Raw genomic sequence first — 121,039 nt, forward strand, 5'->3', positions numbered from 1 at the left:
AGCAGACCTTGGTGTTTCCATTTATTTTCTTTAGGAAACCTTGACACCAAAACTAGAGGGTTAAAACAGACCCTGCCTGGATGTAAAGCATGTAGGCAGGCAACACTATCACTGCTAATTCTGGAAACTCACATTGCTCAAACTTGAAAAAATAACACTCAACAGAATATTCTCCCTTGCTTCACTCTTTTATCATGGCAGGACTTTGGCACTGAGACATCTTTTGCTAGTTCCTTGAATTGCATCGAGCTCAAACAGCTTGACAGTCCACATCCTGATGGACAGACTAAACTTTAACATCCAGGATTATGTTGCTGATTAGCACTTCTAATAATCAAGTAATCGGTACATTAAATAATCCAGAGTTTGGCAACTTGCCCCAAAAGGTCATGCTTGCATTGAATCCTTTTTAGAGAGTCCATGTTGCTATGACACGAATTCAATCTGCCTGCCCAGAACTCTAGCATAAAAATATTTGGCTAATTTCCTTCTTTTCATACTATTTGATGGGAAATAAAATCCTGGAAAAGTAGGACATTAGGGCAATATGTTCAGATTTTCCAATCAGAGTGGGTGGGGAACAAGACAGAAGAAGACAATTCTCTGCACTTCTCCTCCTCCCAGGTTAGCATGGCCAGAACTATCAATAGAAACGATCTCCAAGCCAACACTGTTACTAGTGCAGCTCCTACCCTCTTTGTGTTTTGGTAGAGTTCCTGTAGGGTTGGGAGTCTCTCATGAGATATCCTCCCCACAACCAGGCTGGTTTTACCTCTGTCTTTCCCCAGGCCTGGGCAGAAGGCATTCATGGGACCAGCAGAGGTCAGGGCTGCTGTGTAAGGGTCTACACCAACTCTCTGCTTCCTCTGCCTGTCCCTGCTGAACAAGCAGGCTCTGAGTCCTGTCCTTCACAGTCAGACTGCTGGGAGACCAGAAATCTAAGCACCCCCCCTGCTATTACCAGTGCTAGCAAAAGGAGGGCTCTGTGTGAAACCAAAGAGTCCTCACCTCAAATGAGTCATCAGGGCTGCACTAATCACTTGTGCATGCCTTGAGGGGTCCAAAACCCACCCACATTTCACCGAGGTACCCACTGGAATGAGCTGGTGTGGGATGTCAGGCTGTTTATTTCTGCAGAGTACTTTGGGTATCCTCTTTCCCTTGAAGCACACAAGGATCCTGGTTTCATATCTCCTGCACAGAGGCTACAGCTTCTCCCTTTGTGGAGAAAGGAAGGGATGAACACAGACTAACAACCATCACCATGACATACTCTGCTATTGTACAAACCCAAGGCATGGCAGACACCTAGACTGGGGTTTTTCACTTTTAGTGTCTATGGGGACATCTATGTCAATGCCAGTCACCCTAAGTTTTCCTCATGGCAGGGAAAAATAGGCCCTCCTAGGGCACAATTTGTCTGAGCTGTCTTAGTTGTCGACTTCAGGATGAGCTCAGCTGTCTCTTTGAGGTGTCTGCTTCTCTAGGGTGATTTTAAAGGGAGTTTAGACAATTAGCTCAGCTGTGTCTTTGTTCCAGATGTCTGTACTGGGTCAGATTAATCTTGCCTGGCAACCTGAAATCTTTCCTGTAAGACAACACTTACAGTGAGGCAATGGAATACATAAAACTCTTGGTGAATGGGTTAAAATGGTTATTCCTGAGGGCAACCACAGTGGCAGATATTGACATGCAGAGCATACAAACAACTGAGGACAATAACTGAATGTTGAAGCATCCTGCATGTCTTTCCAGGGCAGCTTGTTCAGCTTGCCCACTTTCTCTGTCAAACACTATCTGTGAGGTGATGTCAGTGCAATTGTGTCAACAGGCAAAAAGGCACAACTCAGTGAAGCCAGAACTCTCCTGAGTTTTAAGGCTTTGGCTCTGGATGATGGAATTGGCATCCTGGAGAGGTGGCACTACTGCAGCCTGGATGGTCTAGGCCAGCTTAAATAGATAGTATGAACCAGGCCCCTTTGACTGCAGTGTCAGCACACAAACCTGCAAGTGTCTTAGCAGTGGTTTGAGGTAAACCCCAGCTACGGGGAGCTTGTGCAAGGTGGGAAAGGATGGGTTAAGCACAGCCCTCCTAGAATTAAATAGAAGGGACAGAGTCAGAGAATAGCCTTTTCACTAGATCAATCACAACCCCTAGACAAAAGCATGCATACATTTATGAAGAGATAATCTCTCCAGTCCCAGAGGTGGCACACTGGGGTTTCCATATAGTCCATCCACACCTCAGGGGTGGGCAGGGAGTCTGTAAAGATTTTAACTATTCGTTTGACTTCTGAGGTATTGTATATGTTAGTTATTAGTCCCAGAAATTAGAGTTGCCCTCTGCTCTTACATATGTATCTTTAACATGTGTCGGCACATGCCCCGAGCAAAGAATAATGGTCCTGTTCCACCAAAGAAAGTAAACAAATACTGCCTGTGATCAGGGGAAGTCATGTTCCCAGCATGGAAGCCAGCACAGGGAATGCAGCAGTCACAAACAAAAAAGGAAGTCCTGACTGTACTGCAGTATCTTAACTGGTGCCATCAGCATGCACTAATGGAGCAGGGAGATGTTGCCATGGCCCAGATTCCACAGCCTGTGCTGCTATCTCCAGTTGTAGGTGCCAAGCCCTTCCAGGCAGTATCCATACTGCACCGCTGCAGTCACTATTTGTGCTACCAGGGACAGGGATTTACTGGAGGCTACAGAATATTCCAGGGATTGTAACGAAAGCTGGCATCTCATCAAGCCACATCCGGCACACTGTCAGTGTTTTACTGCTGAACAGATTTCTCTCAACACCCACCATTTTCCCTGTGCCTGAAAGAAGCTCTCCATGCCTGTGAAGCTAAACAAATGCAATCACATTTGTTTCTTGCTCACAGGTTGGAAGCAACACTCAGATTAAGCTAACAGTTTTACAGAGGCACTGGTTTATCAGAGGGATTCAGAAGGCTGGAAATAGGGAATGAAGGGTGGGGATTTTCTGCTTCTGGAGCATTGTCCTTGGGCAAGCTACAGTTGTTGGTGGACTTGGCCATATCTTTGCCTTGCTTTCTAGCCCCACTAGGAACCACATACACACCACACACAAGGCTGGGGGGGAGACTTGCACCAAAGGTAGATACCCCAGTAAGAGAAAAAAGCCCTGTGGCACAGGTCTTGCTGAGATAAGCTACAGCAAGCAGGTGCCAAAGAGCAGGCAACCCCTAAGCACTGATACCTCAGGAAGGAAAGTGCAGGGAGAGGGTCTTCAATCCCTGGAGAACAGCCCAGCTAAAAGCCAGGGTGCAACTGGAGGCAGACCAAAGTTAGATGATTGGAGATGATGATTTGGTAATTCAATTGGATCTGAGCTAGCAGGAAGCAGCTGGGTTGTCCTGCTCTATGCTGTGGTGCAGGATAATTCCAATTATCATCATGAAGGCTTGAGCTGCTGCATAACTCAGATGGAAAAAGCAAGAGGATTCATGACTCAGACCTGAACCACATCCTGGGCAGAACCCCCCTGATTTTGACATACACTGCACAGTAACTTCAGAGTCAGCACCAGCACAAAATGCTGTGTGAGGCAAGGTGTGATGAGGCTGCTGGTGTGGTGAGGAGCAGAGATGCAGTGCAACACTAAGAGCAGTATTAAAACACAAATACCAATCGTCCTCTGAAAGTGCTGAGCAACTCCAATCGGCAGCTTTGTTTTGGTTTCACAGAGGCCACATCCACACCAGAGTTTGACCTCAGACCTGAAAATCCCCATCCTGTCACAGAATCAACCAGGTTGGAAGAGACCTCCAAGATCATCAAGTCCAACCAATCACCCAACCCTAACTAATCAACCAGACCATGGCACTAAGTGCCACCTCCAGGGACACTGACCCCACCACTTCCCTGGGCAGCCCATCCCAATGGCCAATCTCTCTTTCAGGGAAGAACTTCTTTCTAAGATCAAGCCTAAACTTCCCCATGCACAGCTTGAGACTCTGTCCTCTTGTTCTGTTGCTGGTTGCCTGGGAGAAGAGACCAACCCCCACCTGGCTACAACCTCCCTTCAGGTAGTTGTAGACAGCCATGCGGTCTCCCCTCAGGCTCCTCTTCTCCAGGCTAAACACCCCCAGCTCCCTCAGCCGTTCCTCACAGGGCTGTGCTCCAGACCCCTCACCAGCCTTGCTGCCCTTCTCTGGACATGTTTGAGCAACTCAACATCTTTCTTGACTTGAGGGGCCCAGACAGAAGGCAGTAGTGATGGCACAAACCTTTACTTATTCTGATTTCGAATTCGGAGACACCTCCTTTTCAGCGGTGGCTCCAGCTCCTCTGGCCCTGTGCTGAGGATGGGTGCTGAGATAATGCAGGGCGCCATGGCAGTCTTGTCTGCTGGCTTTGGCACAGGCTGGATCACGCAGCCTGCCTTGGGCAGCATCCGCAGAGCGTAGGCATGGTCCTCGTCTGCCGGGTTGTTGAGGTTGGGGTCCTGTTTGTCTCCCCCAGCCAGGGGCTCCTCCCCAGCCTTCTTGCCAGCGTCTCCCTCCAGGTGACAGTTGGAGGCGCAGTTGTTCTCCTTGACGGACTCCAGCTCGCTCACTGCCAGCTCCTCCGGGGGCTGAGGCTTTTTCAGCTCCTGGGGCGGCTCCGGGTTCTTGGGCCCCTCGGTGCTCTTGGTGCCGTTGACGATGACGTTGCAGACCGCCGCGCCGCCTTCCAGCCCCGGCGTGCCGGAGACCAAGGAGGCAGGGCAGCAGTGGGTTCCGTCACTGCAGGGTAACGGTTTGGAGTCCACCGGGCTGCAGTTGTCCCTGCAGTCGCTGCAGTTCCTTTTGTCTGAGCTACCAAAAGCCAAATTGACAACACTGTTAGGTTCGCGCTCAACTTTCACCTGGGCATGCAAAGCCCTGTGGATGACGTTGTGCAGCCTAGACCGGTGCCCTACCGTGAGGTCTATCACACCGTCCTGCGGACCCTGTAGCACACTGGGGAACCCAAATTTACTGTTCACTGGACTACTAGCTCTGACAGTCAAGTCAACAACTTCATTTTTACTGTGCTCCTGAAGCACTTGAGCTTGGTTTAGGGACTGGCCTGAGCAGCTCGGTGACGAGTCAGAGGACTTGGACGATCCTTGCTTTGACTCTCGAGGGGATGAAGAGCTATTGGTTGGCTTTGCCCCAGGCGTCTCGCTGGAGGTACTCGGAATGAAGCTTTCGCCGTTGCTGGAGAAGCCATTGGGGGGTTTGGAGTCGTTGATGTGAGGGATGGGGATGGGAATGGGGATGGGGACGGGCAAAGGGACAATGACAGGATATGGCACTAGTAGAGTTGGGGGTGGCACCAGTGGGGCAAGGGATGGCAATCCGAAGTTCATCATCTGTGGCATAGGCATAGGACCATTTGGCATCATGCTGACAGGGGGGAAGGGAAGACTGGGCAAAGGAGCTCCGGGAGGGGGGGGCGGCAGCAATCCAGGAGGATTCCCAGGCATGGTAGGGGTCGTGGGGGGGTGGATATGAGGGGAAAGCATTGGCCTGTGCATGGGGCTAGAGGTGGGACCCATATTTCGGGGACCACCTGGTGGGGGACCGATTCCAGGAATCATTGGATTTGACAGAGGGCTGTTAGGGTTTGAGGCATGGTGAGGCGGCCCACGGATAAAGGGTGGACGGATTTGCTGCATGATTTGCTGTTCCATGAATATGGGCAGAGGAACTGGCCCACGGTTTGTCATCACCATGGGAGGACTGCGAGGTGGGACACCAATTGGAGGCACAATGCTAGCAGGTGGCTGGACAGAAACTGGCGGAATATTTGGATTCTCACTGATGGGAATAGGTTTGGGAACTGGTGTGGGGATTTTAGTGACAGAGCAGTTGGCAGTGTCAGACGGAGAGGCAGTGGTAGACACTGATGGTCCAGGACCTTGAATTTGGCCAGCTGCAGACGCTGGGGATGGGGCTTTTCTCCGAGCATCTGCTAGCGGTATATTCCAAGAATCTGGAGTCAGCAGCTGCACCCCAGTGCCTTCTGCTTTATTTTCAACTGGAGGATGTAATGTACTGCACAGTCCAGCTGGAAGATTGGCCTGTGTCTCTTTGTAGAAAATGTCCATTTTGTACTGATTGAGACATTTTGCACTGCAGAACTGAAGCCTTCTTTCCCCGTCCCCAAAATCCAGATACTCTTTTGTGTGTCTTATGTGCTTACACCAGTCACATACCTACAACACAGCAATAAAATCAAATCAGGTAAGAAAAGACATCTTCTCTTCATAGAGTTACTTTAAAAGTATTTTTTTAAGTTGCTTTCTAAATACATTATTTTTCTAGCTGAAAAAAAATAATTAAAAATAGTTATGTTTGTGAAAACCATGGAGGGTTTGCTCCAAAATATTGGTGAATTGAATGTCACTCCCTTTTCTGGCTCCCAAGCTCTCAATTCTACCTTACACAGTACATTACATATCTTAAACACATACCACAGAGAAGAATCCTCAGCTGGCACAAACTGTTGTCACCCACATATGCAAGGGTACAACATCTGTAGGAGTATGGCTGTGATCACTCCTCAGTGGTATCTGAAGCACACCTGCACCATCTGAGATGCCTCACCACATGAGAAGTATGGCAGCTGGGAAAGGACTCAGAAAGTTGCTGTAAATCATTGTAAACCACTTTTGCTAAGCTGCAACATTTCCTGTGAAGGGTATCAAATGGCAGGTTGGGAAGGGTGTGGTATTTGAGAATGGCATCACGAAGCAAAAGGCATCATTCATCCTTTGCCCTTCATTCCAATGAGAGACTTGGAAGCAGCCAGGACATTTGTGCAAGGTCCGAATAGTCCTCATTTGTGATGTTTTGGCAAGCTGGAATTATTCTCTGAGCTGTTTGCCCACTCTTGTGTACGAGCCACTTTGAGTAAAACTTCTTGGCAAGCAAAGGCCTATTTAGCAACTTTTCAAATACTACAGCAAAAAGTTTGCATTGCAGGCTCATTTCTGGTTTGTTTCTCTCCTTTCCATTTAATCCTTCCCTGTGTCACTGTTGGTGTGGCAAAGGCATAGCCAATTTTTTTTTTTAAAGTAAGACTGCAGAACTAATTAAGCCGTGAAAGGTTTTCCCAGTTGTAAACCACTAGACACCAAAGTTCAAAAAATAGTCATTCTAGGCTTCAGAATCCATTACTTCAGAGAAATTATTGTGATTTCATTAACACATTAATTTTGCAACACCAACAGCTCTCACAGATGGTGAAGACATGATCTACAATTCAAATATGACTCTTGTTTGCACAAATGCCTTTCCTTCATATGGCATTTTAAACAAGAATTAATATGAGTAATCTTGCCATAGCTATAAACAGATAAACAGATGTCAGATTTTTCAGTGCCGTACTTTTCTGACAGAATTTTACACACACAAACTCTCCCCCCTCCCCATTTTTTGTCATTTACGTTAGTCCTCAAAATACTCCACTGACAGAGATTTTTTTTTTGGTGCTTCCTAGCAGCATGTTGAGCCTATGACCATGTCAGAAGACATCCTGGGATTGTTTGTTCTGCTTTTTTGTTGTGTTGTTGTTGGTTTTTTTTTTTTTTTGTGACTAGTCTACATTAGCTTGGTTTGAAATGGCGGCATCTTTTGTGCAGAAGGAAAAAAAAAACCACCAAAAAAAGAAAAGAAAAAAAAAAGAAAAATTAAAGAAAATGATAGTGGAAAGACTTCATTAAAAGGATAATTAATTTTAATAACTATTGGCCATATAAACAATTCAAAACAACATATGTCAGGCGTCTGATTACCCATCTCATTTAACTCTCAGCTTTCCTTGTATATCAACAGTGGTGACATTTCGGAGTTTGCAGTCTTATATCTTTAATATATCTCTATATGCACCCATGCACATACTAGATGCTATGCTAGTCACCCATTCATTTTATCTCTACAGCTTTTTGGTTATCCAGCCAGGTTGCTGGTTGATTCCCCCTTCTGCCTCTCCTCCCCATTCACAGCCTCACACACACACTCCCTCTCTCCAGCACCAAATTTTTATCCCAACATTTAAATAAACCCAAATAATTAGCTGAGAAGTAGCAACTAAGAAGTCACTCTTGAAGTTTGGGAATGCAGGGCCTGGATTTTTAGCTTGGTGACACAGAGCCAGTGCCAGCTGTGCTGAAGCAGAGGGGGTGCTGGTGCTGCTCGAGGCGTGCAGCATTAGAACAGGCGTGTTAGCAGCATGGTGCCCCACACAGGGAAGAAAATCTCCTGATGTGTTACAGACAAGTCCAGCCCTGCACTGATCACATACTGACAATGTAGTGCACTAAAAAAATGAGTACAAAAAGGCTCTCAAATGCACAGAAAGGATATTGAAATAAATGCCTCCACTGCCACAGTGCACCCATCTCCTCCAGGCATGGGGTGGGTGGGAAGCAGGAGTGCACCCAAGAGGGCAGAGCAGGGGCACCCCCACTTCCAAGGCTCCCAGGTTTTACCAGGCATTGGCTCTCCCTCTGCGCCCCACCAGGAAGGCTCAGTGGCAGACAGTACCAGAGCTGGGCACCCCTGACTGCATGTAGTACAAACACCCAGCAGTGGGCACTGAACCATCCCAGGTATTTGGCACCAAGATGGCTTTTGCCACCCACCCAGCAAGCCAGCACAGGATCATCTGATGGAAACAGCTTATAACTGACCTCCTGAAATTTTCTGGCTTGCCAATGTTTTCCAAGCAGACAAACAGGGAATTTGTGAGTCTGTGCTGTGAGTTAATAGGGTGTTATTGAACTCAGTAAAGCTGCTGAATTTCCCTTACTGTCACTTCTGACTGAGAATACTGTAGCCATGACATGCTGTTCTGCATGTATGGAATCAGGATTCACACCGTTTCTCTCCTGCTGCTTGCAAGGTATGCTCATGCCTCAAGGGCTAAGCAGAGGCAGAGGGGATCCACACGTACCCCAAGAAAACCAGGAGCTCCCAGGGCAGGCTGGGGCAGGATGAAGCCCGTCTTGGCCCGTCACCCACAAAACCAGTGTCTGCTTGCAGGGGAAAGGTAAGGAGGACACCAGCCCTAGAGGCAGTGGCTGTAAGGAGTGGGACAGGATTTAGATGCAGTTGCTTCCCTGATTTGGTCCTGGGATGGTGCAGCTAAGACTTCACAGAATCACAGAATGTTAGGGATTGGAAGGGACCTTGAAATATCATCCAGTCCAACCCCCCTGCCCGAGCAGGATCACCTATATACCAGATCACACAGGAACACATCCAGGTGGGTTTTGAGTATTTCCAGAGAGGGAGACTCCACAACCCCCCTGGGCAGCCTGTTCCAGTGTTCTGTCACCCTCACAGTGAAAAAAAATTTCCTTATGTTTCCATGGAACTTCCTGTGCCTCAACTTCCACCATTGCCCCTTGTGCTGTCATAGGGCATCACCCAGCAGAGCCTGGCTCCATCCTCTGGGCATTTACCCTGCAAATCTTTGTAAACATTAATGAGGTCACCTCTCAGTCTCCTCTTCCCCAAGCTAAAGAGCCCCAACTCCCTCAGTCACTCCTCATAAGGAAGATGTTCCACTCCTTTAATCATTTTTGTGGCTCTGTGCTGGACTCTTTCAAGCAGTTCCCTAAAGTCCTTCTTGAACTCAGGGGCCCAGAACTGGACACAATATTCCAGACACAGCCTCACCAGGGCACAGTAGAGGGGGAGGAGAACCTCCTCTCTCAACCTTGCCTTCCTTCAGGGCAAAGGAAGAAAAGCAGCTTGCACATTTGCTGCCAAAGAAGCACCTGAGAAATACAGAAGAGCAAACCCAGCCTCCTTGTTTTTCTTGGAGGAGCCCCCTCAGTGACTTCAGTTAAACAGACTGAAAGACAAAGCCCCCAAAAACCTTGTGGCATTTTTCCTAATAATTTAATTTTATTAGTTATCAGTTTAGAAATTCATTGAAATACTTCAGCATTTTATTGCTGTATTGATTTGTTTATCTCAAGTGGGCTCCTGTGTCACCCCTGGCTAAACAAATATTTTCTCTTCCTTGGTAAAATATTTAGAAATCTTGCTTAGAAATTCTCTGCTGATTTCTCCTGTTTTCAATAATTCACTGAGGTATGAGAAACTCTGAAGCCTGCCTGCCTCACTCACATATTGATCACAGCCCGTTCTGTATATTTTATCACTGGAGAAAATTAATTAAAGCCACATAAATTAAAGGCTGTGATTCTCTTCCTTCCAACATCCTGGATGGATCAAATATCTAATAATTATTTCATTGATTTTACACAAGATCTCAAAGTTTTGATGTTAATGCCACTGGGAAATGTGTATCTACTATCTCCATCTATTTAATTTTTCTTTCCTTTCCTTTCCTTGCCTTCCTTTCCTTTCCTTCCCTTTCTTTCTTTCTTTCTTTCTTTCTTTCTTTCTTTCTTTCTTTCTTTCTTTCTTTCTTTCTTTCTTTCTTTCTTTCTTTCTTTCTTTCTTTCTTTCTTTCTTTCTTTCTTTCTTTCTTTCTTTCTTTCTTTCTTTCTTTCTTTCTTTCTTTCTTTCTTTCTTTCTTTCTTTTCTTTCTTTCTTTTCTTTCTTTTCTTTCTTTCTTCTTTCTTTCTTTCCTTTTCTTTCTTTTCTTTCTTTCTTTCTTTCTTTCTTTCTTTCTTTCTTTCTTTCTTTCCTTTTCTTTCTTTTCTTTCTTTCTTTCTTTTCTTTCTTTCTTTCTTTCTTTCTTTCTTTCTTTCTTTCTTTTTTCTTTCTTTCTTTCTTTCTTTCTTTTTCTTTCTTTCTTTCTTTCTTTTTTCTTTCTTTCTTTTTCTTTCTTTCTTTCTTTTTCTTTCTTTCTTTCTTTCTTTCTTTCTTTCTTTCTTTCTTTCTTTCTTTTTTCTTTCTTTCTTTTTCTTTCTTTCTTTCTTTTTCTTTCTTTCTTTCTTACTTTCTTTCTCTTTCTTTATTTCTTTATTTCTTTCTTTTTCTTTCTTTCTCTTTCTTTCTTTTTCTTTCTTTCTTTTTCTTTCTTTCTCTTTCTTTCTTTCTTTCTCTTTCTTTCTTTCTTTCTCTTTCTTTCTTTCTTTCTTTTTCTTTCTTTCTCTTTCTTTCTTTTTCTTTTTTTCTCTTTCTTTCTTTTTTTCTTTTTCTTTCTTTCTTTCTTTCCTTCTTTCTTTCTTTCTTTCTCTTTCTTTCTTTCTTTCTTTCTTTCTTTCTTTCTTTCTTTCTTTCTTTCTTTCTTTCTTTCTTTTCTTTCTTCCTTTCTTTTTCTCTTTCTTTCTCTCTCTCTTTTTCTTTCTTTCTCTGACTTAGCACTAAGTCTCTGGTGCTTATTTAAGACACAAGTATAAACTGTCCATGTCACACAGAGGCAATATGACGTCTTACACTACCAAACTGAAAGGCAGAAAACTGGTCCTAACAATGAGGAGGAAATTACTGGAGGAGAAAAAATGCCACTTAAGAATTAATGAATCAAGTCTGTCTTACAGGATTGATCATTTAAGATGAGGTCAATGAATTTATGATACAAATGGCTATATCACTAGGGGTAATAAAATGGAGCAGTATCATTCATTTTACATCTAACTAATGATGTGCTCAGAGTAATTACAGACCTCTTCTAAAAGCCTACACTGATTAGTTCGGATGTGATAGGTGAAACATAGATCTCTCTGCTCAATAAAATAACATTTTCTTATCTGTAAAACACAGCCAACATCTTCTTTTTCAAAGTCCTTGCATTTTGTACAGAACATTGTCGTTCCTCACAGCCAGCTCAAAACCTCTCTGCTCATTTGTTCCTTCTGCTTCCCTTTTCCTGCCTCATCCTTTCCCTTCACCCTACAATCAGGAGCTGAGCTGTTGCAGAGCGCTTGCTAACAGTTAGCACAGTGGATTTGCCAGCAGCTCCCTGGGTTTCAGTGGCTTCAGTCACAGCAGTTAATGCCATGGGATCGCCTTCAGGGGACCTGACCCAGCAGCCCTGGAAAGCAATGGAGAGACTCCTCTTTAAAGCAATCAGTCACCTTTGGGTCTGATGGTTAGTACCAGCCTCCACTCACCCTGGAAGCAGTGGGAGCCTTGAGCCTCACCTCTGTGGGAGCAGAGGCATGGCAGGGGATTTTGGAAGAAGTGCAGCAGACATACACAGGAAGGAAATAAATGCCATGAGGCTGTTTCCTAACACAGGTGAAGCAACCAGCTTCTACATTTGTACCCAAAAGGAGGTGGCCCCAGGAGCAGTGTGACTGGCAAGGAGCACGAGCATTTCTGAGATAAAGACTTGGACCTTGCAAGGTGCTAATAGATCTCCTAACACACCTTCACCTCCCTTGGAAAATACTCCCAGTGCTGCTCTTGGCCAAGCACACTTCACACCATGAATGCCAGAACACAAACCCTGAATGACAGAGAGATCAGTAATCAGATAACTGCCTATCATCTCGTTCAGCTGTAAGGCAACAACCCTCAGGAAGATTAAATTTACCTAACTGGGACATGTCCAACCCTAAACAACAGAATGAACGGTTCCTTCAGTACATTTAATGTATTTATATTTTAGTGGCACGTCGCCAGCGTGCTACTTATAAGCTCTGGGACTTGATATCATTCATCCTCTTTCCTGTGAAAGACACAGCAATCTACACCAGGAGACAACTCAGAAGACACAGCATCAGCAGAAACACCGATACGGGAGCAGGGAGGAAGGCAGCAGCCAGGGAGCCTGCACTGCTCGGGTTTCTTCAGCACAAAGAGGGGGCAGGGGTAAAAGCCATTCCTCTTGGCACCTCTAGCTCTGTTTTGATAGAAACGCCCAAAGCAGAGCCCAGACCTGGCCACGAGGTTGCCCCACAGGCACAAAGCAAGCAGCCTGCTGCACTTAAAGGGGCCACACTCGGGCTTTAGAGCCAGGGTAATGAACCCCCACCCCCCGGACCTGTTCAGCCTTCCTCCAGAGAGCAACTGAGTAGCCTGGGGCGCGGCTGGTGCCTGAGCAGGGCACACAGGGGTCTGCCTGTCCAGCGCCTCAGTTGCTGCCTGCTAGCTCATGGGGCAGGGGAATTTGGGCCAGGGGTCCTTGGATGAGAGGCAGATTGTCCTCCAAGAGGCAGGGCAGTTCACAGCATCTGCTTTCAAGATGACTGTGACCAAGTCCTTGCCTCAGCTGCTGTGACTGGGAATTGATGCTCTTTCACAACCAAATGCCAAGCAATGCTAGTAACAGGCACAACCCAAAGCGAGGAGGCTCTCAGCAGCCACCCAGCCTCCGACAGCCTTTGCCATGTGCTTGGTGTAAGACCTTCAGCATCTGTATCCTGGCAGGATTTTTCTGTCCAAGATGGCTTGTGATAATTTTTGATAACGATTGCTCCATCTGAATGGAGGGATTATTACCAAAAAATAAAAATAAAAACCCCATTCCAGCTGAAACCTGCTGAGAAGGAACCCTGAGGCAGGCTGTGAATGTGGTTACAGTACAGCTCATAGCAACGTTAGGTGTGAAGGGAAACAGATTTTTAGAGTGTTTGGAGCTTTGTGCAAAAACAGTTGACAAAGCAGAGCAGTACAACTTCAAACTGTCCTGTAATTAGTTTCTTTCTGTTTAGAAGAGACCAAAGCTTTCTTTCCCCCCCTTTTTTTCATTTGTTTAAAAGATTTGTAAATGTGGTGCTTTGGGACATGGTTTAGTGGTGACCTAGCAGCCTTGGGTTAATGGTTGGACTCGGTGATCTTAAAGGCCTCTTTCCACCAAAATGATTCTGTGATTCTATGAAAACTTCCCTTCTTGCTTTTCCTTCTCCTGACCTAACCCTCCCAAACATCTTGTCCACCTGGAAATCCTTAGCACAGTTTTCTAAGGAGCAAACACTGACTTTCTGCCCTTGAAATGCAAGACTCACTCTGTCTCCATTTTTCATCCTGATTATGCCAAAGTCTAAGCTATGTGAAGCATAAGGAGAAAATAGAGCTATTTGGTAATTAATGGCTAATGATTAATTGAGTTCATTTTTTTTGAATCACTGCAGTTGTCATCTGTGGTATTTAAAACAGAGCCTTTTCAAAGGCCTTGCCTTGTTTTATGTTGGGAAGGGGGTGGGGGGGTTAATCTTCCCAGCCAAAAGCAACGAATATAAGCTATGCTAATGCCCAGTGGAGATCCAGGCTGGGTCTTGTTTCATCAGAGTGGCTACATATTTGATTTTGTATATAAACAGCTGAGCTCCGTGTTTTCAGCTTCAGTCTGAGGCTTTGAAACCAAGGGAGGAACTCTGGATCTGAAACCACTGGTGAAGCCCACAATGTGGAGGGTGAAACTTCAGGGAAAATTAATGTAGGGTGAGGTGGGGCTTGCCAAGGGGGAAGTTCTTCTCCCCAGAAACCCTCCTGCCTGAAATTACACAGGACAGTGACAGCATTTAAACCTTAATAGCCTTAATGTTAAGAGTTTTACTCTTGGACCATGCAAGAGCTGCACTGCTGAATCAGTACTGCTAAGGCCACCACTCCAGCAGTAAGTCCTACATAAAATTAAGATGATGCAGAAGATGAAAGCAGGGCAAGACTGGAGGAGAGAGGCAGAGGGTTTGCATGCTCTCAGCATGACAGACAACCTGGCTCACCAAGATTCACATTTCAGAAATGCCTAAAGGACATCTAAGCCTCAATGCCCTTTCCAAGAGTAATGCAGGCCCTGAGAAACCTCATCCCACTGCAAGTGGATGGGCTTTGAGCACAGCTACATCATGCAAGAGACTACAGGGCAGAACAAACCCTGGCTCAAGCCAGTGAGTCTCAAGTTCAACTCTCAAGCTCCCATCAAGCCTCAGGTTCATCCGATGGCTTCCCATGATGTGCATTCTCAGACTTCCCTTGGTCTTGAAATGATCTGGGGAAAAACAGCAGCCAGAAGCAAGAATTACATCAATCAGGTGAGGCTGTGAATCTCAGTAAGCTTCAGCAGGTGGGGCTTAGAAGTACATCCTAAGAGTGTCCAGTGCCTGCCAGCTCTTTGGGGCAGCAAGGGAAGGTGGCACTAGGAAATCCTCTTTCCTCTCCTTCACAGAGTGGAAATGCATTTCTTCCCTCATAAGGACATTTATTTCCATGTCCTTGGACAACCTTCTGCACAGCTGCTCCACAGGCAGCAGAGCAGCTTCTCCATCCCTGGAGTGCCCAGGCTGCAGGACCTGGGCTGAGAACCACTGCCAGCCCCTCTTCAGGGGACAGGCGAGAGAGCCAGCACCTCTGCCATGCCAGGAGCTCCTTGCTCCTTTGCAGGGGCTACAGGGACAGGAGAACAGGACCAAGCAGCAGCCCAAGAAAGTTTCTTCTGCAGAGCAGCTGTCAACTGAGGAAAGAGAGCCTGTACACAAGATGCTTTGCAACACTCCCTGCACCCAGCCCCAGCAATCAGGAAAAGAAAAATGGAGAGCAATTAACACTGCAAATGTTTCTATCAAATTCTTTTTGAGACTTAGGGATACTGGTAAGTACAAGAAAACTTAAGAGGCAAAAGAGGAAAAGGGCACTTCACAAGCCCCAAATAGTATCTTACTGGTAGTCCAAAATGAGAAATATTCACCCTTGACAACCTCATGCTACCACAGCTGAAGGTACCTTCAGAAGCAGATGAAGATTTATATTCTCTCATTAATTCTTTTTTTTTTTTTTTTTTTATTCAGTACCTGAATAAACATATTCACTTTTTTTTTCCCTGAACACAACTTCATCCTGGTCATATAGCAAAATAACATTATGGGATGGAAAATAACCCATGTGGCTCATCTGTCTAGATTTTATATCTAGTAATATCTTGCATTTTTTCCCCTCCAATATATTTTCTTTTTAATATTCAAGAGAATATAAAAATAACAGTAAAACCCACTCCATTATGTTTCCAGTGGCTCATAGGTTAGTTGACAGGACTATAAATGTAATAATGAGGTGGTTTGAGGGGCAGGTTAATGTTTTTTTGCTCACAGATGATGCTTTTAGCCTAAGGCATTGCTGCAGGCCAATACCACTTCACCTGGACCAAAATCACCACTGAACAGCCATTAAATCACTCAGACTTAAATACAGTATTGCTGGGTCTAGAGAATAGTACTGTAATCCAGATTTGAAATATCATTAGTGTGTAGAACAGCAAGTGGGAATGCAATCTGAAACCTGGAGAAATCTTTATTTACCTGTAACGAGGGCTGGCTTCTAAGTCTGATTCTTCCTCTCACCATTTTACAGTGGTGCAACTCCCACAGGTTTTTGTGTTGTTTCTTCTGATTTATGCTTGTACAAGAAAAATGCTTACAGAATATAAACCTCTGGGTGCTTTGGAATCTATCTATCTTTCTTTTCTTTTCCTTTCTTTCTTTTTCTTTCTTTCTTTCTTTCTTTCTTTCTTTCTTTCTTTCTTTCTTTCTTTCTTTCTTTCTTTCTTTCTTTCTTTCTTTCTTTCTTTCTTTCTTTCTTTCTTTCTTTCTTTCTTCCTTCCTTCCTTCCTTCCCTCCTTCCTTCCTTTCTTCCTTTCTTTCTTCCTTTCTTCTTTCTTCCTTTCTTTCTTCCTTTCTTTCTTTCTTTTTCTTTTTCTTTCTTCCTTCCTTCCTTCCTTCCTTCCTTCCTTCCCTCCTTCCTTCCTTCCTTCCCTCCTTCCTTCCTTCCCTCCTTCCTTCCTTCCTTTCTTCCTTTCTTTCTTCCTTTCTCTTTCTTTTCTTTCTTTCTTTCTTTCTTTTTCTTTCTTTCTTTCTTTTTCTTTCTTTTTCTTTCCTTTCTCTTTCCCTTCCTTTCTTTACTTTCCTTTCTTTCTTACTTCCTTTCTTCCTTCCTTTCTTTCTTTCTTTCTTTCTTTCTTTCTTTCTTTCTTTCTTTCTTTCTTTCTTTCTTTCTTTCTTTCTTTCTTTCTTTCTTTCTTTCTTTCTTTCTTTCTTTCTTTCTTTCTTTTCTTTCTTTCTTTCTTTCTTTCTTTCTTTCTTTCTTTCTTTCTTTCTTTCTTTCTTTTCTTTCTTTCCTTTCTTTTTCTTTCCTTTCTTTTTCTTTCCTTTCTCTTTCCCTTCCTTTCTTTCCCTTCCTTCCTTCCTTCCTTCCTTCCTTCCTTCCTTCCTTCCTTCCTTCCTTCCTTCCTTCCTTCCTTCCTTCCTTCCTTCCATCTATCTATCTATCTATCTATCTATCTATCTATCTATCTATCTATCTATCTATCCATCTACATACCTGGGTGTTTTCCACCTCTCTCTATAGGCCAGGGATCTCCAGGCCTTACTATTAAATGCTCCTCTTTTCCATGCACTGATGTTTAGAGGCCAGGACCCACCATGCTGTGTGTGTCACAGCAGCTGCAGATCTGGGGCTCACAATCCACCTGAGGCAGACCCCCTGCACACATTTCCCCAACTTATACAACCCCTGAGAGACTGCAGCAGAGGCTTACTTGGAAAAATAATGTTAGGGAAAGATTGACTTGATTAGGGAAAGATTGAGTTGACTGTTAGTAAAAATGGATGAAGGGAGATCCAAACTTTCCAAGAGGAGCGTTGCTGGATTTTAGTCTCCAGGCCTTTGAAGGGAGTCAAAACTGTTCCAGATTTGCCTGCGTGCGATTCACACTTCGAGCCTTGCTTGTTTCACTCTGGGAATGGTACACGCACCCTGCCTCCCAGAATACCTTCAGTCTGAGGAGCAGCTCTCTTTGGAAACCACACTTGATTAGAACAGCTCTGGGCCAGATCCCAAATCTGCCTGGATCAAGGAACAGTGTGTCACATCGGTTTCAGCCCCGGACCAAGACATGTCACATGTCTTCCAGATTGGGCATGGAGAGTGGAATTAATTTTCCCATTTCCTCTGGAGTTGGGGGCTGGAGAAGACAAAGCTAAGTGAGGGAAATTGTTCAGCCATGCACGGGGGAAGCATTCTGTGTTCCTCCAGTTTCTCTTGCTGCAAGGCACTGATCCTGGCTGGAACCCAGAGCCTGTTGGTACAGACCCAGCTTGCCTTCTCCCTCCTGTCAGCACAGAATCATCACTAGTGAGAGACTTATTCTGAGCAAATGTTGGGCTCACTCTTGGTGAGCCCATGTGGTACAGGTAAAACTGAAATAAGGACCAGGGAAAAGAAGAGAGGGGAAAGAAAAGAAAAAAAGAAAAGAAAAGAAAAGAAAAGAAAAGAAAAGAAAAGAAAAGAAAAGAAAAGAAAAGAAAAGAAAAAAGAAAAGAAAAGAAAAGAAAAGAAAAGAAAAGAAAAGAAAAGAAAAGAAAAGAAAAGAAAAGAAAAGAAAAGAAAAGAAAAGAGAAAAGAAAAGAAAAGAAAAGAAAAGAAAAGAAAAGAAAAGAAAAGAAAAGAAAAGAAAAGAAAAGAAAAGAAAAGAAAAGAAAAGAAAAGAAAAGAAAAGAAAAGAAAAGAAAAGAAAAGAAAAGAAAAGAAAAGAAAAGGAGAAAAAAGAAAAGGAAAGGAAAAGAGAAGAAAAGAAAAAAAGAAAAAAGAGAAGAAAGGGAAAAGAAAAGAAAAGAAGAGAAGAAAGGGAAAAGGGGATAAAAAGAAAAAATACTCTGTCTGTAGTAGGCAGGATTTAATCACCATGAGTATTTCGGTCCCTAGCTATCTTCAACCACTGTTTTCCAGAATTTTAGTCTTAAAAATAATAAATGAGGAGTTATAAAGGTCTGAAACTGCAGCTTAGAGCCAAACATATGGTGAACTAATGTGTGTGAAAACTTCCTTGTCTTCTTCTGCTAATGCCCCTCTTGTTTTACTGAGGACATTCCTGCTGTGAAGCCAGGCTTCCTCTGACAGGACCCACCAGCTGTGAGGGTGGTAGGCAGCAACCAGCTTTACTTGTGACTGATGCTTGAGGGAGGAAGGGTCAGCCCTTCACCCCAGCTCCCCACTATGTTGCTTTTCTCACACCTGAAACACTTGCTGGTTCTCAAGGAACAGAAAATGCACCTTCTTCCTTGGTGACTTACACCACCTCTTTCTAAGCAGGGTATGGATATGGGAGATACAAAGTCCCACCATGTCTTTCCTGTTCGAATTCAAAGGTCTTGCTTATCCCTCTGTTTAGAAAGAGTGCAGTGCTGCAGCCTACCTGACACCCAGCTATTTCCAGCAATCAGCTCTATTCTTAGTATCCCCAGGATGAAACTGGGATAACTCCAATGAAGCCAGTGGTGTTTTTTCAATTTGAGTCACATAACTGAGAGCTGAATTTGGCACAAAGTCTTCATTTCTCACCAAGGAGAATGCATTACAGCAGAAGTCATCATATGTGCTATTGGGCACATCTACTCCATTCTGGTGAGACCCCACCTGGTGCACTGTGTCCAGTTCTGGAGCCCCTGTTACAGGAAAGATCTGGATGTGTTGGAATGTGACCAGAGAAGGACCATGAGGATGAGCAGAGGGCTGGAACTCTGCTATAAGGACAGACTGAGAGAGTTGGGGCTGTTCAGTCTGGAGAGGAGAAGGCTCTGAGAAGACCTTCTTGTGGCCTTCCAGTATCTGAAGGGGGCCTACAATAAAGCTGGGGAGGGACTTTTTAGGGTGTCAGGTAGTGATAGGACTGAGGGGAATGGAGCAAAACTAGAAGTGGGTATTGGATGTTAGGAAAAAATTCTTCAGCATGAGGGTGGTGAGACACTGGAACAGGTTGCCCAGGGAGGTGGTGGAAGCCTCATCCCTGGAAGTTTTTAAGGCCAGGCTGGATGTGGCTCTGACCAACCTGATGTAGTGTGAGGTGTCCCTGCACATGGCAGGGGGGTTGGAACTGGATGATCCTTGAGGTCCTTCCAACCCTGACAATTCTATGATTCTTGTAATAACAATGGCTTATTGCAGGGTGCAATATAGCAGTAGGGGAAAGGAAGGCACATTTCCTAGTAGCCATGAGTGAGAATATTGACTGTTCTTCACATTTATCACCCTGTGATATAGGAGGGGAGATGACTGGGAGGTGGGGAGATGTCTTGGAGGTGGGGACATGCCAGTTAACCTCAGGCACTTGTCCAAGCACAACGGGAGCTCTGAGGTATGCACGAGGGTTGAAATTCCATTACAGGTTTTAAATAATTAAACACTACATGTTTGGAAGCTCATTCCTTCCTATTACTTTTTAAATAATTAATCTGTATTTACATCTATTGAACTTCATGGAGCTATACACATAACAAATTTGAGTCAAGTTGCAGAAGAGAGATTTTTCTCCTGTCTGACAGCATTACAAATGTTTTATGTTGTATACAGTAGCTTCAGCTATTAGAGATCAGTCAAAAACCAAATCCAAGCTAGATGCTGTACATCACAGGCACATGTGAAAGGGGGTTTCTATCAAATTATTCACAAGTAATCAAAACACTAAGAGAAACTGTAAATCCCCAGAGGAAAAAAATGTGCTTCTAACATCTTAGAATAGTAAAAAGTGATTCAAGTTGGATGAGAGTAAACCAAAAAGCTGCATGTATTGTTCCTGTGGAATATATTCATTATGTTCAAGCCAATGCTGTCAGTTCCATGCAATTTGGAGTACAGTTTGATTTAAAAAACAAAACAAAACAAAACAAAACACCATAAATTCCTGCAACTGAAAACACCAACCTCAGAGTCTAGATTAGCAGATAGAATGGAGCAACAGAATCTAGAACAGCAAACCACAAAACCTTTCTCTAGAGGACTTCTCTTCCTGCAACACCTTATTTCCCTCTATTGCCTTCTGTTCTGAGCTGACCAAGCCATTAAATACCCAGCAGCTTTCCCCCAACTGGAGCTACACTTGATCCACCAAAGTGAACTGTTAACACTGTTCAAACCTTCAGAACAATAAAGCACTGAAATGGGCTCTTGAAACCATAGCTCTGCCCTGGGAAATGAATTTGTAGCGATGGCATCTGGATTACATGTTTATTGTACATGTGATTTCCAGCTCAGGTTAGCCTCTCTTTACAAGTAATATACATCCACTTATGCAATTCTAGCTGGCATTCCTACAAATTCACTCCCAAAGTCCAACTAAGTTATTTCCTTTTCAAACAGCATTACTACTAATAGAAATGCTGCTGGCCAAACAGTTCCTTCAATTAGAATAAGTGGAGCAAAGCTGCCTTCAAACTGGGATCTCAGTTACACCTGCACAGTTATTCTGGAAGTTAATTAGATTGCACAGGGGTAAATACAGACTTAATGTGCTCTTCAGAGGCCTTATAATGGCAGAAGACATATTAGGGAGAGAAGAAAGAAACCAACTTGACTTTCAAATCCCAGGCTGGCTTTGCTAGGAAGAGAGCAACACCATCTGCAGCTGGAGGGGAAGCAGTCGTGCGTTAGAGATCACGGAGAGCCAGTGCCAGCTCGCAGGGGAAAGGTTCGCTTAGAAAATGCCTCACAGTGTTCTTATTTTGTAATTATTATTAAAAATAACCCAAACCAAGGACACCTATATCAAGGGCAGGCATTGGATCCAATAATGACAACTCTCCTGCTTGCTCCTTTGGCCCCTGTAGCTCTAATTCAGAGTCCCGAAGACAGAAGCTGCACATTTCTGAATGGCAGAAGACAAACAGAGCTGCAGAAGAAGGCACCACGAGGTCAGGTTTCAGTGAAAGCCGGGCTTGCATGCCAGGCATGGAGATCAAGGACTGACTAACTCAAAGAACAGGAAGAATCAGCACTTCAGATGTCAGCTGTTTCAAGGATTACAGGCCCTCCTGTTTCTGGTGTGAAGGTAATAATCAGAGCAGCGGCGGCGCGAGGCTCCTCACAGCGCTAGCTGAACACGCAGCCCTCGATCTGGATTCAGTTCGGGGGGCTGTGTTTCCTTTTTAGACAAAGCCAACAGTGCCAAGTATTCAGATTTCAAGGCTGTTTTAAGGATCAAAACCCATCTTACTTAATAAAAAGATGAGCAAGATTCAAAGCAGAAAATTATATGGGAGCTTCATGTACAGTAGGTGGAGAGGCAGGATTCCGATTTTTTTTTTTTTTATCAGAGGTATTGGGTTAGAGATTGATTCTAATGACAGCTTCTTTAAAATCCTCTGTGTGTGTGTCCCCAGTATTTGTGTTTTCACATAAATCCTGATTTTGGCATATTACTTTATTGTAGAGACATGTTCTGTGTACTGGATGGCTTATGCAAATTAACCAAATGTCCTATAAATTAGTCTTGAAATGCCTGGGATAATGAGCTGCTTGCATGGTGAGCAGTGCACAGGATTCAAAGAAGGACTCTTTACAGGTTGAGAGAGTGGAAGAACATGATAAATGTGCCCAGGCTGCACACCGAGGCAGGACGCTCCCCTGGCATTGTGCTCCTCAGCCTGAAATACGAGGCTCTGACTGACTAGATTTGAAAAATTCAGTGCTAAAGAGATACCTCAAAATTGAAAGCCCCAATAATTATCTGGTAGGCAATGTGGCCCTCACTACAGAAGCCCAAGCCTGCTGACCTTCTCAGCTGACTTGGCCAACAGATTTTAATTGGTTGCAGGCTGGGTTTTCCTCCCTGCATAATTTGGATGATCAGTGAAGGCCTTTTGACATACATTCCGTATGTGAATGGTCTTGCATGCCGTGCTTCCTTCTGGGGATGGGTACCCACCTACCAAAAGTCATACCTGCCTTGTGCTCCCTGCCTGAGATGGAGAGAAAGCTTCAAAACTCCACTCCCACTGGGATTTTAAAAACAGGTTGGTTATGTCACTTGTCACTTCCTTGTGAGGTGTAGCTTTAAGAGCAAGCTTCATACACAAAGGGCTGGTTCTCTGCTCCTGGCTCAGGTGGTGCTGTCTGAGGCACAGGAGGTGAGAGATAATGAATCAGGTGCCAAATCAAGACGACACCACTTGCTTTTGGTGTGTGCTTAACAGGCATTCCCCCCTCTAATAACTGCATCCTTGTTGAATTTGTGTGCAGGCACCTTGACTTGCAGCACCCCAGTAATGAACTGCCATCAGTGCTCAGGAGATGGCATGTGGGAGGAGTGTTACCTGGCCACAAATGACAGCCTTGAGGCTGCCTTTGCTCTGCATTTTGTTATTGCCACAGAACTCTCATGGGCAGGGTGAGGGAAAGAAGATGCAGAACGGGGGTGAGAACCAGAGACGGGTTTTACAGAAGGAGCAATTGCCTTGCCTCTCTCCTGCTACTTTCAAGGACCCACATTTTCTGCTAACAATCTCATGGTACAAGCCTACAAAACCATTTTATCTCTTTGTCCTGCAACAGAATCCTAGAATCAGAATTATTTCAGTTGGAAAAGATCTTTAAGATCACTGAGACCAACAATCACCTAACTACCAAGTCTGGTGCTAAACCCTCAGCACCACATATCTGTGTCTCTGAAACACCTCCAGGGATGGGGATTCAACCACTTCCCTGGGGAGCCTCATAACCACAGTGTACTCCTGAGCACCCTGCCTTGGAAACTTCTCTGCTTGCTATTCACAGGTAGCATGAGAAGCTCCTCAAAGCACACGAGACTGCCATGCAAATGATAAAGCTGACTCTCTGCTATCACTGTTGTCAGGATCTGGTGAGCTGCTGGGCCAGCCATTTGGAGCACAACCTTTGCACTGACCCTGGCTTCTCTGCTTCAGTGGCTTTTCATCCCAGCTGACAATTGTGCAGACAAAAAGGATGAGGAAAAGACAAAGCAAGCAGGAGGAATTCATGGCTGCAATTCCACACAAGCTTCAGAAGTGCAATTATGCCAATTTCCTGAACGGTGAGCAGAGCCAGAGAGAGATAAAGTGCCTTGGCTGAGGTGGCAGGGAATATCTGTGACAGAGCTGAGGGCTGAACAGGCTCCTCATTAAGGACTGGTCTGATACCAGGCATGGAGGCAATCTTCCTTCTTGCAAGATACTCAGTCACAAACCATCTAGTTTGGTCACACAGTGAAATCAAGCTGTGAGCAGCAGCAAGTAACCAACAGGCTTCTAGATGGCTAAAGTCACATTTAGTAACATTTAGGCCTTAGAACATGTAGGGGAGGGGACTTTCCACAGCCAACAGCACAGAAGAGCCAAAGACTGCAGAACTTTGGAAACAAGTGGGAGCATAAAAAATGAGTTATGTGATTTATCATGGACCTGGGAAAGAAGATTGTTAAACTGAAAGAAAGGAAAGACAGTAACAGAGGAAGAGAGATACTCAGAAGGGGAAGACAGGTCAAAGGCAGAAGTTGCAAGGAGCAGAAAACCACAAAAACAAAGGGCAAAAATAATTTATAATGGAAGAGTAGCAGCTACACTTAGGTGCAAACAGCTCAGCTGGAGTGCCACAGAGACCATCCCTGCCTCACTGCAGCTTTTGATAAGCACACACAGCCTGTGTGGATCTTGGCCAGAGAAGCAGGTCTGTGCTGGGGGCAATCACAAGAGGAGCAGCCCAAGGAGAGAGACTCCAGCCTAAGGGGACTGAGGCAGGTGAGGTGCAGCAGCCTTGCCCTTGGGTACACCCCACATGCTCTCACATGGGGTCTGCAGTGAGTGTGACATTAGCAGGAGCTGTTGCAATAACGTTTTAAAGCTTCCTGCCCTCCTTTTCAGAGCTCCAACATGTAGATTGAAATCCCTGGACATTCACAAGCAATTATTTTCTAATGATGCTAGAAGCAAAGCTTCCAGTCCTACAGCTTCAAAAAACCCTGCCCAGCCTTGCTCTGCTGCTGACCTTTTCAAGACCTAAATATATATGAGGTCCCTAACTAAGCTAATTGGCCAAGTATAATGCTGGTGTAGGCTGGAGGTCTTTTACCAGAAGTGACACAGGCCCCCACTAAGCAGGAGAGAAACTGCAGGAACTCCATCCTTGCTGGTTTGCCCCCTGCCTTCAAAAGCTTCTCTGATGCTTGCTCCTCTCCTGATTCTGTGTGATTTTTATTCATGTGCCTCTCAGTGTCAGGTTTCACAGTGGATGTGCTTAGCAGTACAAACTGTGCCAAGTGAGCTTACCATCAGGGCAATGCCGTGCAGAAGATGGTACTGTTGCGAGGGCAGCCCCAAATTCCTATTTTCCAGTGGGAACAACCTATCATGACATGCAAGATAACAATGTTTGGTGGCCTTGCAGATAAGCTGGCTGTGCAGCTGATCCATCAGCCTGACTGCAGCACCGCCACCGTGACGGGATGAGGAGTGAAAGCTGATGGCTTCTGCACAACAAACAAACAAGCACAGTCTGAGTGTTTGCTCATTTCAATGTGCAAAGCTGACTTGTTTAAATATGAATATGTTGCTTATAGGCAAATTTTAGTGACAGCAGCCCCATGGCATCTATCACTGTTTGCATCTATCACTGTTTGCACTTTTGCTAAAAATAGCCGTGCCGGCTCTGGATTTTTTCCGATGCCACATCTGCAGGTAGATTTCAACTCCCAACATCCCATTTCTACCATTCCCTCCATCCTCCAGAGCATATTGTGCTCAGGAAGATCCTAACCATGCAAGTTTTGCACAGAGTCACAAATACCTTCCCTGCCCTCACCAAAAGTCTGTGTCCTTTTTCTCTCTCTCTCCTCCTCTAGCTTTCTTTCTCCATCATGCTTACAGGCAGGGGCACCAGGCACAGCTTCAAAATGCCCCCAAAGCCTTCACTGATGAGTGAGGTTGGCTAAAATAGAGTACACACTGTCTCAGACAAGATCATGATACCCACAGCTTCTCCATTCACAGAAAAATAAGTGATTTTCTCTTCCCCTCACACAGCCTACAGCATGTTACAGATGTGCTTTAGAATCAGAGCACAGACTGGAGGAGCTAAGAGGTCTTTTCCATTCCTAGGTTGTTACTGTGAATATATTCAGGTGAAACATCAGTCTCAAAGCCAGAGTGACCTGCCTTGAGTCAGACTCTTCCCAAAGCTCACCTGGGTGCTGTGAAAAGGAGTGACTCCCACCCAGCAAGCAAGCAGCAGTGAGAAGACATGTGCGAAATCTAAACACTTCTGGTTCCCTCTGAGTGCCACAGTCCAGACAGTCTCCAAATTCCTCTTCTAAGACAGAGTTCCTGAAGGATCAACAAGGTCCAGGCTATTTTGGATTTGCCCTCTTTGCAGTTTTCTAACCCTGAGAGCACTGGGAGGTCCCCATGCCCACAGCAGCTTGCACCTCCAGCACAGGTACCTGCATTCGTCTGGATGGATTTTGGTTCAGGACCAGGGCTTTGCATACCAGATGTGCTGCAACTCAAAAAGGGGTTCTGAAAAGGTTTTGCAGGACTCTTTTGCTAGCTCAGCACCTAGGAAGACACAGCCAGTCACTAGAGCCCATGGACTGCTGTGCTCATCAGTGCACAAACATTCAAAAAATGCATTTTGCCTCCTGCACAGAAGGTACCTGCACGAGTGGCAATCCTCAACGTTTTGCAGCTGGGCTATTTACTCTGCTGTGCTAATCAGATTTGCTTTCAGCAGGTTTTTCTAACAGCAAGGGGGGAAACTGGGCCAAACTTGTCCACATGATGGCTCCTCCCTGCACTCACACTGACTCAGCTGAGCTGGAGGCAAACAGTGGTGGGATTATAGTAAACTGGATGGAAGCAAGCACAGCCTGCTTTCCAGGAATGTGAGCAAGCTATCACAGCTGACCCACACAGCCCCCCACCTCCTGGCTGAGCACTGAGGTGGACACAGAGGGATAGCAGCTCAGGGACAGCAAATGGCATTGGAGGGAACAGCCACCACTTCTGTCACTGCACTGGGGTGGTGACTTAGGGCAGCTGAGATTTCTCAAGGAAGAATTTTGATAACTTGCAGGCAAATATCTCCATTTCTGTGGGGAGCATGTCAGCAGCCAGGCCTTCTGGTTATTTCCTTTCACTGACTGCAGGATATCTCTCTAATCTCATCTGAATGTTGGAGAGCTTGCACTCATCCAGGCCCTGGCCGTGCCTTGCTGCTGGGGAGACTCCAACCCTAGTTTGTGCTGGAGGAAAAAGGGACCCAAAGGTGGCTGCTGGACTCTGCAAGCACATCAGCTATAATCCCTCATTAAACAAGCGTGGCATGCTGAATAGGAAGGATGAGAGCACAGAGCACTCTGGCAACAGGGAGCACACCCACTGCAGAGAACAGCACTTGCTAAGCACAGCCCCCTGCAACCTCTCAGAAAGGAAGAAATAGGATATGCATAAGATAAAGCTGAACACATTTTCCAGGTCCTGCACAAGCCCTGTGCGTGTAAGGGTGTGCAAGCTCCTCTCGAGGATGCTGTGCCTCCCTGGGCATGTGCTCTGGCAGGGGCACCAGGTGCTGTGGGTGCCTGCACACCCAGGAGTCACCTCTGTGCTTTGCTCATGGCACTCTGTGCTTCCTGAGACTGGATCCTGAAGGATCTGGCAACTTACACGAGATTACAGTCTCAGAGATTTATTAATGCAAAGTGCAAAATAACTGATAAGAGAAGCATTTGCCATTTGTCTCTGCTTTAGCCAGTCTCTCAGCTCCTTAATACTTCAGTTTCCAGCATCCTTCAGGCCTTATGACCGGGTGCTGGGCCAGCTGTAACACGATACCAACACAATGTCCTAGTGCTGGCTTCCGGCATTACATAAACCTATATTTGGGACAGATTCTCATCCACTTTGAGACTCCTTTGCACCATGCTGGCAGCAGAAAGGGGCCACAGCAGTACATCACATGCACAACATCGTTTGAGCCTTCTTTCTCTTGCCAGAGTGATGCCTGGCTCGAGCCAGAATCTGGCCCTTCACTTAATGTGTTTAACAAATGAGGCTGTTCCTTGAATCTCCAAGACAGAGAGAGGGTCGGCAACTGCCTGAGCACCAAGCAATTCTTCCCCTGGCAGCTGGGAATCTGTGCTGTTAGGAAGTGGAAATGTATCTTGTGTGTTAGCTTCCCACCCACAAAGAAACCTCTCAGCAAATGCCTGTTTCTGCTCTTGACTAAGGAGACATCCATTTCAGTGGCAGTGTGCAGCAGTGCTCATCAGGACCAGCCACAGGTGGTCAATTATTCCTCTGCCTGTCTACAAGAAGTGTGTTTATTCCTCATAATAAAAAGTATTAGTACAATACAGAGTTTATTGCTCAATTAGGAGAGTGACATGCAAAGAGTTACAACCTCTCCTGGAGGATACAACTAGAAGTGAATTTTTGCAGCTAGACGGGCATTTTTGCAGCTGAGTGAAGCACCAATCTCCTCCCCTTCAGGCACAAAACCTGCACAGCCTAAGAGCCAGCTCACAAAAGTATTTTAGGACCAATGTTTAACTAGCCTGTGTGGTATATTAAAGCTCTACATTATAACTGTGTTCCTTTCTCTGTTTAAAACATTATTAATTGCTATTCAGGCACTGATCAAATTTAAAATTCACCAAAAAAAAAAAAAAAAAAGGGCACAAAACTGAAGTTCAGTCCCTGTGCATTGAGCAGAATTTGGGAGCATTGCACCTATACACACTCTGATCACTTTGTGGGATCCACACTCACTGCTCTCCTTGCTTCTGTTCATTGCCTGGGCAGTCAAATTGTACTTAAATACCTAAGAGTAAATCTCAGGACCTGTTTTCTCCTATTGTGTGAGATAATTCATAATAAATGAACTTCTCTGCAAATCCCAAGGGTGTTAGCTATTTGGAGTACAGCACAACATTAAATAATAGATAATCGCTTTGCACTTCTAACATTTTCATCTCAGTCTCCAACTGCATGCAAAGGCAATTACAGAACAGCATCCCCATTTCTAAGCTGGAGACCAGGCATCTAAACATGAAATCAGTGGACACCTAGCTTCAAGCATACAAGCAGACCCCTCTGCTATGGCAAGCACAGAAATATGCAGGTCGAAGGATGGCTGTAGCTACGGCAAATACAGGTGGAAGGTGTTCATCTAGCTAATGAATAGATATAGGCACATCTAGAAGGTGGTTTAACCAATCCTAAATCAGCATCTCATTATTTTGAGTAAATCACATTCTAGAAGTGCTTGCTTTCCTTTGTTAACTATCCGTGGCACCCAGAGAGTCAAATCCTGAGATGCTACAGGCAGGCACGTGAACGTGAACTGAACCATGCCCTAAGCCACAAGGTGCTGCAGAACTGGAAAGAAGTGTGGCACAGGTGAAAACACGAATGAAATGTGGGACCCAGCTGAAGCTGAGACTGAAACATCCATTGCCTCAGTGTGAGTGCAACTGAGAGCAATGTTTGGCCACCTGAATCCTACAGCAGTGTTATTCTGAGGGATCTCATGCACAAGGAGACGTGCATGATTCTCAGAAAGAGAAGTAACCTCTAGTATGATGAATTACATTACAGAATTATTTATGCTGAGACTAAACTGTTCCACAGTGACACTGGCTTTAAACTGGAGTTGGGCAGACTTAGACTGGACATCAGAAAGAAGTTCTTCCCCATGAGGCTGGTGAGACACTGGAACAGGTTGCCCAGAGAAGCTGTGGGGGCTCTAAGCCTTAAAGTATTTAAGCCCAGGCTGGATGAAGCCTTGAGCAACCTGGTCTAGTGTGAGGTGTCCCTGCATATGGCAGGGAGGTTGGAACTAGATGATCTTTAAGGTCTCTTCCAACCCAACCCATTCTATGATTCTATAATTCTGTGAAGGTTTCACTGAAGTTGCTATTGCCAGTTTGCTGTGAGGTGTACAGCATGGAAGTAATTCAGACTGCTATGAGCAAAATTGACCCTGCTTGTAAAGAACATCTGGGCTCAAGAGATTGCTGCGGGTTGATCTGCATGTACACCCATCTGAAAGCCCCCAGCCTGCAAATGAAAGCATGAGCAAGACAACTTTGTGTAGGGAAGCAGACATTTCTACCCAGAGAGAGAAACAACAGCACACCAACATCACACTGGGAAAGACAACAGCCATAAAAATGGTGACAGATATCATCCCCTGCCTGACTTATGGAGCCATCAAAAGCTCACTTCCACAGAGCATTTTTGGAGCCTTTAGTTGACTAAATCACCAATTTAGAATCTGTCAGACTTCATTATGCAGATCAAGAGCCTCTCCTTCGTTTCATTTGTTATGCATTAATAAGAGCACTGGTGACTGTATCCTCCTGCACAGCCAAAGCCTCTCTGCCCTTGCATAGTAAATTTTGTTCTCTCTGGTATTCAAAAGAAGACCTGAACACAACAGCAACATGGCTTAGTTGCTATGCAGAGACTTAGAGCCGCTGCATAGGGATCAGTTCCAGAGTCTGGCTTGATTTGAACCAAGCCAGGCACACTGGGGTTGGGACCTGATGAGGTTTTCCTGCTTGCCTTTTTGTCTTGTCTGCAGGTGAAGTGTGTGCTCAGGCCAGACTGGCCCCAGGATCCCTCCCAGCCCAGTGCAACCCCACTTCACTGCCATCCAGCTCGCTGCCTGCTGCAGTTACAACACTCCTAACAACAGGCAGATTTATTATGAATGCTGGTAAGGATCTTTTTTCTCTCTCATTGACTAGATGTGACTCAAAAAGTTAATGGTAATTGCTCTCATCTTCATTTAGCAACGAGAGAGAGAGAGAGAGAGAGAGAAATGGGAGCAATTTGCAGATCTGAGAGCAGGTCATTACAGGTGTGTTATATTAGTGTATTCATGAGCCCCCTGGGACAGCCATGCTGAGATATCCAATAACTTTCTTAATGTGTAATTACACACCATTGGACTATAATTGATTAATTGAAAAGGGAATGTAGGCAGATGCTAGGCCAAGGCTGCTGCTGCTGCTGCTCATTAAACGAGTATGTCCTTGCTTCTTTTTAATAAGTTAAGTGAACTACTCAAAAGCAATTAAGTGAGGACTGAAATTCATTAGATTTTAGGTAATGATTGGTAATAACTTCTATACTAAAATGCAGGATTTATATTTTGGTGGGTTTTTTTTTCCCCCCATCCCCAAAGCACTGCTGAGATGTAGAAGAGGTGTCTGCTACAGACAACAGTGAGATATGCTCCTTGCAGACAAATCTCCCTCCCTGTGCTCTGAGACAACTGTGTGGCATTTGTCTGCCTTCTTGGGACGTCATTCCTGGAAGCCCTGCACAGTCCTGGGGATTCCCAAAGAGATGAGGCCACAGATTGGTATCCCAGAGCACCCCCCAGCCTCCCTACAGTCCAGTCAAATGGCCAAGCTCTTCTCAAGTCTGCTTCCCATAGGCTGGATCCTAGCTCTGAGAAATAAAAAAAGGCATGGGCTCCTGATTTTCAAAATCCCTTACCACTGTAGGTTGGCTTTTAAAGTGGTCACAACCTTTAAAGTGCTTTCCTTTTTCATGGGGAGGACAAGACAGGCAGCAAGAGGTGGCACAAGCCAAGTGCATTACAGGAAGTCACACTGCTCTATGCAGGCATCTCGTCAGGCCTGGCCAAGCTCATTAACACCCTGCATGAGTGAGAGTCAGGCTGAGGTGCAAAAGGGTCTGAGCAGCAGGGGACTAAAGCCAGTTTTATGGGCTGGCTGTGCTGTGGGTCCAGCCCTGGTGAGACGTGGTTTGAGGGACAGCTCCCCCCAGGTAGCTGCCAGGGTGCCCCACAAGCCCTGCAGACCCCAAGCAGGAAATACTTATAGCTCTGGGTGATGACTTTGGAAATATTCTTTCCAATTTCTGTGGAAGGAAATCCGACGAATTTTATTTCCCCACACTTCCCCTCCTTTGGAACAAGGCATATCTTTATTCTTTGACATTCTATAAAAGCTGTCTGAATTTTATTTAAATTGGTTATGAATGCCAGTTTCAGAAAGCAAAGCCATGATTCACAACTACTTTTCTTTCCAAGGGATACACACTTGGGTTTGTTTTTTTTCCACTTTTATAGAGGTTTAGGTTGGGGGGAAGGGGTGGATGAATTTTTGTTTTTCCCCAGGCTTTTTGATTTTAAAATTTATTGAAATTGTTATTAAGAAGCAGCCTGCTAAAAAAATTGCATTTTCAGTTAACACTGAATCGTTAAGCTTGGAAGAGACCTCTAAGATCAAGTCCAACCTTCTAAAAGGGGATTTTCTTATCTATTTACTCATTTAAATTCCAAGTCAATAACAAAAAAGATTGGTATTCTTCAAAAATCACTTTTGAAAGAGGAATTTGTCAATGAGAAGACATTTAATATGAAAATTATACCTTAAGTAAACACATCGAGTGAGGAAAGCAAAGAGCCAAAATGCAACACAGGATTTAATGAGGAGAAATTAAGGTTGGAGAGATTATTCAGAGGTTAGCAGTAAATGCACATTTATTAATAAAAATTTTAATGCTTGTTCTGGGAAGGAAGATGACAGAATTGGAGCCGTAATGGAATTTTAATTATTTTCCTTTTTTCACAAACGCAATTTGCTTCTCTTCCTGTATAATAATAATAATAATAATAGCAGTGCTGTTAGGAAACATGTCTCCTTCTGGGGAAAGGCAGGCTGGTGCTCACTGTGTGTCAAGTGGCACATCCTAACAATGCCCCCGTGCTGGCATGAAGGAAATGCTAACCAGAGATGCTGAGCAGAAGGGGCTCGCTGTTTCCAGTGTCCCCAAGCAAGTGCTGTGGGACAGGGGCTATGACTCACTTTCGTCTCTGGGAGGCCAAACACCCACGCTGGTAGCCATGGTCTTTCCCAAATCACCCTGTTTCCACTGCCTGTCTTCCTGTGCCACTCCCTCCTCTCACTGCCACACCTTTTTTTTCCATCTCTTTAGCTCCCTGAACTCTTTAGCTCGCTTGACCAAAAAAGGCAGGGCTCACGTAGTGCTACTGGGGGTACCATCCTGCCTCTGCTGAAAGCCACATCCCTGACATGGAGGAGCTTCACTCCTTTGATCCCCTTCTCCTTCCTTTCCTCCTCCTTGCTCCCCATGCTCCTGGGGATTTTATATCTTGTAATTTATATATCACTGGGAGCTGACAGAGGCTTTTCTTGCTGCTCTCAAGGGTTAATGTCCTCTCTTCCCCAGTAGGTGTGCTGAATCCCTCACCCTCCTTCCTGATGCAGGTCACTTCTAACCCCAAATATAAAACTGAGGTTTGGATCTTATCCCCAGTGGAGCTACTATCTCAGCCTTGCTATGGCAGGGTTGTATTTTCTATGTATTTTCTGTGTATTCCTACAGCTGGTCTCTGATTGCAGCCTTCAGCTTAAATATTATTAATCAAGATTTGTGTTTTCTACACTTCATATTAGCTGTCAGCTGCCTACAGCATTTTTTGGTCAGAGACAGGGAAGGCATCTCAAAGCAGTCATTTGTCTTTGCTTGTCTATAGAATACACTTAATGGGAGGCTTCCTACTGATTTCAGTGGGCTTTGGGTCACAGGTTATGGAGTCCTAAACTTCATGTGAGTCAAGAAAAAAAATGACAGAATGCCAGGTTGGAAAGGACCCCAAGGATCCTCTGGTCCAGCCTTTCTGGGTGCTAGTGCAGTTTAAATGAGATGACCCAGCATCCTGTCAAGCTGAGTCTTAAAACTGACCAGTGTAAGAGAATCCACTAGTTGGGAGATGATTCCAGTGTTTAACTGTTCTCATTGTGAAAAATTTTCTGCTGGATTACAATCAGAATCTCCCCAGGAGTAATTTGTACCCATTGCCCCTTGTATTTTCCATGTGATTCCTTGTAAAAAGGGCATCTCTGTCATCCTGGTAGCCCTAATTTTTCAGTAGAATGGAGGTACAGGATGTGGGAAGGGGAACATAAGGCTTGGAAGACCAACGAAATCTCTCAAGACCCCCAAGAAGGTTTGCTGCAGCCCCAGGAACTGGACCCGAACCTCCCAGGTCCAGCCCATGCTGCCGTAACACAAGCCACAGCCTTCACCTCTATTGTGGGGTAGAAAAACCTATATTTAAAAAGCAGGGCAAGAAGGACACAGCCTGTGCACCCAGCAAGACAGTGGAGGCATTTATTCCGAATCAGAAAAGAGATCTGTGCAGACAGGCACGGGGCCTATCGCTTCCCAGGGCCTGCCTCTCGCAGGGCGGCTGGCAGGCGGCAGCTCCGCGCTCAGTCCTGCATTATCCCAGCAAGATGCCTATCAGGGCAGGGGAGCAGGGGCAGCCAGTGCCCCATGGGTACCTGTGCAGGCAGGCATGGACAGGGAGGGTCAGCCAGAGCCAGGTGTCACAGGATCACAGATGTTAGGGGTTAGAAGGGACCTCTGAAGAGCATCGAGTCCAACCCCCCTGCCAGAGCAGGGGGGGAGAATCCAGCACAGGTCACACAGGAATGCATCCAGATGGGTCTGGAAAATCTCCAGAGAAGGAGACTCCACAACCCCTCTGGGCAGCCTGTTCCAGTGCTTTGTGACCTTGTGACCTTCACAGTGCAGAAGTTCTTCCTCATGTTGAGGTGGAACCTCCTGTGCTGTAGTTTCCATCCATTGCCCCTTGTCCTATCCCAGGGTGCACCTGAGCAGAGCCTGTCCCCTCCCTCTTGACACCCAGCCCTCAGATATTTATAGACATTGATCAAATCCCCCCTCAGTCTTCTCTTCTCCAGACTAACCAGCCCCAGGGCCCTCACCCTCTCCTCATAGGGCACATGCTCCAGTCCCTTCAGCATGCTAGTGGCTCTCCATTGGACTCTCCCCAGCAGATCCCTGTCCCTCTTGAACTGGGGAGCCCAGAACTGGATGCAATATTCCAGGTGAGGTATCACCAGGGCAGAGTAGAGGGGGAGGAGAACCTCCCTGGATCTGCTGGACATACTCTTCTTAATACACCCCAGGACCCTATTGGCCTTCTTGGCCACCAGGGCACATTTCTGACTCATGGATAACTTGTTATCCACCAGGACTTCCAGGTCCTTCTCCATGGGGTTTCCTTTCCCCCCCTAGGGCTGCAAATCTGCCTGTGGTCTGGGCACTGCCTTTGGCATTGTGCTCACCCAGTGCCCGCAGACTTCCACAGCCCCTAGGAGCGTGCATCTGGGGAACAGCACACAGCCCTTTGTTCAGCCTGGCTGCAATTAAGGACCAAGAAACCTTGACAATAATTTAGCCTGGTTTGCTGCCCTTGCTTGAAAAGAAACAGAATGTTAAGTTATTTTGGTGGGGGTTTTAAAATGCTCTGCTAGGACTCAGGAACAATTTGGTTCCTGCAAATGAAATGTTACAGGCGATTAGTCCACGCCATGACCTAAGCCTCACTGTTATTTCAGTCACAAGAAAGGTTGAATTTCACGTGGCCAAGATTACTGAGCTTTTAAGAACATCAGCATCAATTCACTGCTGCAATTGCTTTTCTCAAGCAATATTTTTGTTCCAGAGCCATAACTGCCATTCTGACAGCTCTCTGTGCCTGGTCCAAAGTCCCCCAATCCAAGGGCGAGCTCTCTGTTGGCAGCTGTGGGCTTTGCACTGCTGTTTGCTCCAGCCACTGTGTGCACCATGGTGCAGCTGATGGAGCAGTACCAGTTGTGCTCAGGCTGCTGTGGCAAAAATGATGAAATCTATTGGTAAACCACCAAAAAATAGCACCAGTGGTGAGACACAGCAAACACTGAGCGATGCTGAAGCAGCAGTAGGCACTTCCATAGCGGTTTTAACTCTCAGCAGGCTTGGTAGCAGTAGCTCTACAACCTGGAGCTCCACGAGTGTCACATGTCTCATCCTCCTCTCCTGTCCTCCCTCCAGGGAGGTGAAACCACCTCCTTGTCTGTACCATAAAGGCTAGATGTGGCTCTGCACCCCTCAGTGCTGCTAAGCAGCAATCCTGCTCCAGCTTTCTGTCTGAAAGTTCTGCATGTGCCAGAGCTGGAGCCAGGGTGAAGGCTGAGCTCTCCCTGGTTCCCACCTGACAGGGTGAAGGCAGAGCCAGGGGGAGCTACAAGAGGAAGAGCTTTTGCTTCCTCTCTCCTCTCTGCTAAGGGTAGAGGCAACTTGGGAGACAAAAAGGGTGAAGAGACAAGAGAGGGGATGAGCAAAGCTATCTCCCCCTAATCCAGTCCTCCCTTGAAGGCACTATGATTACAAATGGACTGAGAGGTATTTTCTTTTCATGCTAAATCATTTACAGGCAGCAGTTTTGCTTGACACTAGGGCACAGGAAGTCACACCTCACTTTCCGGAACCAAGACTCTGAGGGCCTCCAAAGGACACCAAAATGCATATTTACATTTAACTGGACTCTTGACTACAAAAGCCACCGGCCTCATCTGATCACAAATATTCTCATTGCTTCTAAAACTCAGTCTTGTAGGTATGACATCTCTCCCACACTCCAGTCCCATAACGCTGAGGTTAACCTGCCTGCATCCTTGCTGCCCTGCCTGGATGTCCCACAGTGTGCTTTGTGACCCTATCTCTAGTGCTGGAACAGCAGAGCAAAGCAACACAACTTTAATCAAAGTATCAGCTGTAGCTCTGGCTCCTCTCAGCCTTGCCAGAGCCTCCCCAAAGGCCTTCTGCTCACAGAAGAACATTCTGCATTTCATTTTTCAGGTGTAGATGCTTTCAGAGCTTTCTATACCTCTTTGTTAGTGACCAAAGATAAAGTCTGCATTAAATCCAATAACAAGAATGTTTAGTTTTGTGTCTTTTACCTAACAGCTTCCAAGGACTATCTTATAATTCATCACATATTGGACTCAATGAATTTGTCCTCCCAGAGCAGAACTGCTAGGAGCAGACTTTTTGATTTCAAAAAGAAAAAGATCATGATTTTACTGCAAGAAAACCAGGGATCACAGCTGGGTATGGGACTGGAAATGAATTTTTTGTTTCCAGGGTGTTTATGTTCTGTTGGCTGTTTGCTTTACATAGAGTCCCAGAGCAGTGGGTGGCACTCAGATCATCTCTATAAACAAATGATCTGGAAAGCAACCTGGTGTTTAACTCCCTTAACCCATCAAATTGTCCTTTGCTCATACAGCAGCATGCCAATCTGAAACCTTGACTCAATATTCTGGGTAACTCAGGAGGGGGAGGATGAACTGTTGGTTTTTCTTTCCCACTTTTGTTAAAAGGCATCCAAGCATGGCTCTTCCTACCCTGACTAACCTGGGTAGGTGCCAGATGGATTTTTCCTTTCTCTAGGCAATGGCTCAGGAATTCCAGCCGGCTAGAGCTGGGGCTGTGGGCTTTTCACTGGCCTTTTCACTCCAGCCTACCCTTTCTCTGCAGTTAATCCCATCTCTCTCTCCACATCCACTATGAGCTGGACTCTACTACTCCCTAACAATCAGCTTCCAGAGGACTAAATTCTGCCTTTCCCTTCTGGAAACAAAGACATGCATGCAAGAAAAGCTTCCAGCCACTCGTGGAATAAGAAATTAAAATCCTGAGGCCGCGCTTATGGGAGAGGAGTGGACAGCTGGCCAAGACAGCTTGCAGGCCTGGCTCTTTAAAAAGAAATGTTTTATGTAATTCCCAATATTTATCATGGGTAGCTGCACTTAAGAGAATAAGGTTCTCAAAAATACTGGGAAGTTCACAAGGAAAATTTGGTGTCCTCACTGAGCACTGCATCTTAGCTGCTTTGTTCTCCGTGCTTCACAACACGCGGCACGAGACGGCGTGCAGGATCAGCATGGGCAAGGAGCGTCCTCAGCCTCTCCCTGCACAGTGCCTGCCTACACCAGCCACAAGCTCTGAGTCTCACTGCTCTGCTTACTGTGTACAGCTACCATAAGCACTTCAGGGGTTTCTTTTGCCTTGCATTATACCTCATTTTTTTCCTCCTATTTTCTATCAAGCTCTCTCTCTCAAAAAAAAAAAACAAAACAACAAAAAACCAACACAACAACAAAACCAAAAAAACCCACCAACCCAAAAATAAACCCACAAGAAAATAGCTGAGTTGTACCTCACTACCCAAAACCCATCTGGGTTTTACCTCACTACCCAGACCCCACCTGAGTTGTACCTCACTACCCAAAACCCATCTGAGTTGTACCTCATGACCCAAATTATCTCCTCTTCTGGAGAACTAAGTGATGAAGAAAGTATTCACTTTGTAATCTTCTACATCACTATGCTTTCAAATCTCTCCAGGTACTGAGGAGTTAAAGCTCGCTGTGTATGCCTGTGACCTGGGATATTGGCATGCAGCACTGCTCTTGTGGAACAGCCATGGCATGCAGAGCCAGCAGAAGAAGCACCACAACCCCTGGATCCCACCTGGCAGCACCCTCCCAGCACCAGCATTCCCCAACCAGAGGAGCCTGTGCTTGCCAGAAGAAACCTTGCTGGAAAATGGCAGCTGAACCCCAAAGCAAAGAGAGCACTTTTGAGCCAAAATCTCCAGTTTCACCTGACAGGCTGTTACAGTCCTCACTCTCAGCTGCACTGAGAAAAAGTCCAAGGATTTTCCTTACTCTCAAAAACATAAACAAGTTTCAGTTTCTCTTTCATTAATAAAAAAAAAAACCCTCAGCTTTTCACTCAGCCAAGCATCTGACTTTGCACTGTTAAGATTCCAGGTTATTACCACTGGGAAAATACTTTTTTTAGAGGAAGCAGCTGTCCCAACTCCTTTCTTTCATGTCTTTTCCCCCTCCCCCTTCCCAAAGAGACAATTCCTAGCACAAACACAGGAATAGTGACTGGCCTGCAGGAGAAAGATGCTATCTTAATGGTCAGTTCCTGTGAAATTTGCTTTAATCTCAAGCACATTTTTATACAGCATCGTTTGCCAAGAAGGAAAAAATAGAGAAGGAAACCCATTGCCTCTAGTTCCCTCACCATCAAAGCCTAGACTCAACATCATATTTTCACTGAAAGTTCCTAAAATACATCTTTAAAGACAGCAGAGCTACACATTCATTTGTCTAGTTTGTTGGGGTTTTTTTCACATACAAATTGAGTACAGATCACATCCCTGCCAATTTTGTTTCCAATAGCATAGGAAAAACAAAACTATGACAAATTGCTTTTATTACTTCCTTAAACAAGAACTGAAACTTATCCAAAAAAGCACATGAAAGACTAACTTAGATGGCTTGAGCTTTTGCCAGGTGCAGGAGTGATATAATAAAGCAAATATGTAAATACATGTTAGCAGAGGAGTAATTAACTGGGCATTAAAAGAATGCTTGGTTTTAATAGCACAAAGGGGGTTAATTGGTTCCTTGAATGCTTGCACTAAAAATAAAGCAGATTTTCAACCAAAATGATACACAACTTAATTCATACTATGCTGTCTCACAACTTTAGTCCTGAGCTCCCCCGACACCAAGAGGCCCTTGACTTCAGGGGCACCTCAGTGTGCTGGGATGGTTCATCAGGCCTGGTGTGACCAGTGGCACTATCAATAGCTTGGCCTTGAAGGAACAGCTCCACTTCTTTGGCACAAGCACTCTGACTAAACCAGTGAATTACTTTCTGTTTCCTCCTGGACCTGAAACCACTGGGAACGTTGCAAGGGGTTTTAAAAGGAAGCAATATAAGGTCTTCTGGGTGTTGGGGAAAAAATGACCCAAGTGACACCTATGGCCCCAAAACCACTGTCATTACCTAATCAGGGGTGGGATCAGCACGGGGGACACCTAAGGGGTAGGAGAGCCTGTGGGTCCACTAGTCCAGGTGTGGTCAAGATGCTCTGTGTTAGTAGTGGGGACTGTTCCTCCACTCTGGGATTCTCTGGTCGACAGCCTGGATCTGAGAGCTGGCTTTGGCACTGGGTTATGTTGGCTCATCAGCTTGACTTTGCTGGGGCACCATGAATAGGGTTTGAATCCTCTATAGGGAAGGCAGACAGGGGTTGTAACACAGAGGAAGTGCATCTTGATCCTCTACTGCCACCCACCTCTTCTATAGTTATAGTGACCAAAAAAAAAAAAAAAAAAGTGGTGGTGCTTCATAACATAACCCCAACGTTCTGACTCTTCACAATCACTTCCATTTAGCCAGACAATGCACTTTACTTCAGCATAGCCAAGAAGAAAGGCAAATGTGAGGGAGAGCTCCACCAAACCACCTCAAGCTCCCCTTCTGAAAGCCGTGTCTGAAGCTCTCGTAAATGTATTACAATCCATTCTCTGTTTACTTTAGGCAAACAGAAAAACCCATCGTGGAGCACTCATTTTTTGCAAGCTAATCAAGAACATTAGGTCCCAACAGAATCATTTAATAGAAATGTAATAGGCATTCCTGCTTGCTTTTAATCTTGCCTAGCTGCAAATGCTAAAATGAACATTGAATTAACCCTGCCTCGGAACAGAGATGCTGTCACAGATGATATCATCTCTCTTACGCCTTGTAAACACTCCAGGCTCCCTCTATCTGCTTTCCTGGCTTTCACTCTTTCCCCACAAGCAGAGAGGAGAGGAGAGGAGTAGGGAGAAGTGAGGAAGAAAGGAGTGAGGAGAGGAGAGCAGAGAGGCTGCTCCCACCTGCATGCAGCTAGGAAGGGGAGGAACAGGCGAGCTGTGGAGGGAGCAGTGTGTGAGCAGCACCAAACGCAGCACCGCCGCTTGACAACAAGGCAGAGCTAAAGGTGGATGGGAGAGTGAGTTTTGGGGGTGCCTTGAGGGCAGAGGGGTTTTCTGTGTACCACCAGCCACTCCCTGCATTGCTCTCCCTGCTTTAGCGTGCGAGACAAGGTGGAACCACAAGGCCATTCACGTGCTGTCATCAGACACAAGAGATTTCTTTTCAAGCAATCGGAGAACTTAAATCGTTCATGGATAGAGCAGAACTAGCATTAAAACAAAACCTATCATATTTCACACTGTATGTCATCATGAATTAAAAAAAAAGGAAAAAAAAGGAAAAAAAAAGGTTTTCACTGTGCTAAAGTAACAATCTAGACTTGTTGTAAGTATGTTATTCTTACAAGTAGTTCGCAGTTATTCTTGAAGGCAAGTCTTGGAGTTTCCTTAGCATAGTGCTGCTGGGGAAAATTTTCAGCATGTCCATCTTCATCTCTAGCCTGAAGGGAAATATAATGGCCTATTTTAGGGACTTACAAATAATGGAAGGTAAAAAATAAAAAAAAAAAAATAAATTTTTTAATAGCTAAAAGCACAACAGCTCAGAGCATTCAAACAGATGGGAATCCCCAAATACAACATCATTGCAAAAGTTTCTTTAAATACACCTTTTAGAGACAAGAACCTGGGATGCTGTTTTCTTACATAGCTTAGGTGGAACATGCAAATTCATTGGTGCTGTGATCATCAGAACGACAAAAGACAAACCCAAAATGAAATAGTTGAGCTGGACACTGAAGTAACTCAGGGTTGTTTGTGTTTTGTTTGTGCTTTTTTTTTTCAATGTACTCCATTGCATTTTTCAGGGTCACATTCCATATGTACTCGGTTAAACTTTTTTTGGCATGCTTCAGAAATTTGTTTTCAGGGTCAAAAATAATTTTTAAAAAATAAATAAAAATAAGTTTTCATACTTGTAATTTCCATGTAATACTGTTAGAGATAAATGGATTCCCCCTCCATGTTTAAGTGAAGCTTTGAAAGGAGCAATCATCTAGCAAGAACAATGATCCCTCAGTCAAACGTGGTCAAAATATTTAATGACAAAGATGGATCAGAAGTTACTGGTTACTTGGAACTAGGCTGTTAATGAAGCAAGCTGAACTTTCAGTGGAGACATTACCAGAGCCCATTAACAATCCTGCTTGCACACACTATTATTTTTAATTTTTTTTTCTTTCCTACAGCATTTTCTGCTTTCCAGTTAAAGCAAAAAGGGAGAAGCAGGTGAAGGGAGGAGTGTCAGCAATCCACTCATTACACTGTTCATTTGAGTGACACTTGCACTCTGTTCCGCTCCATCTCATCTGATCCCTGACTGCTCGCTCGCTCTCTCTCGCAGCCTCCCGAAATCCACAGCTGAGCTGTCTCCCTCACATATGGCTCGCATATAATTATGCACATTCCATTTTACACTGCATTAAAATGATGAGCTCCTGGCTCCCTGCCAACCTATTTAAATCAGCCCCTGCCCAAAGAAGCTGGGGGAGAGGAGGAGGGTTGGATGGCGGCAGGGGGGATGACTGGAGTGGGGGGCGAGGGTGGAGGCGATGGGGTGAGGAGCAGGTAGTCCTGCTTCCCATTATTCCAGCTGCTTCCCATGCTTCCAGCTGCCTTGTGTCTCCCCTCCCGGGGCAGGAGGTGCAGGGATGTCCTGGTGCAGGGATGGAATGCAGGCACACGGCGGTGTCTGCTCAGTGCCGGCGCAGCCTGAGCTGCCTGTCGGTGTGTGCCACACTCCCCACATCCAGGCTGCCTCAGCCTTGGCATTTGTGAGAGATATTTACACCTTGGAGGCTCTATAGCGTGTTTGCCTTTGAATAGGCTGCTGCCTCAGACCAGGGAGACCGGGTGGAAAAGGGCAACAAAGGGTTAACAGCACCATGGACTTTTAGGAAAAGTCCATGAGGACAGACTGAGAGAGTTGGGGCTGTTCAGTCTGGAGAAGAGAAGGCTCCGAGGAGACCTTCTTGTGGCCTTCCAGTATCTGAAGGGGACCTACAATAAAGCTGGGGAGGGACTTCTTAGGCTGTCAGGTAATGATAGGACTGGAGGGAATGGAAAAAAATAGAAATGGGTAGATTCAGATTGGATATTAGGAAGAAATTCTTCCCCATGAGGGTGGTGAGACACTGGAAGAGGTTGCCCAGGGAGGTGGTGGAAGCCTCATCCCTGGAGGTTTTTAAGGCCAGGCTGGATGTGGCTCTGAGCAACCTGCTCTAGTGTGAGGTGTCCCTGCCTATGGCAGGGGGGTTGGAACTGGATGATCCTTGAGGTCCTTCCAACCCTGACAATTCTATGATTCTATGAAGGGGTTGCATTCAAAGCCTGCCCTTGACTTCAGCAAGTTTCAACTTGGGGTTCTGCCTGGCAGCTGTGTGGTATGAATGAACTCTGCCCAACAGAAAATGCCATTTAAAAAGTGCAGAATTTATCCAAAAGTGTGTTTTGAGTAGTACCTACAACTGATGATTTGTACAAGAAGTGGGGAGTGGGAAATGATTTTATTCTGCACGTTTCCTAGCAGCTCATAGGTATTTTCTTTCACTGCCCTCAGTAACTACAGGGTGGAAAATGTTTAGATTTTTTCCTTCAAACCAGAAGGAAAAGGCAGGGCATTCCTCAGCACCTGAAATCACTTTTAGACTGACAAAGTTTTAAATGTATTCTTCTCATTATTAGTTTGAAACTGAAACTTCTCTCACACAACAAATCTACCTCCCATGCTGCTTAGAAAACAAAGTCCGAATTTGACCATGTTTTGTGAAAACAAAACCCACCTAATTCTCATTTTGAAAAGAAACTCTGTCTTTTCTTCTCTCTGAAGGAATATGGGCAGCTCACTGAAGCTCTTCCAGGTCAATCAGAAGACAACTGGAGTACAAATGCCTTAAAAATGCCTTGCACCAATAGAAATGGACCTGTCAGCTCGGAATCACAGGTGCCAAGGGGATGCTTGGTGACAGTGCTCGCGAGGTGTTGCATGGGGCACAGGCGTTAGGTAGGGTTCTGAATGCTATCAGTGCCCTCAGGCCCCTGAAACTGTATCTTGGCACTATTCTAGACACTGTGCACATGATGGCTGGCACATTGTAACCTGCCAGTGACCCACTGGAGCATTATCCTGCTGCACGCACACACCTTGTAAAACGAAATGGATATCAGGGTGTTTGCAGTGCATGTGTCAAAACAGAGAGACAGCCTCACTGACCTTGACCCTCTGCCCAAAACTGCCACTTACACAAAGGTTGTTCACCCTTGCTGATCCAAACTTGATTTTCACAGAATCACACAGAATTGCCAGGGTTGGAAGGGAACCCAAGGATCACCCAGTTCCAACCCCCCTGCCATGGGCAGGGACACTTTCCATTAGGGGCTTCCACCACCTCCCTGGGCAACCTATTTCAGTGTCTCACCACCCTTATGGTGAAGAACTTCTTCCTGATGTCTAATCTAAATCTTCCCTCCTCTAGCTTGGATTCTTTCCCTCCAGTCCTATCACTACCTGACACCCTAAAATGTCCTTCACCAGCTTTCTTGTAGGCACCCTTCAGATCTTGGGAGGCCACAATAAGATCTCCTCAGAGCCTTCTCTTCTCCAAACTCAACAGTCCCTACTCTCTCAGCCTGTCCTCATAGGAGAGGTGCTCCAGACATCACCAAAATGTCCTAGTCTCAAAACCAGTTTAGCTACATACTGGTGTCTTTTTGTCAGGCAGCAAAGCTTCACCGAGGTTAGCTCGCTGGTCTCCACTGCAAAAAAAAACAACCAAACCCAGACCCTATTTGCAGTAGCCTGGGCTAATTCTCAATTGCCTTAAATTCATTCATTACTTCTGTCTTCCAGTTGTAAATAATTTGCAGAAGGAAACAACTTTGTTGTGGCTCAGTTTATCATTGCCTTGCTAATATTACAGAATCATAGAATGGTTTGGGTTGGAAGGGTCCTCTAAAGGTCATCCAGTCCAACCCCCTCTGCAGTAAGCAAGGACATCCTCAACCAGATCAGGTTGCTCAGAGCCCTGTCAAGCTTCATCTTGAATATCTCCAGCAATGAGGCCTTGATCACCTCCCTGGGAAACGCCATCCAGTGTTCCACAACCCTTATGGTGCAGAACTTGTTCCTAACATCCAATCTAAATCTGCTCTGCTCTCATTTCAAACCATTGTCTCTTGTCCTATCACTCCATGCCTTTGCAAACAGTCCCTCTGCAGCCTTCTTGTAGCCCCTTTCAGGTGCTGGAAGGCTCCCTTAGGTCTCCCTGGAGCTGTCTATTCTCCAGGCTGAGCACCCCCAGCTCCCTCAGCCTGTCTTTGTAGGAGGGGTGTTCCAACTCCCTGATCGTTTTCGTGGCTCTCCTCTGGACCTGCTCCCACAGGTCCATGTCCTGTTCCTACTGACTCACTCTCTGTCACCTCAGCACACCAGTGACTGTCTCAGCTCCCCAGCATCTCCACCTTGCTCAGAGCAGCCTGGCATCTACAGCTTCTTTCTCAGGCTTCCATGGGATATATTTCATCTGCTATTGTTTAAAAGGAATCAACTGGGGGAAAAAAAAGAAAAGAAAAACAAAACAAAACAAAACAAAAAACAAGCCAAACCTGTGGTCTCTCTGCTTTTTAAAAAATGCTTTTAAACTGCTACAAACATTAGAGAAATGAGAGCATCAAGCAATCTGTGTTCACAATGCTAGATGGGATTGATTGCATGTATGCAAGATGTGGTACAACTGCTCTCACAGCACATTTTGTTCCAGGGCTGAAAAGGCTTCAGCTCCTGCTCTGAAGCCTGGGACCATGGTGTGCACTGCTAGATTTATCAGCACGAAACTGCTGCAACTTCACCGTGGCAGCTCCTCTCCTGGGATTTCCTGAATCTCCTCATTCAATAGCCTCTGCTGGCAGGCAGCCACCTTCCCGTCAGCTGCACGGGATGGAGAGGGAAAGCTGCCCACTGCCCGCCCCTGGGCTGTGGGCTGGACACCCAACAAAGCCAGTGGCACTCACGTGGCCCTGGCTACTCCTGGCAGAAGAGAGCACATCACCCAAGGAGCAGTGCTGGCAAGGAACGGCAGGGGACTTGGTGGGGTGGCCTGGCTGTAAGGTCAGGCTGAGGAAGGGCTTGAGCAGGAAACGGTGGCCTTTAATTGAGGGTTAGATAGCAGGAAACCCTTCTTAATGATGGGTGCAGCAAAGTGCTGGAGCAGATTGCCTAAGGAGACTGTCAAAGCCCCATCACTGGAGTTTTTCAAGAGCAGATTAGGCAAACATCTGCCAGGAATGACATGCACAGAGTAGCTCCTGACGTGGGGAAGCTGGACAGATGAAAACATCCCCTTCCCCAGGTCCCTTTCCTCTCTTCTTTCTACCACTGAACTTTGAAGGAAAATGTCAGGAGGGTAAGGGAAAAAAAATACAAAAAGAACAGAAAAAAAAGATCTAAAAGGATCTCTCTGAAAATAACATAGCATTTGATGTTCAGAGATGTGTGTACTCATTAATAAGTGCATGATGACAACTATCCTTGGCTACACAAACTGTGCTGTTTGTAAGCCAGCCAGCCTATATTTGTGAAAGATGCCAATAGTTTGGAAACAGACTATATGTTAACTCAAGATTCCCTTTTTTAACAAGACAGAGGAAGCACAAGCTACAGAACTTCCTCCTCTCTGAACTGTGCAGACATTTGCTTCTCCTTATCCTGAGAGGAAAGTTATCTTGATCCAGACAGAGGATTTCTTAGCTTCAGTCTCTTTATGCAGCCTTAGTGTTGGGAGAGGTAATCTGTGCTTACATTTTAATATTAGAGGTAGGATCTGATGAAATTGTAAATCACAAGGCAGGTTGAACAGAATAGTTTATTAAGATGGACGTTTTTAATGCAAAGCTTCCCCTAAAATGGGACAATGCGTTTGCAATGAAATCTCACTGCTTGGTGCACAAAAGTTTACTGCCACTGAACTGAAAACACCTAACATCTATTTTCTAAGAGCAATGGCCACTTGAGTAATGCAGAGGGACAGAATACCAGCCTGCTTATTCAGGATAAAATTGCCACCTAACTGCCAAAAAGGCCCTTTAAAACAGATGAAACACAGGACTGGTAGCCCCCCGATCTGTTAAACACAGATGTTAGCTGAACAAAGATTCACAGCATGGGTTAGGTTGGAAGGGACCTCAAAGATCATCCAGTCCCAACCCCCCCGCCATGGGCAGGACACCTCCCACCAGCCCAGCTTGCTCAAGGCCTCATCCAGCCTGGCTTTGAACACCTCCAGGGAGGGGACATCCACAGCCTCCCTGGGCAACCTGTTCCAGTGTCTCATCACTCTCACTGGAAAGAATTTCTTCCTAATCTCCTGCCTAAATCTGCCCTCCTCAAGCTTCAATCCATTCCCTCTCATCCTATCACTACAAGCCCTTGTAAAATGTCCCTTTCCAGCTTTCTTGTGGCCTCCTTCAGGTACTGGAAAGCTGCTAAAAGGTCTGTCTTCTCTTCTCCAGGCTGAACATCTCTGGGAGGATAAAAAACCCCAACACAACAAAAAGCAGGGTGAAGTTGTGTGGCGTTGCTATAGAAGCAGAGATAAGTGTGTGGAGGCTCTGTCCCGTGGTGATGAACAGAGGAAGTTCACATCACCCTTAATCTATTGTCTCTGGAGGCTGGCTGCAGATGGGAGCTGAAAGCCATGTTTCCGTTTCCCCCACAAAGGTTATCTCTCCCTTCACTGGAACTCGAAGGAAATCCTTGGGGAGAGCCTAATCCTTGAAATTCTAGTTCCTGTGCATTTCTGTTGTCCCAGATAATCAATTGTCATGCTCTCTGCATTCAGCACGATACCAGCAACGGTAAAAATAGTCCTGAACTTCCATCTGTTGAGTACATTCCGCCCAGAAATATCAATGTCCTTGCTGTGGGCTGGGGCAGCAGGGGAGCCTGGGGTCAGGGTGCTGGGTCGTGGCTCTGTGCTGGACACAGAGCAGGGCCAAGGACAACAGGAAAGACATCCCTGCTTCAGCAATGTGCAGCTCTAACAGCAGGGAGTGAGCCCTTGGCTTGGGGAACCTCTTTCCTCAGAGAAAGCTCCTGCTAATGTTTGATGAGAGGTTTGCTCTTCACAGGGATTTCAGGATTCTCCTGATGGAATAAGCAGTATTTATTAGCTGGTTGCCTCTCAGCTGCACTCTACTCAGTAATCTCTACCATTGTAATATTTTGCCACTCCAAGCCTCTAAAATCTTCTCAAGCTTTTTGAGCAAGTCCCAGGTATTTTGAAACATGCCAAAGCAGTCTTTTATAAATTCTCCCACAACTCACAACTGTGAAAAGAAAGGACCTGAAACCACACTGGATACTCATTACATCATTGACATCCCACTAAAACTGAGATTCTCACTTTTGTCTGACCTCCTATGACACCCCCAGGTTAGAGGTCACCTCCCTACTCAGCATTTCCCAGCCTGGGGTCTCTCTGCCAGCAGTGGCTCTCTGCACACTTGGTGGTGGTCTAGAGAAAGCCTGCAGGTCACATGCTACTAACTCCCCTTGTTTCCAGCTGCTAAAATGCATTTAAAGACAGCTAAAAATATATTAAATACTTTCCTAATGTTATTTTTCCATGTAAGCAACTGCTGTAGTCACCACAGGAATGTTATTTGATCGCCAAGGGGAGGGGAAGTGGTCCATGAGACAATCTGTCTACTGGAGGTGAACTACAAAGTTAAAAAGAAATTTGGAACATGCCCTCTTATAACATCTTTATTAAGCATGCAGAAGAAAACCAGAAGGGATTTTTCTGCCTCCTTTTGCTGCCTGCTCTGGTCTCCCTGCACACAAACACACGTACCAACACACATGTGCACATCCCCACCCGGTATTTAAGTTGGGAACTGAGATCTTGCCTAGGCTGGAAGAAGTCAGCAGTGGACAGAAGCTAACAGAACGATATCAGTGTGACAAACAAAGCCTGGGGACTGTGTGCATGCCTTGAGGAGAGGGCAAGCTGCTGGTGACAGGTTTGTGCCATTTTGTCACCTGGGATCTACCCACAGCCTTCCTTGAAATCTCTCCCAGGCACTCAGCTGCTCCTGGGTCCTGTATATTACAGTGTCTGTGATAGACAGTGGTGAATTTGGACCCAAACTCTAACCTTGGGTCAAATTCTAGTTGCTGTTTCAAAAGCAAATACAAAATCTGAACACACCACTAATGGCATCCTGGGTTAGAAAAGCATCCCAAGTCCACATTTAGGAGAAGGTTTGGTGTGGAAATGCATTCAGGAGGCAGTGATCTGGCTAATGTGATTAAAACCATTCAGAATATCCTGCAGCCTCCTTCATTGTGCTGACAGAAGAAATATTCCCCAACTTCAAAAAGAAATAGTCACCAGGCCAAATCTGCTGTTCTGACTAAACCCAACCCACACCCCCTCATTGTTCCTTTCTGGACAGGTGTAAAAACTCTGGGAAGGAGGAGGTTTTTGCTGAGAAAAGTCACCCTAGGAAAAACTGCATTGTGACAAAGAAGAGGAAGGTGCCAATCTGTGGAACGATAAGGGCAGTGTGTCTGAAATTATCCTCGTCAAAGCAACTGAGGAATGTCATGTTAATTTCTTTGCATAACTGAAACACACACACAAATCCAAACAAATGTGCCTGCAAATCTGATAAATGGTTATTTATGGATCTTTTCTCTTTTCTGAGTAATGCTTAGCTTCCACGGACAATGGCTCTGAAAGGTCCAGCTTTATGTATTAAGTTTGTCACTCAGAATTTCATGGTATAAAATTATCCACAGTTTATGTTTAAGATGCAAGCTGCAAATTATGTTATAATGTATGGAATATTCTAAGTGAAATACTAATAACAGCACTACCCAACTGCCTGCTAAAGTCATAATCCTACTGTGCTTAAAAGACATTCAAAAATTACACCGGGGAAAAAAAAGAGTTTCCTCTTTCTGGATTCTATAAACCTTTTTTCACCCTTTTGTCCACTTTTGTGTCATATACTGTACAGAATTCTGATTTCCTGCTGGACTTCTGGGATTTTCTGGGCAAAGCTGGGATTTTCTGTTTACACAGCACATGTGCAATGCTGTACATCTGTAGCCCCTTCTACCACAGTCATAAAACACTTAGGACTAAGTGACGATCGCCTTCAGTTTCACAATACATCCAGAAAGAGCAACTGAAGCATAAACAGAGCTGTCTGCTACTATGGACTACTCTTCTGATTTTTATAAGAAGAGGAGTAGAAGGATTGAGACATTCAAGGCCCACAAGCAAGCAAAAGTAGTCCAGCCTCAACCCAGTTGCTCCAGCAGGGAACTGCAATATGGTCTCAAATTAAAATTCCCCTTTAAATCTCCTTTTCCCATTGCATTCCAGAGTTCTGCACCTTTTTCCTTCCTCTACTGGCTAACAACCAGGCATCTCCTGCAGCTTTAGCAGCTTCTGCAGGACTGTGCTACCCTTTCCCTGACAGCTCACAGCCCAATGATACATGGGAAGTGTTCAGGTGGCTGCCTCAAAAGCTAATTTTTCAAATTGCACAAACCTTTGCCTAGATCATCCATTTTTAATGACCAGTTGAGGATTGTCAGAGAATAAATATGATAACAAATACTTAGCATCGTGATAATTTGAAATGAACTGTGGTTATTGCCTCTTTGAAGGTTTCTTTGACAAGTCACAGCTGTGTGGGACCTCCATAAAAGTGAGTCTGTCCTACTAATCTCCCTCCTGATTCATGACAGGCCTGACCCACAGACACTAATGGACTATGCCTGACAGTTACTGCAACATATTCAATACACTTCCTAAAATATGGCCAGGAAAGGAATGAAAATATACTACAGACTTCCCAGCAGATTCCATTTTGATAATGGGCAGCTCACATCAGCACAGCTCTTCCTCTCTCTTCCCATTCCCTGCTTATTGTACTTCATGAGATAAAAGTCTTTCCCAAAGCGTTCTGTGGGGTTCAGCTATCCCTTCTCACTGCTGCCATTTCATAGATTCATAGAATGTTTTAGGTTGGAAGGGACCTTGATGATCACCTAGTTCCAAGCCCCCTGCAATGGGCAGGGACACCTTCCACTAGAGCAGGCTGCTCATCCAACCTGGCCTTGAACACCTCCAGGGAGGGAGCATCCACAACCTCCCTGGGCAACCTGTTCCTGTGGCTCACCACCCTCACTGGAAAATTTTCTTCCTAATATCTAGTCTAAATCTACAAGAGTTCCCCAGCACAGATGAGAGACTCCTGTGCACTGCAAGCACACATTTCCAATCAACCTGCCAGAGAAAGAATGAAGCAGAAAACCAAAATACAACTCCAAGGAAAAAAAAGGGGGGAAAAAAAAGAAAAGGAAAAAAATAAAATAAAATCCTTGAATATTGGTTATGGTTAGCTAAGGCTCACAGACCAAACAAATCACTGTCCCTAATGAATTTGTTCCCATGCATCTGCTTATTTCAGGCTTTGGCATTGTAAATAGCAGAGCACCAATGTGGTTCTCCTCTGATTGCAGTGTCACATCTATGATTAATCATCTCCACTCAGAGCATTTTTTTTTGTAAAGCAATTGCAGGGTGGTTTAATGAACTCCTCTCCCACTGGCTTTTATAGACTAGTCATGATCAACATACCATTAAGATAAACCTCGTGCCCCATCCCTCCCCTTGCTGACAGCTTGCCTTATTTGCCTCACAACAGTCAATATCCAATTAAGAGGCAACGGATTTGATCGATCCAGAAGGTAACAATGAGAGTTAAACAGCTGGTAAATTCTACACGTTGTCTTTTTTTCTGTAATTCCCATCCTGGTGGTATGTGAACAGCTCTGCACTTTGGATAAATGCAGAGAAGGAACAACAATGGGCAGGTCTGGGTGGTAAAGATGTCTCTCCAATGGGCTGTGCCTATAAGCTACTTTACAGCCAGAAATGATGGTCTGGGAGCAGTGCAAGGCAGGAGGGATCCTGTTCCCTGTTATTTTCTGTGGCCTTTTAAGAGGTGAAAACAGAAATCTCTGCCTGCTTTGGTTTCAAGCAACATGCCACTTGGGCCACTCACACATGGAAACAAAGGGGCTGTAATATTATTAAAGCAATCACTTAGGGACAGGGGAATGAGTGGTAAGGAGAGGAGGGCAAAACCCAGCAGGGAGGAAGAGTATTGCAGGAGAACAGGCAAGGAGAGGGTGAAAAGAAAGGAGAGGAAGCTTCGATATAAATGACATCTACAACCTTAATGTCATCTCCCAGTCTTCCTGCCGGTGATGAACGGCTGCAATAAAAGGTGGGATAGCAGCGGTTACAAGCAGGACAAAAGCAAAACCTGGCTGGTGCTGAGGAGCATTCATTATAATTCCCAGCTGGAGGCCAGGGGCTGAGGTCACGCTGCTGCCACTGCTTTTGGATCTGATACTGGGTCCAGGATTCCTCCCTCCTCCCCTGCCACCTTTATTTTTTTCTGAGGCTTTTATTCCAAGTTTTCCTTCCAAAGCCGTTTCAGAGAGCAAGAGGCTGAGCTAGTCCAAATGAGGCAGCCCTCCTTTTCCAGGGTTTCTACTGTTCTTTTAAGGAGAAGAAATCATGACCATGGGGGATGCCATGCTCTCACTGACAAATGGGACATAACTCAAACTTCTCTGAGCTTGCTCCCATTGCTGGCAGAAAGTTATCTCTAAATCACTGTAGTGTGCCTGTGTTTTCCACTGCCCACTGCAACCCTCTGTCACCTGGAGGGATTCCAGTAACATATATCATGTCTCAAACCAGGAAACTGTCTGTTCAAACTCATAAGAAAGTTCAGAGCACACAGATATTTTCAGGCAATGGGAGGCAACTGACTATAATTTATTTTCCCAACTCCCCTTGGGATCTGACAAGTCCTATTCTGAGTTTTCTCCTTTCTGTCACAATAAGATGAGATGTGCTGAAAAACATCTCTGTATTCCTAGTTACATTCACTACCGTCTTCCATGGGGAGTAGTTGTGGGTAGATCTTTGGCCAAGTTTCTGAGCCTGAAGGAATCCACTTCTCACTATTCCCAAGAGTTTATTCCAGGTCCCAGAGTTTATCAGGCTACACCTTTGTTTTCAAGCCTAGACACTGTTATTACAGAAAAAAAAAAAAATTTCTCCTTCCCCAACTCTTAAAGACAGGTTTTAAAATGGAAAAAAAGGAGCAGGTAAAAACATATTCACCATCTTTTTTGTCTTCTGCACTGACTCAGATGGCTTGGCTGCCACTTTTGACCCTCACCCAACCTACCTGGCCCTTCATCACAGGGCAGAGGCTTGCACGTTTTGCCACCTCTCCTGTGATCTTGGGTTTGCTCTTTCCTACTTCTCGCTCACAGCTCCTGTCATGAAAAGCATCCCTTGAGGATGCACCAGGCTCCTGCATGTTCCCAGCCAGCACTGCTGCCTCCTCATGAGCAGGCATGAGAATGTCCATGCCACCCTTACCATTTCAGGGTGGCATTGTCAGCTTGCATGGCTTCATTGCAACCTCTTATGTGCTGGTCCCTTATATAACACCTCTTGCCCAACAGCTCCAACAAATACCAATAACCTTGTATGCAACTCTGGCCTCTTTTGATGCTTCCTCACTGTCCAATGGACTATTTGGTGTTACCTTAAATGTGTACCCATTGTGTTGCTGAGCCTACTGAAGGCCAGCTGGTGGCCTGTGTAACAGATCTGATGCCATAGGTCTGTCCCTTTTTTTTCTAAGATGGAGCTACCGCTTCCACAGGGAAGAAAGGAGATGGACCTAGGACATTCCCCTGCAAAGCAGGTACCACAGCTATTGAGCTGGGAGCTGCCAAAATCACACCCTGACACCCCCATTCAAGGGCTGAGCTTGAAACAGGCAGGTGGGCTTTGCAATATTCAGAAAGCAAAGTGCTCCTGGTGTCTCTCCACTCCCAGGCTGTATATCAAGCACCTGCCTCTGCTGTCACCAGTGCAGAGATTTGTCTATCTCATTTGAGGGCAGAGTCCAAATGACATCCCCGTCTAAGAGCAGCCTGGAGAAACCTGTAGAAATGTGGCCTTTGGCCCTTCAGCCACCATGCACAGCTCCACAAATTCCCCATTGCCTGACCAAGATGTTAAGGTCTTTATCCTGGTCCCAGTGTAGCCAAAGCTAGCAAGCTAGTGACAGGCATTCAGCCCAGCAGAAGACAGAGGCTGATAGGAAAATCTGTTTCCCAGGACCACTAGAAGGAGGAGCACTATGGTGCTGGCCATCATCTTCTTTTCTTTAACAACAGGCTGGTCAGAGAGAAAAGAAGCTAAGGAAATCTCTTTTCATCGAGTGTGAATTGCAGGAATAGAATTATAATTTAAATTCATTACATCTAACCATGTAATTAACGCCCCTGTCAGCCTGTTACAGGCATCTTCCCCATCCATGCTGTGAAATGCAATTCAGTGAGGTGTTTTCTTTTTGTTTTTTGGTGGGGAATGAGATGGAACAACCATTTGTCTCACTTGCATTGTTTGTATAGTAACGGTTAAATTGTTGCTAATATTATTAATCTCATTACCCTAATTACATGTGTTCTGTCTCTTTACAGTAGCATTCCTTCCAGAATTAGACTGCTTCACACATCTCCATTGTTCCTCTTTCTTGGTTTAGAAACCTGATGGGGAATCACTGGCATTGAAGAAAGGGGAAATGGGTGTTGAGCATGAGGAGCTGCAACCCAGAATCATAGAATCATAAAATGGTTTGAGTTGGAAGGACCTTGAAGATCTAGTTCCAAGCCCCCTCCCATGACCAGGGACACTTCCCACTAGATCAGGTTGCTCAAAGCCTCATCCAGCTTGGTCTTAAACACTTCCAGGGATGAGGCACCCTCAACCTGCCTGGGCAACCTGTTCAGTGTCTAACCCCCCTCATAGTAAAGAACTTCTTCCCAACCTCCAATTTAAATCCACCCTTCTCTAGCTTAAAAACATTGTCCCTTGCTCTGTCACCACATGCCTTTACAAAAAGTCCCTCCCCAGTTTTCCCTGTAGCCCTCTTCAGGTGCTGGAAGGCTGCTAAAAGGTCTCCCTGGAGCCTTCTCTCCTCCATGCTGAACAGCCCCAACTCCCTCAGCCTGTCCTTGTAGGAGAGGTGCTCCAGCCCTCTGACCACCATCATCTGCTCAGCAGGATGGGGGAATCTGGGAGCGTTCTTCAACCACCAGCACACCCCCCAGCACACAGCAGCAGGACATTTTGCAGGGTGGGAGGTGAGGTTTAACAAACTGGACCATTCTAATCCTTTGGAGGCAGCCAGGGTCTCTTTCTGCAAGTCAGGTCATGTGCCTGGCACTGCCTCACATGGTGTCTCTCCTCCGCCATTTGTTTATTTGCTTCTGGCAGTTTTGGCAGTGAGGTATGGGAGTGAAATGCACACCGCTCTGTGCATATGGTGGGAAGAATCTAGTGCCTCAGCTGAATGCATACTGTACTGTATACACATTCTGTTTTATCTCTGAGCACAGCTGTGCTGTAAAAGCTTACAAAATGTGAAGCCTTCTGTGCAGCAAAAACATCGACAGGAGAAGCTGGCCTATAACTTATTAGGTTGTGACACAAGCCAAAAAAAAAAAAAAAGAAAAAAAAAGCCAGAGTTAAAGAAGCTGACAACTCCTGGAATGTGAGGAAAAAAGGGTGGCTCCAGTTAAAGAGGGGGAGTCAGCCCTAGCTTCATCTTTGGGGCTTTCACAACCAGTATAGCTGGGCTGTCCTAGGCCAATGATCCCCAAGCCCAGAGCATGGCTTCCAGCTAGCAACCAGCAAGAGGACACTCAAATCCTTCCCCACATCCCCTTCTGTGCCAGGCAGCCTGTGCTAGGAAGGGACTTGAGGTGGGGGTGGGCAAGAGCCAAAAAGGAGTTGTGGCTCTCTTCCTTGATCAGCACAGCAGCCTTCAAGCTGTGATCAGTCCTGTGTCTCCTACTCCCCCAGCTCTTTGGGCTGAAGGTAGTGGAAGCACATGGTAGGAAACTCTCCTCTGCTGGTTGGACCAGATGCCTGATTTTTTTTTTTCACCACAACCTTGAAACTGGGACTCTATGTTTTAATGTGAGTAAGAATAAGAAGTAATGAGAGTGAGAAGTAATGAGAATAAAGAATAGTCACACTGGGTCAGATCTAAGGTACCCTAGCCCAGACTTGTCTCCAGCAGCAGCCAGTATCACCTTCTTGAGGACAGTTTGAGGAGCAATGGGCCACCAGTCCTTCCTGGGGTACTGACCATGAGGGCAGTGGCTGTGTGGGAGGTCTGATGCCCACTGTTCCTGGACTTTTTAACATGTATCTCACTGTGTGGTGCTGAGCTAGGGGAAATTGTAGTGCATCTCCTTTCCTACCTACTGAGGGACTCCATATGTGCATGTATGTGTAGGAAGAGGAAGCGTGGTGAGTAAGCAAAGGAGGGAAGGGAAACACAAGGTGGGATGACACTTTTAGGATGCAGAAGAACTGCCTCCATAGGAAAGCCACGACTGGAGATGTCACATTTCCTCCCTGATGCCACAGGAATTAACTCTTCACACAGCTGAGCACTGAAGCTGTCAGGGCTGACCTGTGTGCTTCCCCTGCATGCTGTGAGGGCTCAGCTAATGTCTGGGAAAAACCTCTCCTGTCCAGCCCCACTCCTGCTTGAGATGACACCAGCTCCCCAGGCAGGTCTCCAGCTCCAGTAGCTTCCTTGACAGCTACAGATGGTGGAGAGCAGAATCTTGTGGTGGGACAGTGCCCAGGCATCCCAGGGGCACTCAGCGGGGGAATCACACTTTTGTCTGCTCCCAAGTCCAACTTGTTTCTCCCAGGCAAGAGCCTGCCTGATTCCAAGGAAAAGGGGGAGCTGAGGGAAAAAGGCATCCCATGGGGAAGCTTTCTCCTAGCCTTTACCACATCCCTCAGCTGATTCAGGGAGTTTCCTTCCTCTGACATGGTCATGTCAGCTTCTCCAAACCCAGCTGCTCCTTGGGGCTGCCCAAAAGGCACCATAGGAGCCCTGTGACAGGGTGCTGGCTCTCAGCCCGCTCCCACCACAGCCCTGTGCCTCTGGGGCTCCCCTGGAAGGGTGGCTGCCCTGCACAGAGTGCTGCCATAGAGGACAAAACACAGCCCCCTGCACAGCTGGATGGCTCTGCCCCTGCCCTGTGTCCACCACCTTCCTCACCATGGCTGAGGGGAAGGGGGACACAGCTGTCATGGGGGGGAAAACAGACAAGAAACAGCATTTAATGCTCAGCCAGACATTTTGTCACCTCTCCTATCAAAAATATGAAAATAAAAGAGAAGCAAGGAAAGGGGAAATGAACAAGTTCTTGCCTGGAGCACTAATTACTGCTGATGTTAGCCCATTTTCAACAATCGACTGTAATTGCATCTCCACACTGGAAAAACCTTCTCTTTCAGATGTTCTGTTAAATACATGGCAGGCTTCTCCTTCAAACCAGGCCATGGTCTGCACTAAAGTAAATGGTATCAGTGGAGGGTAATCAGAGGTTTGGAACAGCTCTTACAGAAGATATTAAATAACAAGGACTTATCCACTTAAAAAAAAAAAGGAGGATGAATATGATAGTAGTCTGTGTAGGCTGCTGCATTTTTATATTACTAACTATCCATTAACTACCCATTGTTTCTCACAACACAAAAGGTTAGAGGTTCAATAAACATGGGGAAAAAATGAAAAGAAAAGAACTCTTTGCAGAAGGAGTCACCAAGCTGGGTGGTGTGCAAGCCAAAGCCAGACACAAATTCAGGAGAAGTCCATTCTGGAAGGACACATTCCATACACCAGCTATTAACAACAAAGGGGCAAACACTCCCACCCTAGAGCAGCCTGAAGGAACTGGTACAGAGGAGGTCTTGATGGAGTTTCATGCCTCCCTGCAGTCAGGCTCTAGGAACTGACTCTGGAGCTGGGAGCTCTGGATCTGTTTTCATGCCTCGAAAGTGACCCATGGAAATTAGTTTGGGCTACTATTTGTACCTCCAGAAAAAAGGTTAATGAATTGTTTCTAAAACTGGTAAGAGACTTCAGAGGAGGGTTGGATTTGCCACACACAGCAAGCATGCCTGGTTACACTACACATTGGCTGAGAGGTGGAAGAGCAAAGCACATATGCATATCTCCTGAAGATGAATTAGCTTTTCTTCTCACACATGATCACTGAAGGGCTTTGGAAAGCCAGGAGGTCACAGCCTCTCTGGCATTCCAGGTGTCTGTTCACATCTGTTCTACTCCTGTTGTGAGGAAGCACAGTGCTCTTGAAGCTTAACGACTTCCAATACCCTGACTGGGGCCAAAATGAGGCAACTGGACTGGAAACACATAAATATGCAGATGGAAACATGCACATACCAGGAGGAGTACAACACAGAGAGCTTTCACTCTGATTCCTCATTTTTCTTCCTTCTATTTTTCCTGCACTTCTGAGTTCTCCAGGAAATCAACTCAGATTATACTCCTGGAGATACATGAAGGAACCAGCAATGACATTACTCTCATGATGCCTTTCAGCAGGAGTTTAAATCTTTCTCTCTCAGTCTAAGGAGTGCAGAGCTGCTCAGAGGAATCCAGACAATTACAAATGAGCATCCTAGAAAACACCACCACTGGAATGGGAGCTTGCTGAAGTATTAAAGATTACACAGACACCTTCCTTATAACACAACATGATGAGAAGGGAAAGGGCAACTCTAGATGTGAGGAAATTGTTTTGTCTAGACTCTCAGCAGGACCTTTAACATTTTAATTTTGTTGTTACTAAAATTGAGATTAACACAAAAAAAAAGGGGGGGGAGGGGGTGCAGAAAATGCTAGGCTTGGCCAAAATTTAAACAAACTTTGACACTACAGTTTTACCAGCTGTATTACCCAGATCTTTCAGAATCACCTTCAATAGCTCCATTGGCTTCTGTGAGACCCCCCCAAATCCACAGTCTGTTGCTGCTGTCAGTCACAAGCTGTGATAACAGGTGAAATGGGGAACATTTCTGCAGCTCTGAGACATGGAAAGGAGAATGCAGTGATGCCAAAGAAGTAAAACCCACTGGCTGTGCCAAGATCTGCCATTTCTCTTTAGCTGGTTCAGAAGATAGTGTCCTCACCATGTGCTGGTAGATGAGCATGAATCTCTAGGTTTGGTTCCACCACTCAGGAGAAGTAATTGACCCTTAACATTCTAAAACTGCAACTGAGTTGCTTCACACGAGGGTGAAGCTACCACATGTAGCTGAGGCTGATCAAATGCTGAGAGCCCACAGAAGTCTGTGGGGTTTATTTTCTTTCTGAATAATTTTTCAGCCCTCTTGAGCATCAAGTGTTGGCTGCTGTAGAAAGATCACTGCAGGCAGCAGAAGATCTTAAGAACCAAGCTGAAAAGGCTTTTTTAAAGCACCCTTGTTGGATCTGCTAGATCAGACCACCTTCTGGGTTTGGCACATCCCTGCTTGTCTCCACACACACTGGGGATCACCTCTCTTATTCTGTGGAATGACTTAAGGGGAAAAAAAAAAAGAATAGGAGGCCCATGTCCAAGCCTTGGCAGGGAACAGACCTGGAATACTCACAACACCCATGACAGGCTTGATAGCTGACTGGATTTAAGCAACAGCTGGAATCTGATGAGTCTAAAATCAGTTCTTGTGAGAAAAGCTGATCGAGAGGATAAATCTGTCATGGATTACATTCAATTGAGAGCTTTCACATCATTGAGAGGTAGCTAGAAATCCATGGGCAATATGGTCTAAAACTAACTGGGTTCTAGGTTCACCCACCAAGGTTGAAAGCTCAGGCTTCTGGAGTTTCTCTGCCAGGCTGGGTGATGAATGTGAAAGAACACCCAGCACTTTTGGCAGTGGGCTAACCTCTAAGCATCCCTACAAGGAGATCCTCTCGTGCTAACAAAGCACACAGCTCCTTTACACTCATTACTCTGATGTGTAGGAGATGGGTTGATTCCTAAAAGCCACCCCTCAGTAAAGAAAGGCAGCACATTTTTACACCAGCTGCTTTTAGCTGTGGAGTAGAAAGCAGCAGAGCCAAGCCTGCCATGCATGCAAAGGCTTTCATTCCATGGGCTCCCAGGGTGCAGAAGCTGTGGTGCTCTTAGCAAATCTGAAATAGCTCTCGTGGTTGGAGATCAAGTCTCCACAGTGAAACTTCATCAAACAGCAAAGGCAGAGAGGCAGGTCCTGAACTCCCAAAGCAAAACAAGCTGACAACTGACTGGGAGGACAGCGTGCCTCGTAGGAAAAACATTTAAATATGACTGGGTTTATGGTGCTAATAGTTGAGATTAATCAACAACTAAATTTAGGGTTCTTGGAATATCTGAACTAGGAAAAAAATTAAAAGGCAATTGTGGGGGTATTTTTATAAAGGGGCTTACATACACCTGCTTTTTTGACACTGGATGCCTATAAAGTGTCAGATTGAGAAGTGGCCCTCTTAGTCCTTTCATTTTTTTGAAAGAAAAAAACAGAAGTAAAAGGAAGATGCAAATGTGACTGTGAAGAGAAAACCACAACAGCTCTTCTCATCTTTCTAGCAATGAATAAGCTACCTTCCTCAAACCAGTCCAAAATGACATCTTTCATTTTTTATCAGAAGAAAGTTTGAAGAGAAACAGATTTCTTGCAGAAATTTCCCATTACAAGTGTGTCATGGCAGTAATTAAGACATGACAGAAGGAGATTATGATGTGGGTTCTGGATTTATACAACAGAGCTGGAGCTGAGAGCCCATGTGATTCCCTCTTGCAAGGTCATCTGGGCTTAGATTCTCAGAAGCCCTGGTGTGGGTTAAGCAAAGAAAGTCCATTGTTCCCTTTTCTTCTGGGAATTCAGTTGCTTAGTCTTGTTCCATGCTTTTGGAAATCCCAGCACTGGAGAGAGGAGCAAAGCAAACATGTTTCCTTCATTCCAGAGCCAGGATGATGACAGGACTGGCCACAAATGCACAGCTGCATCAAGGCTGCTGGGGTGTGGTGCTCCCCCTGGGGTGGTGGGACACTCATCTGCTCCCTTTGTGGGTGCTCTGTGGAGGAAGAGGCTCCTGTGGTGCAGAAGCCTCCACCCATTTTACACCATGCCTTTGTGAGCACTTTTCCTCTCCTGCTGGAAGCTTGCACTTCTCCAGCTGCTGCAACCATTGATCAAAAGGAAAACTGAATGGCAGTAGCTTGTCTTTTCCTGCTATGGAGCTGTTTGGTGGTGGGAGAAGCTGCTCCCTGTGAACCTCTGCCCAAGCTGCAAATTCACCACAGATCTTCAGTTGTCAGCCAGCCAATTCACAAACAATTACCTTAAACACTTGACCCATGGATCCATCAAGCAGTGGCTGCTCTCTGAGACCTGTCCTGTGGTACACCACCAGCTTGACTTCACTTTGAACAGTTACTACATCAGATAAGCTCAGCTTCATTTCTCACTATAGTGGTGGCTTTCTGAGGGTGGATCAGGTTGTGCTTTTCTGTCTGTCTCATCAAATCACCCTCATCAAAACCTAAGCTGTGCTCTTTCAGAAAAAAAAATCTGTCAGGCCTTCTTGACCATCACCCTGATGAGATGCTGAGGTGGGAAGTCATCTAGTCATTCTCTAGCCACAGTGAGAGGGACAAGATACATCTGGGTCAACACAGGATGCACACAAAGCACGCAGAGGCTCTTTGTTCAACAAGAAGGTCCTGTTTCTAAATAACCATTTTCTCAACTACAATCTCATCTTAAATGCAGGTCACTGGCCTATGTTCCTCAAGGAGTAACCATATTGTGATAAAATCAGCACCAGGAAGGACACAGGGGGCAAGGAGCAAGGATTTAGGAAGTTGAGAGTGTGTGCCTGGATCTCAGAAAATGCTCATTTTCTCCAAACAAAAATGTACCATTTGGGTCTTGAAATCTGAGACTCACAATAGGAGCAGGAGCTCCCTCAAACCAGCCGGGGGTTTCTGCCACTCTGGCAAGGAATTTGGTGCAACAGCTCATGAAAACAGGTGGTGAGTGTCCGGTTCAGACTTGGAAGTGGTGGACTACTGTAAAATTCCCATCTTCCCACCCCTTGATTGAAGAATTTCCGTGTCAGAAGAAACCAGGCAGCTCAGCAAAGAGGCTGCACTATGTTGGGGAAGCCTTTGGGTTTTGTCACTTACACTACTTGTGAAATGCACAACACATCTTTAAGATTTTCCAGGGCTATAATATAAAAGATCTTAAATATCTGCCATGGAAAAGGATCTTAATTATTTGGACTATAAAAGATCTTAAATATTTGCCATTATCTTATCAAAGCAGCAGGCCTGCAGCCCACAGGAATGTTGTATGAATGGCAAACCAGAAAGTCTTGCTTTTTCCTTCTTGGATCACATTCCCAGCAATGCAACAGTAAAGAACAAGTCCTCTTCTCTTTTGAAGAACTGATTTGCTTCATTAAAAGGCAAGCCCTCTTTCTCTTGCCAGCTGAAAATAGCTGCCTTTGTAGCCTTAAGTGAAATCATTAAAAACCATGTCAGGCTGAGAGAGATGTGCTTTGCCCAGGTATTCCTGAAAGCCACTGAGTCCTCCAAGTCAACGCTATGGAATTATGCTGCACCACTCCAAGCATTTGTTTCTCTCCCCCAACAGAGCATCACTGTTCTTATTTAAAGAAATAATCCTCACAAAGCTGAAATAATTATTCAGCCCAAACAGCTCATAGCAAGCGAAACAGTCTTTAGACAGCTGTCATGGCTCAGTCTTCCGGAAGCCTTGGTTTTAATGAAACTCATTACGGAAAGAAATTAACAGAAATTAACAGGAAAATATCATAATTTGTCTTGTTTCAGAAAGCTTGAATGGAGACAAAAGGCTCTTTAACTTGACACATAATGTGACCAGTCAAAACTCTCTGTGTCACTGAGTCTCACACGTTGAGCAAATAAGCCTGAAGTTGCTTGTGCTGCAGCTCCACGGTTTGGTGCAGTGGGATGAAAATGTGGAATGAGAATGCTCTGTCTTGGGGCACTAAGGAGCCTGTCTGCCAGCATCTGCATGCTGTGTGCTCATACAAGCATGCCAGAATGTTCAAGGTAATGAATATGCTACCTGTAAATATCCTAGGGTAATGAAAGGTGAAGGGTAATAAACTCTCTGGAGAAGGGAACCATCTTACAGATAGTTCATGACAACTGCTTCCTTCTGCAACACTCTTCAACAGAGGGGAAAAAAAACCACAGTAGCTTTTCAGATACATGCCAGGTACCTCAGTTATCTCTGATTCCCCATTCAGAAGCACAAAAAGGAACACTTCACTGTGGCTTTTACCCTGAGTGGAACTGACAGAGGAGCAGGGGGTGCTGTAAGCAGCTCAGAAGGGCAGAGATAGTCACGTTGCCATATCTTGGGTGAGTGTCCTCAGCCTCTCCTCTGGCACTCGCTGGCATCCTGGCACTTGACTGAGCCTGACACACCACTGCCTCATCCCAGAAGAGCCACACAGCCTCCCACAGTGTGGGATGGGCACCTGCTCAGTCAGAGTGGCTAGGCTAAAATCCTGCCCTTCTGCAACCAGCTGAGCTTTACCTTTGACTTTCAAAGCAGCTGGGACTTAGACCCCAGAGAGTTGTGAACAGGAAAGGAGCAGAGCGTGCAGTCAGAGGGAAGCAGAGGGCAGAGCTGGAGAGCAAAAGGGGCATGGAAATCCACAGACCACATGTATAAACTATATTTTTCCCCACAGTCACTCTTTACTCCTCACAAGGACCAGTTTTTGCTGCAGAAATGTGGGGGAAAGCTAAGAATCTGTTGGAACTGCATCAATAAAAGCATTACCTATTTGACATTTGCCCTTTGCCTCCTGCAGTGGCAGTCAGCTCCAGAATCATGTTATTTTGCCATCAGATTACAAATCTCCTGGCAATGCCAGAGGAATAACAGGGACAGGTTGCTATCACTTCCTAGCACAAGGAATATGTACAAACACTTCAGAAAAGACACCATAGTGCTTCTGGGGAAAACAGTCTAAGTTATATGGAATTTAGAAACAGTTTTCTTATTATTTCTTGTGGAGTTCACAGCATCAGTGATGTCTAGGAAGTGCCACAATCCATGAGGGCAGATGCAGAGAGCAGGTAGGACAGACAGGAAGAGTCGAGGGAGTAAGCAGAAGCTGGTGGCAGGAGGGAGAGGAGGAGGGGCAAAGGAAATAGAGGACTAATGAAAATGCTGCTGAGAAAAGGAGAGTGTTGAGCCTTCAGACAAAGGAATTTTGGAGAGACAGGCAACACCAAAATGAATCCCACCTAGTTTACATAAATCCTGAATGATAACACAAGCTGTGGAGGATACAACTTTGGAAACTGGGTCCTGTCCAAATGGCCTCAGAATGAGCTCTGTCTAAAGTGGAATCACCTGGACCTTCCTTTATCCCAGCTGAGTAGGAGATGTGTCCCCCTCTTTGAGTTAGACAATTCTCACCTGACCTTTATCCAAGGTTGTAGACTGTTTCTAACCAAGAGCACCAGCAACATCCTTCACACTAACAAGTCCATGCCAAAAGCCAATGGCTCACTTGTGAGTGCAGCTGCTCCAAAATAAATAGTTCATCTATTAAAATCACTCCAGACAAACTGATGAGAATGACCAGAATTCAACCCCACAGCATACACAGCTAATACTGTTTACAAGCTGGGAAAATGGTGAACTTGCACTTAGTCTTTAAACTTTCTGAACCTCGAGATGTTGAGGAAAGCTATTGAAATACATCAAAAGGCAGAGTAACTCCTTACAGACTCTCAGACTATTTATTATATGCTTTTGCCTAGTAATGCCATGAGGACAGATGGGGATTAAATTAAACAAACCCTCTTGCAATGCAGGGAAATGTCTTGGTGGGCTCCAGGAGGTAATTTCTACCCTAACTACCTCTATGTCAGAGTCATTATAGGAATATAAATGAGTAGAGAATAGATAAGAGTTGAGTCCTGGGTATGGAACTGTTGTAGGTTCACCAACTCTTTCTCAACTAGAGGCAAAAAGGAACCCTGCAGGATTCTCCTCCTCTCACCTGTATTACCTTCTCCCTGACTCTGAGAGGAAGCTGCATTTCTCTTTCATTGGCACTCCTTCTCATGTGATGCTGCAGATTACTTCCTTAGGCCTGAAGACTATCTTATGTGTCCTCAACCACACAGAAAAAGCCCACATAAATGATTCAGAAGTACATGTTTTCCCCATTCCTCCTGGTTAAAATCATGTAAGTCAAAAGCTGATCACTTTACTGCCACTCAGCTCACTCTTCTGACTTCAGCCTGCCTATGAACAGACCAAAGATGACCTGGCTTTCCCAGATGAGGATGTCTAGCTGTAAGCTCCATCACAGCTCCTGAGAGAGGAGGAAAATCAAGTTGCTGTGATATGGCTCTTTACTCTTTGCTTCACTATGGTGGTGAGCAGAAAGTGCTCCACCAAAATACTTCTGCTGTCTTGATTTGCTCTCATTTATCCCGGCATGCAATTCACAAGAGTTAGTTCAAAACTGTTTGCACTTCATCAACTTCCCTTTTTCTTATTCCAAGGAGGGCAAACATCATTTATTCACCTTTTTCATAAAGAAAGCCTGGGATCCTGCTGAAGTCCTTTGCAAGCCCAATATCTCCACAAGTGAAACACTACATTCTTGACTCCCTAGCACTTCTCCTGTTTCATAATCCCTACCTCTAATCTGTGTGCTGCAGGAGTGACCATCCCAGCAGAAAGCTCAGTGACTGTACATTAGATGTGCCTCTAAGAACCCTCCAACTACCCAGTGAGGAGAACAGCTCCCACAGGACTGCTGTGTCTCCTGCTTTGGGAAAAGGTCAGCAGATCTCTCCCACATACTGACCTACTTCTGTCCCTGCTCTCTCATTTACAAATCCCACTCCAAGGATGACTGGGAAGGAGACCCATATATCTCCATCACCATTCACTCCTCCATAACACTTGGCTGAGAGAGCCTGTCTGTCCCTGTACATCAAAGCAAAACCTTTCTCTTCCTTTGGAATCCTCAAAAGAGCCACCTCAGCTTTTGCCATCACTTTGGCTGGTACAGAAGATCCTGTCCTTTGCTTTCAGATATATTTATCTTATGTAGCATGACAAGAAGCCACAGTCAAAACTTTTCAGTGCTCTAGCCTGAAAAACAAACAAACAAAAACCCCACACTTTTGCTTCTGTACTATAAAGAAAGAAAAGCTTTGAGAGCTTAGAAGGCAGGTTTGTTGGTGAAGTGCTTTAAATATGAATCAGAAAACATCCTCATGATCTTCTTCCTGAGCATCTTTATGGGGCAGTTTTTAACTCTGGAAACAACAGCATGTGGCCTTTGCATCTGCAATCTCCAGACCAGATTTTTTTCACCAGTTTTACTTCATTTTTATAGAAACATGATTCAGTCAATTTCACCGGGACTACTTCATCATAAAGCCAGGTGATTCCATGGAGAATTTCTTTCTCCATGTTCTTATTGTTGCTTATTGTGAAGAAAAGCAAGATCAAACACTCCAGGAGAGGCAATTCTTCAGTGGGTATTTACAGACTGCAGCAGCCCATGGCAATGTACAAGTAAAACATGAGTATAGTGGAACCACTCAGAGCACTGCTTGCATTCATGCCTGGAAATTTGTGAATGTGTGTCCTGGATGTGGGTGATGTTGGTCAGCTGGGGATAATGTCTATAAAATCACAGACCCACGTCACAGAATCACAGAATTATTGAGGCTGGGATCATCTGAGATCAGCAAGTCCAGCCTATGACTTACACCTAGCACAAGGCTTGCTTCACCTTGGGAAACGTGATATGACTTACTGGAGGCTCACTTTTGTCACTGGCATTGCTCTGGTGGACAAAGGCTTCATTTCACAACTAGACCCTATCTTACAGTGGAGCATCTGTGCCTCAGCAGTGCCAAACATGTACATCCTTCCTGATGGGCTAGTCAGAAGCAGCTAAGCCTGGCAAATGTGTTTGTGCAGGGCTCTTCAGCAGCACAGCACATGCAAAACCCGCTAGCTTCCTTCCATAATATTTGCAAATTCCACCACAGTTGATTATTTATACATTAACCCACAGACTGCATTTCTTCCAGCATATACTCATCCATTGTGGATGTAGTGTTGTTGCCACTTGCTCTGTTAGGCATGAATTAATGTATCAGAGCCATGTAATTTATGCATGCTACTTTGTCAAGTCTGTTTGTATGGAATCTGCTTTGGAGAGGCAAGCTGCTCTGTACTCTGGGACCAGAAATAGCATTGAATTTTCTTTTTTCTTTTCTTTTCTTTTCTTTTCTTTTCTTTTCTTTTCTTTTCTTTTCTTTTCTTTTCTTTTCTTTTCTTTTCTTTTCTTTTCTTTTCTTTTCTTTTCTTTTCTTTTCTTTTCTTTTCTTTTCTTTTCTCTTTTCTCTTTTCTCTTTTCTTTTCTTCTTTCTTTTCTTTTCTTTTCTTTTCTTTTCTTCTTTTCTTTTCTTTTCTTTTCTTTTCTTTTCTTTTCTTTTCTTTTCTTTTCTTTTCTTTTCTTTTCTTTTCTTTTCTTTTCTTTTCTTTTCTTTTCTTTTCTTTTCTTTTCTTTTCTTTTCTTTTCTTTTCTTTTTTCCCTTTGGTGCCATAGATCAAGATACCTTCAGAGCAGTCACCAGCAAATCTTGGATGAGATGGAAATTGCAGCGTTCCATGTTTTATGCCATTTCAGGTAGCAATGATTTGTGTGCATGCAGAAGTATGGCACTGATAGAACAGAAGAAACCCTTAGCTGACATGGATATTCAGGGCATCCTATTATCAGGGCAGCCACAGCACCAAGGACAAAGGGCTGATTTATCAAGTTAGAATATGACTGTGCATTTCTAGCTTGTGGAAACGAGTGAGGGAACCAAAGTGCTGCCTTTCCCTGGAAGCAGTCTGACAAGGCAGACAGCTTGTTCCACTTAAACACACCCCACTGCAGTAACAGCATTACTTGGGAGATGAAGACACAACACCCAGCCTTTTTCTCAGTGCTTTACAATTCTCAGGTCAAGTGCTAATACATATTACAGAGCTCTCCCTGGCAAGTATTGTTAGAGCTGTCATTAAAGACCTCCAAAAGTCTTAGCCATGCAATTGAAAATGTTTCCAAATCCTCTTATCCCAAACATAACAAATCTCACTGTTGTTAAATCTGATGTTTTGTAAATTTGATACTACTTGGCTTATTGAAGGGGTTGGAGAATGTTTTTGTGCAGTAACACAGATCTCCAGAAAAGGAATAATGCATCTCTGTGGCTAGGGAATAATGTGGATCTCTGGGAAAGGATTTACACAGACGGATGGAAAGGGAAAAATCAAGAGACCACCTCCAGTAGAGTATGAAGATGATTCTGGGATTAAAAGGCACAATAATGCTCCCCAATTACAGCACCGCCTGGGTCACGCGCTCTGCATAGCAGAAAGAAGCAAGATGGCAGATACCCTGGGTTATTTTAATTAATTTAATCATGTGACTAATTGGTCTCTGCTGGGTTTCTGTGGTAACTGCTTCCTAAGTGCTGATGGGCAATTGTGTTAAATGTAGCTTGGAAACTGCACGTAGGGTGCAGTGCCTTCTAGAGAGCAAAGGGAATTGTACAGCTGTGCGGGGAAGGTGCTCCTGCTGGGGTGCTGATTATCTCCAAGCAGAATGTTTACAGCTGTACTGTCCTCCCTGGTCCCAGGCAAGCACGCTTCCCCAAGGAGCAGGCTTATTTGCAGAAAACCTGCTAGACTTTCTTCCTCTTGGCCGTGAAAGTCGATTTCCTGTAGGAATATGCGAAGGCACATGTCCGCGGCAGAGCCTGCGCCGCTTGGAAACAAAGGCAGAGCAGCTCGAGAGCCTTGCCTGCAGAACTGCAGCCGCTCCTGCGTGCCCAGGGTGAGGCCCTGGCAATCAGAATGTCTTCTTAGCAGTGGCTGTGTTCGAGGGTAAATCCACTACTGAGCCCTGACACAAACAACGTGCAAAGCTGATTTTTTTTCTCCTTTCCCCCAACTGCTCCTGCATCTCTTGTATTATTCATGAAATCCCTAAATCCACACGGGTCACAATTAGCACGGAGTACTGCAAAATGGCACAGAGCTGCCTTGCAAATTGGCAAACAGGAAAATGACTTGTAAAAGGCATTCTGTGCTTCATGGGTTGTATTTCAGACGGCCATGAACAAGAAGTTGTCGCCCTGCTGGATCCAAACTTACAACCGCGTCTCCTCACATGATTAATGCAACGGTATGGATGGAAAGATGATTAATCACAGCAGTCTACATTCCAGTAATCACAACTGCACCTATGAAATGACTGTTTAATGGGCTGGTAAGTTAAACCCCATTAAGGGCACAGAATGAAAAAAAAAAGAAAAACAACTGAGAGTCTCCTCGGTACCTTTCACCCCAAAAGCAGCCGAAGAAAACATCCATAAGACAACACAGGGACACAGGGGCATGCCACGAACACACAACACAACACGCAACAGTAAATGCCACACCTTGCCCTAACCGTGCCAGTGAAAATACAGAGGCAGGTTAGGAGATGTTAGGAAGACAGCCAGAGAGAGATTAGAAGTTTGGTAGTTGTATTGCAAAGGTTAGAAAGGTTCTGCTTAATAAAGCAAGGGAAAGGATAAGGCAGAATCATAGAATGGTCCAGGCCACAAGGGACCTCCAAAGGTCATCCAGTCTGATCTCCCTGCAGTCAGCAGGGACATCCCCAACTAGAACAGGTTGATTATCTCCAGGAAGGGTCCTCAACCAGAATAGTGAAGGAGGGAAAACCTGTGATAGCTCCCTGCTTTGGGCTATCTGCTCTGAGTGGGCAGAGATGGGCTTTATTTTATTGATATTAATCATGTTACATTTAAAATACCTTGTACAGCTTCATCAGCAAAAAAGGGATGGTTATAGACAAATATCTGATTCCTCATGTTTCCTTTTGGAATGCCACCATTGGCTTGTAGCTTGGGATTCAATTCTCATCCTACTGACATCAGTGGAAATACTGTCCCTGACATCAGCAAGACCAAAATGCCTCCTTTGTTTCAAACCTGGTGGTCAGTACCCCACTGAGCATTCTGTCCTGCAATTTATATTGAGTTCTCTTCAATTTATATTGACATTTCAAACCCAAGTTCCAGGCTGAAAAAAGAAAAAAAAAAGCTCAAAATAACTGCACTTGCAATCAGCTGTCTTTAGGAAACCAGTTTTAGGAAACACCTCCCAAACTATGCCACACGCTCTACTATTTCTAGTTGTCTTCTTTGAGAAAGTTAGGTGTGGTGAAGGTGCTACACATTGCATTCTACACTGAAATGTGCAGAAATAATGAATTAGAGTTCTATGTGACACCTTTCTAAAAACAGCCCTTACGATTCATGGATTCATAGAGTTGTAGAATGATTTGGGTTGGAAGGGACTTCAAAGATCACCCAGTTCCAACCCCTCTGCCAAGGGCAAAGACACCTCCCACCAGCCCAGCTTGCTCAAAGCTTCATCCAACCTGGCTTTGAACACCTCCAGGGAGGGGACATCCATAGCCTCCCTGGGCAACCTGGTCCAGTGTCTCACCACCCTCACTGGAGAGAATTTCTTCCTAATCTCCAGACTAAATCTGCCCTCCTCAAGCTTCAATCTATTCACAACAAGCCCTTGTAAAAAGTCCCTTCCCAGCTTTCTTATACTCCCAGTACTGGAAGGCTGCTATAAGGTCTCCCCAGAGCCTTCTATGAGAGACTGAACACAACCTCATGTACAGCTTTGGTCTTTTAATAAAAAGTCTTCTTTCCATATTTTCATCAACAGTAAATACAAGCAAACACTGACAGTTTCAAAACGCTTCAAAAGAGCAGCATGGCAACACAGATCACTGCGTTACAAACACTGACAATGTTCATGAGAGATCTGAGGATGCCTGAAAGCAAGACAACACTTTTTCATTTAAATGACAATCATAAAAAAACACTTTCCAGTGACACTACAGCAAACTTATTGCTTCTCCTGACCCACTAAGAACTAAATGGAGCTATTACAGCTCCTACACTGGACCAAAACTACAGCTGATGCAAGTAGCCCCCTTGAGTTTGGTGCAGCTACGCCTGCTTACACCAGTTTGTGTATCTGACCAAGCAAATGGGACATGTCACTTTAGATTTGGATTATGTCACGGAGCCCTTCACGCTTGCTGTGCCATCAGTGCAGCAGCTCTGATTAGGGAGATGAGTCTCACCATGGTGATCAGCCCATTTGTTCATCTCATCTGGCAAATTGCAGCTGACAATGGCCAATACCTGAAGGAAGGAGTGAAAAATATCCTGTAATCGACACAGTTCTAGGGTGCATCTGGGGCTTATGCTGGCACCAATCTCTCTGATGAATGAGGCTTGGTTTCCATTGCTCTTTTATTTGGCTCAGCTCTGCATTTTGCTAATAATCATCACTTTCATCAAACCTTATGCAACTCTACTATTGATTTTTAAGCCTAGTTCAAATTCTGCTCTGGACAGAGCACTTCTGATTATTTCATAGAATCACAGAATCCTAGAACAGCTTAGGTTGGAAGGGACCTCAGAGATCATCTACTCTGACCTCCCTGACATGGGCAGGGAAACTTTTCAACTAGACTCAGCTGCTCAAGGCCTCATTCAGCCTGGCCTCGAACACCCTCAGGGAGGAGGCATCCACAACCTCCTTCAGCAGCTTGTTCCAGAGTCTCACCACCCTTGTACTGAAGAACTTCTTTCTAAGATCTAGTCTAACCCTACTCTCCCTCAGCTTCAAACCATTCCCCCTTGTCCTGTCTCTACACGCCCTTATGAAAAGTCCCAGTGGATTTTAGCTCAGGTCTCTCTCTCCAAATATGGGCAGTGTAATTTTGGGCAGTGACACTGCCTGCTGAATCTGAGTAGGCTCTCCTTGCATTCTTGCAGAAGCTGGAGACCGAAAATCAACTGTATGCTGTATGTGCTCCCTCTGCCAGTGCTAGCTCTGGTATTTACCAGTGTTTGCTCATCCCAGCCTAGTCCGACCCAAGCAAAGCAGCTCACTTCAGGCCACAGTTCCAAGTGCTAACACATCAAAGTATCACACATCAAAACTGCAAAACATGAACTTCCTTCCAGCTTTCTCCTCCTCCACACTCTTGTATTCCCTAAATCATCTTTGACTCTGCTCCTGCCTTAACTCTGCCTGTCCAAACTCCTTCCAGATCTTGCTGGTCCTTGCTCTATCTATGTTTCAGCAACCATCCAACTATCATTTTCAACACCCCCATGATCCAGACCCTAGCTATGGTCATTTAACTCCCATCAGTTCTGCACTGTTCAACTTACTGACCTTATTTATCCCTCACCTTCAGTCTCTTGTCCAGCTTCACTCATTCCACTAAGGTATTTCTTCTAAGATTTTTTTCCCCCTAGACATATTAACCTGCTTTTATCAAAATACAAGTTAGTTATGGGGGTTTAAAAAATTATTTCTAATTCCTTCAGAGCACTATTTTCTGTCCTGTGTGGTAACTGCAGCTCCTCCTATTTTATTATCATCTGTAGAGTTGGTGAACTTGCTCTCTCTGCTCTCTCTTGGAGATCATTAATGAAACATGAAACAAAACCAACCTCACGAAAGTCCCTCTGGCACTTCTCTATCCACAACCTGATATGCTGGTCTTTATCACCATCCTTCCCTTTATTTCTTGAGCCCATTTTCAAGCCACTTGACAGTGTTCATATTCAAAATAATTTGAATTAATCTGAGGGTAAGATTTCATGAGATGCCATTTCAAGTGCTTTACTAAATTCCAAATCCATTAGAACTTCTAATCTGCCTCCCTCAGCTGATTCCAAGCATGTGTGTGTGTACATACTAGCTGTGTTTGCTTGGCAAAACCTCTGTATTCCTGTGCTCCTCCTCACCCATATGGTATAGCTGCAGGAAAATGGGGATTTGCTTGAGTGGGTTTATACATCAAAGTATCTGCTTTTTGTTGGAAAACTTAACTTTTTCCTAAAAACAGTTTAATTTTTCCACTGCGAATTGAATTAAAAAACTTTTTGTAGTGAATATCAAAACATTCCTCAGGAATATAATGTTTTGTGTTGGCAGTAAACTCAGGTCCTTTGGAATGCAATCAGTCTCTTCTTTAAATGTCCAGTGTCAGATGAAAACCTGGACTGAGGCATGCTTCTGTGCCAAAAATGCAGTGGAGGGCATCAAACTACCCACAGACATCAAATAACTCATCAAAAATAAACAGCCTCATCCAGAAAATGTAATCTTGAGTCCAAATAAACTACACTCACCTAAATATCTTTGTCTGAAAGCTGTTATGTATAAAAAAAAAAAAACCAACAAAAAAAACATCTCCCAGCTGTTCTTTATCACATTACAACCTGCCAGGTCATGCCTAACTGGGAGTTACTTTGTTCTACTGTTAAGCAAATCAAATAAAAATTACTTAGGAACTCTCAGCTTTATTTCCTGTGCTCAAGAATAAAGCAACCTTCTTAGACCTTTTTTTTTTTTTTTTTTTTTTTTAACACCATACAAATGACTTCCAAATTTTCAGGAACAGTTGCTGGTTTTAATGATGTATTGCAGATCCTTGTCAATATCTCTGCTACTTCACACTTTTATTTCCTTAGGAACACTCAGCTGAGTACCATCTGCTCCTGGTGATTTACTGCTCTCAAGTTGCTGAAGTTGCTCCATAACTTCCTCCTAAGAGACTTCAATTTCTGTTATAAGGCCACGTTTCCTGAGAAGAGTGTCCTTGGAATAGGAATTTCCTCATCATCCTCTGTGATGAAGATGGACACAAATTTTAATTTAATTTTTCTGCTGTTCCACTTTTTCAGAAGGTGCTGGAGTCACAGCTGGGTGGCCCACAAGCACCAGGGACTCACAGGTGGCTTTTTGTCTTCTGCAGAGACACTTTCCCTACACCTTCTCACCGCCCAGATAGGCTTTTGAGATCATTTCCTTGCCCTTTTATTCCTGCACTTTACCTCAGGGACCTTTGGTTATAAGTGATTTGATTGCCTCTTCAAATATGAGTTTTGCCTTAAAAAAGCCAAACATTTGGTATTTCTGGTACTGATGTGCCTGGGATCCCACCGACATTTCCACAGTTTAACAATCACACTTGCAATTTGGAAACAAGAGGGAAAAAAAGAATGTGGGGTTTTTTTTCTCTCTCTCTCACTGTGTGAAAAACCACAGGAACAGTAAGAAAACAGACCACAGGCAAAAGAATGAAACTGCCTGTACCCAGCGTGCGGGCAAACAGACCCAGGACCTGAGCAGGGGCACATCACAAGCAACAGGACACCACCCACTGATGCTGATGGCATCTGGATAGGGCCCAAAGGAAGCACAGCAAAAAGCAGGGTTCTGCCTCATCTTCCAGTTACAGTGATCATAGGTGTTGTTTGGAACAGTCGTAGGTAACAAACTTTCCAATCAAAGTGTGATTTTGAAGTTGACAGAGTCCCTTGAAGCTTATGCACTTCTTCACTATGCCAGATTTACTCTCCCCTTTCTACTTTTTCCTTGCTCAGAGGTATACATGCCATCTGTGCATCTAATATGGTGTTCTTAAATAGCCTCCAGAGTGATTCAATCCTGCTTTTTCTTCCCTTTTTTTTTTTCTTTTTTTCTTTTAACTTTCTCTTGGTTAACCCTTTTGCTTGGTATTTCAGAGCCTTCTCTTTCAGAGCTCCTGGTCCTTCCTTTCTTTAGGATGAAGTTGTTGTCTTCTGACACAGAAGTCAAGAGCACAAAGTCCTGTTCTTCTAGTGCCTGTGCATTAGACTAAAACTCAGCAGGCAGCTGCCTTATCAAGGCATTGATTTTGATAAATTGCTTCTGCAAAGGGAGGCATGAGACTGAACAATTCCACAACAGCCAAAGTTGACCATTATTACTACCACACCATGAAATGATTCAACACCTACCTCCTCATAAATATCTAAATGTCAGGTTAAGCTCTTAAGGCTTTAATTTAGTTCTAGGAGCTTTCTTCCACCTAATTTAGGAGCACAGTGGCTGGGCCTGTGAAAGCCTAGGGGTGAAATTAAAACTAGTAAGAGAAATTGAGACTGAGTTGTTGCTTGATTTCTAGCTCAGCAGTTCTCCCCTTCCACTTGGCAGTCCAAATTTCAGGGGAAGGAAGGGCCACAGGCATATGGGACACTGCACTGCTGCTTCCACGTATGTGACACAAGGGAAATCACTGCCTTTGGCCAGTGCTAATGTGGGAAGCTGGTCCTTGATGGCCTCATACACTTCCCAGTGTAAGCATCACCAAGTTACCATACCCCACTGAAGATCCTTCCCCTCACAAAGCCCAGCCAAGAGCCAGAGTTATGCTCTGCTCTGCTTTTCAAGTCAATGGACAGCAATGGACCCATGTCTCCCCATGCTCATCCCCTCTGTGCCAGCCAAAAGAGCATCTCCACCAGCCCCTCCATGCAATGGAAGCAGAATCTAGCCTCCCACTTCTTAGGTAGGAGCTTAAATAAACCCATCCCATCTGAAGTCACCTGTGCAAGCACACACACCTCTCCCACCCCCAGAACCATCAGATACTTTATGGCTGTTTCTGAAAATTATTAAACAGATGAGTACATTTACTTTAGGTACAAAATTGCATCCAGGCTGACAACTTGCAACATATGTTTGCTTTCAGGCCAATTTAAATTCAAACGTGTGAGTTGTAAATGCTTGGGGTTTTGACAGAGCACAACACTGAACTCAGCTGGTCAGCACACCAACTTTTGTCATTACAGAAACCATTTTCTACAGCCTTTTTGCCTTATAAAACCCACTTTGCTCTTCCAGCAAGTCTAACATCAAGCACAGCTTGCTGTATGGTGAGAAGCTGACTAAGAAACAATTCCTGGTAGTGGATTTTCCTGTCCATTCCACAGCTTGTAAGTTACATCCATTTGGCCTCTCCCAGCTTCGTTTAGACTCAGGAGGCCAGATTCAAGGTTAATGTGTGCAAGGGTTTCTTCAGTCTTCCCATAAACCAGCACGTTTGCCAAAAAGAAACCTAAAAAGGGATGAAACTTTCCTACGTGTGAGGAACCAGAAAAACATACAATGGGATTTACTGCCCTGCTTCTGATTTGGTTTCATCCTTTAGTTTGCCCCAAGATTTGCATGCATGATGGAGAAGGAAGTCACCGCTTCGGGAGAGTGAGAGAGTAATTAAATACAGAGCATCAGCTGAGGAGAAATAGCACAAACTCCTCTGAGCTGCTGCCTCATCTGTGCAAAGCAATTCACCACTAGCAAAGTGTGACAGCAGCATGTGCTCCCCAGAAACCCTGGGACTAGAAGTGACCTTCCATCTTCAGATGAGTCCTTCTGGTTTCCTACTGCTGCCTACCCTACTTCCCAGCCTGGGCAGAACTTCACCCCATTAAACCCTGTGTCTAACTGTAATGTTCCAGAGAATCACTGAATTGTTTTGGTTGGAAGAGACCTCTAAGGTCATCAAGTCCAACCATCACCCTAACACCACCATGGCCATTAAACTATGTCCCACAGTGCCATGTCTACATGGTTTTTTGAACACCTCCAGGGATGGTGACCCCAGCACCTCCCTAAGCAGCCTGTTCCAATGCCTGACCACTCTTTCAATAAAGAAACTTTTCCTAAGATCCAACCTAAAGCTTCCCTGGTGCAATTTGAGGCCATTTCTCTCATTCTATCACTTGTTACTAGGGAGAAGAGACCAACCCCCACCTCACTCCAACCTCCTTTCAAGCAGTTGCAGAGAGCAATGAAGTCTCCCTTCAGCCTCCTCTTCTCCAGACCAAAGGATCCCAGTTCAGACACATCCTTTTAGGAGTGTGGATGGATGGTGTCACTCACAACATTGTTCCTAATCCAAACATATTTTTTGAAAACCATATTTGCTTCATTTTGTTTTTCAAATAAAAATATATAGAGTGAAAAAAATACTCATGCTCCTTTTTCAATATTTCCCTAAATTAATGAACTGACTGATAAGTGAACAGATGCATTAAGGCAATAATTTATTCCAATGCCATGATATTTTTGAACAAACATATTACTTAATATGCATTTCATTATTTGCCCAGCTCATATTAGTATTAATGATTGATTGTGTTCATTGGGAACGGGAAAAGTGGCATCAAATCTGTGCAAACTAGATTAACTTTGGAGATCTATCCTAAGCTTCCCTCAGAATAAAGACTCTTCTCAATGCTTATCCTGTGCTGGTCTCATGAAAACAAAGCTGGAAGGTGCCTAATTTAGGCCAAGGCAGCAGGGTCTAATCTACCATAACCTGAACTGAGACACTGGAACAGCAACATTTTATTGAGCACCTTCCTGGCTCACGTAGGGTGAAGTCAAAGGGTGAACCCTTTGGTGCAGAGTTAGCACCATGTGTGTTACATCTGCTCATTTTCTGAATGTGTCATTGTTATGCTACTAAACTCCCTAATCAAAAATCCCTTGGTAATAATGAAAAGAAAAATCCTGGACAGAGATCATGATCACAGAATCATAGAACGATCCAGGTTGAAAGGGACCTCCAAAGGTCATCTAGTCCAACCCCCTCTGCAGTCACCAGGGGCATCTTCAACCAGATCAGGTTGCTCAGAGCCCTGTTGAGCCTCACCTTGAATATCTCAACCACCTCCATGGGCAACCTGTTCCAGTGTTCCACCACCCTCATGGTGCAGAACTTGCTCCTAACATCCAATCTAAACTATTGCCCCTCATCCTATCACTACAGGATCCCTTGCCGAAGATTTTTCAACACTGCAAAAGGTCTTGTTTTCTCCTAGTGCCTCCTTCTCCCTTCCAAAAATTCATCCGAGGTCATTTAGGATTTCAGTAAAGCACCTTAGTAATCTTCAGAAAAATAGCTACTGCAGCAAGTTCTTCCACACCTCCAATACCAAGGTGTCACACACCTATCTAAATCCAAATCATTGCTCTAAACTGCACACACCTAGTGCACAAAACCTTTCAAAAATTTCTAGTCAAGTTCCGCTGCCATGAGTGGTGTTTTGTTCTAACATCTCTATGCCAACAAAACCTACTTCTGGCAAGAAGGAGAGATGCAGTTACTGAAGCTGTCCAGAACTGGTGTGAGGATATCTCATGTAAACTGGTCACTTTGTTTGACCCAAACCCTGCTGCCCAAGAGGCAGCAGATTCTCAGGCTGTAATCAGCATATTCATCTTGATCTAACCAAAGCAGCCAGAATGCAACACGACTGCTGTAATGTGACATGGTGGTCAAAATTAGAAGTGAACACGCCTTTTAATTGGATTGGATACCTGCTAACAATTCAGACAATGGGAATTTGATTCAGATTTATAGTATTAAATGGCAGCAGATGGACAGTAAAATGTCCATTGAGTTTGCAAAGTGACTGGTACACTGGGGTTGCCAGATCCCTTCATTAAGTCATTGGTGGCATCAGTCAGGTGCTGATGCATTTCATCGTTAGCGATGTTAATCCATTCTGCTTTGCCATGGGTGAGCGGCGAGATGGTCTGACTGATGGTCTCAGTAGGCTAATTTGGAATTTCATTTGCCTCTTCTAACCATGAAAAATCCTACCTCTGGTCTAGGGAAGGAGTTTTATGACATTTCTGAGTTCAGCATGTAGAAAGTAGAAAGGTCAGCTGATGACAGCTAGACAATGGTGCCAGCTCTTCTCCTTTCCAACTGATGCCACCCATCTCTTCACAGCTCAGCATTTGCTTGATATCTCAGTGCCTGTTCCAAATTCTTAGTCACTGTCTGCAGCCTTCTACTCTCCACAAACTTCAAAAACATCCTCTGAGGGAGGATATTTTCCTTTCCCCTCCTTCCCCAGATAGTTCCTCAAAGACATTTGCAATTGTGCCCCTCTGCAGACTCAGCGTCTCATCTCTGCATTCACTCATCAGCACTCCTTTACATCTCAACACAGCAATCATAACTATGGAGATGTTTGCCATCTTTTCCCCTTCTACCTTCAAGTGTTTGCAGGAAACCAAACCTTATTAATTTGCTGCTGTGGCAAAGAGGGCTAGGCAGGCATGCAGATGTGCATACACAGAGAGAAGCACAGCTAAAGACACACACGCACGTTCTCCGCACACCCACAGCAGCAGAAGTGACTTTCTGAGCCATTTATTAAAGTCCACTTCTCTACAGTTCTGCACAACCAAATGTGGATGATTTCACACCAAACAGGTAGGACACCTGCTCTGCACTGACATTTCTGAACACCTAAACAATGCAAATTAAATCTCTAGGGGAAAGAGGTTTGATATTCAGCTTCCCAAGTGTCTCAAAAGTTATAATGGAAAGGGAATCTAAAAGCAGATGTAACAGCTACGCCTTTTGGGGTGGTTTTTTGTCAAGGGTATTAATTGCATCAAGTTGCCTTTCCCCCCCCAAATTTCCACGAATGATAATCATTTGACAAATTAAATTTTGCAGGTGCATAAGAAAGAGAAGAAAGTAACACCTTTTTCTTTTTTGCCACTACTCATTGACTTAACAGAAAGATTGTTAAATATTTCTTATGCACTGCTAGGCTGCACAATTAAGCCTGAAATCAAGAGAACTTTCTCCGAGAACCCTCAGGAATAATTCTGGGGAACGAGAGCTTCTGTTTACTCCCAGTTTTTAGCGTGTGTTGGTATACAACATGTCCAGATTAATCACACAGTGATACACATTAATTAACAAAAAACCCTACTCAGGCAGGAGCGCTGAGGCTTGATGATGTTGTGTGTGCACTTTAGCATCTTCAAACACAATTTGGAAATGTAAGGAATTGTCTAATGCAACAGAATTCAGGACTAACTAAATGCACACAACTTCTAACAGCTTCACTTGATTGTTCACATTCATTCTTGATAGGCAGATGAGTTGAAAGAATATAAAATACAGCACCTCTCTGTGCTACCAACTCACACAGGATGCTGCCCATCACTATTCTCTGCTGCATCTTCCGCAGCTAAACTGTAGTTTACTTTTACTATTTGATTTATGCCTTTTTCTTTTCTTTTTTTTTTTTTTTGTTATTACTATAAATGAAATTTGACTGCACTGTAAACAAAACCATCTATCATCTTTTTCTCCTGATTGGGAGGCAGTGTGAAATAGCAACAAGGTCAAGTATAAAACACCGACTGACAACCCTGCAGTCGCTTTGTCTTCGATGTCTTAATCAAATCAAGGGCCTTATCCTTTAAAATATCTGTGAACAGAGCCTCTAGCCCCTATGAATTCAGTCCTCATTCCAGGTTTGGCTATTTGGTCATAATAAATTTGTTTTTCTGACCCATTGAGTCAATAAACTTAACTTCAAAACGAATCTTTTCAGGCTTCAAACCGACTGGATCCAATTATGAATCCAATTGTTCTCTTTAAACTTAATTTTCTGAAACTTGGTGGTCTGCTGCTTTTGGCCCTTATGTGCCTCTTTGGTACTTAACTTTATATCTGTTGGCCTATAAAATTAAATCTCTGATGAAGGGAGCATCAGGACCACTACCAATTTTAAATCTTCAATTGCAAGCACTAGTATGAAATCCTCCCTTTTACTGCAGCACTTCCTTTTGTTTGGTATTTTTATGCACAACGAGTTACCATTACACAGCAGCTGCTTCTGTGCATTTCACTGTGCATACACCACCAAACAGGAGCACAAAGGCAGATTTGAGTTAGTTTTGTTTGGTGGTGGCAGTATTTTAAAGTTTATTCTACATCAGATCTAGTCTAAATACTTCACTTTTTTTTTTTTTCCTAATGAGGTAAAATCTCCAATTCTCTAATTTATGGTAATTTAGATAAAATTATACTCTGTGGGGAGCCCCATTTTAATTTCAAAACATATATATTTCTTTTGTTGCAAGGCATGGCTGCTAATAGAGTAAATTCTAAACGGTGCAGGATACCTGGGGCAAAATTTGTGTTTCTCATGAGAAAAGCAACTTAAAATTGCAGAAATCTTTTCCCTTACAAACTGTCCAACCCAGCCACAGCTGTGTATGGATGCACAGGGTGCAGGAGGTGCAGCTTCTGGAGCACAAACTCTTCTGGGACAAAAAGTAGGAAGGAGTGATGTGCACCTCTGACTAAACTGCTGGGGTTCAAACACTCCCCAGGCCAGCAGAGCTCCATCTTATTGCAGTGCATTGCTACTTCTGCTAAAGCTGCTGCAAGAGAGGACTGGAAAGGAGTCAGAGGCTGGGGGCAGTCAGTGCCTAGCTAACCTCGAGTTTTGTGGAGTACTTTTGTTGTTGGGTATGAGAAGAAACTTCTCATTTGAAAGAGTTCTCAAACACTGGAACAGGCTACCCAGGGAGGTTTTTGAATCCCCACCCCTGGAAGTGTTTAAAAGAGGCAGAGATGTGGTGCTGAAGGACATGACTTGGCAGAGTTAGTGAATGGTTGGACTCCATGATCTTAATGAAAGGTCTTTTCCAAAGAAAATGATTCTGTGATTCTATGAAGCTTTCTCCCAGCTGGGAACGTGTGGGCATGCATTGCTTCAGAGTGCATTTGCCCCATGTATGGGAGATTTTGTTATAAGGATGATGACAAAAGTCCTAATTCTGAACAGAGAAATTGGCATTCAGAGCTGGATCATTTGCAGCATTACTTAGTGTCATTTTGAGGCATTAGTGATGACACTCTTTACTGTTTGAACAGTCCTATCATTTTAAGCAAGTGCTTATTACAGCACTTCTTATCTAGGGGAGGGAGGGAAGGCTGCTTAACATGATCCATTAGGAAATCCAAGCCTTAAATGAAGTGACCACAAACTCCTATCAGCTCCCAGACGTGCTGCAGCTGGACATATTTCACGTAATACAACACTGTATTGTGGTGGAGATCTGCTGTTTAAAACATACATAAGGCAGGTGAAACATGACTGTTTTAGTCCTCTGGAAAACGAGAGAGTGTAGAGAGGCATAACTTCCCAAATAAATAAGCATTAGGCTCCTGGAGAAGACAGGTACACTGTTGGACTGGTACTAACAGACTAAAGGTCAGTGGCAGCCTTGGTCCTTTGATCTCATTCCTCAAGACTCTGCTCTGTCACTAACAGCTGAAGTACAAACCAAGAAGCATTCCTGCTGAATTCTGCTGAACCAGTCTGAATTGAACAGCAGCATTTCCTCAATATTCTGTCCCCTCATCACCTAATGCCATAAATCCACCTGCAAGGGGCAGCTCCAGATTTTCCCTGCTGGGGCAGACCCTGTGCAGTTCCAGAGTCCACAGGTGCAAAGAGGAAGAAAATTTGCTTCACTGGCTTAGCTTTGAAGTGGAGCCAGAGCAGCAACTGACATGTTATCAATTATATGTCATCTCCCCATGTTTTGCCAAGTCCTCCCATATGACATTCTGTTAATTTGCAACCTCTTTAGTGAAGAATAGGACATTTCACTGGGATGTGATGGCACATGGAAAGAGTAGGAACATCTACTGTTATTTAGATACATACAAAATAACGAATAGAGAGAGCTTTCTGGATGGAAATATTCAGGATTTTTTACCTTCCAGTAGAAGTGTAAGAAAAGGAACCAGGGGGGAAATGAGATGCTCTAATTCATCCTTTCTCATAATACAAGGACAAGGAGGCCTCCAGCAAAGCACACAGATGATAAATTTTAAGTCTGGGTAAAAAGGAAGGTCTTCCTATACTGCCTGACACTGCATTCAGGACCATAAACTCTTACTGAAGCCTCCCACTCATGGGTTTGTAGAAGGCTGAAGTACACCTAGGCACTACATTACCACTACTTTTATTTAGTAAGGGTTCTAGATCTCCTGTTTCAGGATCTAAGCTGTAGATGACCATGAATCACAGTATAGCTTTGGCTGGAAAAGACCTTTAAGATCACCGAGTTCAGCCATCCTGTAACTCTGCCAAGTCTGGTGCTAACCCACGGCCCTCAGCACCTCATCTCTGCCTCTTTGAAACACAGGACACAGAGGGACACCTAACTAGGATCCCTGGCAATGCCTCCATTACTACCAACTGTCTTACTCATGTAAATTTGTGACTAAAACTCACAGGCGTATGATCTGGATCCTGGCACCCCAGATTGTCTTACACATCGTGAGGCACAGGGAACTGCACGTGCATACACCTGCACCTGTGCACACCCACAGACATCCATGGGAACTGATTTGCTGATGAGGAGCACCCAAGGAGCATGCATTCCCCTCCTCTACACCTCCTCTAGATACAAAGGATGTAAACACCACTCCTTACAGAAGACTCATGTGACATTGCCTCGCCTATCTGCTTCACTAAACATTATGAGCTTGATTCTCCAAGACTGCCACTAAAATTCCACTCTACTGATTTTTGCAACCTAATTCTTCAGGCATTTTTTAAATTGTTGTTGTTGTTGGGGTTTTTTGGCAGGACAATGTGACCCAAATTTATAAAGGAGGGTAATTTGCTATAGCATTGCATCTTGACTCGAGGATCCATAGGAATTTATTTGTTATAAAAGACCAGATTTAGAGAGCTGAATTCAATTTGAACTTGACAGGCTTTGAATGTTCATTTAGACAAGCAACATGTAAAGACTTTTATGAATAATGAACATTTCTAAGATCATAGAAGCTACCCAAAGGCTCACACTATTAAGCACTTTTTTAACAGCTACTTTTTTAACAGCTAAAAATGCTGGAGTGTTTTGTGGTTGTTTCTCTTTAAATGACATATCACACATTCTGCTGCAGAAAAACAGCTGCTGAAGTAACCTAGAGGGCATTTTCAGGCACTGTACTTCAGTGATTACAGCAATTTTTGTAGGCATTCAATGTGAGGACTGCATTCTAATTTTAGACAGAGTTAAATTTAAATTGAGTAGGAGGGGTTTTCACGCTACTCTACATGTTCTAACATTGGTCACCCCAAACTAAACCTCAACTGTATAGTGTCTAAATTTATTAGAAATGATACACTTTAAAAGAATGAAACTGGAGCTCACTAGCAGCAGTGGGAAGAGGTCCACTATTGTGATAGGACCTAGATTTTAGCCGTAAAAGAAGTTGCTCACTGGCCAAAATCTTAATGCCATGGGACTTGGTGATGCTGTCATATGCAACCCTCCTCTACTCTGTTTCCGTGATACTTCCTCTTAGTTTTGTGTATGTAGCAAGAATCCTGACATTCTTAGGCCAAACTGGGACACTGACATTAATGCTTTTTAGTATTTAAATTCCCTGACTTTCACAAAACCCAAGCATGGAGCTGAAGGAAACTGAAAGAAACGAGGTTAGTAAAGGGCTGACAGTCCAACAGACAATACAGATGGAAAGTGGAGGGACTAGGTGGAACAGAGAAAACAAAAGAAAAGAGCTTCTATTAGATGCTCAATGAGACCCAGGCTGGGCCCATGTCTATGTAGGTTACATCTTTCCTTATTTCTCTTACCTTGTTTCTCTTGAAATATGCTCTTCGGCAAGCTGCAAAGCACTTCTCACTGCAGAAGCATTTCACTTCACTTCCCATACTCAGGGAATAACGCTTGATTCCAACTTTCTGGCACCAGGCACACATTATTTGTACATTTGACACATCATCTTCTACAACAAAAATAGAAGAACAATGTTTACATGAGATGCAAACACCTTCTTCAGACATTTTCACACTTACTCTTACACACAACCACTACCATCTCAGCTGATTTCTAACTTCCTCACTGCCTGAGAGCAGAACTGTGCAAGCCTGTGATCACCAGCTTTGTCCTCAGGCAGCTGGTAACCTGTGCCAGCCAGGCTCAGCAGATTGGCAAAGCTTCTAAGATGGCTGGAAAAGATTATTAGCTGAAAAAAATGGTGCATTGCTGAAAAGCTCTGGAAATCTCAAGAGCCTTTTAGCATGTTTAAGAGTGCACAACTCTTTATTAAACCAGTAACCAAGGCTAGAGGCTTAATGAGTATTGCTGCTTTGTTCTTGTTACTTACAGTCTGTTGTAGTGAACCCCTGAGATGTTCTGCTCAGCAAGCTGGTGATGAAACACACCCAGAAGGTACTGCACTGAGGCAGGGCTCTATCAGGAGCCCTATTCTAAATAAAAAGGAGCACAAAATGCCCCTTTTCCATGTTTAGAAAGAATGATCAGCATCCATAATTGGGAGTTTTCAAGTGAATATAGCAGTCACAGAAACACAGACTTGAGCAAGATGGAAGCTATAGCACTGTGGTAAAGTCTGATGGGTTACTTTCCAGCCATTATGCTCATCAGTCAAATTTTAATTCAGGCAGAGCTCCCAAGCCTCTTTCAAGCTCTTCTCCCATGTGTGTTACAAATGTGGTGTGTAAGCTTTCTGCCATGTCAAAAACCACTGGGCTTATTATTAAAGTGCTAGCAACATCTTTGTGTCATCCTCATGAAGCCCAGAAAGCCATATCCCAAGCTGTATCAAAAGCAGTGTGCCCAGCAGGACGAGGGAGGTGGTTCTGCCCCCTCTGCTCTGCTCTCATGAGATCCCATCTGGAGCACTGCGTCCAGTTCCAGTGCCCCCAGCACAAGAAGGACATCAAACTGCTGGAGTGGGGCCAGAAGAGGCCACAAAGATGATCAGAGGGCTGGAGAACCTCCCCTATGGGGACAGGCTGAGAGAGTTGGAGCTGTTCAGCCTGGAGAAGAGAAGGCACTGGGGAGACCTTAGAGCAACCTTCCAGTACCAGAAATGGGCTACAAGAACACTGGGAAGCTACATTTTACAAGGGCTTGTGGTGATAGGATGAGAGGAAATGGATTAAAGCTTGAGGGGAGACTTAGACTGGAGATTAAGAAATTCAGTGAGGGTAGTGAGACGCCGGGTGGGAGGTCATGGATGCCCCCTCCCTGGAGGTGTTGAAGGCCTCTAGGTTGGATGAAGCCTTGAACAACCTGGGCTAGGGGAAGCTGTCCCTGCCCGTGGCTAGGGCTTGGGACTATATAGCCTTTAAGGTCCCTTCCAACCCAACCCATTCTATGAATCTATGAACCATTCCCACCCCAACTTTATAGACAGGGGCAGTGAATACTTAAGCCTCCAAAACAGATCAAAAAGGTTAGCAGGAATCCTTCTGACTTAAAACTTAGACTTCTTTGGTTCTTATGTCCAGTCTATAATACAGAGTGACCTTTCAGTTACAGACAGCAGCTATTGTCCAGCTTCTGGGAAAATAAAAACCCAAAATCCCTGAAGACTAATTGTTGAAGCAGTTCCTGGTCCATGAGCTGTGGAGAATTCATAGCTCAGGGAGCCTGTCATGCAGCCATCCCATTTCCCTATAAAGGATTTGTTTTTGAAGCTACGCTGTCATCCTTCTGTAAAATTATTGGCAAACTAATTTTTAGCAGAGTGATTTGGCTCCTTTCCCTGACTATCATAACTCACACCTACGTGCTGCATTTTATTCACCTTAACGGAATAAATATTACCAGTTTAATAACTTTTTTTTCCCCTTCCACAAATTGTGTTATGATTTATAGCAACAAATAAAATTGTACAATGTAAAGTAATGACCTTTTAGTTTTAATCAGACTGTCTGCCTTTAAGCCTATATTTAAGCCTAAGTTATTACACAGATTTGCGTTTAATGAATTTTACCACTTAGCCTTTAGAGTGGGATTTGCCAATATTCTAAATGCTTTTATACACTGAACACTAAGGGAAATCAAACCAATTTGATCAGAATTATCACTAGCCATCTACAGGACCAAGCAGCCTGCCCTTGAGCTGGTTGTCTCTGGCCACTGTTGGCCAGGATGCTACCTGCTCTAGCACAGCCCAAGAATTCTTCCCTCCATTTGTATCCTGAGCCATTTGAAGTCCTAAGCTTTTACAAAAGTGTCCTGATTCAGCTGCACTTGCACCATATAAACCAATTCCTTACAGGTTGAACTTGCCCCTTTGAATGTATCAAGACAACAGAAGATCCTGTGAACCAGAGGAAAGATGGCAACCTCTTGTTTCAGATAACAGCAAGATACATTCTCCTACTGATAAGAAGTATTTTATCTCTGGAAAATAGAAGTTCTACCAGTGATACCTTTCTAATAGCCTTCATTTCTGGTGTCAGTAGCTGTCATAAATGAAAAAAGAAAATTACAGAGCTGAAAGGAAGTTCCCTGGCAAGGCAGGTATTGGAGCAGCTCTTTCTGAAGCAAGTTGGCTCATCTGGGGCATAGTTTTTTAAGGAGAAGTAAAAAGCTTCACTACTAGGATTCTTAGGGGCTTTTGTGTGTGACTTTGTAGGGGAAACAGCTCAGCTGTCATTCAGCTCCTGTTCACTGACACTCGTGAACTGTCTCCCATAGGTGATCAGAAAAATCACAATTGTCCATTTTCAAAGACACAGCATCCCAGCACCAGCACCAACTGTTTGCATGGAAAGGCTGCATTGGACACTGCTATGCAGGAGGCCATGATCTTCAAAACTCACTTCACCACACTCCTGCCTTTCTCTCAGGATAATGTACCAAATCCTCGTCCCTATTGCACTCAGCAAGAAGAACCCCCTGCAAGCAGAACTCTGGGAAGCAGGGAAATTCAAATCCAGCAGTTTGAGACTCTTTGGCTGTCTTGAATCTTTAATCCTTTCCTGATGAGGTCAGCAGTAAGAAAGTTCCTCCAGAATAACTACATTGGGGTACAAATCAGCAACATTCTCCTTCGCTCACTGCCAAACTTTCACTCGTCCAGCTTAGCGCATCCGCTTGGGTAACATGAGCTCACCCTGACAGCATGCCTGTGTCCATCATGTCAGCTTTTGCTGGGGCAGCTCTTCTGATGAAGATCATTCACCATCAGTTTCAGACTTGACACATGTTTGTAAAGTACAAAAATAACATTTGCAAGTCCTGGTACAGATCGTTTTGAAGTGAAAGAAAATACTTTTCAACAGATGTATTTTTTTTTTCTCTCCATGTAGGCTTTATGACTTGCTCTGGCAATGTGCTTAGCATGTCCTCGGGTCTGTCACATTTATGACAGGGAGTGTGGGTACTCATACAGGTGAGACAAAGAGGAGCTAGCACAGAGACAACTGAATAGCAACAGGAGAGTTTTCAGCAGAACATCTGCACTGCCGTCTTCCAGAATTACAGCAGGTAACAGAATCACAGAATAGTAGGGGTTAGAAGAGACCTCTAGAGATCATCCAGTCCAACTCCCCTGCCAAAGCAGGATCACCTAGGGCAGGTCACACAAGAATGCAGCCAGGCAGGTTTGGAAAGTCTCCAGAGAAGGAGGCTCCACAGCTTCTCTGGGCAGTCTGTTCCAGGGCCCCATCACCCTCACAGTAGAGAAGTTTCTCCTCATGTTGAGGTGGAACCTCCTGTGTCCTAACCTTGTACCCACTGTTCCTTGTCCTATTACTGGGCACCACCAGAAAGAGCCTGGCACCTTCATCTTGACACCCACCCCTCAGATATATAGAGACATTGATAAGGTTCCTTCTCAGCCTTCCCTTCTCTGGACTAAATAGCCCCAGGTCTTTCAGTCTTTCTTCCTAGCATTTTTTTTTTTGGTTACCATATTTATAACATTCACGTCCCTTCATCATCCTCATAGCTCTCCACTGGACTCTCTCCAGCAGATCCCTGTCTCTCTTGAGCTGGGCAGCCCAAAAATGGACACAGATTCCAGGTGTAATCTCACCAGGGCAGAGTAGAGGGGAAGGAGAACCTCTCTAGACCTGCTGGATGTGCTTTTCTTGATGCACCTCGAGGATACCATTGGCCCTCTTGGCCACAAGAGCACATTGCTGTCCTATGGATAATTTAACATATTCCTTCCACATACAACACAAGATCTGAATTTCCAGCTTCTGCTTTTCTGTGTTCTGAGCTCTTCACAGCAAGAGCTATTGTGGGAGTTCCAATGCTGTGTTTTTCCTGCCCCTGGGTTGTGTCATTACAGGTGGAAGAAGTACTCCCTGCACCCGCCACACAGATGCTGCTCAGATACATCTCCTTGTGGTTTGCAGCCTGTGTATTTTTCATAATGAACAATGCAATAAAGACAGAGTGTTTGCAGTGTTAAATCATGTTCCCAAAGGGAGCAGTTTGTATAACAAGATAAAATTATCACATTATAATAACTAAATATGCATCAGTCTAAAGCATGCTTCAATTAATCATCAAAAGTTTGCACCGCCTCTTTAGGTCTTAATTAAGCAGAATGTTTTGTGGTTTGTTTGTTGTTTTCTTTTTCTTGTTGTTTTTTTTTTTCTCTTTCAAACCAGTGTGAAGGAGCTGCAGAAAATTGTTCCTCTTAAACCCAATGAGCAGCAGTTTCCACTAATCGATCTTACATGGAGCCATAATTTGGAGACGTGGGGGGATGAGGAGGAAGGCAGTGAGAACAAATCCATCATGTACAGCCCTGTCCCTTTAGCAGGGTCTACAGTGTTTAGCAAGATGATCCTAAAATCCTTACAAATTTGGAGTTAAATCCTGATCAGTTTACTAACTTCTAGGCTGCAACGTTCTACTAATATCATTTTAAACTACCTGATACATATCTTCAATTTTAACTCCAAGAATTTGGGTGAAACTAAGTGCAGCCACAGCTCTAATCCTGCAGGTTATGATAAGCCATAGGCAGGTACTCCAAAACCTTACTTTCCATGTTTCCTTGCAAGAAATTCATCAGGAGATACTCAACTCTTCTGGAAAGAAGAAAATATCACTCCCAAAGGTGCCCAGGTCCAGCACTGAAGAGGTCCTGTCATGCAGAAGGAAGACAGAAGGGCACAGGCTTTGGGACTGAGATCTCAGAGGGTACATCCCCTGGAGTGAGTGAGCCTGTGTGAGGCCTGTACCTTGGCTGTGGCTGTATCTGTGATCTGATGCAGAAAACATTTTGGCATCCCATCCCTCCTTGGTGCCTGCTCACCACCAATCTCTTTCTGGCATGAGCTTCTTTCTACCACAGCTATCCGAAGCCATGCCTCCCCACTACTGCTTTCTTGTTTGCCTTTTCCTCTTTGCTGCACCCCAACCCCTCACACAGGCGGTTTGGACCCCAGAGGGTTTTTAGGGGAGCTAGAACAACCCTTTTACACCATGCTGGGAACTGTGCTTAATCCACAGGCACACATCTTTAATTATTTTAGCTACTTACACTTCCACTTTCTAACGAAAAGCTGCAAAACTTCTGTTTTAGACCTTAACTCGACTCTAGGATCCGCAGTGTTAACAACAAGGGCTCACTGTTTCCACTGGGACCTGCCAGGATTTCAGAATGGTTAATTCTGAGTTACCTGCCATGGAACAAAACCATGTAGCACATATTTAGATTTTTCAGCCCAAAGCAGTTCCTGAGGTTGATGCTCCCAATCAAAGCAGAAGCACCATTGCAGTCACTTTTCTTACCTCCAGAATGTTTTAATCTGCTTAATCTCACACTAAAAAAAAAAAAAAAATTAACAAAACTCCTGAGACATTGCTGCACATCCCCCTTGTGATAGCACCTAAGTGCTGATCCTTCAAACAGGTGAGGTGTGTGACAAACTTAAGGTACAAAAAGCACCTCAGAAAAAGTAATTAAGAGAGGAGGATTGAAAACCAGGGCTGACAATAGAGAGCTTGCTGCAGCCATCACTGTGGAAATATCTCAGGGGCTCTACAATGCATTTCCTTTTAAGGACCAGTCTCTTGAAGTGCACTGCTCTGCCAATAAAGCAAAGTCTCCCAGCTCCTTTGAAAAAATTATTAGGGGGATCCATGGCTTGCCAACGTTTTCTACACATGGGCTGAGGTCCCTTCTCATGTGTAGCTCAGCAAGGACTGAATGCACAACACAAATAAAAGCTTAGGCAGGCTTTAAACATGCAAGCAGTAAAGCAGACAACAGGGAGGGAACTCCCTGTGTGTTTTGAATACCTGCTATTAAAGCACATAGGTGGACTTGGTGATTTTCTTTTTAGCACAAAGGAAACACTCAGCCCTCCACAGAGAGCAAAAGACTTCAGCAGTGGGCTAGATGGGGCAGGCATCCTGGCAGCCTTTGGCATTTTAAAACCCAAGCACTAATAACCCTATGATCAGTGTAAATTAGATGATGTTTCAAAGTGAAAACGAGTTAAACAATTTGAAGAGTAGTGACTAAAGGATTTGTTGCAATGCTCTTTATTAGAGAGCTAAACCTGCAGTTAGAGAAACTGTAATGCTGTTCAACAGCCACAATAAGATTCAGGCAATACCAAAGAAGGATCCAGAGCATAGTAAAATGAAAGTCTCCTCAATATAGAGACTTAATTAGATCTGATAATATGATCTTTATTTAAGGAAAACTGCCACTGGGTTCTGCCTGGAATCAGACTTCTTGGTAATGTAGTCACAGAACCTATTCCTCAGCGAATTTAGACAGATGAGCTTGGAATTCATTTTTACTGCCCTGCTAACTACCATTTAAAACATCTTTCATGCTTCCAGGTTCCTCCAACACAATTTAAATACTCAGAGAGGCAGCTCCAGAGTGTTCACAAGCAACTCACGGACTCTGCTTAGTCCCACGTGCTGCAGCAAGTTACAGATTCAATACAAGAACTCCTGTAAATTTTAATTCCAGAGTTATGTTAAGCTAGAACACAGAAAACCACTTGTTCCTTTCAATAACACAGCTATTTACTCACTCCACTACTAGAATATGACATTTCCTTGCCAGCTTAAATCACTATTTTACAAGGCAGTCAACACTGGAGATGCTTCTGCTCCTCCTGTAAGATTTTTTACCTCACCAGACACAGTTCTCCAGCCAATTCCTTCACTACCATGAGATTCTGATAACTTTTGGTACAGCCCAAATCATTATCATTTGGAAATGACTGAACCAAACGTTATGCAGAGACACTGATCTGCAGGTTGGAGGATTTAAAACGCTTTTCCTAGCCCAAATGTACTCATTTTCTTGTGTAAAACTTCGGGAGGGAGCATTTTTTTCCCCTTGGACTTCTTTCCCCTGTGGGGAGAGCTTAGTGAGCTGCATAGCATCCTTCTCTCTGCCTCCTCTTCCACGTGTCCCACAACAGCGAGCTCCCCTCACAGCACAGCATGGCAGGGAGCTGGTTCTTGTTTGGGATGCTCAGAACAGCAGCCACACTCTGTGCATCACTTGCACAGAAGGAGGCAGGAAAGGGAAGGGTTTTGCCAACACCCATGCTCAAAGGCTAGCCCAACGGAGCAGCTGTACCTCCCGTACCGCGGTACTGCCGTGGGGATCACAAGAGAAGGCAAACCAAAGAAACTCTTAAAGAAACAGAGAAATGGAGACAGCATAGCCTCCAGCAGGTGCCAGGGGAAGGAGGCAGCATGTTCTCACCTGCACTGGAAGGATTTTTTGCATTCTTCTTTAACTAGTCTTGATTTTAGCCTTCCTTCATGTAACAACAGCCATCCAGACTTGTCTGAGCAAAAGGGCAGAGTCACCCCAGGTGCCCTCTCAGGTTCACCCTATCACTGAGGACTGCAGCACAGCAGTCAGGATGTTTGCACACTACAGCCACATACCCTGCACAGCTGTGCTAGGGTTCATGTTTCTAGATCATTCCTGACTATTGCACTTCTGTCCCTTGTTATTTCTATGTAATTTTGTTAGCTTTTCACACAAAATATTAATGCAGAAAGGACACACTGTTCAGAGTTTCCCAGCAGGCTCAAAGAAGACCTAATCTGCTCAAATCTTTAATGAGTGCTTCCTAGGCACGGTTCAGGATCAGTACTCCTTCATCCTCCTTCCTGAGCTGCCAAGATACCAAGAATCATATCTGCCTCCTTGGAAATCTTGTTTGCCTTGGCTTCTGACTCTGTCCTCCCCCAGTGTATTTTTCACCTCTGCAGTTGCTCCATCAGTGCACACTGCACAGCATCCTTCCTATTTCTCCCTTCAGGCTTCTGTGAGCATCCCCTGTACTCTGCTCTTTCTCTTCTCCCTCTTATCTTTATAGAATCTTATCTGCAAAACTATTCAGCTAATAATTCACTGTGACTGTTTCTTGGATCTGCTTTTCTTCTTCAGCCCATTGCTCTCCTGTCCAAGTGAATAACTCAGCCTGTCTCTCTGACACTTCTTTACTAGTGCTGATCCTTCAGCTCAAAATCAATACAGCAAGAATTAAAGTCTTAATAATTTCTCTCCAAGTGCTCACTGCATATTATTTGCTCAGTAACACTGAATCACCCCATCTTTCCTGTCCTTCAGGTTCATGATTTAGATATCATTTTCATCTGTGGGCATTCTCTTTGGAGCTATATTTAAATCTCGTAGATTTTTCTCCTGAATTCATCCTGATCCCCAGCATCTCAGTCATTACAGTGCATCACTACCAGGTTTTCTCTCTAGCCTGCAATGTAACCTTGTCCCATGCACATCCACTCCAAATATGCTCCAAAAATCCCTTTCTTTGCCCAGGATTTTAACCTCGAGGCTTTCTCTTGGACTCTTTCTTCATTTATCAATTCAAACAAATGTAAACTGCTTCTGCTCTTGTAGCAGGTCAGCCCCAGCCTGTCTCCCTCACGTTGAAAATGTTGACTTTCAGCTTTAGGAATTTAAGATGTGAGTCTCCTTCATTTACCTCCTCAACTCAAAGCACTTTCGTGCTGTTTCCAAAGTCATCCCCTGTGCTTCTGAGGGGCTCTGAGAGAACATCCCTAGAGTTACTCTTATCTGGTTTTGTATCACTCTGAAGTTTTCTGCTTTGATGGAGTGCCCACAAAACAGTGTCAAAGTGCAGTGCCAAGACCACTGCCTCACATACAGGCTCTCCTGGCTCCTTTGTACTCCCTTTTCTACTTGCATCCACCAGTTCTTTCTTGCCAGGCTCCTTGGGGTGATCATGACTAGGGTACCTACGCCTTAAGATAAAACAAAACAACTACTGGCAATGCTTACTGCAAATCCCACAAAGGTTGTGGTTCTCCTCCCCCTCCAGTCCTCCCAAACTTTGCTCTCTAAAACAAAGGTGAGATAACTCTGCTCAGAAGGCCTGGTAGCCTAATGCTCCTTGATGATCATGGCAGAGGAGGGAATGTGCTCATATCCCCTTTGCAAGTGAAACAACAGCATTCATTATTAACTAATAAATTAAAAACATCAAGCTGGAAAATACTTGTGAAAAGCCTTCCCTGCACGTCACCCTCAGCAGCACATTTGAACACTGGACCACACGTGGTAGGCAGACGAGCAAAGAACAGGAGGCAGTTGGCTTAGCCAAGGTTCCCTTGTGTCCACTTAACTACTGTTGCAGTAATTTGTTTTTCTACTTCATAGTTCTATCTCCTCCTGCTTGTTTGATGTCATAAAAATCCAGCAACTGTTGCAGTTTGCACAATGCATGTTATAGCCTGGTGCTCACATACCACAAATTCAGCATTCTGGATTCATTCGTGACTCAGATTGGAGGAGAAAATAGCTTGGGATGGCACAAGCCCTTGATTAAAGCTTTAGGGCCAAGTCAACAACAGCTTAGGATCCAGCCCATATGGGCTGAGATCTTTAGCTGTGTAAAGGCTGCAGGAATGGGCCCAAATAGCTTTGGTAATTAGCAAATAGAGTATAAAATAGATGAAAAGTCTTTGGCATGGCATGTGTATCGAGGAACATTTGAAAATTATTCATAGCACATTAGGATACTTCTTTAGAGACAAAATTCAATGACATCAAAATCATTTGGGATGGGCAACTGTAGTCTATCACATGACTGTCACCAGACAAACACTTGCTTGGGTTGATCAGAGAATCATAGAATGGTCTGGGTTGGAAGGGAGCTCCAAAGCTCATCCAGTCCAAGCCCCTCTGCCGTCAGCAGGGACATCCTCAACTAGATCAGGTTGCTCAGAGCCCTGTCGAGCCTCACCTTGAACATCTCCAGGGATGGGGCCTCAACCACCTCCCTGGGCAACCTGTTCCACTCCCCTCATGGTAAAGCTCAGCACTTTACGGTTAGTTTTAGTCACTGTAACAAAGGGCAGAGGTGACCATCTAGAGCTCCTGATACTGCAAGTTGTTCTGTCACTGCAGAAGTGTCCCCACTAGGTGTGAGGACAATTTATCAAGGCTAAATGGTTCATGGAGCTACCACTCTTCAGCAGGTATTGCAGGTCACCCTGTAGTCCTCGCCAAGAGCACCCAGAATGACACACAGGGACACCCACGGATGCAGGACTGTGCCTGCTCCTCTCTAAATCCCCAATTCCCACACTGCACAGCAGTAAACAACAACACAGCAATTCATCACCCTGCTGCAGCCTGAAGAGTTGCTTTCCCAGGTGATGGTGAGCAGCATACAGCATGGAATAAATCATTATTTTATGCACATGCTGAAGAATGGCAATGTTATGAAATCACTCTGATAAAAATCTAATGAAAATGTAAAACATCTCAGCTCAGTCTCCTGGGTAGAGGCAAGATCACAATTAAACCCTCAAGAGACACCGGCCAGGGATTTCAGTGAGAATCAAGAGACACTTTTCCCAGGATGAGCTTGTCAACCTGATGCAAAGATATGATATTGATTTGATGGCTCTGTCTTTTTCACTCTTTCTTTCGTGGAGCCTATTTTTAATTTAATCATCTTCCGTTAATTTATTTAAAGTCTTTATTCATCAGAACAAAATCTTTTTATCTTTTTTTTTTCCCCCCCCTCAAAGCAGACATTGCTGAAGTGCTGGGAGTACAAAGCAGCACTCTGAGTGCTGCCCAGCAGCCCAAGTTTGTTGTGGTTGCATTAGCAGAAGTTTTTCAAGAATACTAACAAAGAAAGTCCCTTTCACACTCCATTTTCGAGCTCCCTGCCACTGGTTTTTAAACAACCCTCTTACAAAGACATGGTGATTAAGCAATCTCAAGGCATGGCAATGACAGCAATCATTTTTAAATGGTCATTAGAATTTACCTGCTGGTGGCTTTATGAAAGGTGTTGGAATTAATGGGACAATAATAGGTACATTCCCGTGATCCTTCGACCCTGCTGGTGAGTCTGAAAGTCCATTTCCTGTGGCAAGCCCTGGGTAGCTTGGGTTTATATTGTAGGGTGAAATAACACTGTCCTCAGGTAATTTTGGTTTTGGCAAAGAATTTTCTGTAAAAGACAAAGAACACATTGTACAGTATGACAAATAGATTTCTTAAATGCCCTTGCATACTTTCACCAGTCTGTTCATTACATTACTTAGCCTAATACAAGCAAAGTGCAAAAACCTCCAGATATTTTCCCTTTTAAAAAATGGACACTTTCCAGTATTCTTCAGGCATCCTCCATTTTTTTTTTAAACTCACTTTAATCCAAGAGGTGAGATTATTTTGTCATGCATATCCTAGAATCATTCAGGTTGGAAAGGACCCTTGAGATCATCAGGTCCAACCATTAACCCTACTCTACCAAGTTCACCACTAAACCACGTTGCTAAGTGCCACAACTAAACAACGTTTGAACACATCCAGGGACAGTGACTCAACTGCCTCTCTGGGCAGCCTGTTCCAATGCTTGACCACTCTTTCAGTGAAAAAATTTTCTCTAATATCCAGCCTAAACCAACCCTGGTGCAGCTTGAGGCCATTCCCTCTTGTTCTATCACTAATTACCTGGTTGAAGAGACCAGCACCTACCTCTCTCTATAGTCCTTTCAGGTAGTTGTAGGGGGTGAGATGGTCTCTCCTCTTCCTCAGACCAAACACAAACAGCCTCAGTTCCCTCAGCCACTTTTCATCACTCATTCTCCAGACCCTTCACCACCTTCATTGCTCTTCTCTGCCCCTACTCCAGCCCCTCAATGTCTTTCTTGAACCGAGGTGCCCAAAACTGAACACAGTGCTCGGGGTGTGGCCTCACCAATGCCAAGTCCAGGGGGACAGTCACTTCCCTACTCCTGCTGGTCACACCACTGCTGATCCAAGCCAGGATGCCATTGGCTTTCTTGGCCACTTGGGCACACTGCTGGCTCATATTCAGCTGCTTGTCAATTAGAACCCTCAGGTCCCTTTCTGCCAGCAGCTTTCCAGCCACACTGCCCCAAGCCTGTAGCGTTGCCTGAGGTTGTTGTGGCCCAAGAGCAGGACCTGGCACTTGGCCTTGTTGAAGCATGTCCCATTGACCTCAGCCCATCCATCCAGTTTGTCTAAGTCTCTCTGTGAAGCCTCCCTACCATCAAGCAGATCAACACTCCACCTAACTTGGTGTCACCTGCATATCCTTAGGATGCCCAGTTTAATCAATGACAGCTTGATCCTGTCCTTTACTTCTACTGTTTGCATGGTGATCACACTCAGCGTGCTGTGACTTCACCAATGCAGGAAGCACAAACCAACAACTAAAAGAATTCCTAATTCTCTATCAAAAATATGAGAAGTGGTAAAGTAGTAATGGAAAGGATTTTTTTTAAGTAATAAAACATTGAAAACACAGCAAAGTGTGCATGAAATGATGACAGTTATTATTCTTCTAATTCTTTAATCCCAAACCACCTCAGGATTCTTATTTGTAGGGATTTCTCTAATGCACCTCAGTTAGCTGTGGGGCAAGACTCAATTCTTATCATTCCCTCTCCTCCCATCTCTCAGAAAAAGAAACACACTTTTTTCCCTCCCACAGACTGCATACACCAAAAATTTCTGCCCATCACAGGTTTTTGTTGGTACACAAAACATATGATTTGTATCACGTGTCTACAAAAAACCTGTGTAACAAATTTCATCAGGCATACACTGCAGCCACAAAGCATTCAATAAAAGACCTATTGATGAAAACATAAAGAAATGAATCACGTTACCACACAGCAACAAGATTTTTCACAAGTACCTTAATGACATTTTCCTTGAAAAATAAACACTGATTACCAGGGTCACTACAGAACTGACAAGCTGCAAACATTCCATTTGAACAGAATGAGGTTGTTTCACCTTACCTCAAATTTTCCCACCTTTTTGCTAGCCATCTCTCCTTCAGAACTGGTTTCTCTGGTATCTATTCATTGCAGCACACACTGAACACAGTGCTGCTGCTGACCACCAGAAAGAAAACGCAAACACTGATGGCTGCAAAGGCAGTGAGAAGTGGCAGTCCAAGAGCATAATAGCTGCCTTTCACAGTTTCCTCTTTCCCTCACCTTTGAGGAATTCTTGCTGGATAAATCAAGATGCAGTGATTTCCTACTCTAATGACAAGTCCCTCCCCACCCCCTGTGACTGAGTCAGAAGGCAGCAACGGAAAGGCTGAACAGACAGAACCCCACCCCTCACATTTTGAGTCATGAAGATCCAGTTACTGTCCCAAACAAATCCCATCCCTGGAAGACTCCCACAGCACTTGCAGAAGACAGCATAGTACAATCATGGACGAGGAGCCTTTTGTGAACGTCCACACTCATTCCTACATGCTGTGACTATTCCAGCTCAAAATCTTTCAGCATTTGAAAAAGCCAGATGCCAAAAAAGCCTCAGCTTTGAAAGCAAAGTTGTTCCTTGAAGCCACAGTGCTAAGAAAGTGTTCCCCTTTTCATTTCCAGTTGCGAGCAGGTTGTTGGTCCCACAGGTCCTGACTCACAACAGGTATTGTTTGTGAGGATGTATCACCGAATGTCTACTAACAGCAATCCTGTTAAGTGATTTTCCTCGTACTCTATTGGCTTCCTCATACCAGCAGGCACTCTCTGATACTTTTGTGTGCACCAACCACAAAGCAAGCAGCAGAACACGCTTCCCAATCCACGCCAGCTCAGACAGGTTGAGATATTAATCCTTCTTTGCATGAACACAGAAACATGAAGTCTCATTACCTTTGAGAACAGAAATGTGCTGGCGGCTTTCCCCATCTGCCGAGTAGTTCCTGAATTCAATATCTTCTCCATCTTTCAATTCGACCTTATCATAACCATACCAGCCAAGGAGCTCATTCATAGTATTTTCTGCAAAGTTCTGAAAGAGAAAAATTACCTACTTGTTTATGTAATCAATAAGCATTTGGAAGGGAGGGAGGGCTGCATAAATCGAAGCCTATCTGTGCTACATGAGGAAGTGTCAGGTCTGGCCCACCTCCTCAAAGACTAATGCTCATTTCATAAGTCAAGTGCATAAAGTGTAATGCATTTAAATCTCTGACTGGCACATGTAATTATGACAGAGGCTCACACATCTGTAATTTAAAGAAAATGAAAAGGAGAGTTATTCATGACTTTTGCTCCGGCACCCACTGTCAGAAGGATTTGAACACGCATTCGTCACACAAACTTGTCTGTGTCACCATCAAATATTTAAGGCTGCAGCAAGAGAATAACAGAAAACCAGCAGTTAATCAATCTTATCGTGCTACAGTCTCTTCAGCTGGAGCAGGTCACTGACACAATTACAGTTCCTTGAGGTGCCCATGAACCAAATCAAACACAATCACAGCAAAGACATTTTTCCTCAGAGTGAGAAGCCCTTAGATAGTCAAACCACTCCAAAACTCTTCACCATGGAAGCATTTTGCCATAATGTTTCATACAAACACCTCTTATATTTGTTTAAGAAAACCTTTCTCAGCTTTACCACATTTACTTTCAAACCCATCCCCAAGCAGCAGTGTGGTTATGTTTTATGTTTGAATGGAAATGCAAAATATGGAACATGACTGTCATAGCTCTCCAATTCTAATAAAAACACATCCTCCAGGTCACATGGCAAAAATATTTCTGCAGAAAATGCTCATTACTGGGCCAGATTTAGTGGAGTAAGTTAAATCTGCAGCCAGGCAAAGCTGTCTGAAATCAAATAGTGCCATGGAGCTCTACAGCTTATGGATCTAGGAGACTACCAAAGAAATCAGCCAATGAATTATTGTGATGGCAAATATCAGTTTCAAGTAGTGTAACGACTATAAAACTAAATAGAAAAACCCACACACAAAGCCTTTCTATTTGGTCTCCTCATTTTTTTATTATCACTCTTTTAAAACAAATTCCAAGCTTCATGTCTGTGAAGGATCTTGACATCTAAAACAATGCCCCTGACAACAACCATCTCCTGAGGCTCTGGCTACCAGCAAAGGAATAAGGACAATATGACTCCAATTCAAAACAAATGGTATGTGTCAAACTTGCAGGTTGCTAGATTTTGTCCAGCAACTGCTCCAACTTCATTTTGAAATGGGTGCAAGTCTCCAGTCATTTAAATAAAGAAATAAAATTAATCAGATGATAATTGCTCCTGAATTCAAAGCTACAGAAGGCACTCTGCCCCAGAGCGCGGCACCACTCCTGGCTCATTCATCACACCAGATTGCATAGGTGTGCCTGTCACTCAAGCAGAGCTGTAAAGCAGCTATAAGCAATAAACACAAGCAATTTGTACTCTTCCAGGAGTAACATCTGTGCCATTGTGCACAAACACACATTTCAGGAACAGAAAAAACAAAACAAAACCCCACTGCAGACCCCTGGAGCATCAATTTCCTTTTGGTTTCTTTTTTCCTTTTCATTTTCCCTTGACCTCCTGCTGGAAGTCTTGATTCTGTGGCTGTCCTGTGCAGACCCAAATTGCTGGGAAACATTGCATTGTTCCACCCCTACCTCTAGTGTCAGCATTGTAAGTATGACAGCCCCTTGTTTCTGAACTATGTCACTACTACAGTTTGCAACAGTGAGTACAACCCAGAGTAACGTGGCTAACACCTACACTCATTTCCAAACCCTCTATTTAAGCTCTCATTTGAATGATCTGGTTTAAGTGTTGTAAATACCACCAAACCCAGGGCATTTTTCTGAAGTTGCTCTGTTTGGATTTTAGCCTTTTAGAAAACTTCTCTTTCAGCACTGCAAGCCTTTCAGCACTGCAAGCCCCAATCCACTAACCCTCTCTCCAGCCCATGGGAATCCAACAATGAAGTGACACAGAGACTGGGAGTGAAACCTCGCCACTGCAGCTCAACCAGAATGACCTGAAGAGGTCCATGGAGGCCTGAAGGCAAGCTCTGCCAGCTTCTCTTGCTCTGCTAAATTTCAACTATGGAGACACAGCCCCAGGGACTAATCTAGCAAGGTACAGACCAATTGACAAAGTCTTCCTGACTTAAACCCCATGCAACCAAATTAATTGAGTAGCTCTAAATTTGCCTCCTGTGGATGCTTTGTGTTCTATTTGCACTGTTGATCAACTCGGGCAATGAGTAATTTCTAATTACTTGCAGAGGAATACGTAAGCAAGGCTGTATAGATGTTTATTCTTCTCCTAGCAATTCATACATGTGTATGTCTCCTCAGAATCTAGGCAAAGTGATGCTTGGGTTTGTAATGGCACAAAGCTTAAGTACTATTCAAGCCTCATTTTTACATCCATGCAATCAGAAATTTAGGGCTTGGAAGGGACCTCTAGAGGACTTAAGTCTCAGTTTTATTATCCGTAATGAGTGACATACAAAAATGATCACTTGCAATGACAAGAAATACATCTGATTTTGAAATCACCCATCATAGAGACCTGACTATTAAAATATATATATATATATTTCACTGATACATACCACTGAGGTTTTTCCTTTTTCAATGAAAGAACAATGAGGTTGCATATTAGCAGTAACAAAAGTAAATACCTTTTGAACACTGTGATTTCTCAACAAGGATGCTGAAATAAAGCCCAATTATTACAATTCAGCCATTCCCCTGCATAATTTATTTTACCTACTAAAATGATACTGATGGCTCTTAATCCTATTCTCTCAGTGCCTAACAGCCAGGACTTCATTACACAGTGCTTTATAGACAGCAAATCAAGAGGATGATCCCATCACTAGCAAGCTGGTAGTCAAAGCTGAGCTGTTTTCTTCCATGAATGAGTGTCCACAGAACTACAATACCGCCTTCCTTCAGACTCTTGACTGCAACACCCATTTGCAGCAATACCTAACATCCTATCAGTCAACACTATGGTCACCCAGGTCATAGAATTATAGAATTGTTTCAGTTGGAAAAGGCCTCTAACATCATTGAGTCCAACTGTCAATTTAAGACTACCATGGCCATGTCCTTGGTGAAGCCTCTGCCCTGAAGCTGACCACTATTATTTCATTGTCCTCATGTATTCTCCCTTCTTCCATTTCAATGGCAGGTCAAATCTATGTGGATGCAATATAAGGTACAAGATGGGGCTTGTAATGACCAGTGTGGTGGCAACAGACAAAACACAACAAAGAGATTAGGCGAGCCAAAACAATTTTTCTTTGAGTGAAGCAGAACACAAATAAATAAACAAAAATGAGGCAAAAAAGCCCAGTTATTGATGAAGCTAAGGAAAAGAAGCAAGCCAACTAATACACAACCTGTACATGCAGAATAGAACCTCAATGAAAGATGTACAAGCTTCAAGGGCTTAGCTAAAGGAAGGATAAAGACTGTAACCATAGTGCTTGAGATAAGCAATGTGGGACTTGAGGGTGGAGCAGGTGAGCAGAAGAAGCAGTGATAAAGGAGGCTAGTCAGGAACCAGCTGAACTGAGAGATGATGGACCAGTCAAAGTCGAGTGAGGAGGAGATATGAAGATGAGTGTAGATGACCAGATGAAGGATGTTCAAGGAGCTGCAGTTCCAAGATTTTGCAGGAACAGGACAGCAGAGGTACTGAGCTAGTTCATGCCTGCTTTCAGACTTATTCCTCAAAAAGATATGGAGGGTCTGCAGAACAGAGGTTTCTACCCCAACCTCATAGCCCTGCCAGAAGGAAGATGTGAAAAAAAAACAGCACACCAGGGAAAACCTTGCCTATCATCAATAGAATCCCAAATCAGCAATCACACTGCTAACCTGACACCCTTGATTCCAGACCAAATCCCACTGAATCGAGTTTGTAGGGGTCTGTGGATTTCACTGCAAAATTACAGCAATACAGCTGAAGCACACCCAGCTCATCCCTGCCAAAGAAACTGGCCCAAAAATGCTCCAGTGGCCCCAGTCACACAGCACTGCCAAAGCCCTCTCTTCCTGATGGATAGTTCTTATTTTGCCCCCTGCTAAGTCCCAAACCATTTATCACCACTGCAGCACAACCTGTAATTTGCATGTTTGAACTGTTCGAACTCTCTTCTTGTGCTACACAAAAATATCCTCCCTTCTGGAAGAGAAAAAATTAACAACTAACTAACTAACTAACTAAACTAACTAACTAACTAAACTAACTGACTAACTATTATGCTTTTTGTTATTTTGACTTGAATTTGCTTCCTACTTCTGGGAAAGCTGAAGAAGAGTGTGTTGACTCTCCAGACTGGATTCCCTCCTTTATGAGGCTGACTTTACATGCTTGGTGGTAAAAATACAATCACATTTATTCCCACTTTAGGATTCATTTCATCGTAACACTACACCTACAGCCTGATTCTTTCACATTGCAATGCATCATTCTCCCAAACCTTCGTTAATGAACACATTCTGAAGCTCAGCCACGCTTCTCTTTCCATCTTAGACCTCTTGCCTCTCCTTCTCTATGAACCTTATTCACAGGGGGCAAGGCCTGGCTTTACCGACCGAGGCCTGGCAAACACGGAGGCAGGAAACGCCGGGGAGAATGAGTCTGTCAGACTCATTTTCTTCTAGGTTTTACTGCTGAATGTTTATTTCAGATCTGGGAGGAAGCACAGTGGCTCCATTCCATTTCCTTGCCTGCATAATCCACTCGCTGCAGAGCCCCACAAATTCCCTTTTCGCTTTCACTGCATCAAGGAAATAAAAATGTTTCTACAGTCACAATATGAACTTGGATTTTTATTTTTTTTTACCAGCCCTCACTTATTTACGTTGTCACCATATTGATTTTTATAGTTAGACAATCAGAAAACAAAATTTCTTGATGCTCTCCTTTCCCTTGTCCTCCCATGCATGAGTTTGGTTCTGTGACAGCCACTTTGGAGAAGCACTCCTTTCGCAGCCATCCCACAAAACTCCTTCCACGCAGACTCTGCAAAAAAACCTGCTCCACCTCAGTCCCCTGAAATAGTACAATTGATAAAGTCTGTCTGCTTTTCCACTTTCTCAAAGACATTTTTTGCTTTTCAGGAGAGAAGGGAGGAGTTTCCTTGGAATCTTCTTAGCGCTCTGGCTCGCTCCAGGCACAGGGCTGCTATGCCTGATTCACCACTTTCCTTCTCCTGACAGTGGTACTTCTAAATGCCAAATAGGGAATATTAAAACACTGAACTGAAAGATCTTCTGATGAGCTTACTATTAAACTGTAACAGATGGGACTGTCTTAAGCTCTAGGCTTTAGGAATGAAGCCCAATTTTGGATACAAATTAGTTATTGAGAATATTTATAGATGGTAAACTCCTCGGGCACATGGAGCAGGATGCGAAATTACAGCACAGATTAATTGCTTGCCTTTCAACTGACAGAGACATGTGGAGACATTGTCTTGCTTGTTCAGAACTTCAAGTGCAATCCAGTTGCTGGACCTAACTTCACTTCACAATGTGGTAGAGCACCTAACTGTTCCACCTGAGCAGCACTGCACTGCTGCCTGGCAGCAGGATGGCAAATGGAAAGAAGTTGAGGACAGAGGGATGGATGGGAGAGTCATCATCACATCTTGATGAATGTTTTCATCAATTAAATTGTAAAAAGTATTTTGCTCTTCAAATAGTACTGGGTTCCCCAGTTATGACAGCTTTGGACCTATTAGGTACTCTGCTATTCACCATTGAGCAAGAAATGGCACTGAACTGCATTTCAGAGTAACTATCTGTTCTTCTTCCAGAGTACAAGGTGAACAGTGCTACCTCTGGAAGAAGAAATGGAAAGTATCTTGAGGGAGAAAGGAGAACAAAAGAGGAAAAAAAAATAACTAGAGGGGAAAAAATAAGAAGGGAGAGGCTATGAAGGTCACAGCAAAACAAACCAGTTCCTCCTGAATATATTTTTCATTGAAATGTAATATCAGCAAACTGTGCAGAGTCAAGTGCTTTTTGCACACAATGTTGTACCAAATTACAATTTGTTACAACCATCATGCACATTAGGCTAGCAGTAACAAAAGCACAACTTAACATCTGTCACAAGGAAACAGCAAACAACCTGAATCTCCATCCAGTCGTGCTAGAACCAAGCTGTCACTACTGTTGGAAGACACCAAACTATGCAGTTAGGTGTTGTGATTCCTCTCGAGTAAATATCTGACTGCATCAAAAAGCAACTCTTGAAGGAGGTCTCAGTGGTGAGGTAATTTTATTGCTCATTCATAGTATTTGCTGTACTTAAAATAGACACTTGTACCAGTGGCTTTTTTATTATGAAGAGGGAAGGGAAAAAAAATACAAAATCACATATACACCAGTCCTTTTTCTTTCTGCTAGCAAGGGGAGGCAATTCGATCCAACGTGGGCTGAAACCTGAGTAGGTCACTGTACACCATGATAAAATTCCCTAATCCCAGAGCCAAATTTCCCTGAGGGGGCCCTCCTACTTCTCCTCCACTTTCCAAGCTGACTTTTCCATTCCCTCTCTTGTCTTTTCCTCCCCTTCATCTCTTTCATTTCCCCTACCTTAAAGCCTTGATATCTGATCTGCTGCTGATACTCGGGTTACAGTTTTTACAGCTTAGGCTGTCTATTGCTGTATACATTCCTTTCTTTCTGCTCTGCCGTGATTACTTACCAGAGCTTATTTTACACTGGTCCAGATGAAAGCAGTTCAGATGAAGAGAAACAGTCAGCCTGTTTGAACACTACAGATATGAACCTATACAAGGACACATTGTGCTGCCTCTGTCATTTGGCAGCAAACATTTTGTACAGTGTAACCAATTTGTTACATTATTTGCGTCCCTCAGGTTTATGAGGAACAACTAGACATCTTAATTCCTCAGTGAAGCAAAAGAGTAACTGATGGTCACAGGATTTTAACTTCGGTAACCAGTCAAAAATGCAACTTCTTTTCTTCTCCCTCCCTCTTTTTCCCCTTCTTGGAAGACAGCCGGCAACTGTCCTACTAAGAAAGCACAGCACCCATAGCATAGTTTGCACTGAAAGGTGACCTGCCTTTTGTGAAAGGTTCTGCAATCAGCTTATCTCACCCTTGACCAGAAATCACATCGCTTCAAAACGCTGCTTCTACCTGCCTTTAATTTCTATGCTGAAATCCTGAGGTTTCTAACCTTAAGCAGCTACCCACGATTAAAAAAAGAGAAACCCTCTATGCAAAACTTAACACCAGTGCTTAATAGCAAAGCATTAGTTGAAAAATTGTGTAATTTTTCTCCTTCACACAATGTTGTTTTTGTTTCTTCCTCACCCTTTCAGACAAACATCTGTTATACTGTAGAAGAACAACTATCTCCCAAACCGCTGAGTGTGCCTGCAGCCAAAGTAAACAAAACAAACCCAGAGGATCCAGCACAGTCAGCCTTTATATCCAGCCAGGATAACATTTCACATGTTTTGATTAAAATTAGCTAATTTGTAATTCTAGAACTTATGAAACTTAAAAGCTGCAATCCATGTAGATCGCATTAGGCGATGCTCTGAGGGGCCAATGCCCTGTACTATAGACCTCTGCAGTCCTCAGAACTATGTGGGATTACAACCAGCAATGACTCTTAGTCTCCGGTGCCTGCACAGAGCCCTCTCCAAAAATAGGAAGTGTCATATATCTCCCGAAGAATAATACTGCTCCTCGGGGCTTGAAACTAGTATGGTTTGTTTCCAAAGAGCTGCAGGGAGGCGTTATTTTGTTCGTTCCCCTAACGCCTCTCTTGTCTACCTTTCCAATTGATGTGAGCTATGTACACGCTCGCTAGGCAGGCAGCAGGAGAAAGAACGCCTGCCTTAGGCAGGAAAAAGACACCTAACCGAAAAGTAGCGGTGTGCAAAAGAGGGGAGAGGGGGGATCATGCATTCCTGTTTCATTTTACACGGGGAGATCAATGTTCCAAAAAGCAAAGATATTTTCACTAGACATCAAGCATATTTATATACTTGCTTATATGGCATGCATACTGTGTGGCATTTTCCAGGCAGTCAGTCCCCCACTTAGAATCAGCCTTTTAATAAATGACAAATTCACATCAGATCCCAATGCTTTTATCTCATAGCCAGGCTATGCTGTTTTGGTCACTCTGCTGCACATTAAACAACAACAAGTTCAGGTGAAGTCTTGCAATAGATTGGTCCCAACTTCGGTGAATTAGAGACGTAAAACAAACAGGCATGAAACAGACATGGAATAGACGTGGGAAAGAGGCGCAGAGAATTGGATCGGTCAAGTCTGGAACAACGACCTAATGATAAAAGAAGTCCCGAAATAAGGGTTTTGTACAATCGCAGCCATCCTAGCATCTGGAGCAGCCGTCTCAAGAGCTACCTCCAGCGCACAGCTGAACTGGCAGCGATTCCTATCAGGTAGGACAGCCCCTCCGCATGGCAAATCCATCGAAAGCAGCCCTCGGACGGCCAGCTCTGCCCAGCACCTCTGCCGCGGTGGGGGCTGCCAAGCCAAGCACGGTGGCAAGGAGCGGGGGAGGCGAGAGGGACAAGGAGAGAAAAGGGGTCTCCGCGCTTCAGTGCCAGAACGCTGCGCGGCTCAGACCGCAGCGTTTCACTTTGACAATTTAATTACACAGTTGCAGCTGGCTACTGAAAAAAAAAAAAAAAAAAAAGGGAAAAAAAAAAGGCAAGAAATACAGTGTTTAAAAGAGGTCCCTTTCTTTACTAACTTTAGGGCTTCCCAGCTACTGAGGGGGTGGCTATAGAAGCGGGGGTGGGGGGGAAGCACCAAAAAGGCTCATCACTGGCACACGGGAAGCTTAAAAGCCCAGCGAGGGGCGAGTTATTTTTTAAAAAGAAATAAATCAAAGCTGGTCAATGAACAGGATTTGCAGCCTGTGAATTCGTCTCTGTTTTCAGCCCAGGAGGCGGAGTTGAGACACATTCAGTGCATCCTACAAAAAAAAAAAAATGACAAGAGATCCTTTCTTATTCCATTGCCATGCACGGAGGCGGGGGGCGGGGGGGAGGGGGACACGGGACACCCCCGCTCCCTTCCCCATCACAGGAACCTACCTTCATCTCCTCGTTGATCTCCCGCTTCACCGGGTGAGCCGGCTTCCTGCTCCTTTTATTTTCGGGAGGTCTCCCTTCTTTCTCCATTTCTGCCATTTTTTGCGCCTACTTGGTGGTGGAGATGAAATGGCTGCTGGTGCTCTGGGGGGGCCGGGAGGGGCGCGGGGTGGGTGTGTGGGGGGCTGTGCGGCGGTGGCGGCTCTCAGTGGTGGCAGGCGGCGCCGCGGAGGGCCCGGGGGGAGCGCGGTGGTGGCGGCAGCGGCGGCGGCGGCGGGCGGGCGGGGGGCGCGGGCGGGCAGGGGCGCGAGTGCCCCGGCGAGTCAGCCATCTTCTGCCTCGCCGCCGGCCTGCATGGGAGCGGCGCGGGGCGGCGGGGCGGGCAGGCGGGCGAGAGGCAGCGCGGAGCGAGCCGGCCCCGCGCCTGCCGTGGCGCTGCTGGCGGGCTGCCGCGGAGGGGGCGGCGGAGGGAAGGGGGGAGGCCGGCCTCGGCCTGCCGGCGGGCGGGGCTTACCGACACCGAATCGGCCGCCGCTGCCCGCCATGGGAGCCGGGAGAGGGGGGAGCAAAAGGGGGGCGAGCCTCGGGCGGAGCGGAGGGAAAGGGGCGGGCGGTGCGCACCCGCCCCTCCGCCGGGATGGGGAAGAGGAGCGGGGGCAGAGAATCACAGAATCGTTAGGGATGGAAAAGCCCTCTAAGATCGTCAAGCCCAACCGTCAACACACCATCACCGTGCCCACCAAACCGGGGCCCAAAGTGCCTGTCCACCTCCAGGGACGGTGACACCAGCACCTCCCTGGGCAGCCTGTTCCAGTGCCTGACCACTCCAGTAAAGACATTCTTCCTAACATCCAACCTAAATATTCCTTGGTGCAACTTGAGGCCATTTCTTCTCGTCCTATCGCTAGTTCCTTGGAAAAAGAGACCGACCCCCACCTCACTCCAACCCCCATGTGCCCCACAGCCCACCTCCAGAGCGGGGATGCCGCCGCCGTTCCCCCTGCCTCTCCAGCCCGGGTCCCCGCACTGCCCCCCGATGCCTGTCCCGTCCCTGGCATGGTCAGACGAGGCTCTCCGCCGCGCTGAGGGTTGATTACTCCTGTTTTCCCCTTTATCTGCTCCAGGGAGATGAGGATGAATGGTTTGGTGGGACGCGCTGCAGCGACGGGGTGCTGGATTACAGTACACACCGCGGGGGATGCATCGATTATTCCTGGGTTGTGCTTTCCCGCTCCCTAATTACCCGATACAATAGATTACGGTACGGGGGTGTCCATTGTTCCATTAGTCATAGTTGTAATTGCACGGGGGTTCTCGTTATGACTCCCGTACACCTCAAAATCAGCATTATTTTTAACAAACAACCCCGCAGTGGAAAGATAAACTGCATTCCGTGTGGGTATGAGTAGGCTTCCCATAAAAATCTCTGTTTAGCCTGTCAAAGATAAGTTCGTTTTGTGTGCAACAATGTCTGATTTACATTCTCTGTTTCTGGAGATTTAAATCATTGACATTTCTCAGCATGAAAAGTTGGGCACAACTCCTTTGCTCGTTTCGTGACTAAAATGAGCCTCGTTCGCCTGCTTCAGATGGCAGAGCGATTAGAGACACGCAGCACATTTTCCTCCGTGGCGCTGAAAATATGGAGAACCCGGGGTTTTGCATCGTCCTTCTTGGCTGTTAGAGCACGTCAGAAGGTGAGAGAGCAGCCAGACCTCAGTCTGTAAGATCCTAGAGCCCATCTGCAGCAGCAAGGTCACTGACATTGCGAAGGCAAGTTGCTGCCATTCCCCTTAGGAATCAAGTCCTGGATGCAAATCACTTTGTGATTGTATCAAGAACTGAGATGCGTCCCAACAAAAGATAAGATCTGTTCACCTTGACAGCAGCTGCCGCGGGGGTGGTGGACAGACCCCCTTGGAATGTGCAACAAAGGCAAGCACATCCTGAGTGGGTGGTTCGCCCAGTAAGGCCACTATTGCCCCGGGTTGGAGTGGTGGACAGACCCCCTTGGAATATGCAACAAGGAATATGCACATCCTGGCCCGATAAACCCAGGGCGGGGTGTGAACCGGGAGGGGCGAAGGCCCACCCTGGCGCCGGGCCCCTGCAGGCACAAGACTCCCTGGAAGCAACACCTGGACACATTTGCATGTGAGGGGCCAGGAGGAAGCTGCCATTTAAAAACTGTATAAAAAAAGCTTCAAGTGATGCCTGCTTAGAGAAGAAAAGAACTCCTGGAGAATCCTGGAGAAAAAGCGAAGAACTCCGCTGGAAACACTGTCGAGGGAAGAGACGATCTTGGAACCTCTGCCCCCTCCTCCTCCCGGCTAGAGACACCACACCCTCGGACAGGACAAGCCGAAGAGGACTTGGACTTGAGGATCTCTTCCTCTCTCTCCCCTCCTCCGGACGAAGATGGTAATATTATTCCTTTCCTGCTCTCCCCCTCTCTTTCTCCATTTACTCCTCTCCTTCTCTCATTCTCTTTCTCTTTTTTCTCCATTCCTCTGTTCCGTTTCATTCATCCTTTAATAAATAGCCTCACTTTTGATATTTGGTCTCAATTGTGCTTTAATTTCACACACGGGAATGTTATAAAAAAGAACATGCCTCTGTCCTCCTCTGGACTGAGACAATCCCCTCGCTGCCTGAAAGAATCAGGCAGATGTTGGGGGAAAAAAATGCTCCAGATCTGATCATTCATTTTTGTAGGTTGGCAGAACCTCACAGAGACCCTCCAGAAGGTTCTGCCGGCACCAAGGACTCAGCTACAGAGAGGGTCATGCCATGGGCTCAGCATGTTCTTTGCACCCCAGGAACACAAGGTCTGACCTCAGCCTGCCCACCAGCAAGCATGAGAAGAGAATTACTTCTTTTTTTTCCCTTCCCTTTTCCTATAGTATTATAAAATACAGTGAGTTCTGAAACTTGAGGAAACTAACTTGTGATTCCACAGCTAACCTCCAAAGGATGGTGCTTAATAGGGAGGTTTCCCTCCTTCTGTGCCTCACCAGCAGCAACACCATCTCTATGTTTTGTTCACCGTATTTTGTTACAAACAGGTTGCTATGCTTGAGCTCTCATCAAGTATGGGAGATATTCCCAGGATCTCAACGTGTTCTCTCACACAGTAGGGATAAACCAGGCAATGCAAGGGGAAGGCTAAACACTCTCATGTAGCCTCAGATCTCTCTGAAACATTTAGTTCCAGACAAATATTCTGCCTTGAATTGCCCCTACTTTGCTGATGCCTGAAGTCATTCTAATGAAAAAGGCAAAGCTGTTTATTGTATTAAGGACATATCACTAGTTAGAACTACTTCAGTTCTAAAACTTGCAGAAACGAAGTTTTTAACAAAAACTTAGAAGTCCTGCTAACAGAATATTGCCTGAAATGGTTCTTGTTCAGTGAAAACACCCAAAGACTACTTCTCAACCCTTATATATATTCTAATAAAGCAGAGTTTGGCTACCTAAATTTAAAAGATAGGTAACCTGACAGATGGATAATCTGACAAAAACATTAATCCCACAGTTCCAAGATAAACAGAATTTCCTTTAATATTGGAAGGGACAACCTGGGCAACCTGATCTAGTGGAAGATGTCCCTGCCCATGGTAGGAGGCTTGGAACTAGATGATCCTTAAGGTCCCTTCCAACCCTGACAACTCTGTGATTCTGTGACTTTGGAGAGTGAAACTTCAAGCCCAAATCATGCAAACTGTCTTCAGTAGGTTACAGTGAGAAGATTAAAAAGAATGTCTTAAGGATCAAATCTGTCATTCCAGTTTTTCTGACAAACAGCTGAAGGTTTGGCTGTAAACTGAAGCACTTCTCACCCTACTCACTACCAATTCTGGATGCTGATCCTCACTTCAAGATCACCAAAACCAGAGGCTTTCAATTAGTTGTTTTTTCCCAGTTACTCTGAATACTTGGAAAGGAGATGTGAATTAACAGTAGGCTGCGCTGAGCCTGACATAGCTCACTTTTCTCAGCTACTTCTGGTAAACTCCTTAAAACAGCCTACAGTCCACAGTACCTCACCAACCACCAGATGAAATCCATGGTCTTAGAGTACATCCTGATCTTCTCAGTTATGCTTTGTTAGGCTTTGGATGCATACAAAAGTTCTTCCTCTCTGTGTCCTAACAGCACCTCTGCATCTGACAGCAGATTATTTCTGCAACTGCCACAATTCCTGTTTTTCTAGAGCTATTAATACCTTTAGATATTGCACATTATTATACGACATATTCTTGGGAATTTGTTCTTTCAATGACAGCATATAGAGGACCACCAACTATCAACACAGAAGTTCATGCATTTACAGTGCCCAGATGTTATCTGACACACATTGCAGATGCTGAAATAAGTTTTGGGATATATCTAATTATTCCACTTGTTAATGGGGATGGGAAAACTAACTGCTGAAGGTTTGTTTTTCCTTTGTTCATTGGTTACTTTCAAAGTTGGAAAGAAAAAAGCCACATCATCTGACTGCTGATGGACGTTAAGTCACCTGCAAGACTAAGTGAGGTTCAGGTCCCTGCTGTACCTGAGTTACGGGACTGAGCTTTTCCTTCCATTGCCCAAGTGCATGTTTTATGCAGAAGATGCTTTGCCAAGCTCTGTATTATTGGAACACCTCCAGGGATGGGGATTCAACCACTGTACTGGGCATGTTCCAGTGCTGAGAACCCTTTCAAAGAAGAAGTTTCTTCTAAAATCCAGCATAAACCTCTCCTGGTGTAACTCGAGGCCAACTATCACTAAGTTCTTCAATTTGGTCTTTATTAATGTGCGTTATTGTTATTATTGAGCTATTCCTTCTCTTTCTTCCCTGGGGAGAGGAGGAGATGCAGAAGCAGGGCTGATTTCCCAGCTGCTAATCACGAAGTAGGAGACAGGAGCGGCTTCGCAGCAAAAGGTTAGACAAAGCAACGGCACCACACAGATGGCACTCTGTGGGCACACTGAAAAGGACGCGATGGGTTCCAGAGCCCAGACTGTTCTAGAGGGGGTAGCTGCTGCGGGGACTGCGGGAGGAAGGAGCCGCGGCCCCGCGGTGCCCGGCCCGCAGGAGCAGCCCTGGCCGGCGGCTGCGGCGAGAGCTCCCCCTCCTGTTCCTTTCCTTCCCAGCACGGTGCGAAACGCACCCTGGAACCTCGGACACCAAACCTTGTGTAAGCAACACGACTGCGTGTGCTCATGCACGTAGAAACGCACATGTACACCCACACACAGGGAGGAAGCTGAAGGCAAAAAAGGGCGCTTGTGTTTTTTTGTTTTTTTTTGTTTTTTTCAAAGAGCAGCCGCAGAGGCTGGAGGTCAAAATAAAGATGCGGCTCTTCCCTGGTTTCTCTTCACACTGCTGGTAATTTGCCTTCTTTTTCCCTGCTTGCCAAGGTGTTGTCAGCTCTCCCTTGGGTTGCTTAGTGATACCAGTCACCGTGGAAAACGTGTCTGTGCAGCCTTTCCCCAGCTAACCTCTTCTCCTCTCACCTGGATCCGAGGTGAAGCCATAATAAACAGCAATTTAAATTCATGTATTTGGTTTGCTGAAGTGTTTAATTAAACAAAGAAATTCATTCTGTGTGCTCATAGAAAAGTGCCATTATGTTGATTTTTATTTATTTTTTATTTCTTTTCATTTGACTTGAAGTGGGAACGTTCCTTTGACTTTCTGTATGACATGCTGAGGTGACAGGTTATTTATGCCACCAGGAGCAAATATATGCACTGAATAATTCAAATATCAGTTCCCAATCTTTTCCTTTTGAAGTACAGCCAGCCAGTTTCATATACATGGGAAACACACACCTGAACTTCTCCTTTGCTTGGGTTCCACCCAATCCCCACTTCCACCTCAGTGATGGTATTTCACCCTTACCTTTGGGCAGGGGTACATTCCACTCATTCCTTGGCTTGGATCAACACCTGCAGCTTTACTCACACAGCAGTGTCTGTGGATTCCTTTCTGCTGTGGACACTAATCCCAATCCCAAATTTCCTTAGATGATTAGAGGTTGTTCTGTAAAATGTCAAGAGGTAGCCTCTCCACAGTGTGGCAGTTGAAATGGGAGAAGTGGCAGCTTTCCAAATACAAAGGTCTGGAAATGTTTGAAGGTACTTTAATATTGACGAATATTTATCTTTTTTGGATGCTGCTTTAGAGTATCAGTGTCAAGTCTGTACAGTTTAATGGCAAGACAGAGCCTTAATACTGGTAATGCTTTTTAAAGTTCTGGCAAACAGAGAAACTTTAACTTATTAAGTCATTAATTAATGATTGTTCATCACATAATTTGATAAACAGAAAGAAATGTTAACTTGTTTCACTGTTTCTTTGTTAAATACTTCCAAGGCTTCTGTTAAAAATGCCTTTTTGTTTCTTGTTTAATTTCTCATATTTCCTACACCAAAAGTAAGCAAGGAGAAGTTTTTTTCCTTTGTCTGCATCAGAGAACACCCACACCATTAAAGATCAATCAATATGAAACCTTTAAAAAGGTATCAGCAATGCATTAAAAACCAAATTAGTAAAATATGCCCCAGCCACCAGTATTGACTTTGGGGAAAAATCTTTATCATCCGTCTGCTGCTACACCCTATCTAATCCACTATGGCTATTCAGTGACTCACATGGAATATAACACCAAAGATCAGGTAGGTGAAGGACCTATGGATGAGCAAGAAACTTGGACACATTATACCAGACTTGAACTTGGCTGTGACACACTAAGGTTTTGCAATATCTGGATTTCATTACAGTCAAGAACTGTCCCACAGAATGAAGCTTCTGAAACTTTAAAAGTTTCATCTGGTTCAAAACAGAGGTCTTCTTGCTCTGTCATACAGGTTGTAGGAGTATACACCAAGCCCTGCTTTCCTGAGGGCTTCTTATTTCCTTGTGGCTGCCATCCAAAATGCTAATCTCCAAAAGCTACTTTGGAGAGGGTCTGAGCTACCTGAGGCCCTCCTGATATCTGTGGCCCTTTTTCTCACATACCTGAAGGTAGGGAACTGTTAAAGCCAGAAGGAAAACTTTGCAGCTGTCCCACAGCTGTAAAGTTCCTCCTGAGGTAAACTGAGGATATTTACAGCCAAGGCAAACTCGTTTCCTCACCTCTCCTTTCTCAACAACAGCTATTTCCACCCCTTCCCATTCTTTTACTTCTCCACACATAAGGTGACAGGGGAAAGTCTTCTTGTTTTCACTGTAAGAAATGGGTTAAGTCTCCCAGATGCTACAATGCCAGGAGGAGAAGGAGGGAAGTTGTGTGGATTGGAATACAGGGAAAAGTTCTCCCTTCTTTTTAACTTCATCCTCCCTTTTTAATAGATCAATTGTGCTGATACATTCCTGAAAATATTATTACAGTAATCAACATCAAGGTCCTCTTTAAAAGGCATCCCTCCTCTCTTTGTCTTTCTATGAATAATACAAGATTTTTTCATGATAAAGATAGTGGTTTATACATTTTCTCATGATCCTGCATTCCCCCTGTGAGCTTTGTTGCATGATACCGTATGTCACTTTAAGTAACACCTATCAAGGGATGCAAAACAATTATAGATTCTTTTCATTCACAAAAGTCATTCTGGAGTTTCTTTATCCTTAATTTTCTTGTCATGCTTTCCAAAACATTGCATCATTTTGTCCAAATCACTCCCTGCATTGCTTGTACAAGGTGCAGTGGGTTATTCATTTCTTCCCTGGGCCCAAAAGAAGCATGTCAAGGTATCTGCAGTGACATATACTAAATGATTTAGATTTGGGTAAAGTTGGGCTTTGACATGCCATTATTTGACAATTACTCTTCTGCTGCAATGCTTGCTTTCCTGCCAGCATCTCACTAGAATCCTACATGACATGTGATTCAATCTCTTGATCTCCTCAGTTATATTTACATGAATTTTGCACGTCCTAATCTATAATGGCAATGCATTCGCATGGCTGTGGTGAAAAGCCTGTCAAGAGAATCCCAAACATACCTTGGGAATGCATAACAGAAATGTATTCAGGACTAGGATGTGGCATGCATTTTCAGTGGAGGAAAATGTCCTTGATTCAGTGAATCAAAGAGAGATTACTGAGGTTAGAAAGAACCTCTGGAGATTTACAGATTCATAGAATGGTTTAGGTTGGAAGGGGTCTTAAAGATCACCTAGTTCCAAACCCCCTGCCATGGGCAGGGACACCTTCCCCTAGAGCAAGCTGCTCAACCAACCTGACCTTGAACACCTCCACAGAGGGGGCATTCACAACCTCCCTGGGTCACTTGTTTCAGTGTCTTACCACCCTCACTGTAAAGATCATACAGCCCAACCTTCCTGCTCAAAGCAGAGCAGGATTGGTCTCTATCCAGTCATATTTTGAATATCTCCAAGGATAGACACTCTGCTGTGTCCCTGAGCTACCTGTTCCAGTGCCACCTCCACAGTGAAAAAAGCATTTTCTTATGTTTCAATGGAATTTGCTGTACTTTAATTTGTGCTGAAGTGCCCCTTGTTCTTTCACTAAGAAAAGCCTAGCTTCAGCCTGCCCAGCCCACTCAGGGACAAGAATTCAGCTTTGGGTAACTTCTGGGAGCCACGGGTTATCTCGATAAGCATGCGTGGAAATCCTGCCCACATACATGTCAACCCCTGCCATACTGGGGTTCATCCTGAGTATCATTAGGGGTCCCCAGATACACCACCACTCCTGCAAACTCAGGCACCAATCCAGTTGGCTTCCAGAGGCAAATCTCTGTGTTATTGCTTCCAGGACAACAGGAGAAATTGCTTCTTGTATACTCTACATGTGTCCCAGCTAGGGCCTCTTAAGCCCTGGTGTGAGGAGCTGTAGGCTGAGGCTTACTGGTTTTACCTAAACTGCCAACACCAAAACTAGGTCCAAGGCCAACTTCAAACCCTTATGATTAGTTGAGGTCTTCTTGTCTGTTGTTAACTAATATTACAATTATCAGTTAGCATTACAGCTCTTTTGCAGATGAGAAATCATCAAGAGAGAGAGATAAAGTGACAAAACATATGTACTTGAAGGGCCTCGTGGCCTCAGCTAGAACTCAGCTTTTATGTTTTGTAGGACAGTGCTGTCACCATTAGAACATGTAATCTAACCTTCTTGGAAAAAAATGAAATGTGAGCCTCCCTTTGAACCAGCTCGACTTTGAGCTCACTCATGAAACACCAAGGACCTTTGAAGGAAAACGAGGACACCACCATTGACAGATTTTGCCTTGGTTGGCTGCAGATGAAGTTATTTGAAATAACTGCCAAAGCTGGAATTTATCAGACTTTTGCACAGATTCCACAAAGGCAGGGAAATTCAAAGTTGAAAGGCTTTCTCCAGGCAGCACATGCCAGGCATTTGTGCATGAATTGCAGGAGGGGAAATGATATGTTTCTTTAGAGCTGTTGTTGCCATCACGGAAAGCGAACAAGCATCTGTGCTTCGGAAATCAGTGGAAGGAAGGTGTTCCGTGAAAGGGAGCATGTGGGAAAGCTGCTTAAAATGGTGAGAGTGTATGGAAGAAGCAGGAGTTCTGAATGCCATTGGGGAGAAGAACTGGAACAAGGCTGACACATAGAAAGGTGGTGAGAAAGCAAAAAGAAATGCAAAGAGGAGTACACTGAAGGAAGAGAAAAAAAAAAAAAGACTTTTGGCTAGAGACAAGGTCTGAGCAAATTCCAAGAGTAAGAGAGGAACAGAGAAAGAGGAAAAGTTATGGGGCAGATGGAAAATGTATCTATTGGATAATTGTGCAGGTCAACATGTAAGTTCAAGTTGTGTTGTGTTTATCTGTGCAGACAGATACAAAGCTGAAAATCAGGTGTCCAAGCAGGGCTCCTGATAACAGCTATGATCTATACATTCATGATACACAGAGTCTGTAATAATGTGATTGTTCCTCTGTAGCATTTGCCTCTGATCCTGAAAAATGGAAAGGTTCACACTTACAATATTTAATTCAGGAGGACTTGCTCACCTTAAATCACCGTAAGTAAGGGTTGCACTGCCACTCCTAAGGTTCTTAATTTCACTCTGGGGCTGATGATTTCCTGTCTTACTACACTGTGAAGCTGAATCCAGAATAACAATTTAATACTTTAGTGCCCTGAGCCAGGCAGATGCTTTGCATTAAAGTGTTGAGTGCCTGCAACTCCCCCCCAGGGGGTGGTGGGTGCTAAGCACCTCTGAAAACCAGGTCACCACCACTAGGAGCTTAGAAAGGCACCGAGGTGCCAAGCATCAGACTAAATTTACAAGCAAGTGACATCATCATGGCAGAGTGTGTCTCTGAAAGACTGACATGCTTTTGGTCATTTGAATTTTGGTACATAACAGGCATGCATTTGTAAATCAGATGCCTGTGTAACCGGTGACAGCCTCCTGAGATAATACAAGGATACAAGAGGGGAAAAAAGGGAGATGGGCAAAATTAATATAACAGAAAGGGATGGAGATGTTGTTCAAGACTTCTCTTAGACTAGCCAGGGCATTGCCTCATTGGCTCTGGATGCAAACTCTAAGTTAGGAGGCTTAAAATAAGCAGAATGAAGTGGGGCTTTTTCCACAATGAATAATCAAACCGTGGAACACACGTCCACAGGATGTTGGAGGGAGCAAAAATCTGAAGAGCTTCAAAGAAGAGCTTAGAAGAGGCAGACTTGGAAGTTCTGGAAAACAGATCCATTTTGGTTTATTAAACATGGTAGACTTGATAGAGAATCTGGCTCAAGAAGCCTGTGAAGCATGGTCAGGTGGAAGCTGAGTGGACATGCCACAAGGCACACTTCTCCATACTTTGTCAGTTCCTCATTCTCTTCCCTTAACCACTTCATACTGACTTTTACTGGAGGCAGAGTGTTTTACCTTAGATGCTCCTTTCATCTGACTCAATACTCTGATATTTTATTTTGCATTAGTAGCTTATGGTTTTCCTTCTGTAGCTGACTTAACTAGCTTGGCCTAGATCAATTGTTCTTCCCCTTGTACAGCAGCAGTAACTATGATTGCCATAATGTTCAAATTTTAATGATTTTAGAGCATGTACTGAAGTGGCAGGCAGGCATTTTAATTACAGGGTTTAAAAGGAGAACAGATGCGAGTGAGTCAAGTGCTAGGTAAAAATAAAAGCATTATCCCCTCTACCCTGAGGGTCATCATTCTTTGTCTCCAATGGATTGACCTCAGGATAAATTCAAAAGCAGAGGGACTCATGGGGAAAACCACCTACATCGGACAGAGGAGTTTACCTAGACTGGGGGAATATAGAACAGATAAAAACAGAACAGATGAATACCTTTGTTTGTCTTGTTTTAATTTCCCCAAAGCCATTTAGTCAGTGCTACTTAAAATATATTATTTAATTCAGACATAGAAGTACAAGGACAAATCCATTTTTTATTTTTTTTTAACTTAGCTTTTCTAATTCCAATTTTAAAACCATTTTCTTTATCATCCAGGTTGACTTTCACATATAGAGACTTGGTTCCCAGACAGACATTACTTTGGTAGTGAGGCAGTGAGTGGGCACAGAGGAAAAGAGCCCCTTAGAAAACCATTTCCTCCAGTTCTCTGGGCTTTAAAGTTGATCAGTAAACAGCAAGCCAGTGCTGAGTGCTCGTGCTGTGTGGCACTGCTCAGGGAGTGGCTAGTGGCTTTCTCAAGAACTGGCTCTTTCAGGCAAGCTTCAAAGGGGACTCAGAAAAAGAAAGGCACAGAAACCCAGGTGGAGGTAACAAAGGCACCAGTGACTTGTGCAAAGTTTACTTCAGAGGAAATGTGCAGCCAGCCTCAGTGGAGAATACATAGCTTCCCATCTGAGTGAAAAATAGAGGAAGACAGAAAAAGATGTACAGATCTTCTCCCCTCAAACCCAGCATCACTAGCAGAAAGGGTATTTACTATTGTACCTATGTTTTGATTATGCATCTGAACAGCAAGCAGCAAAATATAAATAACACTTCATAAATTACATGCATTTAGTCCCTAAGAAATAAGCATTTTAACTGAGAAAAATGCTTCAGTTATTTATTTAAATGCATATAAAAGGTGTGTTTTGTATATGTTTGCCATTTTCCTACCATACTATGACTTCAGCCCCTGGGTTTTATCACTACCTAGTAATTGTTGAATGATTTAGGCAGAGTTTTTCAATCTGTTTTTCACCTAACATACAAAATCCTCCCACCCTCTTTTTTTTTTCCCCTGGACCGTCACAAATTACTTCATCTTCTGTGATTTTAAAGGATGCTGAGATGGAATTCAGTGTAAAAAAAAAAAATCCATAGAAAATCTATAGATCTGTGGAGCAGGGAATTTAATAGAAGGCATGTGAGTAAACCTTTGTTCAGCATGGCTGTCATTTCCTCTTTGCTGCATTTCACTCTTGTCCAGATCATGAACTCCTTAGGTAAGAGACCATCTCCTTTGTCCCAGTTTTGATATGTGTCTGCTTGGAGTTTCCCACTGCTGCTAGGGTTCAATTAAACACAAATGATAAATAGTTAATGGGTTGCCAAGCTGCAGAGGTGGGGCTGATCAGCTGAGGCTTCATGGGGTGGCTAATGATGGATTAGGAACGGGGGAACTGATAAAGCTGAATATTTAAAGGCTAATATTGTACAGGATGATGGATGCTTTGTCCGCTTCGATTGCGTATGACCAGAACTAACATTGTGCTTATCTTCCTCCTCCTTCTCCTGTAGATTACTCCGTTCCAAGACAGTACTGTTTTGAGAGTCTCTATCCAAATTCCCCTGAGTGGAGCACTGCCCATCACAGGAGACAGCCCAGGAGGCTGTCTTACAATTGCAATTGGGTTGGGAGGTGAAAAACCAGTGACTCTACAAAGGAGGGGCGTTATCAGCTGCACACCCGCCTGCTCCCCTCCCTATTCAGCTTGCTGAAATGGAGGGATTTCGATTGATTTTTTCTTTGCAGTGCTGACTGATGAGCCAGTGAGAAGGGAGCTGTGTTCTGTGAGTGTGTGGCACAGCAGGGACAGGTCCCACTGCCTGCACAGCGCTGCCGACAGCTACCCAGAGCTTTGGCTTCTCAGCCCTGCCATGCACCAGTGAGCTGCTGTATCCCTGTGTTCTGTGTGCAGGCTGAAACAAACGCCTGCTCATCAAAAGGATCTCTCTAGATCACAGCTATATTTATTTAGTTGTTAAATAAAGTCCAAGTTATTATGCATTTATTATCATTTATTAGCCAGCAACATGTCATGTTCTGATAGCAGTATATTTAGGCTTAAAAATCAATGCTTTGTACTGCCAAATTCTGTCCAGGGGATGTGACTCCTACTGAATTCAACTGATGTTAGACAATGCTGGTTTTTCAGGGTCTAACTATAGGATCAATGAGGCCTTCATCCTTCCCAGTAGCCTGTCAGCTAGTAGGAAGACAGGCAGCCTTGTAGACAAGACATAGACAATGAGGTCAAGAGAAGTGGATTCTATTCTCAGTCTGCCTTAAGGGTTTTGCAAAGCCTTGGACAAATCACACAACCTCTGTGTTAAACCTCCTGACTTCCCCAGCATGTTATGGAGTAAATCAATTTTCTGTATGTATGGAGAGCGGGGGTGGGAGACAACCACC

The 121,039-nt window shown here is 44.5% G+C and overlaps 1 protein-coding gene across 1 annotated transcript; it reads right to left on the bottom strand.

The window, feature by feature from the left end:
• Positions 1 to 4,259: 4,259 nt before the first annotated feature.
• On the bottom strand, positions 4,260 to 107,517 carry SOBP (sine oculis binding protein homolog). Its single transcript, XM_054393175.1, has 6 exons — positions 107,422 to 107,517; positions 98,182 to 98,320; positions 95,304 to 95,489; positions 83,841 to 83,992; positions 40,687 to 40,782; positions 4,260 to 6,212 (listed from the first exon to the last, which is right to left on the bottom strand). The coding sequence occupies exons 1-6, from the start codon at positions 107,515 to 107,517 to the stop codon at positions 4,260 to 4,262; spliced, it is 2,622 nt and encodes an 873-aa protein (XP_054249150.1).
• Positions 107,518 to 121,039: the final 13,522 nt, after the last annotated feature.

Source organism: Indicator indicator, chromosome 27 (genome assembly GCF_027791375.1).
Source record: "Indicator indicator isolate 239-I01 chromosome 27, UM_Iind_1.1, whole genome shotgun sequence".
NCBI lineage: Eukaryota > Metazoa > Chordata > Aves > Piciformes > Indicatoridae > Indicator > Indicator indicator.

Coding starts and splice junctions, on each gene's coding strand:
- SOBP (XM_054393175.1), bottom strand. CDS start 107,517: ATGGCAGAAATGGAGAAAGAAGGGAGACCTCCCGAAAATAAAAGGAGC. Junction 98,321..107,421: donor AGATCAACGAGGAGATGAAG/GTAGGTTCCTGT, acceptor TTTCTCTTTCAG/AACTTTGCAGAAAATACTAT. Junction 6,213..40,686: donor AGAATAACTGCGAACTACTT/GTAAGAATAACA, acceptor GCTGTGTTGTAG/GTATGTGACTGGTGTAAGCA.